General features: G+C 57.4%; 8 protein-coding genes across 17 annotated transcripts; 2 read left to right on the plus strand and 6 right to left on the minus strand.

The window, feature by feature from the left end:
- The first annotated feature begins 7,679 nt into the window (after window positions 1-7,679).
- ORAI2 (ORAI calcium release-activated calcium modulator 2) lies at window positions 7,680-12,444 on the plus strand. 2 transcript variants are annotated; one of them, XM_082669627.1, is made up of 2 exons: window positions 7,680-7,919; window positions 11,660-12,444. In XM_082669627.1, exons 1-2 carry the CDS (start codon window positions 7,695-7,697, stop codon window positions 12,197-12,199), a joined length of 765 nt encoding a protein of 254 aa, XP_082525753.1. In that variant the 5' UTR covers window positions 7,680-7,694; the 3' UTR covers window positions 12,200-12,444. The 2 variants fall into 2 exon arrangements, with proteins under 2 accessions (XP_082525753.1, XP_082525754.1); XM_082669628.1 differs by having other exon boundaries at window positions 7,689-7,923; window positions 11,601-12,444.
- A 38-nt stretch (window positions 12,445-12,482) lies between these two features.
- On the minus strand, window positions 12,483-22,522 carry ALKBH4 (alkB homolog 4, lysine demethylase). The gene is made up of 3 exons (XM_082669626.1): window positions 22,391-22,522; window positions 19,272-19,469; window positions 12,483-16,324 (listed from the first exon to the last, which is right to left on the minus strand). Exons 1-3 carry the CDS (start codon window positions 22,505-22,507, stop codon window positions 15,737-15,739), a joined length of 903 nt encoding a protein of 300 aa, XP_082525752.1. The 5' UTR covers window positions 22,508-22,522; the 3' UTR covers window positions 12,483-15,736.
- Window positions 22,523-22,622: 100 nt separating this feature from the next.
- Window positions 22,623-29,415, plus strand: LRWD1 (leucine rich repeats and WD repeat domain containing 1). The gene is made up of 15 exons (XM_082671026.1): window positions 22,623-22,804; window positions 23,315-23,549; window positions 23,649-23,765; window positions 24,215-24,355; window positions 24,601-24,705; window positions 24,967-25,089; window positions 25,168-25,282; window positions 25,482-25,591; window positions 25,792-25,999; window positions 26,503-26,575; window positions 26,670-26,810; window positions 28,255-28,346; window positions 28,531-28,686; window positions 28,766-28,878; window positions 28,973-29,415. Exons 1-15 carry the CDS (start codon window positions 22,725-22,727, stop codon window positions 29,117-29,119), a joined length of 1,956 nt encoding a protein of 651 aa, XP_082527152.1. The 5' UTR covers window positions 22,623-22,724; the 3' UTR covers window positions 29,120-29,415.
- Window positions 29,416-29,558: 143 nt separating this feature from the next.
- On the minus strand, window positions 29,559-33,552 carry POLR2J (RNA polymerase II subunit J). Its single transcript, XM_082671261.1, has 4 exons — window positions 33,417-33,552; window positions 32,123-32,212; window positions 30,520-30,694; window positions 29,559-29,740 (listed from the first exon to the last, which is right to left on the minus strand). Exons 1-4 carry the CDS (start codon window positions 33,467-33,469, stop codon window positions 29,705-29,707), a joined length of 354 nt encoding a protein of 117 aa, XP_082527387.1. The 5' UTR covers window positions 33,470-33,552; the 3' UTR covers window positions 29,559-29,704.
- A 6,958-nt stretch (window positions 33,553-40,510) lies between these two features.
- RASA4B (RAS p21 protein activator 4B) lies at window positions 40,511-63,729 on the minus strand. Of its 6 annotated transcripts, none has more exons than XM_082671338.1 (21): window positions 63,547-63,729; window positions 59,257-59,313; window positions 57,748-57,861; window positions 57,190-57,251; window positions 55,920-56,049; window positions 53,700-53,781; window positions 52,983-53,114; window positions 52,669-52,760; window positions 51,244-51,361; window positions 50,842-50,992; window positions 50,461-50,525; window positions 50,029-50,141; window positions 49,581-49,773; window positions 49,215-49,352; window positions 48,485-48,629; window positions 48,106-48,275; window positions 46,311-46,448; window positions 45,041-45,176; window positions 43,109-43,229; window positions 41,702-41,766; window positions 40,511-41,576 (listed from the first exon to the last, which is right to left on the minus strand). In XM_082671338.1, exons 1-21 carry the CDS (start codon window positions 63,609-63,611, stop codon window positions 41,455-41,457), a joined length of 2,409 nt encoding a protein of 802 aa, XP_082527464.1. In that variant the 5' UTR covers window positions 63,612-63,729; the 3' UTR covers window positions 40,511-41,454. The 6 variants fall into 6 exon arrangements, 5 of the variants coding, with proteins under 5 accessions (XP_082527464.1, XP_082527463.1, XP_082527466.1 ...); XM_082671337.1 differs by having other exon boundaries at window positions 49,188-49,352; XM_082671340.1 differs by having other exon boundaries at window positions 40,511-41,766.
- Window positions 63,730-80,794: 17,065 nt separating this feature from the next.
- Window positions 80,795-84,966, minus strand: LOC309832895 (uroplakin-3b-like protein 1; the record flags this gene model as incomplete). Its single annotated transcript, XM_082670928.1, is given in 7 exon segments — window positions 80,795-80,903; window positions 81,767-81,887; window positions 82,164-82,240; window positions 82,812-82,933; window positions 82,937-83,031; window positions 83,201-83,353; window positions 84,885-84,966. Coding segments are annotated over 7 exon segments (759 nt in total).
- Window positions 84,967-94,597: 9,631 nt separating this feature from the next.
- On the minus strand, window positions 94,598-98,723 carry UPK3B (uroplakin 3B). 2 transcript variants are annotated; one of them, XM_082671519.1, is made up of 6 exons: window positions 98,296-98,723; window positions 97,996-98,145; window positions 97,521-97,758; window positions 96,220-96,299; window positions 95,360-95,489; window positions 94,598-94,892 (listed from the first exon to the last, which is right to left on the minus strand). In XM_082671519.1, the coding sequence occupies exons 1-6, from the start codon at window positions 98,375-98,377 to the stop codon at window positions 94,733-94,735; spliced, it is 840 nt and encodes a 279-aa protein (XP_082527645.1). In that variant the 5' UTR covers window positions 98,378-98,723; the 3' UTR covers window positions 94,598-94,732. The 2 variants fall into 2 exon arrangements, with proteins under 2 accessions (XP_082527645.1, XP_082527644.1); XM_082671518.1 differs by having other exon boundaries at window positions 97,996-98,723.
- Window positions 98,724-101,507: 2,784 nt separating this feature from the next.
- On the minus strand, window positions 101,508-134,994 carry DTX2 (deltex E3 ubiquitin ligase 2). Of its 3 annotated transcripts, none has more exons than XM_082670598.1 (10): window positions 134,866-134,994; window positions 122,441-122,797; window positions 119,901-120,537; window positions 113,587-113,687; window positions 108,565-108,705; window positions 106,136-106,209; window positions 104,850-105,008; window positions 104,001-104,162; window positions 102,684-102,773; window positions 101,508-102,036 (listed from the first exon to the last, which is right to left on the minus strand). In XM_082670598.1, exons 2-10 carry the CDS (start codon window positions 122,706-122,708, stop codon window positions 101,809-101,811), a joined length of 1,860 nt encoding a protein of 619 aa, XP_082526724.1. In that variant the 5' UTR covers window positions 122,709-122,797; window positions 134,866-134,994; the 3' UTR covers window positions 101,508-101,808. The 3 variants fall into 3 exon arrangements, with proteins under 3 accessions (XP_082526724.1, XP_082526726.1, XP_082526725.1); XM_082670600.1 differs by lacking the exon at window positions 134,866-134,994 and adding an exon at window positions 133,511-133,584; XM_082670599.1 differs by lacking the exon at window positions 108,565-108,705.
- Between the last annotated feature and the right edge of the window lie 1,228 nt (window positions 134,995-136,222).

Below are 136,222 nucleotides of genomic sequence, written 5' to 3' on the forward strand. Positions count from 1 at the left end.
AGCAGGTACCTCAGGGGATTCCACTATGGCTCCCCTCCCCCTCCATACCTTGTGAAACACTGGTTTGGAGCATACAAAGTACCACCACTATTTTTAATTCTCTGTTTTCAACATTTATCTTTTGGGGAAAAAAATAAATTGTGTTAGAGGAGTGACGTTCTATTGACTTTAGGAAATAGGAATGTAGCTAAACCTGGTTTCCAGGCTGCGTGGAAGCAGAGCTGTGTGGGAACCATTTCTTTTGGCATCACTGGAAATAGGTATGTTTTCTTCTCCTCCCCTTTTGGAAGTTTATGTTTACTGTTTGGCATACTTGACTAAAGTGAGCTACAATAACTATAAACCTAGTTCAGTAAGGAGAACACTCTTAGAAATTAACCTGGGGCGAGTCCTCAGGCAGTTTTCTTATTCCCTAGAATGTAGTAAACGTTTATTGAGCAGAACGAAGGGCTAAATGCAAAGGGTTCCTAAGTGCACTTTGCTAGGCAACACAGTCCTCACCTTCAAGGCGCTCCAGACCCGGTCAGGGACACAGACGAGAGAAGATCAGTGGCATGTTGCACAGGGTGCTGCGTGGGCATGGGACCCAGGACTTCTGGACAAGGGGAGGGTAGCTCAGTAACGCAGACCTGGGATGACAACGGCCTGAGTTAGAATACAGACCAGGTGGCGCAGTGGTTAAGAATCCGCCTGCCAATGTAGGGGACGTGAGTTCGAGCCCTGGTCCGGGATGATCCCACATGCTGCGGAGCAACTAAGCCCGTGCGCCACACCTACTGAGCCTGCGCTCTAGAGCCTGTGAGCCACAACTACTGAGCCCACGTGCCACAACTACTGAAGCCCGTGCGCATAGAACCCGTGCTCCGCAGCAAGAGAAGCCACTGCAATGAGAAGCCCGCACACCGCAATGAAGAATAGCCCCCGCTGGCTGCAACTAGAGGAAGCCCGCGCTCAGCAACGGAGACCCAACACTGCCAAAAATAAGTAAATAAATTTATTTTTTTAAAAAAAAAGAATAGGGCTTCCCTGGTGGCGCAGTGGTTGAGCGTCCGCCTGCCGATGCAGGGGACACGGGTTCGTGCCCCGGTCCGGGAAGATCCCACATGCCGCCGAGCAGCTGGGCCCGTGAGCCATGGCCGCTGAGCCTGCGCGTCCGGAGCCTGTGCTCCGCAATGGGAGAGGCCACAACAGTGAGAGGCCCGCGTACTGCAAAAAAAAAAAAAAATAAAAAATAAGAATAGAGACGGGGGTGGGGGGAACGGGGGGAGGAAGAAGTGTGTGGAGGAGGGGGATGCAGGGGCAGGAGGGGGACACAGGGGTGGGAGGGGGTATTTCAGAGACATGTAGGTGGGAGAATTCACAGGACTTGATGGGGAGGAGGGGAGTCAGGAATGACACCAGATCTACAGAGTCACCAGTTGGGCGGGTGGTGGAACTGCCCTGGGACAGGTGACCAGGAGGTGGGCCAGGTGTGTGAGGGAAAGATGAGGAATTCAGCTGAGGGCCTGGTGAAGCTGGCGGGCCTTGGGACATGCCCTGCCAGGCTGGGAAGAGACTGGGGTTGCAGGTGATGATCTGGGAGCCCTCAGGCAAAACGGGAGTGGGTGAGACCACTCAGATAGAAATGTGGAGAGAGGGACCCAGGCAGGACCCTGAGAAACAGCCGTATCTAGTGGACAGATGGCAGAGGAGAGGCCTGCACCGGGGAATGTCCGGTGGCCTCACCAGAGAAGGAAGGAGTGTCTCCAGATGGAAGGAGGGGGACCTGGTGACAGACAGGGCAGTGGCCCAGACATCTGGACTTAGCAGCACAAAGGGCAGCAGACTGCAGATGGCTGAGGAGGAAACAAAGGAAGTGATGACAGCTCTCTGAGAAGTGGGGAGAGATGTCAGTAGGAGAAGCCGAAAGGAGGCTGAGAGGGAGAAAAATAGGTGTCAGAGTCAGGGGAGTGATGGGGGACTGAGTGAGGAAGAAGCGTCAGAAAGTGGGATATTTGAATTTAAGCGTTCATGCTGGGAATTCCCCGGTGGTCCAGTGATTAGGACTCAGAGTTTTCACTGCCAGGGACTGGGTTCGATCCCTGGTTGGGGGAGTTCACAGAAGGTGATGATAATAAGGGCTAGGCCATAGGAGCGGATGGTCAAGGGGACAGAACTGCCGTGTCAGGGGACTGGATACATTGTCCATACCAGGTGTGAGGCCATCCTAGGGGAGAGAGGAAAACAGCAAGGACCATGGCATTCACTGAACGAGGGGGCACACGTGGATGAGGCAACTAGAAGGTGGCTGACCCCTGGGATATGCCTCCCAGAGTTGGTCTTTTTCAAATGTGGGGCAGCCGAGGCCTCGGGAGAGGAAGCGACTTGCCGAGAATGACAGCACAAACTGGAGCCCAGACATCCCGGCTGAGTGGCTGGTACCGTGGACCTGTACCTGAACCTCCTCGCCTCTGTGTAGCCCCAACTCAACTGCCTGGGCGCCTGAGGGGGGTCTGCAACTACTGTATTGTGATCATTAAATCTCTCTCCTTTCAACACAGTCACCACCCTTAATCTTCCAAGGTGGGGAAAGCCATTTTCTGGGTTTGGTTAGGAAACGAGCTCTGAAAAGCCCTGGTAACTGTGACTTACCTTCTGCTTCTGCCCAGACATGCTGTGCTGGGGGGGGGGGGGGGGGGGCGTGGCTAACTGGCTTAAAAGGTTTCTAAAGGATGTGCAGTCAGGGTTCAAGGGTGAGAACGAAAGCGAATGACTCTGCTGCTGAAAGAATGTTCATCTGTGAGGCAACTACTGATGTTTACGAAGTGTTTTCTTCCTGTTTTCCAGTCCACTTTTCCAGCTGCTTGAGGTGTGGAAGCCACACTATATGCTTTTTGAGGACTTTGCTCCCTGAAATCCCGTGATCTCTTTCCTGCAGCCATGGGAGCGGGCGGTAATCAGACCCTGGGCTTTTCCTCCGCCCTTTATTAGGGCAGTAACCAGGGGGAAACTGGCTTAGTCTGCTCTTAAGTGTCCTCCTGGATTAAAAGGTATCATCCTGGCTCTCAGCACTGGCCCCTAAAATGCGTCTTGCAGTATAAATGGGTTTGCCCTGGCATCTGCTAACGTTTACTCTTCCAATTGTCAGAGAAGTTGGACTGGTTGACACGAGCGGAATTTTTCTCTTTTTTCTTCCGTTTGGATAAATGTGTCACGGTCCAATGTTGTGACAGATGGAAAAATCCTATGTAGGGCATGCAGGAAGTACTCTGAGGGCCCGTGTGGCACGGTGGGTTGATAGGAACCCATCTCTTCTCTTAGTGAATTATTCACGTGTACTTCCCTAAAAGACCGTTCCTGTTTGAAGGTCTCGGTTGTAAAACCGGAGAGTTCACCATTCCCGGGGAGAGGTTCCCTGCAGTCTCGGACGGAAGGAGCCAGAGGCACCGCAGAAACACTTTCTCCTCCAGTGCTCTGCCCACTGGGAACAGCTCTCGGCGCGCCAAGCATGCTGCACCCGGGTTAGGACCCGGCAGGTCTCGCTGGGACTTTGGGTGAGGGTGCAGTCTGGGCGACCAGCTCCGGGGCGCGCTCTGCCTGGTGCCACCGTCCGCCCGGCAAACTCGGGCGTGGCCACCCACATCTCCCCGAACAGAGCCTCCCTTACACCCTTTCTCCCCACGCCCCCCGCCGCTCCCCCCCCCCCCCCGCACACCCTGCAGTCTGATAACGGGATCCCACCCCACCACCGGGTCAGTGACCGGTCCCGGACGTTCTCCGGGGCTCACCCTGGAACCCCGTGCTCCCACTCGGCGCTCAGACCCCCACACCTCGGGCCAAGCAGGGCTCACCCTGACCTGGACTTGCTGGCCAGACCCAGGGGGCAGAGAACGCGCAGCCTCCCCGTTCTGTCGCCAGGGCCCAGGGCGCTCGTGCGGCCGGCGGGGCGGGAGAGCGAGGGATGCCCAGGCTTCCGGCTCTTCTCGCCGCCGCGCGCGGATCCCTGCTCACTGCTACCCGCGGCGCGCCCAGGGAGCAGGAGACGTGAGCAACCTTTCGCGGGTTTTTGGTGCCCCGGCGGGAGCAGCATCCACGCAGCTGGGACCCCCGGGGCCCCCCCGGAGGGGCCTCGAGCCCCGCCCCCGCCGGCCCGCAGTGTCACGTGGCCCACAGCGCCCCCGCGGGCCGGTCACGTGACGGCGGCGCACCGTTGCCCGGGCAGCGGCTGCGGCGGGCTGGCGGGGGGCGGGGCAGCTGGCGGGGGCGGGGCCGGGGGACCCCGAGGGACGGGCGGAAGGAGGGTGGGGGCCGCGCTCGGCGCCCCGGCCGGGCCACAGGGCCACTGGGCCACACGGCCACACGGCCACGCCAGCGCCGCCTGCCGCGAGCCCGAGCCGGAGCCGGGCCGGGCGGGCAGAGCAGCTTGGTGAGTGCTCGCCGCGGGGGGTCTGGCGGGGGACTGGAATTGCACCAGGAGACTCGACGGGGGAGGGGACCGGCTTCCTCCTGGGCAGGCCTGGGACGCGCGACGTCTGCGGGGTTGGGAGGCGGCCAGGTGACCCCAACTCCGCGGGCTCCCCGGGCAGGGTGCGGCGCCGAGAGGACTCAGGTTGCGGGTGCGGGCAGAATGCGGGTCCTGCGGCTGCTGGGGCTTCCTGAGGGGAAGGGACAGGGATGCAGGCGGACTCCTCTAGGAGACCCAGGGGAGCAGGAGGGGCTGGGCCCCCGCCCTGCACGGGTGTGACAAAAAGAGAGTCAGAAACAGGCGTTTCTGCGTGGCACTCGCCATTGCTTGTGCCCCAGATGTTTAAAGGAAGTTCAGACAGGCAAACCCCAAAACCTACCGCCCGGAAATGTTTCCAACAGCCCTGCCAAGGAGAATAGCTAATCTTTAGAGAGAGCATCACTGTTATGCTACAAGACCTCTTTTCTCTGCCTGCCCCTTATATGAAAACAAAACCAAAAAACCCACAAGGTTCAGCCAGGAGAGCATCCTTTGGAGCCTCTGCCACCTGACAGAAACGCAGGGCTCCATCTTGACCCACCCCACCCCCTGCCTGAGCCCAGCCCCGGAGTGTGAGGACCAGACTCTGCCCCTGGAGTTGGGGAGGCAGGGGGAGGAGGCCTGGCCCAGGGTAGGACGCTGGGGCTGGAAGGGTGCGGATGGATCTGAATCCAGTCTGGGCTGCTCCCTCTGCAGGAAGTGGCTTCTCTGTCTTCAGGACCCACAGGCCTGCCTCAGGACCCAGGCTCCAAGCAGACAGGCAGCCCTTCCTTCCCAAACCCTGCCACTCGAAGGACATCTGCAGGGCTGAGGCCGGCCTGCCTATTGCGCAGAGGCCACCATGGCCCAGAGGCCACCGTCAGACCTCACTGCCCATGAAGCTCTCCACTTTCCAATTTGAGCTCAGCTCTCATTCATTGAAGGTCCCTGTGCTTCCCTCTTCTTCACCCCATACATCCCTTTGGAGGCCACCAGGCCCTCCTGCCCCTCCCAGTCGGCCAAGCGTTTGAGCACACAGGCCAGACTGAGCCTGCATTGTTCCCTCACCAGCTCCCTCCAAGCCCCTGCATCCGGGCACCTCCAGAGCAAGTCCAGCACAGTCATACTTTCCAGGCTCCACGTACTCTCTGCATCCTGCCTTCCACCCCCGTTTCCCTGACCCCCTCTGCAGCTAGCTTTTCTGCCCTGCCTCTCAGAAGCTCCCATGTGGGCAGCGTCTTGTCTTTGAGGGAGGGTCCCACTTTGCCAATGCTACCTTCACTACCTATGTCCTTGTCCCTGTCCTGGCTCCCTAGCAGGGCCCCTCTCCTGGGTCAAGAGTAGAGGCAGCCAGCCCCCACTGCACTCCCTCAGCCCTCACACCCCCTCCACTAAAGCAGCAATTAACTCACTGGATGAGAATCCCCCTGCCCTTATCTCACTCCCCCACGGGACATCCTCACCTTTCATCTTTGATCCTTAAGTACCAAATGCAGTCTTACCTTCGGGCTCAGGAAGCATTTATTGGATGCAGGATGGAGAGACGGATCCTCTGAGGGGGCAAAGCTTGTGCCTTTCACCCCACCACACACTGGACAGTGTCTTCGTCATACCTGTGGGCTCACTTCTGATACGTAGGGGGAGAAAAAAAGAAAAAAGTGTATTTCCAAATGACGCCATTCTCAGTTATTTGAAGCCAGCCAATGGATTGGTTAGTGAACAACATTTCTCTGAATCCTCCCCAAGGGACGGGACATTCCTGTGATTGAAGTGCTTGCAAGCAGTGCTGCTGGCTGCAGATGTGGACGGGGTGACCAAGGTTCCCAAGTCGGCCCTCCTGTAAATGACCTAGTAATTGGCATCCCAGGCAGAAATAGAAGAGCACAGAACTGTTTCCCGGGGCCCTATTGGCTGGTAAAAGCCGAGCCTCCGCAGCCTGGTGGAAGACAAAGAGGAAGGCACCCCAAAAGAGAGAGGCCTTCCCCGCCCCTAGGACCTTCCCAGAGAATCCTTTTAGGGATTGGCGTGGACAGATCAAGTGTGGGGCATTTCCTCAGCCGCTGACCCTGGTGAACACCCCCTACTCCGCCCACCCACCCCCAGCCAGGCTCCCTGGAACCTGGGAACACTGCTCTGTTTTGTGGTAGCCTTAAGAAGGCTTTTCACGGGGCCTATGCGGGCTTGAAGGTACAAGTTAATGTCTGATGCCAAGTGAGCTGTGAGGTGCCTGTGCCCTGGAAGCCTGCCCTGCAGATTAATTCGAGCTGATCCCGCGGGCTGCTGCACGGGCTGGCCCCTTGGGCCACGCAAGACCGCCAATCCCCTATTTGAATTAGTGGAGGTTTGGGTTTAAATTCACAAATCTCGACAGATCAGCCCTTCTGATCTTCATCGTGTGTTATTGTCAAACCAGATGTCTACTGGGATACTCGAGGGGTCTCCAGCCTCCATTTCTCGGAACAAAAACAAAAAAACCCCACAAAAAACCATGCTCACGTCAATTGGCCAATTCAGTTTTTCATTTTGCTGAAGGTTTCCATTGCAGCCTGGATGTGGCCTTAGTTATACAAACCAGGTATTTTCAGGGCGAACTGTGCTGATTAAAATCTAAGTTGGATTTGAGAACCTAGCGGCTGCTTGGAAATGTTGATTTCATGGTTGGCACCTGGCCATTGGAAAGCAGTTTTGGTTCCACTCTCTTGTCTAAGAGCCCGGTAGGGTGGGGATGTCCCTAGGTGAAGATAAGCAGGTTGGAAAGGTCAGGTGTCACGCTCACATGGCAGGGTCAAATCCAGAAGTTTAGGTCCTAAAAGCTTCCTAACTACTACAGCTCCCTACTCCCTGAAGATAGGTGCCCCTCTGAGGAGTCTTTAGGTGCTTTTGGTCAACCTTGGAATTCCATTCACCCAAGAGCCACACTCAGTTGGAGCCTTTCTGAGCTCGGGGTGGGAGGCCAGATTCCTGCTTTGTGGAGGAACACTGGATGCTGCGATGGTTCCCGGGCACTCCTGCCCCTCCTTTCCTGCAGGTGGTCCCCACGTTCCTGTGTGAGGACTGCCTCAGAGGCCAGGGCCCCATACCCGTGCACCTCTGGATCCCATGGCCCTGGCACAGGGTGTATACAGTGGGCCCCCAGGGAAAGTTAAAGGGACTTGGATTCTGGCTTTTCCAGGCCCGGGAACCCTCTGGGATGCCTGAGTGTGTCTCTGCCGCCCACAGGCTGGCTCCCACCATGAGCGCCGAGCTCAACGTACCTGTGGACCCCTCCACTCCCGCCTGCTCGGAGCCCGGCCACAAGGGCATGGATTACCGGGACTGGGTCCGCCGCAGCTACCTGGAACTGGTCACCTCCAACCACCACTCTGTGCAGGCCCTCTCCTGGAGGAAGCTCTACCTGAGCAGGGCCAAGCTGAAGGCCTCCAGCCGGACGTCCGCCCTCCTCTCGGGCTTTGCCATGGTGAGTGGAAACACGTGGTGGGAAACACAGCCTGTGAAGTGGGCTTTTGCTAATTGAAATCCTGTGGTGCTTCAGGGAGCAAAGCACTCCCTCCGGGCCCTGCTGACAGCCAGGATGGACCGTTAGTAAGTCTCTGCCCAGGTCCCACCTCCTCCAAGGGGACTGCTCTGGCAACTGGAGGGGTGGCCTGGGGCATCCAGGGGAGTCCCCAAGCCCCAGAGCCCTCAGAAAGCCCACTCTCACGTTCACATACAGTATTTACTTGGCAAGGAAGTTAGTGGGGTAATTAAAATAGCTTCAGGGTACAAGGTTTCCCAGGGAAAAGTCCCGACATCTGCACATCTCAGGCACCACCCAAGAGTTTGGGAATTTGAGCAGAAACTGTGGCATGGGTTGCGTTTGCTCAGTTTAGCCCAGCTGGGGACACAGATGCTCCCTGAATGTGGTCTCTGGGGTGACAAAGCAGAGCCTCTGGCCTGACACCTGGCTGCCCGGCTGTGCTTTCCTTCTGAGTCATCCCCCAGGACAAGAGTCTGGGGAAAAACCGTGGGCCCTGAAAAAGGGCCACATCCCCTGTTGACTTCAAAGCCTGCAGACCTTCATCCCTTCAGGGGATTGTCCCAGAGAGGGGGGAATGTCAGGATTCCGGATTCCCAGCGAGAACTGCGGCCGCCCCTCCTTTTTCTTTCTCTGTTGTCTGCTCAGAGGTCCTATTGGGCTGGAAGCCATTTTTTTTTAATGTAAAAACAATTGTTTTTCCATATCCCAGAGCCTCAGCTGTCAAATGGATACGCAGAAAATAAAAAAGCTGTCCGAGCGAGCCAGTGCGGCCACTCCCATGACAAGGGCCTGCCCGTCATCGGCACTGGTCACCCGTGGAAAAATGAGACCTCCTGTAGTCAGGGCGTGACCTCAGGCAGGGCAGGGCAGAGGTCACCACGTCTAGAGGGCAGTCAGTTTGGGTTGAGGTCTGTAGTTCAAAGCAAAGGCTTATTTACGTCCTGCATTTTATTGCTTAAAACGTAATTACAAAAGTGTACAATCATATGGGACATAACTTTGGCTCAAAATGATTTCCTTCCATCACATTAAAAGAGGAACATTTTCTCAAGCTTAACTTTAAGAAATAGCAAGAGAAGTTTAGACGTCACCATTAAAATTAGATCTTGTTTTCTACCCTCCCAGTAGGGTATAATGCGTAGTAATACTCTGCATGTACTGCATTGAATTTTTCTGGCCTACATGTATTATTATATATTTTTTAACTTTGGAAAACTGAGAAGTACTGCATGATGTAATGAAGCGGGACGGTTTCCTTTCCGTGCGGGGCCTGGGGCTCGGAAGTCACTTCCCGTCTGCAGCTGTCCCTTGAGACCCCGGTCTTCCAAACATTTGGACTTCCAAATTTAGGGAAGAGCCTGCTCACCCGAGTTTGAAGGCTACAACACCCCTCATTAAAATTTGCAAACAAGCCCTGTGAATAAAGCTGTAAAGCAAAGAGTGAATTCTGGAGGAGTAGTTTGAGACTTAATGGCAGCCTTCAGGGGTGTGAAGTGGCCTTAGAATGAGGACAGTGCCCGTTGAATAATAATAATAATTCATTATTATTCATTCAATAATAATGAATTATTATAATAATTCATTTCTTCAGCATTTATCGAGTATCTCCTCTGTAGCAAGTGCTTCCTTAAGCCGTTGGGGATACATTTCAGAAGCCACAGACCCCAGTAAATCAGATAATTATTCAGACTGCAGAGCAGCCCAGGAGAAAGAAGTGATGAATACAGATCGTCAGCTAGTATCAGCATGTCCACTGTGGAAACCATAGCTGAATAAGGGCAGGGACATGGGAAAGTGACCAGGCCGTTCTGTAGGTAGGGTTCCCTCTCCGTATTATGTATTCCCTAATTAGAATTGCAGAGCTGCTCCTTCTTCCAGCAAGTGCTTATGCCTGACCTTAAGCTTATTTCTTCATGTTTATCCTGCCCCTAACACAGAGAACCAGTGATCCAGGACCCCTTCATAAAAACCTTTGCATAAGTACACTGAAAAATGGGCTTTGGCCTTTTCTCCTCTTGAGGTGGAACAAAACTGCTTTCCTCATAGGCCTTTTAATCATCTTTGTTTCTCATCTCTGCACCCTCTGAAGTTTACAACATCCTTTTTTCTTGGGCCATATCCTTTGTAGTCACAAGAGCCTACCCAGGCTAAAAGGGCACTGAGAAAGGACCACCCCTCCTCTCAGTAGTGTGGCTGCTGTCTCTTTGGAGCAATAATCACTGCTGAGTTTCTGTTCAGCTGTGGTCCACTAGGACTGGCATATCTTCTTTTTACCTACCAAATGTTCCATCTTCACTGAAGATGGAGTGAGAGGATGAGGTCCTCACTCTAAGAGGCAGTAGTTGCTAGAAGTTATGAAATCTTTCTTGTAAATTTTTTAAAACAAGGATGGCTCTGGGAGTTCCCTGGCGGTCCAATGGTCAGTGGTTGGGACTTGGCGCTTTCGCTGCTGTGGGATTGCCCACGGGATTGCCCCGTGACTCCTGAGCTGGGCTGGTGGCAGGTTGGGGAACTAAGATCCCCAAGACGTGCAGCACGGCCCAAAACAAAACAACAACAACAAAAAAGGGATGGCTCAGCTCTAGGAGACAAACAGTGTGAGTGGAAAAGCCTTCTGGCTTCTCTCTGCCTCCCTGTCCCCCCTTCCTTGACGGGTGTGGTTTCTTATCTTTGGGTGCCTGGAAGAAGGCCCTTGGTGAGCCTGGACTAAACCCTCTACTGGGGTTGGTCCACGGAGCTGGGGTGGGATGTGGGCTGCAGCGGAGTGGACTGGGTGTGACCTGGGGAAGCGTGGCAGGAGCCTGGCGCCCAGTCTGGACTTTGAAAGCCCCTTAGGGCTCGTGGTGAGCATATCCCAGCCTAAATAGACACTCACTGCTACAGAGATAAGCAGGGGCTTCTGGTCCTTCTGTGAGCCTTTTATTCCCTTTCATTTAAAAGTCGTTTTTATTTTTTCAAAGTTAGCACATGCGCAGTTTAAGTACTGCAAAGGGCTTGTGACAAACCCTGGCAGCCCCTCCGCCTCCACATCTCTAATGATGTTTGGGAATTGCTGTCTCTTGACTTACCCTTTTTACATATTTCCTGTTGGCCACCTGCTCCCGTCGATTCAGCTCAGTTGTCCCAGCCCAGCGCCTTCCCAGCTTCCCCTCCTCACCGTTGTCATTTCTATGACCGTTCCCGGCCTTTGGAGAGGTGGCTGCTCGCTCCCGCTTTTGGCCTCAGCTGAGAGGCACCCTGTGGCTTGTGTGAGGCCGTCCAGTGTGCGGCTCTGAGCCTAGGGACCGTCAGGAGCCTCCATCATTACTTCTTTTTACCTCTTGAAAGGTCAGGTTTGTTTTTTTGAGAAACATCAGTTGTTTTGCAGCTAAGCTCCACTGCAGCCCGGCTCTGGTATCAACAGCAAAGTCGCATGTTCCCAGGGAAGCGTGGCCTCTGCCCTGGGCCAGAGCCGGGCACCCCAATATACCTACGTTCTTGGCATCCAGGGTGCGATCACCGCCCTGCCCAGTGCTTCTCTGGCCTCTTCTGTACTTTTTAGATGTTCCCTGAATGAGATCTTCTTTAGCTAATCAGCAAAAAAAAAAAAAAAAAAAAGTAAAGTTCAAAATATTTGATCAGCGAGGAGGGCGCCCTCTTCTCTGTGGGCGCCCCGACCCAGTGCCCCCTCTGCCTTGCAGGTGGCCATGGTGGAGGTGCAGCTGGAGACTCAGTACCAGTACCCGCGGCCGCTGCTCATCGCCTTCAGCGCGTGCACCACGGTGCTGGTGGCCGTGCACCTGTTCGCGCTGCTGATCAGCACGTGCATCCTGCCCAACGTGGAGGCCGTGAGCAACATCCACAACCTCAACTCCATCAGCGAGTCTCCGCACGAGCGCATGCACCCCTACATCGAGCTGGCCTGGGGCTTCTCCACCGTGCTGGGCATCCTGCTCTTCCTGGCCGAGGTGGTACTGCTCTGCTGGATCAAGTTCCTGCCCGTGGACGCGCGCCACCAGCCCGGCCCTCCACCTGGCCCCGGGGGCCACACGGGCTGGCAGGCCGCCCTGGTGTCCACCATCATCATGGTGCCCGTGGGCCTCATCTTCGTGGTCTTCACCATCCACTTCTACCGCTCGCTGGTGCGCCACAAAACCGAGCGGCACAATCGCGAGATCGAGGAGCTGCACAAGCTCAAAGTGCAGCTGGATGGGCACGAGCGCAGCCTGCAGGTGGTGTGAGCGTGTGCGCTCCTGGGCGGGGCCGATGCTGTGTGTCCGCGGCCGCGTCAGCTCAGCGTCCACGCCTCGCTGGGAGGGAACAGAACTCGCTTGCAGTATGGGGAATTTCAGAAATACAAATTGCCAACGGGGCTGCCGAGACACTGCCAGGTGGTTCAAGACCAAAGTTTTACTCCTGTCTTCATGCTGTAAGACCTGGATCGTTTTCCTTCAGAAGATGGAAATCTTCAGTTAAATGGGAGACTGATGCTAAGAGCTCAGGGGAAAGAAAGGACGAGTCCTTGGCCCTGGGCACTTCCTGAGGCTGGAGGCCGGGCTCCGAGTAGCACCGGGTGGTCACGGGTCACCTTGGAGACCTGGAGCGAGCGGCCGGCGGGGGCCGGGAGCCTGGCAGGGACCTGGAGAGTCGGGGTAGCACCATGGGTTCAGGGAAGGGATTGCCCCGTGACTCCTGAGCTGGGCTGGTGGCAGCCGGGTGGCACGTCTGATGGTACCACCCTGCTACAGTTAGACGGGGCACAGGCTTACAGCTTGGCCTGGTGCTTCCCTCCCTGCCCTGGAGGGAGCTGGGCGGCCTGGCTCGTGGGGCTGGGGAAGGAAGGCAGGAGCCCAGGGCACGTGGCCCAGCAGGCGTCAGACTTGCCAGGCCCTGGGGGAGCCGTCCAAGGGCGGAGGCCAGTCTGTGGGCGCCCACTGGAGGTGGCTGTTAACTGAGGGGTGCTCTGAGGCACACTGGGCTCAGATTCTTTCTTCCCTGCCAGCTGGATCCGTGGCCACATTGACCCAGCGAGGCCCCCAGGCTGGGGAAAGGGCCCAAAGCCCAGAGGCCTCCGTCTCTCGGCCACAGACTGTCCCCTGAGCCGCCAGCCGACCCTCCGGGCTGTGGCTACAGAAGGCAGGGGCACTCTCGCCCAGGCACCCGGGCCCGCCCACCTCCCTGCTGCCTGTGGCCCCCGGCAGCGGGAGGGGGCAGCCAGGGGACTTCCTGTCTAGACAAGGCCGTGGCCGGGCCTGGTCTGTGGGTGGTAGCATCAGCGGCCAGCCCTGGCCAAACGTGGGTCCTGCTTATAATGACGGCAGGGAAGGTGAGACCCTGTGGAGCGCTCCCCTCCTGGGCCTCCTGGCCGCAAGCACAGGCCCAGCTCACACTTCTTTGCAGCCATGCACAGCACAGGTTCTGGTGTTTTTCAGAAGGGCGTCTGGTAGACCTGAGCCCATGTTCTTGGACCGAACACACACATGCTACAGCTCAGCTTACGTGTGAGCCTGCTGCGCCCTGGGCCGCTTTTAAGAACCACATTTACCACACTGGCCAGCAGCCACCAGAGAGTGGTGCCTTTTCTTTTGTTTCACAGTCACTGGACTTCATGCTCCGACGGCATTTCTGTCCACAGCCTGACATCTCTGTGGGGTCTGGGTTGCCTGTACCAAGAAGTGCGGGCAAGCCTGGCTGAGGTTTCTGGGACTGTGACATCCTGTTGAGAACCTGAACCTTAACACGTAACTCAATGCTGAGAATCACCAGTGCGAGTCATGGCATTTACGGGGAGCCTGGACATCGTGTCTTGCTGGGCCGGAGGAGAGCCCTAGCGCCTTCCAAAGGGCGTGTCCCTCGCATCCTCTGCAGACATCTGTCGTGACCTGCTTGCTCCCTAGCGCATGTCTCCTCTCCCAGAGCCTTGCTGAAAAGGCTCGTCTGGTGTAATGCGTTCGCTTTGCAGAAGAATGTCAGCGGCACCGCAGGACGGCCACTTTGTGTCCTGGCAGGGACTGGAAAGGCTGGCTCCTCCCCACTGCTGGGAGGGGACGGCAGCCCCTTCCTCTGGCCTCAGGCTTTTGAGAGGGGCCTTGTTGGGCTCACTTCGGTCACCTTCCCGGGCCATCTGGTGCCCCTGCCCTGTGTGCCAGGCCCACAGAGTGCCGAGCTCCCCAGCCTGCGGCGAGCACACTCTGGGCGTCAGCCAGTGGCCAGCTGTTACACCTGGCCCATGGGCAGTTTTTCTAGCCTGGCCACATCAGGGTCAGACACTAGGTGCCAGTGACAGTGCCACGTGGGTAGGAAAGATGCCACATAATCATGTTTTCGACACTGATGAGGAGAATAATGTGCTTGTAATTTCTTGTTCTTTCTTCCAGCGAGCTCTCCCAGCTCCAGCCTTTCTAGTTCCCAGAGGCATGAGGCAAACTGAATTTGTGAGAACAGAGATGACTGTGGGCCTGGGGACTGATGATCGGGGGGCGCCCTCAGGACTGGAGAATAAGCTGCTATTTGGAGCTGCAGCAGGGCAGTCTGCGGAGGGGAGGGAAGCAAATTGCAGCCTAGAAATTTGGTTTCTGGAGGCCTAACCTGACTGTGAAGGGGGTTCCAAGTGCAGTGGCCTTTCTGTGTTGAGAGGCGCCACAGGCCGCCCCGGAGCCAGCGTGGGCTCGCCCTGTTTTCCTCTGAGCAGAGCCTTCCTGGTGCTCATTAAAACAAGTGCCCGCAGATACGCTGAGGCCCCTTCCAAAGTGGAACACGGTCTCCGTTTAGTACCTGATCAGGAGTTTCAAAACTCCAGCGTTTCTATTTTAGACAGACTGCCAGGGCAGAATGTATTTCAGTGTCTCTTCCAGGAAGGTCTGTTGAGGATAAAACTGCCTAAGCCTGGGCAGATCGAGGCTCATCTGCACTGCTCACCTGTCTTGTGCTGATTGATTCATTATGCATGACGCTGTGGAGACCACATGCGGTGTGCACACCCCCTGTCCTGTGTATGGATTTTTAAAACAGTTGCCCTGGACTGAACTGAATAAATAAGTACTTAAGTTATGAACTGCTCTCTGCTCTTGGTGGAGCACTGTGGAGAGAGGTGATGCTTGGGAGCCCCTCCCTGCCAACCGCTGGTCACCAGGGTTCCGTATCCTGCACCCCATGGGGTCAAGCATGACCCGGGCAGAGTGCAACTCTGAAGCTGTCAGCAGCTCTGAAGTCAGTAGTAACAGTAATAACCTCACATCTTCTACCCATCCTGTTCTCCAATCCAACACGGTCCCTAAATGAAGGGCCTGGGAGTTCCCTGGCAGTCCAGTGGTTAGGACTCTGCGCTTTCACTGCCGTGGGCCTGGGTTCAGTCCCTGGTCAGGGAACTAAGATCCTGCAAGCTGCGTGGCATGGCCAAAAGTAAATAAAATAAAAAATAATAAGTAAATAAATGAAGGGCCTGCAGGCTGGGACATCGGGCAACCTTGTTAAGAGAGACAGATAAAGGAGAAAATGACCTGAAGTGGTACCAACGAGTTTTAAGCTCAAAGTATGCCACTGCCCTCAAGCTGTGACAAACTAAACAACCCAAGCAAGTGGCCGCGGCGCAGGTCAAAGGGGACCGACTTGAGGCCCGTCCCCGTCGAGCCAGCTCGCGGACAGGGCTCGCGCTGCCGGGCACCAGGGTGTCAAGCAGTCTCCTCTTAAGACCTGAGAAAGACCCTCGGGCTGGGCGCCCCCTTCAATGCCGGCTAATGGTCCACTCTGGCGCCAGCTCCCGTCCCCGGGGAGGCGGCTCACGTGGGTCTCCCCTGAAAGGAGAGCGAGGTTTGCAGGAGCTCCTGCCCCAGTTCCCGCTGCCTCCCGCTGGGGCCAAACTCGGCTGACAGCTCCCTGAAGGTGGCGCTCACGCGGCGGGCCCCGATGTGCCTGCGGTGGATGGCATGCTTCCACTGGTGCCGCGCGGCTCGCGTGAGCACCAGCAGAGCGCGGCGGGGCAAGGGGACAGCCACCTCCACCTCCCGGCACGGGACAGACCTGCCGGGGGCCGTCGCGCCTTCCACCGGGGCCTGCGGGAAGCCGGACGGGGCCAGGCAGAGCAGCAGGCTGCCGGGCGCCTCCCGGGACATGGACAGCACAGTGGGGGACAGCAGGTTGAGGCTCACCAGCCGCTCCCCCCACAGCCAGGTGTCGTCCAGATGGGGGTCGATGGCCGAGCCCCGCTCCGGGCAGTAGTCCAGGTTACACTGCTCCACGGGCCGGAAGTCCTCCAGGACGGGGTAGAGGCCCATTCTCCGCACCACCTCCCGGCTGAAGCTGGGGAGGCCCCGGAAGCCGGCGGTCTTTAGCTTCTGTTTCCGAAAGTTGACTTTGGGGCCGTAGTCCTGAAGGATGAGGACAAAAAGGAAGTGGGAAATTGTCTGAGTTTACAGAAATGGCATCACACGCCAGGGCTGAAGCATCCAAGCACAGTGACCAAGACCAGCAAAGATATCGGACTTCACGGAGCTGACATTCTGGCAGGAGGAGGCCAACACCAAGGAGATAAATATAAACAGCAGACATCAGATGGCGGTAAATGCTGAGGAGGAAAACAAAGCGGGGGGGGGATGTGAAGCATCGGGGGAACGTCGGCCCAGGTACCCTAGGAAGCAGAGCTGGAGACAAGAGGCCCATGCACAGGTGGCGTCCCCAGGACGTGGTGCTGGGGAGTCGGGAAGGAGCCGAGCGAGGCAGGGCAGGCCAGCCCACGGCAGCGTTACCCATCTGGTCAACACTGGGTGCAACTGGGCTTCAGGACCACAAGGGGGAAGAGTCTCCACAGGACCCAGCAGCAGTTCCACCCCTAGCCTCACACCCAAGAGAACTGAAAACACACGTCCACGCAGAAGTCTGTACTAGACTAGTCACAGCAGCACTATTCATGACAGCCAAAAAGTAGAAACAACCCGTGTCCACCAACAGATGAATGATGAACAAAGAGTGGTCCATCCATCCAATGGAATAATATTCAGCCACGAAAAGCAATGCAGCATTGCTACAGGCTGCAAAGGGATGAACCCTGAGAACATTATGCTCAGTGAAAGATGCCCGATACAAAGGGTCACATGTTACATAATCCTAGGTATACGAACGTCCAGAAGAGGAAGATCCAGAGACAGACAATAGGTTAGTGCTTGCTGGGAAAGGAGGGGGTGCACAGGGACTGGTAGTGGGCACTACCCACTGGGGTGATGAGAACGTTCCAGAACTAGACAGTGGCGACAGCTGCACAACACTGTGGATACACTGAAAACCAAACCAGTGAATTATACACTTGAAATGGGTGGATTTTATGGTGGGTGGCTTCTATTTAAAAAACAAAGACACCCTAGGGAGGAGCCTTGTAGATACACCTCAGGTCTGTGGCCTGAGGGATGGGGGGCATCTAGCCGCACCCCTGCTCCCTCGGGTCCCTGCCTCGTGGAGGGTGGCTCCATCTGCTGCTGGAGTCTTTCTCCTTCCCTGTTCCACATGGCTCAGTGCCGGGGCCCGCCGGCTCCTGCGGGCCACCCCAACTCCTTGGCAGCAGCAGGCAGAAAGGCTGGGACAGGCGGCCTGCGGCCAGGAGACTCCGAGGAACCCAGGAGGTGGGGGTGACTGCCGTGGGGACAGCAGACCGCAGCAGAGAAGACAAAGATCGGGCTGGCGGCCAGGGCAGGGCCCCCTGGGGCATGGTAAGGCCTCTGTGTTTACGTTGAGATGGGAGGCCTGGAGGGCCTGTAACAGAGCAGTGACTCGATCCAACCGGATGTCGGTGGGATCACTTCCTCCCTACTGAAACCAACTGAGGAGGACCGAGGGCTGCCCAGGAAGTGCTAGAGGCAGGTGGTGGCAGCAGCAGGGGGTGTGTGTTCTCAGATTCAGGATATGTTTTGAAGGAATACAGAGCTGACAGGAATTACCAATGAAAGAGAGGAACATGGAAAGATCCAGCGTTTCTGGCCTGAGCAGGTGAAAGATGGAATTTGCCAAGGTGGAGCCACGGCTCAGCTTAGGGATGCCAGGGCTGGAGATACGAGTGCAGGAGCCCCAAACTCACCGACGTGTGGGGCCGGGCCTCACTGAGATCAGTAAGGAGTGTCTAGAGAAGGAAAAGGAGAGGCCTGAGGACTGAGCCCGAGAACCAGCCGCAGGCTTTAGGCAGGAGGTGGGCGATGGAGGCAGTTTTTGAGAGGGTTAAGCGGCAGCAAGAAGAGAGGACCTGAAGAGAATGAAGAGCTCTCCTGAGAAGCTCTGCTGCAGAGACGAGAGAGACAGAGCTTACTGGGAGGCCGGTGGGAAAAAGCCAGCCTTGAGGACAGAAGGGGGCGATGCGGGACAAGGAGTTCCGAGGAGAGGGGCAGCATCCGGTGCGCAGCTGGAGTGGGGCTCGGGAAGAAGCTGGGCACAGGCGAGAAGGGAACGTCTGTAGATGCACCTGTTCCCTCAGAGAAGCCTGGTCGTCACGGGGGAGTGAGGAGGGGAAGGAGAGGTTTGGAAAGAGGGCAGCAAAGCGAACGGCCTGCCGAGCGGGAAGGGCCCAGCTCAGGATGGAGAGCCAGAGCCAGGGCGGCCACCAGCAGGGGGCGCGGGTGCTGGACCCGACCAGGGCTGTGTGTGAGCAGAAAGAGCCTGCGCAAGTAAGAGGAGAAAGGGCGAGGGGCACCTGAGCAAGTGCCTGTACTAACTGGTCACAGGACTGAAGATGGGTGAGGACACATGACAGGAGGGGGAGGGAATGTGGAAAGGTGGCCGATGGCTGGTTCGCAGGTCCTGGAGGGGGCGAGGATTGCTGGGGGTGAGGAACAGAAAAGGAGAAGAGCGGGCCCAGGGAGGAGGGGACTGTGATGCCCGGCAAGGGAAGGTTCAGGATCTGGAGGCCCAAGTATCAGTGGGAAGAGGGCTGGGGAGACTAGAAACTGACGGGGAGAACTTTGGACAGGGGGGTAGGGGGATGGGGGGCAACTGGCAGCCTTCGAGAAACCCTACAGAGGGTCACCAGCACTAGGCCAGCTGGGGAGAGGGCAGAGAGAGCTGAGTGGCCATCTGCCTTTGAGCCCTGCCTCGTGGGAAGGTGAGCAGGCCATGCCCAGGCCCCTGGCCCTGCCCCTTCCCAACACACCCCATTCAGCAGCCCTGCCCCCACCCCCCACCCCAGCCGACTGTCACCTAATGGCCCTGGGGAGTGGTGGGAGGTGGCTGCAAAGGAAGGCCCTGAGAGGGAGGTGAGCAAAGGGGCTCTGGGGGCAGGAGCCTGGCACGGCCCCGTGGTGTGACTGCCCTCTCTGGCCCAGCTCTGGCCCAGCCTACCTGCTTCCTCCGCCCGGACTGTGAGAGCTTCCAGGGGTCGCGGTCCATCAGCCGTACCATCTCAGCTTCTTCCGCCGGGGTCACAAAGTCCTCGATCAGTGTCACGCCTGGGAAGGGGAAGGCCCAGCCTTCAAAGTCGGACTCCTCGGCCCCCACAGCCCAGCCGGTGTCGGCGTAGTAAATGAACCGGTGTGTTTTCTGCAAAAGAAAGACAGGGATGGGAATTCCCTGGCTGTCCAGTGGTTAGGATTCGGCGCTTTCACTGCGAGGGACCCAGGTTCGATCCCTGGTCAGGGAACTAATATCCCGGATGCCACTTGGTGCGGCAAAAAAAAAAAAAAAGACAGGGGACAGGGGTCCTGGAGCCACTGGAGCCCTTCCGCACACTGCACACACACGCCCCGAGAGGCAGCCCCACCCAGCATTGCACCATCCCCTGCAGCGCTTTGGGAGGCAGCTGGAGTCTAGAGGGAGGCGGGACCCCTGCCCAGGGCCGCCTCCTGGGCAAGGCCCTCAGCCCCTGCCTTTCTCACTTTCCCGTCTGTAAAAGGGAAGAGAGTACGCAGAACCATTCTTTCGTCCTCCATTTTACAGATGAGGTGACTGAGGCTCAGCAAAGTTAAGGAACTAGCCTGAGGCTGCACAGCTGGGGCGCAGCCTCCGAGGCCACACTGTTCCTGTGTCGCTGTGGGGCACTGTCTGCCCTCCCCAGGCTGGTGAGGGCTAAAGAGGAGGACTGTGTGAAGGCAGCCAGCCCTGACCAGGAGCTGGAGAAATCTGCTCCCCTAAAGCTGAGGCCACGGGCCTGCCCAGGAGGTGAGCAGCACATGCTGGGAGGCCAGAGGGAGAAGCCCTTTCCGGCCACGGTGTGGGTATCTCTGGGGCCTGCCCTACACTGTGACAGCCACTGGCGCTGCCTGAATTTCCCATCGAAAAAGAGCAGGGCTTCCCTGGTGGAGCAGTGGTTGAGAGTCCGCCTGCCGATGCAGGGGACACGGGTTTGTGCCCCGGTCCGGGAGGATCCCACATGCTGCGGAGCGGCTGGGCCCGTGAGCCATGGCCGCTAAGCCTGCGCGTCCAGAGCCTGTGCTCCGCAACGGGAGAGGCCACAACAGTGAGAGGCCCGCGTACCGCAGAAAAAAAAAAAACAAAAAAAAGAGCAAAACTGGGAGTTCCCTGGTGGTCTAGTGGTTAGGATTAGGTGCTTTCACCATCATGGCCTCAGTTCAATCCTTGGTCGGGGAACTGAGATCCCGCAAGCTGAGTGGCACGGCCCCATACATACATACGTACATAAAATTTTGGGGAAAAAACCCACAAAAAACAGAGCAGAACTTGCCAGTCACCCAGAGGAGTGCCAGGCTGACAACCTCCTGTGGCAGAGCCTTCAGGACCTGCCTCTGGTTCTGAGCAGAGGCCACCCTTCTCCTGGGCCTCCAGCCAGTGACCCAGCACAGGCCTGGCCATTTCTGCCCAACGTGGGACTGCCTACCAGGCCGTCTTTGCTCCGGAGCTTCCGGTTGTGTTGGCCAGGACTCTGTCAGATCTACAGGGCAGTCTGAGGTGTTCCCTGCCCAGTGAATTCTGCGTCCTCCCGCTTTATGTTCTACAGGCATCGCCAGCACCCACACCCCAACCCTGAACCACCATGTCTGTCTCCTGGCACCTCACATGGGACACACGGAAAGTTAAGGAGTCATCCCGTACATTTCACTCGTCCCTCAGCCATCAGGTTGGGAACATGCTACCCCCACGGTGCCCTGAGCCTCCACGCCCACGGCCATGGGCACAGTTCAGACCTTTGGCAAGGTCTGAAAAACTCTTTTTTAAGAAAGTTTTAAACTGTGGTCAAATATATACAACCACATATACGTTATACATTTAAAATTGATCCTCAGCCACATTTTAAGTGCACATTTCAGTGTGTTAAGTATATCACATTGTTGTACAACCGATCTCCAGAACTTTCTCACCTTGCAAAACTAAATCTCCCCATTAACACCTCTCCCCCTCCCTTCCCCCCGCTGCTGGCACCCACCATTCTTTTCTGTCTCTGTGAATCTGACGACTTCGGATGCTTTACATAAGTGGAATCATACAGTATGTCTTCCGACTGGCTTATTTCACTCAGCATAACGTCCTCAGGGTTCATCTGTGTGGTGGCACGTGCCAGACTTTCCTTTCTTCCTTTTTTAGGACTGAATGATATTCCACTGTACGGATGGACCACATTTTGTTCTTCCTTTCGTCTGTCCGTGGACACTCGGGCTGCTTCCACCTTTTAGCTATTGTGAGTAACTCTGCTATGAACATGGATGTACAGATATCTCTTCATGACCCTGCTTTCAATTCTTTTGGGACCATACCCAGAAGTGGGATTGCTGGGTCATATGGTAGCTCTACATTTAATTTTCTGAGGAACCGCCACTGTTTTTCACAGGACCTTCTGAGCTTTTATCACGGACACTGTGACCCTTTCTTCACTGGCTTCCCAGCCTCCTTTCCTTCCTATCCACCCTTCCCCTTCCCAGGATCTTTCTAAAATTCACAGGTAACTTCCTTTAAAACCCTCAAGAGCTCGCCATGGCCCTCAGAACAGGTCCCGCCTGCCTTCCGTGGTCAGGCCCCCCCGACCTCATCTCCCTCACCTGAAGCATCATCCGCCTTCCCCAGGCCTTGGCCCGGCTGGAAGGCCCCTGCCCCGCTCAAAGCCTCCGAGTCCTCTTTTGTTAATTCGTTGGAATGAGTTTCCTCCTTGCCCGTTTCCGTCCAAGGCCTTCTGGGGCCCTCTGCCCTGGTTTTCAGCACCCCCTACTCTCTCCGTGTCGTCTAACCACGAGCCCGTGAAGCTTCCAGCCCCAGACACGGGGGGGCTACGTTTGCTGTCAGACTCCCCCCGGGTTCCAGAGGTGAGCTGTGGTCGGACTGCATCCACGTCCCAGCCCCTTTCCCACTCCAGGCCCACTGCTCAAAGCCCTCATCTCCTCACCCCGCAACGCCCCCATCGCCAGGGCCGCTGACACGGTTTGATCCGGAGCCCGTCTTCACGGTCAACCCGGGCCTCAGTTTCCCCGGATGAAGAACGGAGTTGTGGGCGCGGCCCCTCTCCCAGCCCTCACCTGGTGCTGCCAGGGCTGGTCACCTCCGCGCTGCCGCTCGCAGATTAGACAGGTCCGGATACCCTTGCAACCACATTCCCGAAGGACCTCTGGGGCCGCCACCGCCGCAGCCGCCATCGCCGCGTCCTGGCAGCCAGGGCGCAGGCGCGGGACCGCGGGCGCCGCTGGGAGTTGTAGTGCGCGCGCAGGGTACGAGGTCCGCGCGGCCGCTTCCTTCCGGTCGCCGCCGCCGACGGATTCGCGCGGCGCCACCTCCTGGAATCGGACAACCGCCGGCACCAGCACCGGATTCGCGTGCCGTCGATCAGGTCCCCGCGGGCCGCGCCTCCTCGCCATGGGCCCCCTGTCGGCGCGGCTGCTGATCCAGCGGGGGCGACCCAAGTGCGACCGGCTGGGGAAGATCCGGAGCCTGGAGTAAGGGCCGGGGCCACACCGCCCTCCACCAGGGCCTGGGTCGGCGGACGGTCGGGAAGAAAGCCTGGGACCGTTCCTCTCTCCCTGCCCGGCCCCGTTATCAGCCTGTCGGTTCGACAGAGTCTTTAATCATTCGGGACAAACGCCGTTCTGTCGTTATGAGATGGGTCAGGTAGGCCCGGAGCGGCATTACCTCAGAAGAGGGTCCAGGCTGCTAGGGAGACAGTCTTGCAGAAAGAATATGGAGCAACCTGTTGAGAGAATTACAGAGGACTGGGGAGCACAGAAAGCCCCCCTAGAGGATCAGGAAAAGCATCCTGGAGGGGGCCAGCTGCCCCAAGTTATAAAGTAGGGACAGGGTTAAAGTAAGTGGGGGAATGTTGCGGATCGGCCATGCACGCAGGAGAAATGTCAGGTGCCAAAGCCGTCAAAGGCAACCTGGGCTGCCGTGCGTGCGGGGTGGGAGGCCTGCCTGCCCCCTGAGCCCGCCCTGTCTGCCCCTCTCCCCAGCCTGTCAGGGATGAATCTGCTCTCAGAGCACTTGGACCCCAAGCTGCTGAGCCGCCTGAAGCAGCTGCAAGAGCTGGACCTCTCCAACAACCAACTGGAGACGCTGCCCGCCAACCTGGGCCTGTCCCACCTGCGCATCCTCCGCTGCGCCAACAACCAGTTGGGCGATGTCACTGTCCTGTGCCAGTTCCCACAGCTCGAGGAGCTCAGCCTGGAGGGCAACCCCTTTCTGACAGTAAGTGGGCGGCCCCGCATCCCGGGCCAGCACCCTGGGGGCTCGGGCTCAGCCACAGGCTGGGGTGACCCCGAGCCGCTCTCCTCCCTCATCCCCCAGGTCAGTGACAACCTGAAAGTTTCCTTCCTCCTGCCCAAGCTCCGTAAGGTCAACGGCAAGGACGCTTCCTCCACTTGCTCTCAGGTGGAGAACCTGAACCGGGAGCTGACCAGCAGGGTAAGGGGCGGGGCGGTGTCTCTGGTGCTTGGGAGCAGTCGGGGGCCTTGAGGAGTGACAGAACTGGACATTTGGAGGACACCAAGGGGGGTTACAGGGGCTCTCTGTCCCAACCCCAAGTGGCCCTGAGCCCCTAGCCCGACCTGTTGCTTTGAGCTTGGCTGTGGCGCTTGGCCTCTTGTCCTTGGAGGTCGTGCCCTGGCAGGGGAGGCTGGGATGCTTTCATGGTGACTTTACCCTGGGCCAGCTCCTCCCTTCAGGGGCCTGTCTCTCCCTCTGTGTTGCTTGGGTTTGTGCAACCTGCAGCTGAGAAAGCTGTGATTCGGGGAGGCATCCCAGAGGCGGTGAGGTTGAGACAGCTCTGGCCCTGAGATTAGAGGCAAAGGTGCCACAGAAGGTCCAGGAGAGCCGGGGTGGGCTGAGCCTGAATCTGGTCCCTCTCGTGCCAGGTCACAGCTCACTGGGAGAAGTTCATGGCCGCACTGAGCCCAGAGGAGGAGGCTGAGAAGGCCCAGGCAGACTTTGTGAGGTCGGCCGTCAGAGACGTCCGCTATGGGCCCGAGTCCCTCAGCGACTTCACCCAGTGGAGGGTATGTCCTCACCCCGCTGTGCTGGGAGTCGCTTCTCCCAGCTCCTCCCTGGCTGCCATAGCCTGAGCCACCCTGGAGGTCTCTGGCCATGAGGGGATGTGGGGAGTGGGCAGGTCAGGGAAGGAAGCCCTATGGGCTGGAAGGACTCTTCCCCAGCTCGGGAAGCACCCTCTGACTGGGCGTCTGGGGAGGGGCTGGAGGCCCCCGGGATGTGCTCAGCTTCCTGATGGCCTGGCTCCACCCAGGTGCGGATGATCTCTGAGGAGCTGGTGGCCTCTGGTGGGACTCAGGTGCATGAGGCAAACATCTCAGAGAGGCCCCCAAAAGCCACCACTATCCAGGAGCCTAGGGTGAGTGGTTCCATGGGGCTCCCGGGCTCCCAGGGCCTGCCCTGGCCCTTCCTGCCTAGGGAGGCATTAGGAAGGCGTCCTGGCAGTGTGCCCAGGAGATGGCCTTCTATGCTCGAGCTGGTTCCCTCTGACCCTGGTACCCCTGGCCTCCCGTACCCATGGGAGAGTGCAGTCCAGCCTCTGATGGGGAGGAAGGAAGCCCTGGGCAGATGGACACATGGTCACCAGGCCCTCGGGTTGCCCCCGCCCCCTCCTCCACAGGCCGGGCCAGTGGCCTCGAAGCGGCCAGGTGATGGCCCAGTCAACCTCTCTCCCAACAAGCGGGTGTGCACCTCCCCGTTGGCCCAGGTGGAGGGCAGCCCTGTGGGCTCTGCTGGCAGCCAGGTGAGCTACCAAGGTGGCAGGGGGCGTGTGGTGGGAGCAAGGCCCGGGGGCAGCCATGACCCCCCTCTGCTCCCACAGACTGCCCTGCAGCTGGAGCCCCTGCACTTCCTGCAGTGCCACAGCAAGAACAACAGCCCTCGTGACCTGGAGACCCAGCTCTGGGCCTGCGCCTTCGAGCCAGCCTGGGACGAGGGCACGTCCTCGGCGGGGGGCAGGCGGGGCGAGGGCCACAGGGAACAAGCAGGGCAAGCTTTCTGGGCACGGGGCCTGGGAATACCACGTGCAGGGGCCGCCTGGGTGGACAGGGGAATCGGGAGGGACAGAGAGCTCAGAGTGTCCTCAGGGTCAGGAGGAGGGGCTGCAGTGGGTTACCAGGCTGATCTCTCAAACAGGGCAGGCAGGGGCCACATCCCAGACCGTGGCCACGTGTGGTGGGGAGGCCGTGTGTGTGATCGACTGCCAGACGGGCATCGTACTGCACAAGTACAAGGCGCCTAGTGAGGTGAGTGCCGGGGCCCTGCTCCTGCAGGGTGGCAGGCAGAGCCTTGGCTCCTGGGGGTAGGAGCGCTGGGGTCGGGGGGCCAGACTCGGCCACCTACTCACCAGGTGACCTTTTTCTTTGATGCTGGGCTCCTGTTCCCGGGCCTGATCCTGCACGCGTGTAGCTCTGCCCCTCGGTGAGCCCTCCCCTTCCCTCCCCAGGAGTTCTTCTCAGTGGCCTGGACGGCCCTGACGGTGGTCACACAGGCAGGCCACAAGAAGCGCTGGAGCGTGCTGGCAGCTGCAGGCCTGCGGGGCCTGGTCCGGCTGCTGCACGTGCGGGCCGGCTTCTGCTGCGGGCTCATCCGGGCCCACAAGAAGGCCATTGCGACTCTCTGTTTCAGCCCCACACACGAGACCCACCTCTTCAGTAAGACCCCCTCCCCGAACCTCCGGGGCTCCCTTAGCACCCGTCCTGCAGCCTGACGCCTCGGGACTCCTTCCTGGGATGGCAGGGAGCTCCTGTGGCTGGCGGGCCTCATGCTGGCTGCCGAGGTCAGCGCAGACCGGTAGGAATATCAGGGTTTCATGGACAACTGACCAGGCTTCAGATTCTGTCTCTTCCCCCAACCTGCTCTGTGGCTTTGGAGGTTTCTGACAACCTGGGCCACGTCTGTGACCTGGGGACCTGGGTGGATCCCCTGGCCCTCTGGGTGTGATGAGGGTGATATCTGAGCAGAGACTTCGGGACATGGCTGCGTGGCGTGGGGCACATAGGTTAGAGTAAGGTAAGGATGGTAGGCCCTGGAGTCTTTCTCCCAGCCGTGGCCCTCCCTCCCTGCCTTGGGGCCGTGGTCTCAGCCTGGGATACAGCCTGCAGGAGGGAGCAGGGCCTCCTCAGGGCCACCTCTCTCCTTCCCATCCCCTCCTCAGCGGCCTCCTATGACAAGCGGATCATCCTCTGGGACATCGGGGTGCCCAACCACGATTACGAATTCCAAGCCAGGTGATGCTTTGCGGCAGGACTTCGGGGGATGGGCGTGGGGGTGGGCACACACCTGAGTTTGTGGCCTCACGCCCTCCCTCTCACCTGCCGGCAGCCAGCTGCTCACACTCGACACCACCTCCATCGCCCTGCGTCTCTGCCCCGTCGCCTCCTGCCCGGATGCCTACCTGCTGGCTGGCTGTGAGGGCGGCTGCCGTTGCTGGGACGTGCGGCTGGACCAGCCTCAGAAGAGGAGGTGAGAACGGGCAGGGGTGCCCTGAAAGCCAGTCCTCGGAGCCGGGCAGCCCCCAGTCCAGGTGTCTGACCCCAGGCACACCTGCTGCAGTGATGCCCGCAACACGCCCCCTGCCCTGGGCAGCCAGAGGCTGTTTTCACGGGCCTCCTCAGAGCTGCCCTGTCCCCACCTCCTGCCCATCTCTTGAGGAAAGGTCCATTCCCTCTCTAGGCTTGATCACCTCATCACTGCCCAGGTCCTGCCACTCACCAGCAGTGTGACCTTCCTCTGCCCAACATGATTTTGTCATCCACAAAGTGGGGACACTAACTCACATCCCAGGGCTAGTGGAGGACAACGGGACGGTGTCTGGGCCAGGAGAAGGGCCAGAAGGGCCTGGTGGAGGCGTGTGGCTCTTCTGTATCACCTGGAAGGCCTCAGACAGTGCTCGGCAGGGGTCCCCTGGCCTTGTGGGGCCCAGAGCCTGGTGGGGGAGACAGGCATTAAAACCCCCCCGAGTGTGATTGATGTCAGCTACAGAGGAAGGAGAATAAGGTGCTCCGAGAGGAGCAGGGAGGCCGAGGGGACTCCGAGGTGACCAGTGGCGGATGGACAGGTCCTCAGGCTCATGCTCTCCATGAGTCCCGAGGGAGTCAGGTGGGCAGAGGCAGGAAGGGTGCTCACACGGGGGAAGCGCAAAGGGCCAGTGGCAGGGACAGCTGGCTGACCAGGGAGAGCTGGCCACAGCTTGGAGAACTGGAGGGATTGGCACAAGGTGATGTGGCAAGGTTGCCTGGGCCAGAGGATATACTGGCCCTGTGGGCCCTGGTGAGATCTTGAATTTTATCCTGAGCATGGGGAATAGCGTGGGAAGAATTTTAGGGCAGGTGGCAGGAGGGAACTGTAATGACACCTCAGCACACACCGTGGCAGTTGTCCAGCCAGGTGTTGGTGGTGTCCCCCTGCCACACCTGGGAGTCAAGTCCTGGGCCTGCCTTCTCCCTCCCTGCCTGGTCCCCAAGTCCTGTGGCGTCTCCCCCACGTCTCAGATGTGTCTGCTGCTCGTGGTTGGTACTCGGCTGCCTTTCTGGCTCCAGGACTCCGGGCAGCTGCTGGGTGGCCTCTCCAAGCAGTGTGCCCGCAGCCACTCCCCACTGTCCTCAGCGTCAGAGCAACCCCCCGCACCACCAAGTCTCTGGGCCTAGAAGCACCCACTCGGCCAGTGAACTGCTCACCTCACTCAGCCTCGGAAGCGCTGCCTCACTCCAGAGCCCTTCCTGGCCATGTCCCTGCGCCCCCTAAGTTGCCACCGCCTGTGACTCGGCACACTCAGGTGCTGGCTCCCCCCTTCCAGGGCCTGGAAGCCAGGGAGGGCCCAGAGTAAGTGCCCAGCAGGCGTCTGAATGAGCGAGCGGCCCTTTGTGTGCAGCCTTCCTGGCTAACCAGCACTTCCGCTGCCCCACAGGGTGTGTGAGGTGGAGTTCGTCTTCTCCGAGGGCTCTGAGGCAACTGGACGGAGAGTGGACGGGCTGGCGTTCGTGAACGAGGACGTCGTGGGTGAGCGAGCTTAGCTCGGGACAGTCTGGCTTCCTGGGACCCAGATGGGCCCTGGTCAGGCCTTCTGGGGTCACTTCTCCCTGGGCTGGGGTTTAGGTCCGAGGGCATCGGAGGGGTCCCCACTGTGGGACACGAGTTGCCCGGAGAGGGGCCCCTGGGCACAGTTCTTCACTCTCCCCGACAGCCTCCAAAGGGAGTAGCCTGGGCACCATCTGCCTGTGGAGCTGGAGCCAGACGTGGCAGGGCCGGGGCAGCCAGTCCACAGTGGCCGTCGTGGTCCTGGCCCGGCTGCAGTGGTCGCCCACCGAGCTCGCCTACTTCTCACTCAGCACCTGTCCTGGTGAGTCGCCTGCCGGCCACCCCTAACCCTGCACCTCTGGGAGCTCCGCCCCACCTGATTCCCGTCTCTGTGCTGGCAGGTGAGGGGATGGTGCTCTGCGGGGACGAGGAGGGCAACGTGTGGATCTACGATGTCAGGCCCCTCGTGGCACAGAGGCCCCCGCCGCCAGCCACCCCGCAGGCCCCCACGCAGGTAGGCATGCGCACTGCGGTCCCCGCCAGGGCTGGGGCTGCCCGGGGGCCCGTGTCAGGAAGCAGGAGCCCAGCACCCTCTCTCTCCCCTCCAGATCCTTAAGTGGCCCCAGCCCCGGGCCCTGGGCCAGACAGTGAGCAGGACCATGGTGAACACGGTGGTGGCCGACCCCACCTTTACCTACCTCACGGCACTGACGGACTCCAACATTGTCGCCATCTGGAGGAGAAACCAGCCTTGACTGTGGGACGCAACTTACTCAGCTTTTAGGGTCGTGAGGGGGACCTTCTTATCGGTGACTTTTTTTTTTTTTTTTGGTGACTATTTTATATTAAAGTCTACTGTGTAAGAGAAGCCTGAGGGGAGCTGTTTGTGGGCCCCATCAGGTGTCCGCCGCTGAGTGAGGCAGGCAGGCCCGGCAGCTGAGGCTCCCAGGGCAGGGACGCCTGGAAGCACACGAGCTTTCAGTTCCTTCTGCTTGAGACGCCGCCGGGCAGCCCCAGGTTCCCGGGTTTTGTCCAGAAGGAGTTTGTTCCTGCCACCCTCTCAGACAGAAATCTGGCTCCCTGGGCTAGTCCTGAAATGAGGCCCCCGAGTGGCTCCGGAACAGGTCCCCCACCTCCACTGGACTGACCCAAGGCTGTGAAGTCACCTCTGCTTCAGCCCGCAGCTGGGTCTTTTCCTGCCACACTTTATTAGGAAGGTAAGACAGACTGTGTACAGGACACATCGGTGTCAGGGGTGAGGGACTTTCTACAAGGAGGCCCACGGCTGGAGGAAGTGCTTTTGTCCACCTGGTGCCTGGAGAAGAGCCGGGTGCAGCCCACTACTCGATTCCTTCTTGCTTGTCTTTGATGGCCACCTGAGGGGGAGGAAGGAGGCGGCGCCCTGAGCTGGAATGGCCGGGTGAGGATGTTGGGAACGCAGCCTCAGCCTCCCTGACCAAGGGCTGCCAGGACCTTGGCCAGGGGCCCCAAACGGTTCCAGGCACCGGGTAGCCAGCACCCCAGGGACCCTCTAGCCAGCCCTACTTACGCCACCATGACTTCCCTGCAGCACAGGTCCTGCTGCCTGGCGTGGCAGGGAGGCGGGGGAGTAGGGGTGCTTCCTGGTGAGCCTGTGACTGACAGACTGAAAATCTGACAAGCCGTGGATCCTTCCCACTCTAAATCGTGTCTGGACTTTGAAGCCCCCTGCGTGAGATGTGACCACACCCATCTGGCCTTCTTGATGGTGGTACCCTACGATAAGATGAGCTGCCCCCAGACAGATAAACCACAGGGCAGCGGCACCACAGGGAAGAGGCTTGGAGGGACAGCCCCAGGCAGCAGGCCCCTTGCTTCCATGGGGACCATGAGAGCACAAAGGGAGACCCTGGCACTGGGTGAGGTCCCACCCTGGGTGCAGACAGCAGGCCCCAGGCCTCACCTCCATGACCCCTCAGTCCACACTTCCCGGATGCTGTGGTATACACCCCTGTTCTGTCATCACCTCCGCCCAGCCCCCATCTCCCCCACTGAATAAATCAGAGGAAACAACCCGGGGATCGTCCTAGGTGTGGGCATGAGCACGCTGCAGCTGTGACCATACAGGCTGGCGTCCAGACTGACCCCAGCCCCTCCGGCTCACCCAGCTCCTCACCCGGAATCGCTCTTCCAGCAGGGAGAGCTCGCTGATGAGGTCTGTGATGGCGTTGGTGAAGGCCTCCTGGGGGCTGTAGTCCGGTGTGGTCTGCACGCGGATGATGATCTTGTGTTCCAAGGGGTGGGGGACTTTGTAGCCAGCAAACAGCACCTGTGGGTCCTTCAGCAGCTGCCTGAGACACAGGGATGGGTGGGGTGCAGGTGGGTGGTGAGCCTAGGGCCCTTGGGGCTCTGGCCCCTTGTGACCTTCCAGGCCTTCTAACCAAGGGTCTTCCCGTTGGGTTGGGGCCTATAAGCAAATGCAGCTGCTCTCGATCTTTAGTTGTTTGTGTTGTGTGATGTCGTTGTCACCACCCCACAGCCCCTGCAAAAATGTCCAAGTAAGACAGACATGTGAAGAAGGTACAGCATGTGGGGACTCCTCCCATACACACAGCTACATCCATGAGGATCAACGACCCTACCTAGTAAACACAGTTTCCAGCAACCTCTTCCCTCACGAGACGTCAGGGACCCTCAAGGGCCCCAAAGAAACCTCCCTAGGCAGTAAAAATCCAGCTAGTGTTCAGGAAAAAAAAGCCCCATTCCCAGCCCCCAAAGAGCATCTGGCACAGCAAATAAAGGCAGCAGGGGGAGAAGGCCCCAGGCTCTGAGCACTTAATAAAGTGGAAACGGAAATTCTCTGGGCGATGCAGGCTGGCAGCTGCCGTCCACACGCATGGGGTCCTGGTCCGCGAGGCTATGGGGAAGCGAAGCCTGAATCGTGAGCTGTGCCCTGGGCGTGTGGGGGTTTTCTCCAGATCAGCTCCCTGAAATGTGAGCACTGGGCGGGGGGGGCGGCTGGCACAGGTGGGAACACTGGGCTCACACAGTGGGGGCGGTGGGGGGCAGCAGGGCCCCAGGAAAGCCTGGGTGCACCACTGGCTTGGCGCTGGGCAGGAGGCATCCACAAAGAAGATGGGCAACTCCGTCCCCTACTTATACCAGAAGACCGGACAAGCTCCTGCCCACGGTCTCAAACATGCAAACCTGGGAAAGGCATGGCTTCACTGATGGCACTTTTCAGCAGCGAAATGACAAGTCTCTGGCCAATCCTACTGCTGGCCACCTACCAGGCCAGGACTTCACCGGTGCAAACACCCACCATCCAATTACCAGGAACCCACCAGGGCACCGGATGACCACACAGGCACTCTCCCACTTCCTTCCCTTATTCTACTAAGTTACAATCTCTGGCACACACATCTTAGAATGCCAGGTGTCACTGAGGTCACTGTCACAAATGGGGGCGGGGTGGGTGGCCAAAGCTGAATGCGTCTCCGTGCTTGTGAGCAGAGCCCCAAGCGGGCCTTCTTTCCTGTGGCTCGCTGCACATTCTCCTCCTTTAGTCAGATAACTGAGCCAACACAGGAAAGTGTCTACGTGAACAGAAACCGGTCACTGTCATTTTGAAGAAAAGGTACTGGGATGTGTGAATTCCTAGAGCCAGCATCCAGAAGGACTTCCTGGAGCTCAGAGAGACTTGAGAACATCTCCTGGAACTTAAGCTTGGCCTCTCAAAGAGCAACATAACCCCCAAAAGCCTCTGACTTGGAACTTACGATTTAATGATGTTTCCTAGCGTATGGTCTTCCTTGTTGATGGTGAACAAACAGGCATTGGGTACCTTGGTGTCCTTGTTAATGGTGATCCTAAGGGAGAGGCAGAGGCAACAGGTTGGTGGGGAGGGCCGCGGCTTCCCTCCTCCCCAGAGTCTAAACCCTGCCCTTCAAGGCAGGCTCAGGTCCCACCTCCTCCTGGAAGACTTTCCCATCTCTTCATCCCATAACGTCCTCTGTGACTCAGAGTAGCACCGTGGCTATACCCCAAACCCAGCCACGCCTGGCTCTGTGGGACCCTCATCTCACCTCTGGACTACTCCTTCTTCCTAAAGCAGAGCTTCTCAACCTTGGCACCACTGACATTTTAGGCCAGAAAATTCTTTTCTGTATGGGGGCTGTCTGGTACACTGTGGGGTATTAGCAGTACCTCTACCACTAGATGCCAGGAGCATCCCCTTTATGACAACCAAAAATGTTTGCAGACACTGCCGAAGTCTTCTGGGGGGGCAAAATGGCCCCCGGTTAAGAACCACCGCTCTCAAGGGAGAGTGAAGTGCCGGGCAGGGGCTAGACCGCAGAGCAGAGCCCTGGATACCAGACAGCTAAGAGAAGGAAAAGCCAGCGTTTAAGACGGTCTTCTTTGTGCTGAGCCCTGGACTAAGCGCTTTACATAAATTACCTAATTTAATCTCCCCTTAGAGAAAATTCTGTGATTTAATACAGTAATAAGCCCATTTTCCAGATGAGAAAAGTGGGCCTCAGGCAGACTGTCACTTGCCCAAAGGCACAGAGTTCTCAAGCGGGGGATCCAGGAGCCAAGTCCAGGCTATCTGAGCACTGGATTACATTTCCCTTCACCTGCAGGCAATGAGGCGTCACTGGAGGGTTTACACCAGCGAATGAAGATCCGGTGTGAGTCTCAGAGCCATCATTCTGGCTGCAGCAAGGATAAAGGTGGTGGGCGGGAAGACGAGTGAGGGGGCCTACCAGATCCCAGAGGAAAAGGACTTTGGAGCCAGACACACTGGGTTCGAATACAGACCGGCCACTTTCTGTGCGCCTGGGAAAGTTACTTAACCTCTCTGAAGCTCGGTTTCCTCATCTGCAAAATGGGGAGACTCACCAACACCTAGGACTGTCTTAAGTTTGGCAGACTCAAGTGCGAAGCGCTCTGTGGAGCTAGAGCAAAACCTTCTGTCCCCCCGGCAGCGGACGGGCAGAGAAGCCCCAGAACCTGCGGGCGCTGACGGTCGAGGGTCCGCGACCCTCTCCCACCGAGGCCGGTTCCACTTACTTCTTCTCGCCCTCGAAGAGCAAGAACGACTCGAAGGCGGGAGGCGCGTTCATCCTAGCGTCGCAGCAGCCTCCCAAGCCTCACACACAGCCGCCACCACCTCCGGAACTCGACCTATATAACTCGACCACTTCCGGGTTAGCGGCTGCTTCCGGATTATGCCGGTAGTGCCAAACCCGTGTGAGGATCGGCTCGTTGCCCTCTATCGGTCTGGAGGATCTTGCGCAGGCGCGAGAAAAGCCTGCCGGAGGGAGAGGGAGCTGGTGGCTCCGCGCATGCGTGAGTCGGGAAGGTCCTCTCCTGGGCTTACCTGCGGGCATGTTTTGACGCATGCTCCTAACGCTGGGGGCAGCTCTTTTGAGACATCTCTGTCTAGGCTAAGCCGGAACCCTGAACTCTTCTCTCTGCTCCCTTTGCCCCTTGATCCCTCTTTGGAAATGTGCCCTTGGAATACATGGCAAGAGGCTCTTGAATGGAGAATGGAGCCTTGGGTTAGTGGGCAGGTGTGACCAGCCGGGGCAGAAGAAGCCTCCCCTGGGCTAGACTGTTGTGTATGGATAATCCACCTGCCAAGGCAAGCTGCTACAAGACTCCTGGCTGGGTTGTTACTGGTTTACCAGGTGGGCTTGTAGCCTAGCGAGGTTCTTGTTAGGGGAGCAGTTGGGTGAGGGCCGGGGAGGTGGCAAGTGTATGCTGGTGGGGACAAAAAAATGTTGCCTGCCATTTCAACAAACAAAGAATGTTGCCGCCATCAAGCCATCAGCCCCTGACGGTGTGCCCTGAGGGGAATTCAGGATGGAGAAAAACAGGATACTGGCCCTAGATAGTTAAGATGCATATCTAGGAATCATTTCAATGCCCAGATTCTTTCATCTTCCGAAGAAAACTGCTGAAATCATTAACTTGAGATGTCTGTCTTTTGTGATTAGCGGTAATCTTTTGATGTTTGACTACAAGTGTTTTGTTTGTTTTTCAGCAAAAAACTCCTATATATCCTGGCTCCTCCCTTACCTCTTTGGAACAGTTCTGCAGAGCAATCTGAGAGGCTGTCTCCCAGGCTACTGTCCTCAGTAAGGTCCTCGATAAAACATAACTCGCAGGAACTTCCCTGGTGGTCCAGTTGTTAAGACTCTGAGCTTCCACAGGGGGCACAGGTTTGATCCCTGGTCAGGGAAGTTCCTCTTGCCGCTCAGTGCGGCAAAAAAACCACCCAGAAAACAAACAAAAAACCACCCCCACAACTCGCAGGAATTCCCTGGAGGTCCAGTGGTTAGGACTCGGCGCTTTCATTGCTGGGGCCCAGGTTCGATCCCTGGTCAGGGAACTAGAATGCCACAAGCCACGTGGAACGGCCAAAACCCCAAAAAATCACGCATAAGGCGCTTCCCTTGTGGCGTAGTGGATAAGAATCCACCTGCCAGTGCAGGGGACACGGGTTCGAGCCCTGGTCCGGGAAGTTCCCACATGCCGCGGAGCAGCTAAGCCCGTGTGCCACAACTACTGAGCCTGAGCTCTAGAGCCCGCGAGCCACAACTACTGAAGCCCGTGAGCCACAACTACTGAAGCCCGCGCGTCTAGAGCCCGTGCTCCGCTACACGAGAAGCCACCGCAATGAAAAGCCCGCGCACCGCAGCAAAGAGGAGCCCGCTTGCAGCAACGAAGACCCAACACAGCCAAAAAATGAATAAATAAATTAAAATTTAAAAAATATTTTTTTAAAAATCCCACATAACTCGCAACTTTTAGGTTGTGCATTTTTGTTTTTGTTTTGTTTTCAGTCAACACAGGTATGAGAGGAACTTGAAGGGATAAGGGATAAGTGAGTCGGTTTTGGTTGGTTGATATTTTGCAGACTACAGCTTAGCATAAAAGTCCCACCTGCGCGGTTTGAAGCAACAGGGGCTGGGGTCTCAGATTAGCTACTGAAGCCCTAACAGCTTTCCAGCTGTTTCTTCAAGGCTGGGGAACAGCTGAGGAGCCCCCAAGGAAATCTGGAGCTTCCCCCACCACTTCCCGGGAAGGACTCTTTCCTACTTAAGCTTTGAGACCTGGGGTGAGAAAATGTCATTCGCTGGAGGCCCACACCAACCTTGACTCTCCAGGCCAAGTGCGTGGGGGCCTCTTTAACTGCGGAGGAATAGAAGGCAATGACAGTAATGATGCCCCTTCACCCGTCTGAGTCATCCTGGGAAAGTTTGGGCCAAGGACGCTACTGAGAAATAAAATGTTGCCTGCCATGTCAGTAAACAAAAGATGCCGCAGCTGTCAGCCATTGCAGCCCTGCCCCCAACCGTGAGCCCTGAGGGAACTCAGGAAGGAAACAAAGAATATCGGCCGGCCAGCCATCATCAGACTGCAGCCAACCCCAAGGTGCAGCTTGATGAAACGCAGGATGTGAAAACACGGGATACTGGCCCCAGATAGCTGAGGTACATATCAAAGGAATGATTTTGGTGAGCCCAGACTCTTACATCTTCCCATACAAAGAAAAGCGCTAAATTCCTTAAATTGAGATATCTGGTTTTCTTTAATTAACAGTAATCTCTTGATGTTCAGACTACCTGCCCTTTGTTGCAAAACTCCTATATATCCTGGCTCCCCCTCACGTCCTCAGAGCAGTTTTCTCGGGGTTACTGGTTTTTTTTGTTCGACTCGGGGTTACTTAAGATGCTGCCTCCCCGGCTTGAAGTCCTCAGTATGTCCACCGAATAAAACATAACTCTCAACCTTTAGGTTGCGTATTTCTTTTTTCAGTTGACACTACTGAGAAAGGAAGGGGGCAGGGCACAAACTTTAAAAGAATGACACAGCCTCTGAGGACATAAAGTAGTTAGAACTGATTAGGCCCAAGATGGCGGAAGAGTCTGCTTCCAGTAGAACGTGAGCCTCGTTATACGCTCATTGCGATACGTCAGCATATGCTAAATGACATACCCACAGGCACCATGCCAGCTCTAAGGCTGAATAAAAGGCCAAAAAGTGGGTCACAACTCCTGGAAATCTCCGCTCCTTCCCCAAATAGTTGGAATAATCCTCCTACTCACTAGCCTATGAAATTCCCCTCCCCCTAAAAACTGACAACCCCATGCCCTGGGGCCTCTTGCCTTCTGAGTTGGCCCACACTCAGTCTATGGAATGTGTAGCTCCCTGAATACACCTGCTTTCACTTTACTGTGGCTCGCTCTTGAATTCTTTCCTGCAAGAAGCCGAGAACCCATACTTGGCGACCCGTCCCAGGAACTCACCTGAGACCTGGGACCTGACCATCCTCTTGTGCCCCACCTTTCCTTGCAACACTACCATTGCCAGGATTGCAGGGACCTGGCGGTGATGAGGCTGGCCTGGCCTTAACTGGGCTACGGGACAGAATGGGGAGAGGATTTTAACTCTGAAGGGGCTTCCCTCCCTGCCACTGTGGAAGTCTGTCCTCTCTAGGGAGTTCTGGTCACACTTGCCCTTTGATTCTCTGACCAACATGAGATCCTGAGCTCCAGAAGTTGTCAGCCCCCCAAAGAGTTTTCAGCAGCTCAATTTTGGTGTGCCCCGAGAGGAGTCCCAATGGCCATTCCCGTCTTCTCCTTAGTCTAAGGGAGACAGGTCTGCCTGGCACCACTGTGGAAGGGGCGGCTAGAACATGGGGTGCTAAGAAACATTTTCCAACCTTGGAAATATGGGGAAGGGGGAGTGTGTGGCATATCCCAACAACGCCATACTGGAGCACTGTTGAACAGGTCTGACCAGGGGTTATTTAAATATCTAGGGCAGGGCTTCCCTGGTGGCGCAGTGGTTAAGAATCCGCCTGCCAATGCAGGGGACGTGGGTTCGAGCCCCGGTCCGGGAAGATCCCACATGCCATGGGGCAACTAAGCCCACATGCCGCAACTACTGAAACCCACGTGCTTAGAGCCCCTGCTCCACAACAAGAGAAGCCAGAGCACCACAACGAAGAGTAGCCCCCCCACCCGGCTCACAGCAACTAGAGAAAAGTCTGCACACAGCAACGAAGACCCAACGCAGCCAAAAATAAATAAAATGAATAAATAAAAATTTTAAAAAAGCAGGAGTTTTAGAAAAAAACAAATAAATAAATAAATATCTAGGGCAGAGATCGTCAAAATGTGAGGGCTCCGGGACCAAATCAAGCCTGCCACCTGTTTTTGTATTTAAAGTTGCATTGGAATATGCCATGCCCGTTGGTTTCCTCATTGCCTGTGGCTGCTTTTGTGCTACAAGAGTAATGGTAACCAACACCTGCATGCCTGGGCCTTTGCCGAAAAAGTTTGCCAATCCCTAAGCTTGGGGAATGGACCTGTGTTTGACGTTTTTTTTTCTTTAAGAATTTATTTCTTTTAATTTTTTATTTTTTATTTACTTATTTTTGGCTGCGTTGGGTCTTCGTTGCTGCGCGGGCTTTTTTTGGCTGTGGCGAGCAGAGGCTACTCTTCATTGCAATGTGCGGGCCTCTCACTGCAGTGGCCTCTCGTTGTGCAGCACAGGCTCTAGGCGCGCGGGCTTCAGTAGTTGTGGCTCATGGGCTCTAGAGTACAGGCTCAGTAGTTGTGGCGCACGGGCTTAGTTGCTCCACAGCATGTGGGATCTTCCCGGACCAGGGATCGAACCCATGTCCCCTGCATTGGCAGGCGGATTCTTAACCACTGTGCCACCAGGAAGCCACCTGTGTTTGACTTTGAAATTTATTATTCAATTAGAGCCCAGACGTTGAAGTCACTTATTAACTTGTAGGTTTCCATCCCATAGAGAAGATAATTCCATCAACCAGTTTTGTATCTAATATCACAATATTATTCCAACGTTACCCAGACTCTCAAAATAGTCTATGAACTAGCTTTGCCAAACATTCATTTCCTCCTTGGAGTGTAATAAATCTCTGATACATGTTCATACCCTATACATTTTTTAAAATAAATTTATTATTTATTTATTACTTTTGGCTGTGTTTGGTCTTCGTTGCTGCGCGTAGGCTTTCTCTAGTTGCAGCAAGCGGGGGCTACTACTCATTGCGGTGCGCGGGCTTCTCATTGCGGTGGCTTCTCTTGTTGTGGAACATGGGCTCCAGAGTGCAGGCTGAGTAGTTGTGGTGCACGGGCTTAGTTGCTCCGCGGCATGTGGAATCTTTCCAGACCAGGGCTCGAACCCGTGTCCCCTGCATTGGCAGGCGGATTCTTAACCACTGCGCCACTAGGGAAGGCCCATTCTATATTTTTGAAACAGGAGGGAAGGAGGCAGGGCACAACCTTTGAAAGAATGACATAGCCCAAGGGCATGATATAAACTGATTAGAACCCAATGGGTCCAAGATGGCGGACAAGTCGACTTTTTCCACTAGACCTTCAACCTCAGTATACGCTCACGTCAGCAAGCTAAATGACACACCCACAGGCGCCATGACAGTTCCAAGACCAACCATGAAGATCAAAAAGTGGGCAGTGGCCCAACTCCTGGAAATCCCCGCCCCTTCCTGAAATAGCTGGAATACTCCCCCCACGCATTAGCCTATGAAATCACCCACCCCTATAAGAAATGACAACCCCGTACCCTGGTGCCTCTCTCACCTTCTGAGATGGCCCACACTCTGTCTGTGGAGTGTGTTTCTCTCTAAATAAATCCACTTCTTACCTATCACTTTGTCTCTCACTGAATTCTTTCTGAGATGAGACATCAAGAACCTGAGCGTCATTAGTCCTGAAACCAGGTGTGTGATCTCAGTTGGAAGACTGTGGGTCTTGGCAGGGTCAAAGTCCCAGCCGTGTGGGTTCAAGTCCAATCTGAGGTGCACAGTTTCATTTTTATGAGTCATTTTTAAAAACATATTTGAAAATTCTACTTTGACAAGAATTTCCCAAGAGAAGGTTGGCGGGAACTTGCCCAGATTTCCTACGAGTTGGGCCCAAAGGCGCATATGCTATGTGAGCTGGGCCCACTCAGGGCTTCCCGGGGTGCCTGCCCTGTACTGAATGCCAGCCCCCTGGGCTGTAGGCCTCTGAGGGCCCAATCAGACCCTCAAGACATCTGGGGCGTCTGCCCCAGCCCCGGATGAATAACAGGCCTGGCGATCCTGGGGGAGTGGTGGTGTGGAATCCCTGGGCAGGTGGAGGGGGTGACCTCCAGTACCTGCCTGTACTGAGGGCAGGCAGGAGTCTCTTCTGTCCCTCTCCTTTTTCCAGGTGGCTTCCAAAAAGAATGCGGCATCCTGGGTTGTAGGTAGCTCTGCCTGGAACCTGCGAGGAGAACCTAGGGGTGTTGGTACCCACGGGAGAGGTGGGGGGCGGAGCCAGGCACTTACTCATTTAAATGCCCCTCTGGCTGCAGTGGCCGTGCCCACGAGATCCACTGGAGGAAAGGGTGGCGGGTGCTGCCGGTGGGCGGCTGCACGTGTGCAGTTAAATCCACAGTTCTACTCGCTGCAGGCTCTGTAAGTGCACACCCAAGTGAACACCTCTCTTTCCCCTTCCCTCCCTGCCTTGGGGGTCAGGAGACCCAGGGTCCATACTTCCTGACCATGAGGTCCTTGAAACACAAGAAGATCCAACAGGCAGGAGGACTGGTGTGAGGCCCTAAGGAAGTAGCCAGAGAAGCAGCGGCCGGTGATGGGGGCGGGGGGGAGCAGGCTCAGTCACCCTGGACCTGAGCCCTGGGCCAGGAAGGGTGAGGGGATGCCTAGCCCTGCGAAGAGACTCATGAGGCCCACAGGATGGTAGCATCACGACGAAGAAGTGATGAACATCCAAGGGATTGGGTTGGTGGGCTGTGACCAGGAGAAAAGGTCGATAGGGCCCCCAAAGCCATGGGGTACAGGGGAGCTGGGCAGCCCCCTGCATCTGCAGCCCCCTTTGCTTTTCTATGCTATCCCTCAAAGAATCCAGCATGCAGCCTGCCCAGATGGTCCTGCCCCAGACTCCGGCTAGTCAGCTGGGTCAAGGGTCCTGCCTGTGACCTGGGCCCTTGGGGACTGTCCCAGGTCTGGGATTCACAGGTGAGGCTCTGAGCTTGGTTGAATGAGAGTTTTAAGAACGTGCTGGAAGACCCTGTCCCTTCCCTGTTTTGTTAATTATGTTGAAAGTTACTGTGTACCTAGGGATGGGTTCGGAGGAGAGTGGGGAGGTGATGACCAGAGGAAGCCTTGCTTGGGACGAGGGGGCTGGCATAAGGGCCACTGCCAGGGCCAGGCCATGTGGTTTGAGGTTCTGAACCTGCCCCCACTTGCAGTCTTCAGGACACTTGGAGGAAGGGCCTGTTTGGGGGCTGCCAGGAGGGGCCAGCTGGTGAGACACATCAGGCTCTGTAGCCTGTGGGAGACGGATGAGTGGGACCCAGGGGTGTGGCAGGGACAGCAGGTGGGAGGAGAAAGCAAGTCCCCAGGACGGGGGGAAACAGAGCAGGGGCAGTGGGGATGCACAGAGACTGTGCTGGCGGCCCGGCGCTTGGCCACCCCCACCAGCAGCTGACCCCCATCTCGAGATCCCAGAGCCTCCACAGTCATGGCAGGTTTATTGTCGGCAACAGAGCGTCGCGATGCTCTCCCGGGGAGCACAGCTGTGGCCGTGAGGGGAGCAGGGGTGGTGGTGGCCAGGAGCAAAGCGGGTGCTGAGGTCCAGGCCTGGCCTCCTGGGCCCCGTGTTCCCTCCTGCCTCTCTGGGTCCAAGAAGCATCAGTCCATCTGGGTGTGGACCACCCTAGAGGGGGCTTTCTAGCTGGGTCCACCCTGGGCAGGAGAGGAGGGACCCTGGGGAGTCTGGGCTAGTGGCAGTGATGGCTGTGGGGCTGGCGGGGAGCAGCCAGGCCTCACAGAGGAGCAGGAACCCCCGAAGTCCCCTGGAGATGTCAGGTGGGTGATGACGGGCCAAAACCGTATCAGCTCTGGATTTCCGGACCCCCTGGGCCCCTGGCTCCCCCAGCTCACTCAGCCCAGGAGAGACCCAGGCCGTGCACCCCAACGAGAGGGACCGAGGTGAAAAGCTGAGAGTGCACGGGGGTCTCCCAGCACCTGGCGGGGCTCAGCATGTTGTGCGGGGCGGCCTCATGTCTGCAGCTCCAGGACGCGGCTGGGCTCCAAGGGGGGGGAGCCAGCTGGGCTGGACCTATGGGCCTCCTGGAGGTCCTGCAGTACCTGGAACAGCTGGGCCACTGGGTCCTCGGGGGCTGGAGGCAGATGCAGGATGAGGGCAGAGCAGGTAGGGTCGCGCCTGTCTGGAAGGCCGGAGGGCCCCTGGGAGGGAGGCCCCACCCACCATCCCCGAAAGGGGGCTCAGGTGGGAAGCACCTACCTCCTCCGGGGCCCGTGAGCACAGGGCCTGCCTCTGGGCCCGCACTCAGCTGTCGGTGCTTCTCCCTGTGGGTGAGGACAGGATGTGAGGGCTTCTGGTGCCCTCGCCCAGCAGGCTGGGTGACCCAGGGTGGGCCTCCTGAGCTGGAGGGGGCTCTTGGGGGCAGGGGGCTGCCTCAATGTACAGGAAAAAGTGTGGAGCCAGGTCTCGGCCCCCGGTCGCCTCCCGCTTCCGCCGTCCAGCCTCCTCCTCTGGTCCCCCCTCATCCTCCACCTCAGCAAAGGTGCATCAGCGGAAGGCACTTTGGAAACCAAGCTTGAACCGTGTCACTTCCTTTTCAGAGGGCCCTTGGGGAGAGATGCAAGCGGGGCCTGAAAATCCCCTCGTGTTACCTGGCCACGGAATGAGTTTCATTCTTACGGGAACAGGAGACAGGGACATTTTAAGCACGGCTCCTACCCAGGGTTCACCAAAGGTCCCCGGGTCGCTCAGGTACAATCCTGTGCGCTTACACGGAGGGATGGTGGGCAGCCTCGCGGACCCTGTGCTTGAAGCTCCTTATTTAGGAACTCTGCTGGCTCAGCGCTCTGACCATCTCCCTGATCTATTTTGGATAAAACAGATCAAACTCCTCCTCGTCAGCTGCCTCCTAGGCCCTAGAGGGTCGCCTGACCCCTGACCCCTCTGCTCACGTGCTTCTTCCGCTCTTACTGTACGAGGATAAGCCTGTGTTGTTTAGGCCACGAAGCGTATGGTGACGCGCTACAGTAGCCACAGGAGACAAACCCTAGGAGAGCTGCTGAGGAGGCAAGGAGGATGCGCGGCGCCCCTCCAGGCCCCGGGGGCAGGGGTGTGGGAGAGAAAACTGCCCCCTTTCGAACAGACTCCGGGAAGCAGTGCTCTCAGGAAGCGATGGCTTGCTTTAAAATATCCCCGCGCTGAACCCGCCCCTGACCAGAGATTCTGAGTCAGTGGGGTAGGGCCCAGGCATCCTGTTTTTAAAAAGCGTTCTGTGTTCGCTAAGCTGGAGCCAGGGCTGAGAACCACTGAATTAAGCGAGTTGGCTGAGGGCAATCCTGGCGCTCTGAGGGCACCAAGGGAGGGCTGGGCAGATGAGGGGGCCGGGTCAGCCGGGGGCGCGGAACAGCTACAGCCTGACCCTGGGCTTCCACAGCCCCTGGGACCTTCAACCTAAGATGAGCCAGCCTCATGCTGCAGAGATCCAGATGCCCTCCGGTGTGGCTGCCACAGGCAGGAAGGTGCAGAGTCTGATTACGAGGGAAGAGACCAGCCACTGCGGAGGGGCCCTGAGCCCAAATCCCGGCTCCAGCGCCCCCCCGGCACATCCCCCGGGGCTTCCCAGGCTCTGCTGCGTGGGACTCGCTGCCCCTGCACGGGCCTCCTCACCGCAGCGTGGCCTCTACGCCCAGCAGGTGCCGGTAGATGAGCTGAGCCTCCAGGTCATGGTCGAGAGGGTCATTCCACTCCTGCAGGGTCACCCGGGACCGCGTCTTGTCGCAACCCAGATCTGGGGGCAGAGAGAGGACAGAGTTACAGGCAGGCACTGTGAGCGCTTATGTCCAACTTCCTGGAATGCAGATGGGGAAACGGAGGCCTAGAGAGGGGGCAAGGGACGCACTCAGGGGCCCCCAGGGCGGAGCTGGGCTGGGGGCACAGCCGAGAAGTCTGGCCCAGGGCCTGCCTGTGGCTCCCCACACTTCCAGAGGGCAGCCCCTCATCTCTCTCGGGTTCAGCTCCTGAGCCGTGACTGCAGGATGTGGGAGTTGTGCAGAATACAACTTAGGGAGCTGGACCACTTTCTGGAAGATTCCTGCCTGGAAGGAAGCAGGGAGCAGCCTGGAACTGTAAGATCATGGTGAGGGGAGCCGGGGTTCTGTGCCTTGGAATGAGCCGGCCCTGCCACGTGCTCCTTTACAACCTTGGCAGGGACGCCTGCATTTGCTAAGCCTCGGTTTCCTGCTCCACAAAATACGGCTGCCCAGCCCTGCCTCGTAGCGCCCTGGGGAGCCCCACTGCACCGATGACAAGGGTTACTGTCACAAGGCTACAACCAGAGGCTGCAGGTCAGGTCAGCCAGCCAGGGACGCCCTCGTGACAAGCTGCCACTGCTCAACCTCAAAGCCAGGGCTGGGCTACAGCAGGTGGGCCAGCTTCTGAGGGCCTGGACCCCACCGGGCTCGAGGGTCAGCCTGGCCTGCAGGCCAGGGGCTCCAAGTGCTGAGTCTCCTCTGTGACTGGGGTGCAAGAATTTTGTAAAGCAAAGGGGACTTCCCTGGTGACACGGTGGTTAAGAATCCTCCTGCCAATGCAGGGGACACGGGTTCGAGCCCTGGTCCGGGAAGATCCCACATGCTGTGGGGCAACGAAGCCCGTGCGCCACAACTACTGAGCCCGTGTGCCACAACTACTGAAGCCCGCGCACCTAGAGCCCGTGCTCCACAACAAGAGGAGCCACCGCAGTGAGAAGCCCGAGCAACGCAACGAAGAGCTCGCCGCAGCTAGAGGAAGCCTGCGTGCAGCAACGAAGACCCGACGCAGCCAAAAGTAAATAAATTTATTTAAAAAAAAATTTTGTAAAGCAGGTAGGGATAAGGAAGGAAGATCTTGAGCACTCTAGAACTTTACTGTCCAAGAGGGTAGCCACGAGCCACATGAGGCCATTCATATTTAAATTAATTGAAATTAAAATAAATTCAAAACTCCGTTCCTCGGCTGCACTAGCTACATCACCAGTGCTCAATAACCACACGTTCAGGCCTGGCACATGCACAGTATTGGACAGTACAGATACACACCATTTCCATCATCACTGAAAGTTCTAGGAGAAGCTTCTCTCTGCCATCCCTCCAGTGCCCAAGGCCCAGGGTGCCCCCAACTCACAGCTCCAGTACTGGGCTGCCAGTATGGAAATATGCAAATTAGGGGGCTGTCTTCAGCCCTCATTAGCAAGGAATTCCTAAAGTGTGTTCCTTGGAACACTGGTTCTGCAAGAAGCTCATTCACTGGGCCAGAAAAGTGGTCCCTGGCAAAGGAATTTGGGAAGTGCTGGGCTACACGGTGTCAGATATGGGATTCTAACTCGTTTTCAGGCCTCCTCCAGGGCCTCTGAGGTACCCACATGCATCACACACATCAAGTGGCATTTCCCAAACCACCTGGTCACAGGACCCTTTCTGCCCAGAGCACCTGCGGGGCCTGGTTGGCCTCAGGTGAGTGCCCACAGGTGCCCAGGTAGCTCCCCGCCAGGCCAGCGAGGCGGGGCTCCAGGGGCCTTTCGGGGACAGACGCAGTGCCATGGGGCCCTGGCCTCCATCCCACCTGTCTTGTCCCTCTGGTGGCAGCAGCTCCACTTGTCCCCGCGGAAGACTCCAGGGTGGTAGGAGCCTAGCAGGCCGGTGTTGTTGATGCTGACCTTCCGCAGTGCAGACAGCCACTGGTTCAGCTCGTTCACACACTACAGGGGGCATGGGGGGAGGGCACTGATGAGAGGTCACCTCCTCCAGGAAGCTCTCCATCCTTGAAGCTGCCCTATCTCTCAGGACTACACAGTCCCTGTGAGCCTGCTCGGCAGCTTTGGGTGAATTAGGAAAGGCTGCCCTTTCTCCAGACGGATGCAGCCCGCACCTGGCACATGGCTTGGTGAGCAGAGTGTGGGCTGGATTTCAGCCACCACTGGCCCCCTCGGCCATGCCTTTGGGCAATCCACAACCTGCCAACTATATGTGGTGGCTCTAGACTCTGACCCAACAGGGAGTCCTTAGAGGTGGGGCCCGTGGGATGGGTCTGTGACCTCCCACCCGTGCGCCCAGGACAGTCACTCGGGGGAACAAAGCACGCCCCCTCCCACTTCACCTTCCTCCTCGCTCAATGTCCCTGCTCAGGTGCTGCCTATCAGAGGCCCTCCCTGAGCACTGCTTCTGCTACACCCTCACTCTGTCCTCTCCCCGTCTCTCTCAGTCTCCACTGGTTCCCGTTTGACATGTTAAATATTTATTTATGGGTCCATCTTCTCCCCTGGGATGGAAGCTCCACGAGGGCAAGGACGCTGTTTTGTCTGCCGCCGTAACCCCACCACTTAGAATAGTGCCTGGAACCCAGAAGGTGCTCAATAAATATTTTTTAGATGAATGAATGAGTGAGTGAGTGAATGAATGAGTGAATGAATGGATTAATACGTGAACAGAGGAGAAAGGGACTTGAGAGTGTGCACTCAGAGCCACACACTCGCATAAGTGTGTGACTGTTATGTGTAGATACACACACACACACACACACAGAAACTCACAAGCAGCAACTCAGATACTTGGAAATACAGTTGCCAAAAACATGCACAACGTGAAGCTTCAAGACGTGGGGACGCGCCAGTCCACGCACCGGACCACACCCAGACCTACGTGCGGGTGCCAAAGCAGGGCCACGCAGAGACCCCAGGAGACACACACGCCGCACTCACGTCAGATTTCACACCCCTGCTGTGCCTGATGCGGCCGACAAGGGGTGGGAGGCTCACTCGATCCTCATTCCAGCCCACCCAGGCATTCTCCCACAGCACCCCTATTTGCAGGTGCCCCCTCGGCCTGGCCCACACCTTGCACTGCAGGTAGGCGGTCTGGGACCTGCCCGCGTCGTCCGTGTAGATGACCTGCATGACGTGGGAGCTGCCGAAGCTCTTCTCCTCCACCTTTTCTGCTGCCCGGATGTGGGCAAGCTTGATGAGGGTGCTTTTCTGGGCGAGCGGGGGAACAGGGGAAAGGAGGCTCAGGGTCCTAGCCGGGGTCACTCCACTTCCTATCTCTGGGCCTCAGTCTCCCCTTCTGCAGCATCAGGGGTTGGTGTTGGGGATCCAGAGTGCCTGCCCTCCCAGGAGCCTACTCTGAGAGTGACCTCAGCCAGGACAGAGCGCAGACACATGTGCCTGGCCTCTGTGGGCTCCCAGCAGTCCTGGGACGTCTGAGCTTTAGCAAAGGGCCAGGAAACGCAGCTTTCCAGGGCTGGAGAGCACTGCCTGCTGTGGACCAGGCCCTGTGCCTTTGCACTTATTTTCCCAGCTCACCTTTGTTCTCGCAGGCCCTAAAGGTCACATCCCACCTGCCGGACCCTGCCCCACTCCTGCTGTCATCGAATTTGATGAGATACACATGGGACAGACAGAAGCTCTGGACCTAAAACATCCAGGACCCTGAGGGACTCCCGACCTGCTGAAGCTGAACTACGCTGCCAGCACCCAGACGCTGTTCTCCTTGCTTCGGGAACTCACCAGCGCCCTTCAGCATCCGAAGGACCAGTCCCCACGGCCCTCGGGCATCCAAGCTCACCACCCCTGCTGGCCTCAGGGACAAGCAGAGAGGGGCAGTGCCATCTCTTGGGAGGAGTGGGGAAACCTGGAGGGGAGCCCTGAGGACCCATGTCTGAGCTGTCTCTGGGTGGGGCTTCCCAAAGGATAGAAGGGACAGTCCAGAGGAGGATGTGCTGCGTGTACTGGGGTGTCTGCTGGAGATGAGGCAGAAACGAGGCAGTAGTGCGGGCGGTGCTGCACAGGGGGATACACGGGGATGCCCAGAGGATGGCACAGCTCCATGCCTAGGAGCGGAAAGGGGCCCAGAGCAGGGTGGGTAGCCAGGCTTTGCCCAGGGAACCCGAGGGCTGGGCAGCTGCCCAGAGTGAAAGAAGCTGGAAAGTGGGAGGCCTGGGCTGAGGGGTCACCTGAGCTCCTTCACTCCCTCTGCCCCCACCCCAAACTGCACAGGGCTGGTTGGGCATCCCTGGAGACCTTCCCCCAGATCCTGGCTGACTGGGGGTTAGGTTGGCCCTGCTAGGGGGTCAACAGGTCCATTCAGGAAGTATGTGCTCAGCCCTTTTTGGGAGCAAAGCGCTCAGGAGAGGCCAGCCCAGGGGACGTAGTGTCTTCAGTAATACCACTGGTCTAGATCCTGCTCTGTGCCAGGCTCTGGACCCTTAGAGAGCTCATCTCATCTAATTCTCAACAACCTGGTAAGTAGGAACCATTCTCTCCAATTTACAGGCCAAGACACCAAGGCTCAGAGAGGTTGACACACTTCCCCTAGGTGCACAGGGCAGGAAGCCAGGACGCCTCTCAGCCCCTCTCTGCTTCCCTGAGCTCCCAGTGCCCCATCTTCCTCATGCACCTGACCTAGAAGCCAGGGCTAGACACTGCAGCCGCTGCCCACACCAGGACCCCCTGAACAGAGGACCTTCTTTCTCACGGGTCTTAAGTGACCTTGTGGCTGACACCAGGAGCCTGCATCTGTCTGGCTTTCTTCTGATCCCGGTGGACCCTGGGATGGGCTCCGAGGAAGCGAAAGGTGCCTCCAGGGTGTTATAACCCCTCAGAGCGCTACTTGCCCTCATCCTTCCTTACCCACCTTGGAGCTGGGTGTCTTGGCAAAGCTGAGGGCCTCCGTGGTGAGGGAGAAGTGGAGCTTCTTAAAGGAGGAAGACATGAGGGGGCCCTTGCCCTTGGTCCTGTGTATGAAGAGCGGCCCCTCCTTCACCAGCGGCGCCTGCAAGCTCAGGGCCCGCTGCAGGTCCAGCTCTGTAGGCCAGGGAGGGAAGGTGACAGGTGAGCCCAATGGAGGGGAAGGAGGGGCGGACCGAGGGCGGGGACTGGGGCGGAGCAAACTTCAACAGCAGGTTGTGGGTGGAGCTGCGAGAGGCACGGGGGGGGGGCGGCGAGGCCATGGGACGGGGGCGGGGCAAACGTGATCGGCGGGTGAGGGCGGGGCCGCACGCGGAAGCGCTCACCCTCTTTCTCCTGGATGTCTACCAACTTGGTGATGAAGTCCTTCAGCTGGGCCACGCCCTGGCGCACCGTGGGCTGCAGCGGTTCCATCCAAGCCTCCTTAGCCCTGGAAGCTGGTGTGTCCATGTTGCCCACATTCTGGACCGCCTGGGGGTTGACAGCAAGAAAGGCCAGGCTCTGCTGGGTCAGAGGCCGGGCCACTGCCGCTCCCCCCACCCCCACCCAGCCTGTACTCCCACTGTAGACGTGGAGGTTGAGATGGCACAGGCTCTGCTCACGGGCCTACTCTATCCCCACTGGGGGTCAGGGGTGAACGATCACAGCTTGAGACCTTTCGGGGACTTACAGTTGAGACCACTTGGGCCCAACCTGGTGACCTTCCTCTGCAGATTTAACAACAGATTCTGCTCCACTGGGTACCCTGGCCCCAACCTGGTGCCAAACACGTAAGTGCAGTCTGGGAGTGAGTAGATCTGGGGGTTAGAAGACTCCAGTTCACCCCGACAGGCTGTGAGGCCTTAGGCGACCTCCCGCTGTGGACCTGTTCCCTTATCCATGAGACTGGGTGACCATGAGACAGCTCTGTAGACTGTGAAGCGCAGTGTCACATGAGGGTACCGTGGCCTGCCACAAGGCTTTCCTCGAGCCAATGGGGAACACACGGCAGTCCAGGCAAGGACCCCTGTTCAGCAGCCAGCTAAGCACCTCCCGCCAGCGTCCACAGCCCCGGACCTTGGCCAGCAGGAGCAGGGTGCGGCTGGTGCGGGCGTCCGCGTGCCGCTCCCGCAGGTGGAAGAGCTTGGGCGCCATGATGGCAGGAGAGATGAAGCGCAGGCACAGGAAGCTGGTGACGGCGATGAAGGGCACGTTCTGGAGGGGTGAGCGAGCGTTGGGGGCTGGACTCCCCTAAGCCTGGGCTCTGACAGCCCCTTTCCCTTTGGCGCTGTCCCCACAACTCCGCATCAACTTCCCACCCCGGGCCCCAGCCCCGCCCTCGGCTTCTAACCATCAGGCCCTTCCTACCACATCTTGGGGCTCCACCACTTCTTTTCCCCCCACTTTCTCCCCTCCGCCCAGCCCCACCGGCAGCGAGCGCACCTCGTCCTGGGCGCTGGGGAAGCGCTCGCGCACGCGCCGGAAGAGCTGGCGGAAGGTGGCGCGGACCACGGCAGGGCATGCGCGAACCGAGCGACTGAGCGAGCTCAACAGCGCCCCCAAGTGGGCGCGCAGCGTCTGCGCGCTCTGCTCCAGCACTTCAGCTTCGGTCTGCGGGCGGTGCAACCCGGAGCACCTGAGTGAGCCCGGGGCAGACCCGCAGAAAGGTCGACGTCAGCGCTTGCACTCATGACTCGGACAGGGGCACCCGGAGACACAGGCGTAGAAAGACATCAGCCAAGACAGGGACACAGAGACCACGCCCAGGTGGGCAGTGCAGACGAAAGGTAGACCAGGCAGAAAGAGCACTTAAACACACACTTGAAGAAAGGGCCTGACTCCCCGCCCCCCCCCCCCCCACCGCGCCTTCAGGGATCACCCCTGGCCTCACCCTACATCCTTGACCTCCACCTTGCTGGGGTCCAGCTCCACGTACTTCTTCTCCTCAAACACCCTGTCAATGATGGGGCCCAGGACGCCGTGCAGATACCGCATTCCAGCCACCTGGGGGCCACCGCGAGCCGCATTGGTCCCATCTCCCACCTCCTGCTGCCCGCCATCTTCCTCGCAGCTGGCCTCCCAGCCACCTCGGGCATCTATCCACCCAGGATAGAGCCAGGCACACAGGGGAAGGTGGCTCAACAAACTGCAGCTACATGAATGAATGAATGAATGAGTGAATGAGTGAATGAAATTCTTATCCTTAAAGGGCCCTGGACGGGAGACAGAAGAGTCAAGTTTAAGTTTCAACTCTGTCTCTTAGCCTCTCTGAACCTCAGTCTCCTCATCTATAAAACAGAGACAATATACTATGCAAACTCACCTTCAGAAAAGACTCCATGGACTTGGAGGCCAGAGAATTGCTTCGAAACAGGGTGTTGGCCTCACCTACGAGCAGAGGTCCCCATGGGTAGGGGGTTGGCAGAGGGACAAGGCTTTGGGGAGGAGGATGGAGGACCTTGGGGCTGGGGGCTCGGGGCTGGATGCTTAGTAAAGAGCCTCCTGGCCACCTCCCAACCCAGCACCCCACCTCTGCCTTTTGCTCTTTCTTTTGCCTCCTAATCTGACCCTTCTCCCTCCTTAATCGGACCCATCAGCCTCCTACAGGAGGACTTTGAGGTTTCTCTCCTCCCAGCATCCCTGGAGTCCTGGGCTCTGGTCCCCCACCATGCCCTCAGACCGGCCACTCCCTCCCAGGCCTCACTGGTGCGACCCAGCTCTAGCTGAAAGAGCAGGTCCAGGAAGTCTTTGGCCAGTCCCTGCCCCAGGAAAAGCTTGAGCAGGGTGGTGGCCACGTCCTGGCGGCATTCCGTGCTTGTCGTCTCCTCGATGAGTAGGATCAGCTGCCCTGGGCTCTGCGGGAGGCAGCAAGGAGAGGTGCAGCTGCAGGACGCACAGGGGAAGCCAAACCCTTCACTCTGAGGACCGCAGAGGACCATGGGGAAGGGGGGGCACTTTCCCAAGGAACGGAGGGGCCCTGGGCACTGGCTGGTGCCTTACCATCCTGACAACTCAGGTCTCTGCTCTTCAGAGTGGGTTTAGAAGGACAGGGAGGACACACGTACTGTCCCTGGACCCTCCCACCTTCCCCCAGGGGCCCCCTCACCTGGGTGCCCAGCTTCACCTCATGGCAGAGCAGCTGCACCAGGGGCTGGTAGCAGCCGGAGGGCAGCACCATCTCGTCCCGCAGCCGCACCTCCAGCTGCAAGGAGCCCAGGTTGCCCCTGGAACGGGCAGCCTGTGACCTCTCCACCAGGGACCCAGGCTGCCCGGGGCCGTGCCCCCTTCCCCACTGCCTCCGTTTTCCCTGCGGTCTCTCCGTGCATGCCCTCCACCGTGGTTCCCTACACTGCCTCCCCTCCCGTTTTCTGCCCGGGCTGTTCTCTCTGTTTGGAAAGCTTTTCCTGCCTCCATCCTCCATCCGTCTTCAAGGCCTGGCTCCCCGCCACCTCTATACTCCTGTGGATTCTAGGCTTCACCCATGTGGACTCTCCAGCCTTGAGCCTGTCAACTCCCAGAAAATAGCTCCCGCATGTATATATTTTACACTGGAAGCAAATCAGATCCCCAAGCTTCAAAACAACCTGCCAGGGGAAACTGAAGCTCAAACAGGGTAAGCACCTGGCCACATCAGACCTAACTTCCAAGCTCCCTTGCTCTGACCCTTCTAGGGGAGGCTGATGACCAAGGCTTGACAGTCTCTACGGCCCTCTGCTACCCACAGCACAGCACGGCTAAGTGACACGTGGCTTCTAGAAGCCATCAAGTCTGCCGTGGCTGGTTCTGTGGAAACGCCTTGGAGCTGGACACAGGCGTGTGCCCAGCCCCTGCCCTGCTGAGGGTGGGGATGGGGGGGCCTGGGGCCTCCTGTGGAGAGACAGAGCTGAAGCATCCGAGGGGGGGACACTGCTGGTCCTCCACTTCCGGACTAAGTAGTGGGCAAAGAGGCCAGAGGGCTCCCTTGATAAGGCTGCCAGATTTACCAAAATAAAAATACAAGACACTCCGATAAACTGAGTATTTGTAATATACGTTTGTCTCAGATATTGGATGGACATACGCTAAAAAATTATTCAAGGTTTATCTGAAATTCAGTTTTACTGAATATCCTGTATTTTATCTGGTAATCCTATTCCTGGAAAATTGGGAGGAGCTATGGCTCAGGGACACTGCCTCAGAGCTCTGGGGACTTGAACACCGGGCTAAGTAAGGTCTGCAGAGAAACCCTTAAAGGGAAGGTATCTGAAGGCTTGTTCTAGAATCTGACAGAAGACAGAAGGCAGGAGACGTGTATTGCCTTGGAGCCCTGAGGGCAGGGCTGAGTCCAGGACTGTGAGAAAGAGGGAAGAGGCGGGATCCGGCCAGATGGAGAAGGATGCTGGCCTGGTGGGCGAGGGCCACAAGAAACCTGGGGCGGCATCACCCACCCGTTACCAGCACACCTGTCTCCCTGCTGGCGCCAATGCTCTGCCTCCTGGGGCCCAGAGCCCGCCAGCCCTGCCAACCCTGCCACCGAGCCACAGGCACTCACTCTTCTCGCCGACTCTTGGACTGGTCGGGCTGCAGCCGGAACCAGCCCTCCTCCTGCTGGGCCGCCCGGAGTCTCTGGACATTGAACACCACCTGGGGGTGGGGCAGAGGCGTTATGGGTCAGGGGACATCCTGGGGCTGGGATCCTCAGGTCTCTTCCTTGCCAACTACTGTTCTTTTAAGAGGGGGTACCTTCCGAGGGTCCCTGAGCGCCAGTGGCTGGCTCTGGGGAGTCCCGGGCCTCCTGGGGATGGCCGGACAGGATGGCCGGGAGGGAGGCCGGGCGGGTGTGGCCTGAAGGGGCAGGGTGCTCACCTTGCCCAGGAAGTCATTGCGGCTGACAAGGTCCCAGTCCCAGGCCTCCACACACAGCGCCTCCGCCGCCCCCTCTTCCAGCTCGAATTCAAACGTCTCATTCCAGCGTGGGTAGCGTGACTTCTTCACGATCTGCCCAGAAAGGGGTCAGCGGGGGCAGGGCTGATGCCATGCGGCTCCCCAGGCCCAGCCAAGGACAGACCCCCCCACACCGCACCTTCCCCGCAGGGGTCCTGATGCAGCTTCCTCTCCTCGGTCCGGGCAGAGGCCCCGAAATAGCAGAGGTAAAAACTTCCTGTCCAAGCCCCTACTCGGTTCTCAAGTGGGGAAATTGAGGCCCAGAGTGGGTAAGGCACTTGCCCAAGGCCACACAGCAAAATGGTAGCAGGTTGCACTGAGAACCCTGGTCTCGACGTCCTCCCCGCTCAGGACTGAGCTCACCACCCTGGCTGTTCCCCAGAGGTGAGAAAAGTCGCGTGGGCAGCTGTTGGACTTTGCAGATTAACCGCAGGTGGGCTGTCTCGGCCCATCTGGGCCAGGAGTGAAAGGCGGCTGAGGCCACAGGAGCTGGCACCAGAAGGGCTTGGACCCACTGTGCACTCTTGGAGAGGTGGCCCCGCTTTTCTGAACCTCCTCTGTAAGACTGCAGGCCCAACCTGACCTCCCAGGTGATGGTGAAAACCCCCCTGCCCCCTCCCGGTCCCCCAGCCTCCTCACCGAGGTCTCCTGCGTCCGGCCGTTGTAGCGCACTCGGACAAAGGGGTCAGATGCACCATTCCGGTCCTTGGGGGCTAGGTCCCTGCGAGGGAGGAGAGCATCCACTTGTCACCAAGCGTCCCCTGGGCTAACACCCCACCACTGTGGGGTAACCCCACGCCGGGTGGAAAGGCCTGGGCTCATCCTGGGCCTGGCCAGCTGGGTGGCTGTCAGCCTTCCAGCCGTTCCCACCACGGTCACCCCATGGACCCCTGGGGTGGGGGCGTCCTCCAAGGCTCCTTCTGACTCGGCCGCTGCAGGTCGGCCGCTGCATCTCTTCTGGCGGGCGGGGCAGGCAAGGCAGGCTCAGCTGTGGGTCAGCCCGGGCCAGGGGCGCCCCCCCTCCCCCTCCCCCTTTCCAGGGCAAGGGCCACCTCCCTGAGGCTCAGTTTCCGCATCAGTAAAATGGAGAAGATGATCCCTTGGATTGAGATGATGGGCTTCTAGAAGGCCTGTCCCCACAATATCCCCCTTACTTGAGGGAGGCCTTGGTGGGCGGCCCCGACCACCATCCTGCCCTCTCTCCACAGACGGTCCTTTAGGAAGCCCAAGGCTGGCCGCAGTGCCCCCAGCTTAGAACCCTCTGGAAGAACCTCAAAGCCCAGCCCCATTCCCTTCCCTGGAAATATTATTTTCTGCTCTTCTCCGTCTTTTCCATTTTATGCCTCTCGTGACTGCTTTTCTTTCCTCCTCAGAACTGTCTAATAAAATTCCAGAGTTTCGCCTTGAGAATCTGCCCAGAAAGATGAGGAGGAAATGTTCTGTTTCTGCCACGAAGGCAGCTCCTTACGGGGGTTGGAGCCAAGGAGCCTGGGGGACGAGTGCCCTCACACGCCAGACAGAGGGCTGACTGACCACTGCCCCCCTCTCCCACCCAGGCACTTGCTAAAAGGAGGCCGGGCTGGCCCAGCCGTCGTGTCCCCGACAGTCTGGGCAGCGTGTTTGCGTGTGTGCGAGTGTGCATGAGCGTGTGAGCATGCGGGTTACAGAGAGCCTGGCCCGGGCGAGGCTGAGGAAGGAGGAAGTGGGTGAGCAGAGGCGGGGATGGCCCGTGAGGATGACAGAGCGTGAGGGATGTGACTATGATTCTGCCCAAGGCCAAGTCTTTTCCAGCTGGCCCTGCCTCTTCCACATACCCGCCCCAGGACAGAAAATAAAGCCGGTGGAGCCGCAGGCCTCATGTTCAGGAGGGAGGTCTTCCTCCCAGCGTGGCCAGCCACCCCGCGGCTCCTCCACAGGTGCCGGCCCGCCGGCGTGTGCCTCCAAGGGACGCAGGCGGAGGCTGGGGGCCACCGCCTGCTCCCACCCCAGAGCCAGGCAAGCAGCCGGCGGAGGTGAGTTGGAGCCAGACAGGAAGGTGCTTCTCATGGAGTGTGTGTGACTCACACTCAGGCCCAGGTGGGAGTGGGGCCTGCAGCTAAAAACACCCTGCTAGGGGTGGGGGGTTCCCTGTCACAGGTGACAGGCCCATCTTCCCATCCAAGTCGCTGTCGCTCCTGGAGAGAACCCCGCCCCTCCCATCTGGAGGTTTTCAGCAACTCCTTCCAACCCCCCCCACCCCACCGAGGACCCCCACCCCACCGAGGACCCCCACCCACCTCACAAGTCGGGCCAAGTTCATATTGAAGTTAAAGCCAGGGAAGCCCAGTCTTGGCACTGGGGCTGTATGATCAGGGTTCAGGGTCCCCTGTCACCCATCACCCCCACTGCTCTAGGATGCCTGAATTTCCAGCATTAGAACATCATCCCTTCCCCTAAGAGACACAGCCTCCTGAGTGGGGTCACCTGGGAAACGTCTTCAGGTCAGAGAAGCCGCCCCCATGTGCCCAAGAGCCCGCTGTCCAGGGAGGAGGCGTGGGGTCAGGAGGCGGACTCGGGGGAGAGGAGGCCCAGCGTCCACAGTGGGTTTCTCTAGTTGTTTTGTTTGTTTGTTTGTTTTTGCGGTACGCGGGCCTCTCACTGTTGTGGTCTCTCACGTTGCGGAGCACAGGCTCCGGACGCGCAGGCTCAGCGGCCATGGCTCACGGGCCCAGCCGCTCCGTGGCATGTGGGATCTTCCCGGACCAGGGCACAAACCCGCGTCCCCTGCATTGGCAGGCGGACTCTCAACCACTGCGCCACCAGGGAAGCCCGGGTTTCTCTAGTTTTGTGGGGCCCACTGCCTGGTCTCCCAGGGCTCACCTGGCCTCCAGCACAGAGCAGCGCAGCCGGCAGGCCCGGGTCCCCAGCACCACTTCCAGCCGCAGGTGGATCTCGCCCTGCACCTCCTCATCAGGGTCGACCTCCGTCAGATGGGCCCATCCACTGAAACCTGAGGGGCCGCGACTCAGCCAGGGCGCTGGCCCTTCTCTCTCAGCCCCTCCAGGCACCACGGGCCCCTGCACAGGCCCCTCGGAAGCCTCTCAAGCTCCCACGAGGCAGGGGCTGCTGTCCCCAGCGACAGATGGGGAAACTGAGGTTCAGACGCTGAACAACAGTGGTTAAAAGAGCCTGGGTCAGAGTCCAAGTCCTCACCTTTGGGCCACGCTGCATTTGGTGGCCCTGATCCTGACCCATCCTGGGACCGGCCTCTCTGCCTCAGTTTCCTCATCTCAAAACAGGGGGAGAGTGGCTCTCGCCCAGGGGTGCTGGGAGGAAGGCCTAAGCCCAGATGGGGGTGCGACGAGGCAATGGCATCATTAGGGCCACTGGCCCCCAAGGGACTGGCTGGGGCCACAGGCAGGACAGGCCTCAGGCCTGGCAGGGGCCAAGAGGCTCTATGAGTCAGCAGACGCCCCTGCCCCCAGGCCTGCCCCAGCCTCACGGACAGGAGCAGGTGTGTGCCGGGAAGGCCCCTTGAGAGTCACAGGGGCTCCGGTCAGCAGTCTGAAGCATCTCAGAGCTCCTGGTCTGAACCTTCACTGGCAGATGGGGACTCAGTCCAGAGGAGGCAGCACCACGTCACACGGCGAGGCTAGGGCAGGGCTGACCCCTCCAAACAATGTCCGCATCCCCAGAATCCTCCAAGGCGCTCTCCAGCCTAGCCCCGCTCCAGGCCGGCCCCTCAGACTTAGGACACTAGGACCCAGGCTGAGGGGACCCCGTGGGGTACAGAGCCAGCCAGACTGGGAGGAGGGGTTCCCACACTGGGCCATGCAGCATAAAGAGGCCCCTTCCTCTGCCTGCAGACGCCTCAGATCCCACCACTAGCAGCCCCTCTTTGCCCTGGGGGGATGTGGTCCCAACTGAGGGCGGGGAGAATGGGGCACGGAGGCCGGGGTGCAGGAGTTGGAGAGGGCCACAGGCCCTTCTGGGGAGGGTAGAAATGGCTTTTCCTGAGCATGGGGGCCTGAAGGAGCCCAGAAGAAGGGTCTCAGAGTGGAGGATGGGCCGGGGACTGGGCAGACAAGTGGGGGGCCAGGGGAGGGAGGCCAGGGGAGGAGAAAGAGTGGGCTCCCTCCCGGGATCTTACCCTTAGGGTGAGTAGCCAGGGTGTCCCTGGTAAGGCAGACCTTCCCGATGACGTCGTCCCGGCTGGAGGGTGGAGAGGGAGCCAGAGCTGGGCGGGGCTCGGTGCGGAGCCCAGGACCCCCTCCCACACAGGTTGGGGCCCCTGGCGGGAGCAGGGAGACTGACACTCCAGTCACTTACCGTAGCCCACGGAGCCGGACCCATGACCCTTCTGTAGGCCCTCTCATGGGCATGGGATATGTTTCCGCACGTGGACTGACACACATGCCCACAAACATGCCAAGCTCTTCTCTCCGGGGGCCTGTTTCCTAGCTTGCATCCCCGCGCACACACAGCCCAGTGCACGTGCACACGTGTGATGTGGTGGGAGCACAAGGAATCCACACACACATACACAGACACCGCACATCCAAACCCTGCACTTTCCAGATCCCCCGGGCTCCCCCTCCCTCCAGGCTGTACAGAGGATGCCGTGACCAGCAGTCCCAGCAGTGAAATGGGCCAGAGAGGGACAAGTGGTGGGGTCTGGGCCCCAGCTGAGGACTGGGGTTCCACCCACCTGAGGGCATCCTCGTCCATGACGTAGAAAGCCACCGAGTGGAAGGTGGGCAGCAGGTGCACCTGATACTCCTCGCCCCAGAAGGGGCACAGGGTCTTCCACACAGTGGCTGTCCTGCAAGAGAGGACCCTCAGCACTTGCCTGGGCCGCCCGCAGGCCCCGGGCTGGGACAAGGCGGGGCTGTGTGTCTTGAGCCCACCTTTCCCCACAGCTGCCTCCATTCCCGGGAAAAACTGCTCTGCTAGGTGATGATTCTCCCTGTCCCGGACCCACCGTCCATCACCAATCATTCCCTCCTGACCTTCCTCTCTGCCCTGGGTGGGGCACAGGCTGCATCTATCAGGCCATTTTCCATTGGGGGAAACTGAGACCAGAGTTGGCAGTAGCTGGCCTCAGGTCACACAGCAGGACAGTGGCAGAGCCAGGACCAAAGCCTCCCCCTGGCCCCTGATGCTGGACAGACTCACTGTAGAGGCAGGGGGATGGCCAAGTTGACTCTGGAGACAGAGAGTCCTCCTGGGGGCCCTGAGAGCCAAGGTCTGGGTCCTGACCCACAGAGGTCCTGTATGGGCAAAGCCTCACCCAGTTCTGGCCGAACCCCCCAGGACAGAACCTTCATCACATAGGGCTCAGCAGGGTATGTGGATGGGGGAAGCTGCAACTCCCCAAGGACCCAGATGAAGGCTCAGGGGATCACCTTCATCCCAACCAGTTCTTGGACAGGTCACTTGAACTCTGGGGCCTTGGTTTCTCTGTCTGTCGTTGAGACAATCAGAGCATGCATGTCTCCCCCTCATGGTGCCCATGCTCAGGAGAGAATCTGGAAAAAGGCGTCTGCAGTGAGAAGAACTCTGTACGGCAGCCTTGGCTCTCAATCAGCAGTGGACACCCAGATGGGCAGAAGAGCTGAGCTGAGCTTTGGCCATGAACTTTGAGGCAAAGGCCTGAGTGAGAGAGGGGACCAAACAGCAAAGACCCTGCCAGAATCATGGAGCCCATGGAGAAAGGGATGCCCAGGGGAAGCGGCCCTTCTGGACAAGTTAGTTCTTCTGTAAACAGGATGTGACCCTATTGTACGGAGCTCGCTGGAAGCATTAAACGGGCTGGAAAAGGTTTCTCACAGGGCCTGGCAGAGACCACATTCCCTAAGTGACGGCTGTGGTAACTAGTCATCATCATCTGTCCCTTCTGCGGGTTGTAAAGAGCGACAGAGTCGGGGAGAGGCCCTTGCCTGAGCACCCAGCCCACGGTAGATGATCCCTCCGTGGGTGTTAAGGTCAGCAATTAGCAAGCCTAGTGGGTCTTTCTTACCTCCTAGCAGGCTGTTAGGGCCTGATGGGCTCCAGGGAATCAGACGCTCCAAGCCCTTGCCACGCACATTTCACACACACACACACACACACACACACACACACACACACACACACACACGCCAGATGCGTGAGTTCAAACGGGCCCGGGGCAGCCCATCTCACTCACCCTCGGGTGGGGGTGGGGCGAGGGCGGTACCTTATGATGGGCTCGTGGTCCACCTTCACGATGCAGTAGGGATCGCTGCTGCCCGTGCTGCAAGAGACAGGCGGGGAGGGGCTGACTGATGGGGCGGCCGGCCGTGGGCACCCCTCCTTCCTCCTCCAGAGGCTCCCAGCGACCCCAGGAAAAAGACAGTCAAGGCTGAGGCACCAGGTCCTGGGCTGGGACCCAAAGATTCCTCAGGCAGGAAAGTACCTCCACCCTCGGTCTGGGAGGGGGCTGGTGAGGCAAAGGCAGGATCGCGCGCCAAGGCTCCCCTGCCCGCTGCTGGCCTTCAGCGGGGGGGAAGGTGCTTCTCCTTCCTGCTGGCTCCCACAGCCCCCCCACCCCGCCCCGCCCCAGCCAGGGAGGACAGAAACAAGTCACAACAGCCTACCCCCAGCCAAGTCAGCCCCTCACTCTCTCCGCTCAGACTTGCTTCCTCCAGTGCCTCCCGCCTGGACTGTCTTCCCACTCCTCCCAAGACCCCTCCTCAGTCCCCTTCACTAAGAGCCCTCTCCTGTCCCAGAGGCCCGGAGTAAGGGCTCCCCTGCCATCCCCCCGCCAGCCCCCTCCCTGGCACGTTTCCCTCCATCCCAGCACTGCTATGAGGTACTGTCGTCAGCTGCCTCCCCTACCCTTCTATGAGCTACCTGAGCGTGGGGACCACTTCTGTGTTGACAGGGTCCCTTGAGTGTTTGTTGGATGAATGAATGAATGAACGAATAAAACCATTGGCCTCAAGCTCCCAGCCATCTGGAAAAGAACGAATGGGCCAGGCAACCCAGACCGCTTGGTTCCTCCTGTCTCTGTTGGTGGGGAATTGATTCCTGGGGTTGAGGGCAGCACCGGCCTGGCCCAGGGCCACTGTTGGGCAAGAAGCGGGGGCGGCCTGTCTTCAGAAGTGCCCTTCAGGCCTGGTATCCATAAAAAGGAAGTGTATTTGCATGTTGGAGGTTGGGGAATTCCAAGCCCAGCTTCCCTTCTCAAAAGGGGATCTTCCGGCAGAGGAAGCTACTGGTGACAAACATCTCCAAAGGTTCTCCTTACACTGATGGGAAATGTCTCCTAAGACTGGGCACTGCCCACTGCGCAGCTCAACGAATGAATCCCTACTGAACAGTGAGGTTTGGGGCTCCTGTTGCAGGCGGGGTCACTGGGGTGGGCAAAGGCCTGCGGGCAGGAACAGACCTAGTGTGCAGGGCTGCCATGAGCTGGGGGGCTGGATCAGAGGGGCGGAAGGGGGCAGTGTCAAGAGTGGGCTGAGGCCAGATTTAAGGACCTGCGCCCAACTGTGGCTGGCCCAGCCTGGCTCCTTGTGGGGCCTCTATATTTAGGGCCTTGGCAGTCTCCAGGCTGTGGAATGGGGAGGATCAGGGTAAACCCCAAAATAGCCCCGGGCCCGTCCCCAGGGCCACTGGGCGTGGGAGCCAGTGGGTCACTGGTCACCATGAGACTCAGCTCCTGTATGGCTGACCCAGGCACCCAAGGATGGGAGGAAGCATGACAGAAACAGGTGGGCTCTGGAAGCTGTTGGTGATAGGGTGCACAGCTGTGCTCTGTGCCCTTAAGGGGACTAAAAACCCATGAGTGGAAGTGGCCGGGAGGCAAGTGGTCACTGTGTGATGACGCCCTTCCTCAGAACTGCCTCAGTCAAGATGGGTCACCATGGATGAAAGTGAACTCCCCGTCCTCAGAAGCATGCAAGTCCCAGCTGGAAGGGATACTGCTCGGGAGACAAGCTGGGGCTGATGAGGTCCAGTGGGGCAGGCTCACCACCCCCCGTGCCTCCAGCACTTGGGGAGGGTCTCCTGTGATCTCCAAACCCCCGCCATGCCTAAGCCAACGCTCTGCATGGCATTTGTGAGGCTTGGTCCCCACTGAGCCCCCCCGGCAAGCTTGCAACCTGGGTCCAGCTCGGTTGGCCTGTCAGCAGCAGACTGGGTTTGAATCCTGACTTCTCCCCCTACTGGCTGTGTGGCCTTGGAAAAGGACTTTCCATCCTGAGCCGCGGTTTCCCCATCTACAAATGGAGCATATCTACGTTATAGGGTTAATAAGAGGATTAAATGGGAAGGTCCTGGACACATCTGAATCTCTCCTACTGTGGACCAGGCGTCCCAAGGGACCTGGCATGCCAAGACGAATGAGTCATGGTTCCTGCCCTTAGAGTCACGTGGTGCAGGCAGCCCACGAAGAAGCAATTGATATCAAGGGCTTTGTCCTAATTCCAGCTCACCCGAAGTGCCGGAAGGCATGGAGCAGGGGCAAGGAACCCTGCCCAAGGGCACCAGGGAAAGTCCTGAAGAGGAGTAGAGGTTTGGAAGAGGTTTTAAAGGGTGAATAGGAGTTTTCCAGTGAACCCTGAAGGGGAGTCCTTGAAGGCAGAAGACTCACACATGTGCAGAAGCAGGGCTGTGAAGGCCAGTAGCCCAAATGTGAGGGACTGGGGTGGCGGAGGTTCACAGCTGGATTTAAGAGATGGTTGGTGGTCAGAGCTGTGCACACCAGCCTCTATGCGGAAGGCAGAGGAAAGGAGGTAGGGGGAGGTGAGGAGGCAGGAGGGCAGGGCAAGGAAAGAGATTCTGGAGGCAGAACGCTCAGAACTTGGGGGCCCCTCCCCTGGGGATGGAAGCACCTGGTGGTGTCCCTCAGCTGTGCAGAGGCAGGGCTGGGCAGGGAACCCGGCACCATGGCTCCCAGGTAGGCAGAGTCCACAGTTTCACCGCCCTAGGCTGCTGAAAGCCTAGAGTCAGGCACTAGGGCCAGTGCTGCAGGGATGGGGAGGGAGGCAACAGATGGAGGGGCTGCTCCTCCCAGGCGCCACCAGCCAGAGGAGGCCAAGCTGACCTAGATACCAGTGCCCGCATGGGGGGCGCTTAGATGCTGGGCCTGGAGGCCGAGACCCCTCTCAGAGCTCATCTGCCTTCCCACCTGAGAGACCACATTCCCAGCTCCCGCCCCAACTCCCCCCCACGCAGCGAAACCCACCTTGAGACAGCCCGCCCAGCACCCTCCCTCACCCATTGCCATGGCAACTGCTGAGCCAGGCCTCCTCAGGCCCAGGGGGCCTTGAACTGGAACTGCTCATGGCGCTGAAAGTGCTGGGAAACTCACAGGGGCCACTGTGCGCGTGAGGGAGATGCCCTTGGCCCGTCCTCCTGCACCCCACTCCCCAGTCCACCACCTCTCTGCATCCGGGAGCTCTCTGAGGAGCCCGGGGGTGGGGAGGCTGCCAGACTTTGGACCATATGCTGCCTCCGGGCTCCCCCGTCCCCGCCCCCTCCTCTAGGCAGCCAGGCCCCTCAAGCTTCGTACTTTCCACCGCTCTTATCCGAGAGGGATTCCCACCTCCAGTTTACAGCAGGGAAACTGAGGCTTTGGGGACAGTGAGCTGCCTAAGGCCCGTGCAAGGGAGCCAGTGATGGGATTGGACTGCTCAGCTCTGGTACCTATTGAGGAGGGTGGGGGCTTCAGAAACCTCCTCGAACCTGGCCAGGGGCCAGGGAAGGTCCTAGGAGTCAGTGCTTGTTAGGAGCCCTAGACTCAAGGCCTTGCTCCGCCACTTGGAGCCAGCATTTCACGTCTCTGAGCCTCGGTTTCCACATCTGTAAAATGGAACGGTGAGAACGACCTTGATGGGTGGTTGTGAGGATTAAAGGCAATGGCTCAGGTAAAGCCGAGGCTACAAGAGCAGCTACTACCCAGCCACCCCATCCTGCACCGGTCCCAGCCTCCTGACCTAAGGTCCACTCTTCAGGCCAGCCCCTCCCTTCCCAAATGCACAGCAGGAAGCCCCAGGACAGCCCCTGCGCCCCATGGTGTTTCCCCTGCACTCCCAGGTACTAAGGGTTCCAGAACTACTGAGGAAGACCCCTCGTTTCTAGGGGGGCACCCCACACCCTCCAGCCACACCCCGCCCCCCCCCACACCGGCAGTGCATGGAGACAACTCCTTTTCGATGTCTCCCCCACGCCCAGCTCCTGTCCTATCAAAGCCCCTTCCCCTCTTGAGGGGCCGTTCTCTCCCTCCCTATTCACTAAGGACCCTTACAGATCCCCGCCCCCTCCCCAGACCCCGGCCCTTCCCTGTCACCCCCTGTCCGGTGCTCGCACAAATCTCACTGTCCCCATTTCCCTGCCAGTCTCCCACTGCAGCCACACTCGCCACACCCTCACCACTGCTCTACTTGTGGGCGGGCCGTGTGGACCCCAGAAAGGTCAGGCAGGCATAAGGGGCAGCGCCCCTCCCCGGAAAGTTGGGGTTCCCTCCTCCGGCCGCGCTCACATGTCCTTGGCGGGCAGGTTCTTCCCCTCCACGATGCGGATGAACAGCGAGCTGCGCTTGGCCATCGTGGGTCCGCGACGCGGGGTCCTGGCACGGGGGAGCCGGACGCCAGGGTCCAGGGCAGCGGCAGGCGGCGGTCTGGCGGGCGCTGGACTGGGCGCAGGAGGGGCGGGCCCCGCTGGGCCTGGTAGGTAAGCGCGGGGGCGGACGAATCGCTCCCACTTCATTCACCCCGCCACCGCCCCATGTGAGGAGGGGGGACACAGCGCCCGGGAGGACCAATCGGAAGCCGGGGCTCCCCGGGGTGGGCGGGGCCGGCCCGAGCCGCGGCGCTCATTGGGCACCTGGGGCGGTTTAGGGGAGGGGCCTGCGCTGAGGGGTTGGGGAGCGCTGGCTGGAGCTGAGGGGCGTTGGGCGCCCGTCTAGTCTAGTGGAGCCGTAGGGCCCCCGGTGACTTGCGCCACGGGTCCTTGTGGGCGGCGGGCGTGGTCCGAGTGCCTGTACCCAGGCGCTCAAGGGCTGTGGGCCCGAGTGTGCTCTGGGAGGCGTGAGCAAGTGCGGGGATGCGCGGTGGGGGGGGGGGGGTCGTGAGAGGAGGATAGCCCTGGCCACCCGAGGCTGACGCTTGGAGGCCCTGCAAAGGAGTAAATTGAATGGATGAATAATCGGATGAACTTAGTAAACAATAGGAGTGTTTGTGTTAGAGCTGCGTGGACCCAGAAGGAGGGGAAGCCGGACAGCTCAGAGATTTGGGGGATCCAGAGGTGCGGGGGCCAGTCTGAAAGACCTGGATTATTTGGGTGAAGCTGCTTGTGAGGAGGGACCTTTCTCAGTCTCACCTCATTTACGGCTTTTACATCCCCTCAGTGGGAACCTGGATGAGGCGCTCAGGTTCATAGAGGGGAAATTACTTGCTGGAGGTCACACAGCTGTCCCCTGGCAGGGCTAGGCCTGGCTTCCCCAGAGCTCCGTGACTGAGGGCCTTTCCACAGGGGGCACGACCTTTCTCCCAGACTTGGTGTCTAGAGCTGAGTTGCTAGAATTGTCCCCCTTCCCAGATCTAGAGGTCACAGTCCGGGGCTGGCACAGCAACAACTGGCCCTGGGCAGCTGGCTCCCGGTGAAGGTATTGCCCTAAGCATGACTGCAGACTTGGGGCCTAGCCCCAGCCCCAGTACTCCCTTGCTGGGTGACGCTGGGTGGCTCCCTGAACCTCTCCGAGCTGGTTCCATTTCATCACCTGCAATGAGGGAGCAGTGACACCTGCTCAAAACACCCAGGACACACTTCGTGTCGGGGTGCCTAGCAGGTTCTATTTCCTGTCACATTTTGTTTTCTTTTCCTATTTTGTTATTTATACCTACATTCATGCTTTTCCAAATTCAGAAGGCATTGAAGGTTTACAATGCCTTCAGTGAAAAGTCAGTCTCTCTTCTCTCCCAGCCACTTCCACTCCCCTGAGGCAGCCACTATTCCTGATCCCTTGTGCATCCTTTTGGACAGTCTCTGCCTACAGTGCATCAGCAAACATGTGGTTTTCTTTTCTTTCGGTCATACACAAATAGTAGCTTAGTGGTTACACTGAGAGTTTCACTTCTTTTTATCTTGGAGAGCCGTGCATATCTGTACACAAAAAACACCCTTGTTCTCTTTGCCGCTTACCCAGTTTTCTGTTGTGTGGAGGTACCATCCATCATCTCTTTGATGTCCCCTGCTAGTGGATGAGCAGGTTGCCGCCATCATTTGCTTTCACCGAACAATAGCATGGCTCACATGTCATTTTGCACGTGAGCAAATGTAACCAAAGATAAATTCCTAGAAATGGAATCCCTAGGTCAGAAGACATGTGTGGGCGGGACTTCCGTAGGATGTGCCAAATTTCCTGCTGCAGTGGTGGTTTCAGTGTACACAGCCATCAACATACAGGAGAGTGCCAGCTCCCCTGTGTCCTCGCTAGCACGCTAATTATCAATCTGTGACCTTTGGCTAAGTGATCAGTAGGAAAATAATGGTTTCTCAGCGTACTTAGGGCTATTTTTTCAGGTGGTTTATCAAGGCCCTTATCAGTCATCCTCAGCTACTGAGATTTGCCCCCTCTGCCTGTTCATCCTTCAGGCATGCGCCCACATCCCTGGGTTTGGGCGAGGCCCCCTGGGGAGTAAGAAGAAGTTTGTTGGCTTCTTGGTAAATTTGGGGCTCACTCCCCACCACCGTGGGCTGTTCTCCCCAGAGCCTTCAGCCTACTCAGCTCCAAGCCAGGCTCCCCTCCCCCACTATGAATTCTAGACCCACGCTGACCTGGTCATTGTCCCCCAGTAACCTCCAGTTCGTCACGAGCCCTTCTGGAGTATAGCTTCCAGAGTGGGGCTGGGCCTTCCTTCTGTGCTCTCGCTTCACAGAGCAGACATGAACAGATCAAACCCGCCCTTCTTCTGGGCACTAGATCTTTTTTTTTTTTTTTTTTGCGGTACACGGGCCTCTCACTGCTGTGGCCTCTCCCGTTGCAGAGCACAGGCTCTGGACGCGCAGGCTCAGCAGCCATGGCTCACGGGCCCAGCTGCTCCGCGGCATGTGGGATCTTCCCGGACCGGGGCACGAACCCGCGTCCCCTTCATCGGCAGGCGGACTCTCAACCACTGCGCCAACAGGGAAGCCCTGGGCACTAGATCTTTAATGATGCTACTCACGATCCCCTTAGCTTTGGGGGGCCACACTTCCCAGATTTCTGGTTTGAAACAACAGAAACCAATTCGGACTAATTTAAATAGAAAAGGGTTCATTAGAGGCTATTGAGTGTGTCATGGATTCTCCGGGAGAGCCAGAGAACCAGGCCCAAAGGCCACACCCAGCCAGGGACAACGCCCCAAATCACACGCCAGAAGCGGCTTGGTGCGGACACCCCCACTGATGCCCTGGCCAGACCCCTCATCTGGACGCCAGGTGCTGCCAACACAACTGTTACCCAGCCGCCCCCCCTGCAACCCCATGGAGCTGGGAAAGCTGGGGCGGCATCTGTGCTGGGAGGGACCTGCCTCCGAAGATGGGGTGGGGGGAGGGAGGAAGGCCCTGGACAGAGGAAGGGGGTTCAGGTGCTGGGCATCCCAAAGGGTGACAGCAGTCCCTGCAGGGTCTTGAACTTCTCCATGCTGCACCCCAGATGACATCCCGTTAGCACCCACTAGATGCCACCTGGACTCTGGGCACCCACGGTTTTCTCATTTGGTTCTCATGACAACCTGTGAGTAGCTGCTGTCATCCCTTTTTTCCCGGTGGTTCCCGTGGTGCCCGGCATCCTGCATCACTCCACTTCAGAAGAAAGTGAGGAGGCTCCGTGGGGGATGCCGGGAGGGCCTCAGGCTACTGCCCACCCTGACCCCATCCCCACTGACACGCAAGATCCTTTCCTCTGCACTGCCCGGTCCCTGGCCCAGTGTCCTCAGAGCACAGCCTCTGAGCACAGGGACTCCTGGGGCAGAATGGGGTCTACACAGAGGATTCAGCCAGGGAGGCAAGCCGAGCTTCCAGCACTTTCCCAGAAACCAGTCTCTGGGGAGGGGGTGAGTCAGAGGGTGGGACGGGGAGGGGAGCTCAGCCTGGCTCCACCATCAGTCCAGACCCTCCATCTACGGGGGGGGGGCTACAGAGGGGATCCCTTTCCTAAGCGAACCACTGCTCTCATTTCCTATTTCCCTCATTCATTCATTCAGTCAGTCAGTCATCTGCTTCTGTCGTCAGCATTCAAGGACTGGTGCCGGGGATCCATGGGAAAACCAACTGCCCTCAGGGGGTTCACAGTCAAAGGGAAGAGATGGACATCTAAGGGCAAGTAAGTGCTACAGCAGAGAATGAATGAGGAATACAGAGGAGGGAGGGGCCCAGGATCTTCAAAGAGGAAGTGACATTTGAGCTGGCTTTCCAAGGATGCACAGGTGTGCATGATGGGGTCCAGGTGGGAGGGGGGGATGCTCCCAGTGGAGGGCGCAGCCTGAGCAAAGGTGTGGGGAGCGGTGAAGCCTGGGGTGTTCTGGAAACATCCAAGAGGGAGGTGTCAGAAGCCTATGGAACCTGAGCCTGCGAGGGCAGATGAGAGCCAGCCAACGGAGGGTCTTGACCGCTGGAAGGGAGCTCGGATGTCCTCCTGGGCAGGGTTCGGAGCAGCAGAGTGACGTGGATGGACTCGGGTGCTGGAAATTCAGTGGGTTGACATTTTGAAATGTTAGCATGTGGGTCTCCTTCCCACCCTGAACGTCCTGTGCCCCTAACCCACGTCATTTGAATCGAGGACCCCTGCCCACATATTTTTAGGGACCTACAAAATGTTTCAATTTCTTTTAGAATCAGAAGGAAGAATGAATAGGAATGAATATGTACCAACGAATCCAGCCTGGATTGCATCCATCTCTATACCAGAGTGGTCGTAAAATATGTTTTAAGACCTTGACCCACACGAGCAAAAGTGCCTAAGCCTCGTGAAAGTCTTAGTGCTCCTGGCACAGGCCAGGAGGCAGCTCTTGAGTTTCGAAGCATGTCTATGAAATTCACGGCAAATCAGTAGCGTAGAAAGAAAAAAGTGTTTGAATTGCAGAGTCTGGGGTTTTGAGCATCAGAGGAGACTTGGAAGGGCCGGGAGGACCAGCTGCCCCTCCGGCCTCTTCCAGGGATGAGGAAAGAGGCTTAGACAAAGGTGAGCCCCCTGGGTGCTACCCCAGGGAGGGGGTCGTATCTGAATCAGCTGAGATGAGAAGTGAGGGTCTGATCAAGATTACATTGAGTGATACGAAATTAGAATTTTATTTCTGGATCTCCTGAGCTTGTGTACTGCATGCCTTGCCCATCACACGGACTATTTTTGGAGCTGCATCAGCCAGGGCTCCACTCCACACCCCAATAAACATTTTAAAATGCACCCAGTGGGGTGTGTGTGTGGGGAAATGAGGGGTGGTCCAAAGGTACAAAGTTCCAGTTATAAGATAAATAAGTCCTGGGGAGGTCATGTACAGTGACTATGCTGTATTGTATGTTTGAAAGTTGCAAAGAGAGTAGATCTTAAAAGTTCTCCTCACAAGAAAAAACTTGCAACTATATGTGGTGACGGATGTAAGCTATTGTGCTGGTCATTTCCCAGTCCATACCTATATCAAATCATTAACCTACAACAAATGTTGAGTGTCAATGATATCTCAGTAAAACTGGAAAATAAATTTTAAAAAAGTCACCCATACCATGTTCCTCAAAAGATTAAAAATAGGATTATCATATAATCCAGCAATCCTACTTCTGGGTATATTTCCAAAAGAAATGAAAACAGGGGTTTTCACACCCTTGTTCATTGTAGCTTTTTTTTCACAGTAGCCAAGAGGTAGAAGCCATCTAAGTGTCCAGTGATGGATAAATGGATAAAGATAATGTGGGGCTTCCCTGGTGGTGCAGTGGTTGAGAGTCCACCTGCCGATGCAGGGGACGCGGGTTCGTGCCCCGGTCCGGGAAGATCCCACATGCCGTGGAGCGGCTGGGCCCGTGAGCCACAGCCGCTGAGCCTGCGCGTCCAGAGCCTGTGCTCCACAACGGGAGAGGCCACAACAGTGAGAGGCCCGCGTACAGCAAAAAAAAAAAAAAAAAAAAAAAAAAAAGATAATGTGGTCTATACACATACAGTGGAATATGATTCAGCCTTTAAAAAGGAAGAAATATGGACACCTGCTACAACAGGTATGAACCTTGGGGACATTATGCTAAGTGAAATAAACCAGTCACAAAAGACAAATGCTATAAATTTTACTGATACGTGATGTCTAGTGCAGTCAGACTCAGAAAGAGAAAGTAGAACGGTGGTTGCCAGGGTTCGAGCCTCAGGGAGGGAGAATGGAGGGGTTGTCGTTTAATGGGTATAGAGTTTCTGTTTTGCAAGATGATAAACTTCGGAAGACTGCTTGCACAGCAATATGAACGTACCTAGCAGTAAGTACTGAGCTGTGCCCCTCGAAATGGTTAAGGTGATACATTTTATGTTACATGTTTTTTGTTTTCTTTTTCACCACAATCAAAAAAAAGCACATATGCCCCAACTTTATATGCATTTCTGTGGCTGTAAAAATATTTGAAAATAATTTTATAGTTTAGCTTTGGAAGCTCTTTGGATTCCAGGAACTCATTTGATTTGCTGCTGGCCTTGATTTCTCCACAAACATCGTACATTCTTAGGAATCTTGGGGATTCTTCCAAAGTGAGAGAATGTAATGTGACCTCCAAATTGTTTTCAAGCACAGTGACATGTCTTAAAATGCTAAATTTAACAACGGATGAAACTGACATTTAGCAGAAATTTAAGTACACATTTACTATTTTAAAATTTGGTGTTTTTTTTTTGTATTTTGGAGCCAAGTGCCCTTCCCCTTCCCCAGACTTCAAGGACTGTAATGAACTGGAGGCCCCTTGCCCGCAGGGTCTCCCAGGGAAGCTGTCCCTGCACAGATGAAAGGCATGCCGCCCTTCTGTCCTCCCCGCTCCCAATGCCAAGTCTCGGCCGGGACCCAAGAGAGGACTTCTGGGAGGAGACAGAACCCAAGAGAATAGGGCAGCGCAGGCATTGCTGTAAGTTAGAGAGGAGGCCAGAGAAAGTGGATCACAGAGAGGAGGGGGGCGGGGGGAGGGAGCTGGGTGCAGGTGCTGAGGGGGGGCAAGGGCACACCCCCACACAGGGGTCAGAGGGGCCCAGCTATGGACCCACAGAGGCTGAGTGCAGAGCTCTAGACTGAGCCCGGGGCCACGGGGAGCCCTACCTGGCAGGCTCTAGGCCGAGTGAGTGACAGCGGTGTGCCAAGAGGTCTGGACTGGCCAGTTGTGAGAGGCCTGGAGGGGGCCGGCTGAGAGTCATTCACAGGCAGCAGGTTCTGTTCCCAGCTTCCCCCTGCCAGGCCAATCTCGACGCCCCCGCCTTCCCCATTTAGTCAGAGAGCATTAAATACAAGTTTAAAACCGAGGCCCGCAGTAAAGCACGTGGGCCCTGGAGCCAGACCACCGAGTTCCAATCCTGGCTACACTACTACAGTGAGACCTGCTGTGTGACTGTGGGCAAGTAACTCAGCCTCTCTGAGCCTCATTTGCCTAATCTGTAAAGTGGGGCAATGGTAGTGGGGCACATCATAGCATGGCTATGAGTAGAGCTCACTGATGTCAGCAGAGGCACTTTTCTGTGCTGAGAACTTCGGGAACATCCTCTCACTAGTCCTCACAGGAGCCAGGGGCCATTCCCATCATCCTCCTTTTATGGACGAGGAAGCCACAGACCGAGGCCCTACTATGTGCGGGCCATGCCTCATCGTCCTTGGTCCTCACCACGACTCCGGGACAAAGGGCTGGGGTTATGTCTGCTTTGTAGACAAGTTGCTGCAAAGGCATTTTGACAAAGTCACCCACTCCTAGCATGGCCCCCAATCTCCCTGGGAGGACAGAGAAAAAGAGAAACAAGTGGAGAAAAACAGAAGCAGAGAGACAGACAGGAAGTCAGAAAGAGAAAATACAGAGACAGAGGGAACGTTCTAGACCCTGACTGAGCTGGGGGCAGAGCGAAGTGGAATGTTGCTCCCTGCCAGTTCTCCCCAGGGACCCCTTGTGCGGGGCCGGGGAGAGACTGCAGGTCCCTTGAGGCAACCCAAGGTGGCCCAGAGTGGTCTTGGGCCAAAGCCTAGGTGGGCAGGGCAGGCACACAGCTGCTGACTGGTGTCCCTAAGGTGCCCTGTGGGCATGGGGTTCCCGACAGTGGCCGAGCAGGCCTGCCAGGAGGAGCTCAGGGGTCCCCTTTCTCTGAGGCCTCCCCAGAGCTGCAGTCACTTATGCCCCTCAGCCCCAGCACCTGTGGGTGAAAACTGCCCCTTCCCAAAGCGGAAAAATGAGGCAAGGCAAGTGGAAAACCAAGAGACCTGGGTTTTGAAAGATGAGGGTTGGGAATCCAGAGTCTTGGGCCCAGATCTCTGCCCCAGCCTCTCGGAGCAACCAAGGGCACCCCCTTTCCATGGAGGGTAGACATGTTCCGAGTGGACTTCCTGGAAGAGGTGGCACCAGGCTGGACTTGAAGGAGCAGGGCTGGGGCTGGGAGGTGCGGGCAAAGGGGCCAGGCACAGCTCTCAGGGCACCCCCTGAGCAGATGTGGTCCAGAACTGGGGGGGCACGGCGTGATTCTGAGGAGACCCTGAACTCCAGAACCCTGGCTGAGCCTCTGCCAGCTCCCAGGCGAGAGGCATGACTATGGGCAGGACAGGGGACTCGGCCTGGGGCCAGCACAGCGGGAGCCACAACATAAACTTGTCGTGGCTTCTGGCGCCACCGCCTCCCTGCTGCAGCTCTGGACAGGCCCTGGCTGGGCTGACAGACACCAGGAGCCTTGGAGCCACGGTGAGGTGCGGGGGTGGACGGCTGGCGGAGGGGGGTGGGACAGGTTGGGGAGGCGGCTCCTGGAGGGCTCCAGCACACCCTTCACCCCTGCTCAAAGGGCTCTCCACGCCGCCACGTCAGCTTCTCCACTTTCACAGCTTCGGTGCTCGGTGGTGGGTGTTACCGAGTCCGAGCTCGTACTGCTCACTGCAGGGCAGGCCGCTAAATCAAGAGATGAGTTGCTGGGGCAAGGAACAGCGACTTTATTCCCAAAGCAGCAGACTGAGAGGATGGGAGACTCGAGTCCCAAAGAACCATCTTCCCCAAGTTAGAAATCAGGCTTCTTTTTCTTTTTTTTTTTTTGCGGTATGCGGATCTCTCACTGCTGTGGCCTCTCCCGTTGCGGAGCACAGGCTCCGGACACGCAGGCTCAGCGGCCATGGCTCACAGGCCCAGCCGCTCCACGGCACGTGGGATCTTCCCGGACCGGGGCACGAACCCGTGTCCCCTGCATCGGCAGGCGGACTCTCAACCACTGCGCCACCAGGGAAGCCCCAGACTTCTCTTATACTAAAAGGGAAGGAGGTGAAGTCCTGGTTCCGGCCAGACTGCAAAGGGGGTGTGTTAATTTCTTCCTTCCTGCAGTCATCCACAGGTGGGCCTGGTCAGGATGTTCCCTGTGAGCTAATCAAAGGTATTTTAGCTTAACGCTCATTACCTGGGAGGCAGGGTTCCCAGAGATGGGCCATTATGTATAATATAAGCGTATAGGGAACATCTCTTTAGTGATTAACTTGTAATAGAATACAAAGGCCCTTTCCTATTACCTGGGCACTTGGGACCCTGGCCTCTGGGCACCCTTTAGCCCTCAGCTCACCGGGGTCTCCCTGCCCTACTTGCCCTCAGCAGGACCTCCACTGTCCCTCCTAGCATCCCTGGGACCTTCTGTGTGACTGTCCCCTCCCTCCCCTGCTGGTCTCCACCCATGTCTCTCTGGCCTGTGCCTGAGTGAGGGGCAGCCAGGCTGATGGCGTGCTCAGTACAGAAGGACCAGGCCTCCCAGGGCAGCAGACAGCTCACCACCCCCCAAGCTCCCCAGGGGCAGAGGCCTCTGTCTGTTCCCTGCTGTGGCCACAGTGGCACACAGTGACAGATATTGCTGAATAAACATGGACTCCTTTTCTTACAGTAAAATGCACATTTTTTAAAAAAATTTATTTTTGGCTGCGTTGGGTCTTTGTTGCTGCGCGTGAGGGCTTTCTCCAGTTGTGGCAAGCGGGGGCTACTCTTTGTTGCGGTGCACGGGCTTCTCATTGTGGTGGCTTCTCTTGTTGCGGAGCACGGGCTCTAGGCGCACGGGCTTCAGTAGTTGTGGTGCACAGGCTTAGCTGCTCTGCGGGATCTTCCTGGACCAGGACTCGAACCCGTGTCCCCTGCATTGGCAGGCGGATTCTTAACCACTGCGCCACCAGGGAAGCCCAAATGCACACATCTTAAGTGAACAGCTTGATGGATTTTTACACAGGTATACCCCCGGGTAACCATCCCCCAGATGGAGATCTAGAACATTTGCAGCCTCCAGCAGACTTTCTCGTGCCCCAGTCCGGGGACAACCTCTACCCCAGCTTGATCACCCTGGTTAGTCTTGCCTGGTTCTGATCTCCCTATGGATGGGATCACACAGTGCAGATTCCTCCACGTCAGGCTTCTCTCAGTGTAATAAAGTCCAGGACAGTCACCCACGGGGTTGCCTGGGTCAACTCTCCACACTTCATCATTGCTGAATAGCATTCCACAGTGCGGATGGAGCTCCCACAATGCCCTTCGCCCATGGACGGACCTCTGTACTGTGTCCAGTTTGGGCCTGTTATGAATACGGCTGCCATGAGCATTCTCGGATATGACTTCTGCTGGACGAGAGCGCAAGTTTCTCTCTATAAATACCATGAGCAGAACTGCTGGGTCCCAGGGGGACATGAGGACACTGAGTCCTAAGCAGGTAAGTTCTTGCTGTCCCTCTGTGGGCACGTCGCACCTGTCCCCACCCTCTCCGCAGTGGACCCACCGTGTTGCACCGCCCAATAGCAGAAACTCTAGATCCTTTGGTCTTATTTGGGAGAGCTGGACAGCTGTCCTGACCTCACTCCTGCCATCCCTGTGGGCCCAGGGGCCCCTTTCACAGCAGAAGGGGCCACTGGCTTGGGCAGCAAGGAGAGAGCCCTCTCCCCTAAGAGGGCACAGAACTTTCTTCCTGCAGGCTGGGAATGCTTCCCATGGCACTTTGGGATCGCCTACTTGGGGTCTGTCCCTCTGTTTTGGCCACCTTGTTCCCATAGGACAGCGGGCTGTGGTCAAGCCGTTCCTGTCCCTGGTGCCCAGCACGCAGCCCAGGCAGCCGGGGATGCACAGAAAGGTGGGTTGGGAGAGAACAGCCTGAGATCAATGTCCCCACCTTGGGGACTGAGCCTGGAGGTACAGGCTTGAGGTCCAGTCTGCCTGCAGCTTTTAACTCCTTGGGCCTTTGCTGTGGGCTTGGCATCCCTCCGGGGTCCAGGTGGCATTGAGAACCTGCTCTTCCCTTCACCCCGCCAACTGCGCCTTAGACGTAAATCAGCCCAGCTGGGGACAACCACAGCCATATTGGCCACGCTCCCCAGGCCCCAGGAGTCCACCTCCCAAATGGCCCAAGCTGGAGCAGGTCCACGGTGGGAAGAGAAGGGGTCTCCTGCCCTGTCGAGGCAGAGGAGGCCTCCAGTCAATGTCTCTGACGTTCTCAGAGACTCCTCAGGGGCCTGGTGGCTGGGCAGAAGGGCCAAGCTGTGGCCCTGGGACGGCGGGCGGTCAGGCTCCGTGAGCAGAGGTGCTGTCTCCCACCCTGCCCTTGGCCCTCTGCCCAGATCCAGGTTCCTCTCTTCCCAGAACTTCATCCCCCTGAGTGGTGTTACGTGCTTTGCCCTCATTAACCTCCGGAACCTTCCAGAGGGAAGTGGAAATGCCCAGCCTCATCCTCCCACTGAAGGAAGCTGGGGGGGGGGGAGCGGGGAGGAGGACGGGGGACCACCCTGGCTGCTGCCCAGATCAGAGGCAGGGTAGGGGAGCTGACCACCCCGCCTTCCCCCCAGGGGTCCTGCAGACCCCTCTGCTCCCCTCCAGCGGAGTTCTGAGACCCCTCCCGGGCCACCCCTGCTGGATTCCCATCCTGTGTTTTCTACCCTGGTGGCACCTACCACAACCCCCATTTCTTCATCTGTAAGATGAGGCTAACCATGGGATTGCCCCAAGGATATGGGGGTTCACGCACGTGAATTGTTCAGGCCCGTTCCTGGTGCCCAGTGGGTGCTGGACGAGGACCAGCCCCTCCCGAGGCACGGTGCCCTCTGCGCGTGGCCTTCGCTCTCTTGGGCTGGCGTGACTGGGTGGGGTGCAGAGATTGAGGCAGGGGGGTCTCTGCTCCCCACCTGTCTCTCTCAGTCCTTTCAGCCCACGAGGGATGGTTGCAGAGGCAGCCTCGTGGGCAGCCAGGAGGGCAAAAGGAAGAGCGTTTGCGAACCCTGAGTCATCAGAATGACACCGGAACCTCGGGCATGACTCTGGGCAGCTCAAACCCGCCTAGCAAGCGACACGGCTCCCACCACACCACGTTCCCAGCAACCCTGAAAGTCCCCAGGGCCACCAGCGAGCAGCCTGCACCTGGGCCTGGGCTTAACCAACGGGGCCTGGGAGGGTGGAGGAGGCCACCCCCGCTGCCTGGACTGTCCTCCTAGGAGGGGCCTCCCAACAGAGTGGCCAGGACCCTGGAGAGACCCCTCTCTCAGGTCACACTCTTGCATCTTTGTGTCCCAGGTGGAAACGTCCCCCGGGGAGCTTAGGCTGATGGAGTCGGACCCAGAAGCAGCCCACCCCCCCAGACTCCAGATGAGCTGATTCCTTCCTCTCCCGGGCCTCAGAGCCCCTCCTGCCTGCCTGGCTTCCAGCACCGCCGAGATCTTCAGACTCTACTGTGTGAGCCAGCATTCCCAGGAGAGCCCCAGATCCATGCCAAAGAGGGGGTGCAAACACACACTTGTGGGGAAAGGGGGGCGGAACAGTCCCCTGGGGCCACCTGGGCTCCCGCCGCAGGGGACAACCGGGTGTCTGGAGAGGAGCCAGGGCATGGAGATGGGGAGCCTGGAGGCTGCAAAGGGCATTGGGGGAGGGGCCCGGGGTGACCCCTCTGTACCTGCCGGTGGGGTGATGGGCTGTGAACGGTCCCCATCCCTGACACACATAGTCTTTCTCCCTCGTCCTTCTGCTTCCCTTTTGCCCTTTTCCTCTACTGAGCCCAAACCTGGAACAGGAGCCAGTTTTCTGATCTTATCTTGTGTCCACCTCTCAGCTCAGACGGCTTCCCCCCAGGGAGTGAGAGAGTTCCCATGGCTTGTCAGAGTTAAAAACAGAGACAAAAGACTGTAGTCAGAGGCAGAGAAACATAAGAGGGGAGGTTACAGAGAGAGAGCGAGAGAGCGAGAGCGCGAGAGCGCGAGAGAGCGAGAGAGCGAGAGAGCGAGAGAGCGAGAGAGCGCCAGAAAAACGGGCAGAAAGGCAGAGGGATACAGCAGGTCCTCTGCCCTGATCTGTTGGTCCATTTATCAGGTTGACATCAGGTGACATGTGGCGCCACTTCATGGCTCGAGGCCATCGTCCCTGAGTCTGTTTTCCTCAGGCTTGTGTGCCTGAGAGCTGGAGGGCTGAGTGGGTTGATGTGCCGCACCCTGTGGTCAGTGTCGCCCCACCAGGCCCTGCTCCCGGCAGCAGTGTCAGCGCTCTCCGTCCCATGATGGCCCCCTTGTTATCTCTGTGCAAGTCTACCTCTCACTGATGCAGTCCTTGAGGCCCAGCACTGAAGTCAGTGACTGTCCCGAGTGTGGGAATGAATGAATGAGTGAATGAATGAACACGGAGGGACTGAGTGACCTGAGGACCCTACCGTTCATCTCTTCCATCCTTTTCACGGATGAGAAAATTGAGGAGGGTCAGACAGGATGCCAGGGCTGGGGCCCGGATATGGACCCTCCTAGGGCCCTGGCAGCTCCGGGGCACTGCCCTGCACAGCTCTCCCTGAGAGCAGGTCCCACGACACAGCTCCGGAGCCGAGGCTCCCTCTCTGCTCCATAAGGGTCACCATCAGCAGCTCTATGGGGCCAGCCACCCTGGCTCGGGCCTTCCCTTCCAGCCAGTCCTGGACTCCCAGGCCCCAGAAGAGCCCAGGGAAGCAAGGCCGGGCGCAGCTGAGGTTCCACGGGGAGCCTGGGTTGGTTGGGGGTGGGGCATCCCACCAGCCCCGGGCTGGGCTCTGAGCTTAGCACCGGGCATGTCCCAGGGAGCTGGCTTAAACTTTGTGGCCAGGCTGTGCCTGTCACAGAAAGTGGTGCATGTCCCCCGTGGGGGCCTGTGGTCCAGGACAGAGGTTGATCGGGGTCGTCTTCAGAACTCAACTCGGGGGCTGGAGGACCAGGGAACCAGGAGGGGGTTTGGGGCTGGGGGCAGCTCTAGGTTTGGCTGTGGGGTAACGTGGTGGCCTGAAGGCCCTCTGGGATATCCGGTCAGAGGCAGTCAGGATCGCTGTCCTCCACAACTCAGGGGTCAGCTTCTGCAGAGCTCCCTCTGCACGCCCAACCCTGGCCTCAGGCAGCCCTCCGTCTGGGACAGGACTCTGTGGCCCCTTTCTCTAGTCTGGAGCCCACAAAGGCGGGGAAAGATCTGATTCCACAGGATCAGCACAAAGGCGGCCTGTGCCCCCTCTGTGATGCTGTGATATAAGAAGTAACACACATTCGGTCTTTGTCCGGTTTTGGGGCACAGAGCTCTTAAAACCCCTGCAATTTTCTGAGTGCTGGTGTGAGAGGAGCATCTTCTGTTATCCGTAAGGGGAGCCCCTTTCAACCATGCCTGAGTTTATGCTAATAAGGTGACTCTGGGTGGGCCCCTAGATAGCTTTTTTTTTTTTTTTTAATTTTTTTGGCTGCCCCACGCAGGATCTTCGTTCCCTGACTAGGGATCGAACCCCAGCCCTTGGCAGTGAAAGCGTGGCGTCCTAACCACTGGACCACCAGGGAATTCCCCCTAGATAGCTTTAGGATGGAACCAACCATGTGACTAAAGGGCTGGAACTTTCAGCCCCATCCCCCCACTCTTCCTAAGCAGCCTCCAGGGAGGGCACTGGGGTTGGTTCAATCATCAATGGCCAATGATTTAATCAATTGTGCCTATGTCATGGAAACTCCATAAAGACCCTAGACAATGGGGTTTGGAGAACTTCCGGGTGGATGAACACACAGAGGTGCTGGTGCACCCAGAGAGGGCATGGGAGCTCAGCACCCCTCCCCCCATACCTCGCCCTGTGCATCTCTTCTAGCTGGCTGTTCCTGAGTTGTATCCTTTATAATAATCTAGTAATAGTAAGTGAACTGTTTTCCTGAGTTTTGTGAGCCGTTCTAGTAAATTATGGAACCTGAGGAGGGGGTCATGGGAATAAGCTCTTTGTAACCAAGTTGAATAGACGTGCGGGTGCCCCATACTTATTCCTGGCATCTAGGTGGGGGCGATCTTGTGGGACTGAGCCCTTTACCTGTGGGGTCTGCACTAACTCCAGGGAATTAGTGTCAGAATTGAATTCAATTGCAGGACACCCAGTTGGTGTCCAGAGAGCTGGAGAATTGGTTGGTGTGAGAAAAAGCCACCCATTTGAGGAGCTCCTTGGTGGCCTAGTGGTTAGGATTCGGCGCTGTCACTGCTGTGGCCCGGGTTCAATCCCTGGTCAGGGAACTGAGACCCTGAAAGCCACTTGGCATGGCCAAAATAAAAATAAAAAACAAACAGAAAACCCCCACACATTTGGTGTCAGAAGTGCTGTGAGTAAAAAACAGATCACAGTACCCTCTAAGGCCATTCTTGGCCCCTCTCTGTCCTGCTCTGGACGCAGGTCTAGCTGGCACATGGACCACACCGTCCAGACCCCCCGCCCTCTTGCTTCTGGTTAGGTGTGGTCAGCACGCGATCAGAAGGCCAGAGGAGAAAGGCCGGGGTATTTAGTCCCCCGGCTCCCTCTACCTACAGCCCCCCGCTCCTGCCAGGCAGACCCTTGCCCGTGGCTCCTGCCCACTGGCTCTGCAAACAGCACCAGCCCCTCAGGGACAGGAGTGCTTATGGCCCCATCGGTGCCCTGGGTCCCCTTAATATGCTGCCCAAACCCTTGTAAATGCTGTCAATTGCCCCATTAGACAGCGTGCCATCTGTTTCCTGCCAGTGTCCGACCCATACTGGGTGCTGGTGGAGTGCAGGGCCTTAGAGTTACCCAGTTCAACCTTCGCTTTTACATTAAGGGGAAAACAGGCCCAGAGAGGGTAAGTGATATGTCCAAGGTCACCCAGCCCCAGGGTCGGGGCTCATGGCTGCTCTGGAAAGGCTGTGGAGAGATCAAGGCTTAGCTGGGCAGAGGCTGGAATTCTGTGTGCCCCCCTCCCCTCCCTGCCCCTCCCAGGCTGGTCATGTGACCATTTCCTCCACAGCAAGAGCCAGATGTGTGTGCACCGGCTTAATAAACCCATTAGGGCCATTTGCACCACCCGGACACAGGCACCTGGGCATGCAGCCAGAGCCCTCCTTCCATGCCCCATGCCCCAGGGGGTGAGGCCCTTCACGTAGCAAGGGGCATCCCCTGGCCTCCTCGCGGTCCCTCACCCCACCCTCCAGTTGTCCCCAACCTGCCCACCCAGCAGTCACCGTGGTTTCCAGGCCCTTGTACACGCTGCTGATCCTGCCTGGGTCCCCTTCCCGGGTCCACCTGTCACAGTGCGGCCCCTCCTCCAAGGCCACGCCTGCTCAGGAAGCCTCCTCCGGCCCTCAAACCTCTGCACTCCCTCCATCCCTTGTGCTGGCTGGTTTCCCCTCCTCTCCCACACAGCGGTGGGTGACCTGAGGACAGAACCTTGCTGGGTCATCTTGGCCCCAGGGGGCCTGGCCTGGAGTGGATGACGACAGGTGCTTGGTGCCCCGCATTAGGTTCGGGGCCCGAGCCTGAGCCCAGGCATCTCCAGGGGCTGCAGCTTCTCACGCATTTCCACACCCCCACCCCGGCGTGAGCACAGAGGTGGGGGTGAAGCCTAGAAGCTCTAAGTCCTCCAGCCAGGAGGCGGGGCCAGATGGAGGGAGACCACAAAGGGGAGGGGGGGACTTGCCTGGTGGTCCGGTGGTTAAGATTCCACGCTCCCAACGCAGGGAGCCCCGGTTCGACCCTGGGTCAGGGAACTAGATCCCGCATGCAGCAACTAAGCCCGCACGCGGCAACGAAGATCCCGTGTGCCGCAGCTGAGACCTGGGGCAGCCAAATAAATAAATATTAAAAAAAAAGAAGAAGAAGAGGAGGTGGGGGCGGGGGTGGCGCCAGCAAGCGCCAGACGCGCAGGGCAGGTGGGCACGACCACCCCCTTGGTTCGGCTCCATCGGGCCCAGGGGGACCACTGGAATCACCCCCACTTTACAGACAGGGCCATTGAGGCCAGAAGAGAGGCTTGCCCTGCCCCAATGGCTCAGCTGGCCTAGGACCCTGGGCTTCACCCCCGGTTGCTGTATCTTCCCAAGAGGAGCTGGGGACAGGGATGCAGGGAGACTGCCCAGGTGTACAATGACACAGCCATTCAGGGGGCTGTCCCCAATAATGGGGACATTTATTTCTGACAGGGACAGGCCCAAGCTTTGGACTAAGGACACCCTCCCCCCCTTCCTTATTTGGAAACACTCTCTCCCAGGGCTCTGAAGCAGCAGGGTGAGCCCCCAGCCCATGCTCTGCAGCCTGGACCAGGGGCGAGGCAGAGGGGCAGATGGGGGCCCCCTGGAGCCTCTCAGGAGCCCCCCTCGGCTGAAGGGCTGAACATGTGGTGGGTGTTATATCTTCTCATGCACGCCAGCTCCCCTGGGCCAGAGATGGACGTGCTCCCACAGGTGTCATAGCTGGGGGGGAGGGGGGAGGGGAGGAGAGATGGAAAGAATGAAGAATGCAGGGCCTCATGGAAATCCGATGGCTATTGCCTAGAGGTTGGAGCGCTACTCCTCTAAACCTCACAAATCCAGCTCTGTCTCCCTGCCCTTTGTCATCACCCCACCGCAATGCTCCCCTCCCCCACTCCCCACACCCAGGATGCCTCTAAAACACCATCTGCCTGTTTCCCCTGATCACAGCTGGCCACTGGCGCTCTCTGGCTTTCAGCATACAGCCCGTTTCCTCAGCTGGGATCAAGGCCCAGGCCTTCCTGGCAACTCTTCTGCCCCCAGACCCTCCCCCTCCTCTCCAAATCCTCGTCGGGGACCAGACGTCCCTTTCCTCCAGGAAGCCTGGTGGACACCCCCTCCCCACCAGGCCCCAGATGAAGCCTTGAGCGCTCAAGTCAAAGCTCAGCGCTTAGATTAAAAGCAATTCACCTCCACCTGGATGTCTTCCACCTGGAACATCTGCTCTGCGCTCCCACTCGCAATTCCAGCTCTTGCCACCAGGGGGCAGATGGTGAGCACTCAGAAAATGTGGCCCCCCACCCCCCCAACCCCTCAGCAGGCGTCAGGCAGAGGGACAAGAGAGGGAGGGGTTAATGCACACACCACCCCCACCTAGAGGTTCTAGAACCTTGGGGATCCCTTGATCAATAATTGTTAGCCCTATTCGGCCTTCAGGGAAAACCCTTCCAGCAGAACAAGCTGGGCTGGGGGCCTGGGCTGGGGGCCTGGGCTGGGGGCTTGGGCCGGGCCGTGGGGAAAGGATAGAGGTGGCCCAGGAGAGGGACTCCACCCCTCCCAGGGCAGTCCCGACCCTCTCCACTTACCAGGTGTAGATGAGCAGGGTGAGGAGGGTGGTGAGGACGACGGCCAGCAGGACCGACAGGATGGCAACGATGACCACGGCGCCCGCGCTCTGGGGCCCTGGGGCAGCCTGGAGTGCCTCGGCTGAGGGTGTGAGGGGGCCCACAGGCAGGTGGGGCGAGAAGGGAGGAAAGAGATCTGACCTGAGAAGGGGGGCCTGGAACAGCCTCCAGACCAACCACCTCTCACCGCAGCCCCAGGGGGGCGGGGCTTGCAGGCGGCCTGGGGAGGGGCACCTGCAGACAGCAGGATGGTAACGGTGGCTCTGACTGACTGGGGGCTGGCCCATTCCTCCCCACCCACCCCCAGTCCTCAGGAGCCCCCAGCCCTAGAGTCTGAGCTGCACACCTGGCCCCATACCTTGCTGCAGGTGGGTCTCACTGGACCACTCTGTCTCAGCCATGGGTCCCCTGTCTCTCACCACCAGAAATTTCACTCTGAACAGGAGACCCAGCATTGGGGGTGGGGGGGTCCCCAGGACCTGAAACCCTCCAACCCTGGTGCCTGTCAGTCTCTCCCCCTGACTCCCAGGGCCTGGGGGGAACAGCCTAGAGCTAAAAGCACAGTCTTAGAGTCCACCGGAAGGGGCTCCATCCCAGCTGTGACTGGGATGTCTCAGCTGTGTGGCCTTGGGTGCATCCCTTGCCTTCTCTGCGACCCTTAGGGTCCTCTCTTGGGAAATGTGTGTGGAGCGGACTAGATGCCTCAGCACAGAACATCAGTGAATCAAGCCCTGAATGAGGAGAGATGGGGCCAGGGCCCACCACTCTGCCTGGATGGGGAGATTCCACCCACATGGTCCACATGGCCCATGGGGGCGGGGGCTCAAGTTGGGGGCCCTCTGCTCAAGAAGACGGAAGAATTCACCGCGGACTCCCGGGCCCCAGCCCCCTTCTCCTAATGGCAGAACTGGAGCCAGGAACCCAGGCACTCAGCTGGGAGCCATCCAGGCTCAGGTCTGGACACAGGCAGGAGCCCTCCCACCCCAGCGCGGGGCTGGCCGCTCACCGGTAGGGGCCCGGGCCCGGCAGGGGGTGTTGGCAGCCTCTTGTCATCGGGGAGCAGCGGGTATCGTTGGCGACACGGAGGACCCGGAGCTCGTTGCTGGGCTGGCCGCCCGGGTAGAGTGCTCAGCTGGTCCTCAGCGTGACGTAGTAGCCCCTCTGGGGCAAGTTGGCAGGGACCGGGGTGTCCTCCACCTTCTGTGGGGCAGTGAAGCTCTGGGTGGCTGAGGGTGGCACCGAGGGTCAGAAGGTGGGGGATGCATGGGCTCTACCCCATCCCGCCAGGCCAGACAGCCTCTGGCCACATCCCCGGCAGCACCTACCCCTGCTCCCTTCAGGCCCGCCTGCCCATTTCACAGAGGGGAAAGCGAGGCCTGCCCCGGCAGCACCCACCATTGCTGTGGGCCAACACCAGCCAGATGGTGTCAAAGTCGGCGACGTTAAGGTGACTGAACTGGCACCGCGGCTGCTCCAGTGTGAAGGTGGGCTGGGTAAGTCTCCCTGCCAGGGTGGCGCCTGAGAGCTGGGGCGCGTAGCTGATGTGCTCTGGGGCCGGTGCGGGCAGAGAGAAGAGGCTCGACAGCATGACCAGGTCCCCGGCGCCTCGTCTTGGGGGGACGGGCTCATGGCCCTGGAAGCCCCCGTCAGTGGGAGGAGTTAGGGCTTTTCCTGGGAGCTCTGGTCAGGCGTTAACCAGGAGTGCTCCTTGGCACTTCCGTGTCCGGCCCCTGGCCCCTGCCTTGGGAGCCTATTAGGGGTGGGCACCGTGGGAGGTCGGGGGGAGGCCTTGCCCCCCTGCGTCACCGGGGTCTCAGTGATGGGCAGGGCCTGGGGAAGGAGGACAGGTGGAGGCACAGGAGACCCTTCCCCAGCTGCATGCACAGTTCTTCTGGGGAAGGCGTCTTAGGTCCTGCTGGGGTGACACTCAGATTTGGGGCAGCCTGAGCCCAAGCCCAAACCCTAGGCCAGGCTCTTGACAGAACCCAGTGACCTTGAGCTCTGACGCTCTGCAGGCCTCAGTTTACCCACCTCTCAAGTACCCCCCCCAGCTCCATCCACATGGTCCAGGTTGGTTTGCTTGATGAGAGGAATGAATGGCTTGGTTGGGGGGGTCGGAGGTGACACAGGAAGACCCTAGGCCCAGAGGTGGGCCTCGAGGAAGTGTCCTGGCTCAGATCCTAGGGCCGCCTCTCCTGCCCACCCAGTGCTCTGCACCTCCCACCCCGTCCCAAGGCTCCCTCCCCTTAGAGAACTTGTCCCCCTCTCAGCCCCTCACAGCCCTGTCTAGCCTTGCTGCTCTGCTTGGAGGGCTCAGAACCCCTAACTCCTCTCCAGGCCCCCTGAGGTGTCCCTCAGCCCCAGATACTGGAGAACAGAAGAAAGATGAGGTGGGCTTTATGGACGTCTCCAGAACCCTCTCCCTCTTTCAGTTCAGTTCAATGCAATTCATTTCCATTTAATTCAGCTCAACCCCGAGGGTTCAGGGCTAGAACCCTCCTCTCTCAGAGCTCCTGGCTCTAACGCTGAGGCCCAGGGCACACGGCATACAGCAGGTACTTAATGTTTGCTTAAAAGAGAGGAAAGACATGGAACAGCAGAGATGGGGGCATGGGGGCTGCATCTCTAAGTCGCTCCAGTTTCAGAGCCTGACAGTGAACAATGCCTGTAGACGCCCTTGGAGAGCTTCTTTTGGGGTAAGTGTTACCCTTGAAGACTTCTTTAAACCTCTCCTTGGGCCGGGGAGGAGGGGAAGGAGGGGAAGGAGGGGAAGGAGGGGAAGGAGGGGAAGGAGGGGAAGGAGGGGAAGGAGGGAGCCATTTGGTGAGAATCAGGCTCAGGAGGCACAGAGATGAGAAGCCCAAAGAGAGGGAGGAAGCATTCCTTGCTCCCAATCTTGGGGCGGGGGGTAGGGGGACAGGTGTCTGTCTTGTGACCTCTTCTGGTGTGCTGTCTCCCCTGACCCACCTGGCACCCAGTCCCCAGACTCGGGGCTCAGGAGGCGGCGGGGGAGGTGGGGTCTGTCTTCCTTAAGCCTGAAGCACAGTGGGCACCCCTGCCCTGCCCGACCCTCACTCACCCAGATTCATCCCCAGATGGAGGCAGGTCAGCAGCGGCAACAGTGCCGTCAGAAGAGAAGACTGTCCCCCGCTGAGCCTCATGGTCAGGCCAAGCGTCCAACTGTCTGTCTGTCCGAGGGTCTGTCTGCAGCATCCGGAGCCCCAGAGGCTCCGCTGTGCGTGCTGGGCTGGGGGAGGCTGCTTCTGGCACCTCCTGCTGCCCCTCCCACGTGCCCCCTTTCTCCCAGACAACTGGTTGGACCGCTTAGGGGCTGAATGTGCTGGGCCCAAGGCTTTGGCATTGCAAGGGAGGGGTCTGAAGAGGAAAACTGCACCCCACCCCCCTCCAGGAGGGCCTGGCTGGGGAGGGGCCACGGAAAGAGGAGCCAGTCCTGGGGTCCAGGCAGCCCCAGGGACAGCCCTGCCGCGCCTTGTGGAATCTCCTCGTCCAAACGGTCCCCCAACCTGGCAACCACGGCTCCCCACGGCCCCCCTCTGCAGAAGGGAGTTATCCTCATTTCTCAGACGAGGCATAGAGCAGGGAAGGGGGCTTGTCCAAGACCACCCAGCCAGCCGGGCCAGACCCAGAACTGGAGCATCACCCCCCAAGGCAAGCCTAGGGGCACCCCCTCCCTGCTGTCCCCCTACCGCCTGGCCCCGGAAGGGGGCTCCCCAACATCACCCTCCCTCCTCTCCTTATCCAGGTGACCTGCCCTCTCTCCTTCTTCCATCTCTGGCCACCGCCAGAGCAGGGCAATCCCTCCTCGAGATGGAAGGTGCCCGGATGGGGCCCAGGGCCGGCGGGCAGAGCGTGTACCGACCACCTCTCACCTGGACTGGAGCAGCAGACCCTCAGGGTGGTCCCCTGCCCCGAGCACCGGCCCCCACCCCCGCCGGCCCAGCTCCATAGCTGACTGGAGCCACCCTCCTAAAACTCAAACTCCTTTGCGGAGCACTTAAAATTTTTTAAAACAATTAATTATAAATATTCTTTAGTTATTAAAACACATTTAATTTATATCTCTATATAATCAAATATATAATCTATTTGATTACCAGCCCACCTGCATTATCTTCCTTTCCCAATATACTTAAATTGCGCAAATTGTTTATTGCAGTGAACTTCGAAAAAGGAAAATATTCCTACCCACACTATGTTATTACCTAGTAGGGTTTTTGTGACCAACTCTTTACTCAGACGAGCTAGTTCCAGACTTTTCAAGATTGAACTTTACTGTATTCACCAGTGACTGACTCAGCCCCCAAGGAACTGGGGGCCAAAAGCAGAGCGGAAAAACTCAGGAAGGCAGACGAGGTCGGGGGAGTTCGGGTGTGCGCCTGGAGAGCCTCAACCAAAAGGCCGCTGAGGGACTTCCCTGGGGGTCCAGTGGTTAAGAATCCGCCTTGCAATGCAGGGGAACTAAGACCCCACGTGCGCCGCATCGAAGAGCCCGCACACCGCAACAAAAAAGATCCCGTGTGCCCAATGCAACCACAAAATAAATAAATATTTTAAAACAAACAAACAAAAAAACACAATAAAACCAAAGGTCACTGGGACCCCTCTTCTAAGGCTTCTCCCCTCTCAGGTGGCTCAGGCCAGGCTCCTCCCGCAGGGCCCTCGCTGCCTTGCAGTAAGTACCCAGCGAACCCTTGTCCTTCAGTCCTACCTACCCCAGGGTCTGGCACCACTAGAAACTGTCCCCTGGTTGGCTTTGGTGCCTCCCCTAATGTCCTCCCAGCACCTGGCATGTACCTCCATCTTAGAATCACTGCAATAAAATGTATTGTTATATCAAGTGCATCCCTGTGCACACCTGGCCCTCCTCCCGCTGGAAGCTCCTCAAGGCAGGAACCGGCCCTCCTTCCTCACGGGGTGGCAGGGAGGAGGGGGTGGGCTCGCAGGGGCTGGCACAGGGCCGTCCGCGAAGCAGCCACTTCAGCGTCTGGCGGTTACCTGGATGGGCTTGAGATGCAGGTCATCCTGAGGTCAACGTTTAGTCATGGGACACGGAGGTCGCACAGGTAGAACGTTAAGCAGGTGTGTGGGCCTCTGAGAGAGCGGGACCAGCGCTCCTGGACCCAGATGTGGAAGAGAGGGGGACACGAGCCGGTCCAGCTGGGGCCCAGCCGGCGAATCCCGGTCAGACCCAGCCCCGGAAAGACTTCTTTATCTCGCCAGCCTGTTATTACAGAAATGGTCACACCTAGGAAAGTTGAAAATATATAGTACGAAGAATGCCCATACATATAGCCTCCACCCAGATTCAACAATTGTAAACATTTTGCTGTATTTGCTCTCAAGCCTCTCCCTCCCATATATATATATATTTACTATATATACACACACACTATGTTACTCTATACCAATATATACTTATATGTATATATAATACATATACGTATATGTAAATATATGTATACTTACAAAACGTATGTATATATAATATATACTTATAATACACATATATTTTGTAATATAATGTATATTGATAAGTATATAGATTTACTTTTTTCCCCTCTTTTTGTCTTTTGAAAGGCAGTTGAAAGCAGACATCATAACATGGGAAGAGCTGCTTCCTTCTGAAAGTACATTCTTGCCCATCGACTCATCTCAGATCCCCAGAAGCGGGCAGGGCAGGCACGATTGTTAATCTCATAATACAGATGAGAAAACCAGGCCTCCACGGGGAGAGGAACTTTCTCAGCCCCGTGGACGGTCAGTGGCAGGGCTGGAAACCAACCCTCGGTCTTCTAATACCCAGGCAGGACTCTCTCTCTTTCCCCTTTTCATCTGTGTTTAATTGGGAGGCCTTGCAGGAGCAAAGGATTACGTTTCCTTCTCAGTTTTTCTGGCACCCTTCATTACTGCTCTGCACAAGGTCCTGTTTTTATTTTTTAATTTTTTTCTCTTCGCGCCCATCTCTATCCCACTCCTGCCCTCCCCGCCCAGGCATCCAGTCTCCTTAGTTTGGTACGCGTCCTTGTATCAGTTACCTATGGCTACTCTGATGTATATTATAGTCTTTGTCTGTGGTAGGGCAGCCCACAGCTCCTAAAGGAGCATCCTTTGTTCCCTGAAATAGCTCCAGGGTGATAAAGGTGAAATGCCTGTTTTTTGTTTTTTATAACAAGCCCCTTTCAACCACACCTGAGTTTCTGTTGATGTGGTGATTTTGGAAATCCCCTAGATAACCACAGGAAGGGGGTGGCTGGTTGCCAGGGGAACCAGCCACCTGATTAGAGGGTTAGAACTTTCAGCTGCATCCCCCCCACCTCTGGGAAGGGGAGAGGGGCTGGAGGTTAGATTAATCATCTACGGCCAATGGGTTAATCAATCATGCTTACGTAACGAAGCCTCCAAAAAAAACCCCAATACTGAAAAAAACCTAAAATACTGAAAAATCAGTCCTTTCCCTACTGATGTGAAATGCTATTTTTAATCACACACCACAGACGGAGGCAATCTTCAGTGTCCCCTCTCAGCTTGATCTGAGACAAGTTCCCTTGGGTACCAGGGGTGTCCATACCCACAGCCCACTTGGGGCCCCAGCTGGCTCCGTTTGTCCCCCCAGGCCCAGGTATGAGGGCTCCTTCCCAGACCCACAGGGCTTGAGGAGTCCCTCCTGGTCCTGCATTCAACCAGGGCTGCTGCATGTGGCCTAGAGAGAGACCAGGGGATGAGAAGAGAGTGGGACCAGGATGCCCAGAGGGGCCAGGAAGGGCTGGGGGTGGTGGTGAGTGGGACATACCAAGCCCTGGGGAATAGTCTATTCCCAAGGACCTACCTGGCTGTGTACCTTTGGGGTGACTCATGGGACAGGGTGGGGTTCCAAACAACCCCCCCCACCCGACACACACACAGGGCAGCCAGGTAATGCTCCCAAAGGCCCACCCAGCCCTGTGTTACCACACAAGGCCCCAGCTCCATGGCAAGCATCACACCTTGCCCCGAGGAGGCGCACAGGGAGAAGCTCTGGGCTCACCCTCCCCAGCAGAGTGAGACACCAGATCTGCAGCCTGGGGTTTCAGGCAGAGAGGGAGAGGGCAGGTGACCTAGTCCCTTCCCCTGCCACCAGCTTGACCTCGGGGCCACTCACCAGACCCTAACAGACACCCGTCTGTGCTAATTTCAAGGGGAAAAGACCTTACAGTTCACTGACCCCACCCTGCCCCAAATCTTTCTACTGCACAGTGGCCCAGCCCCTTCCAGGTCTGCTTGTATACCCCTCATGACAGGCAGCTCACCACCTCTCCTGTTTAGTTAAAGCATCGTAAACCCAGAATCATAAACCAGAAAGCTCTTTTGGTAGAATGCCCCCTTGGAGTGAAATCTCACAATTTAGGGCCAAGAGGCAGCCACCGTGGCTCTTCCTTGATGCATGCAAGCCTGGGACCAGTGGTGGAGGCCGAAAAGGGAGGGCCTGGACGCGGCTGCAGTGGCCTCTGGCTTCTCCACAGGGAGGGGAGGAGAAGGCCCGGAAAGCTGGGTCAAGGGGCCAGCGTGATGGCCCTTCCTGCCTCCAAGCCTCTGCACACGCTGCTGCCCGTCAGCTCTCATCACTGACCCCTGCCCTGTGCACTCCGCCTCCGTCACCGCTCATGTCCACAGCACCGTGATGGTGGGGGGGTGGATTAGCCTGCGCCAGCTAAAGGGCCCCAGACCAGGCTGCTTAAACAGCACTTCCTCACAGTTCTGGAGGCTGGAAGGCCAGGATCACATCAGCAGTGTTGGTTTCTTCTGGGGCCTCTCTCCTTGGCTGGCACACGGCCGCCCTCTTGCTGCCTCTTCACATGGTCTGTCCTCTGCAGCATCCCTGGTGTCTCTGTGTCCCAATCTCTTCTTATAAGGACACCAGTCAGACTGGATTACGTCCCACCCTCAAGAACTTACTTAATGACCTCTCAACTTCGTTACCTCTTTAAAGACCCTCTCTCCAAATACAGTCACATTCTGAGGCACTGGGGGTTAGGGCTTCAACACAGGAATTGTGAGGAACACGGTTCTGTCTATAACAATGTGTGTGCCTGGAGACTGGCCACCTTCCTGGGCATGAGAGATGATTGCCATTCTGACTGCCCAGCTCCTGCAACACCCATATTATGTCGGGGACATGGCTTTCTTGCTGCCATGTCCCCCGGCCAGCGCTAGCCATATGATGTCTTTGTAAGAATCACAAAAAGGTGTCTCTTCTCTGCATGGACTCGGCCCCCTCACCCCACCCAGGAACCCCACCTGTGGCGGAGCCTGAGTCTGCACCTCCCACTGTAGCAGCCAGAGGGCGGGACGTGCCAGGCTCCTGGGCAGCCAGGGTACCCACCGGTCACACACCCGCACCGGGCAAAGCAGCATGTGCCCTGGCCAGCCGATTGCAGTCGGTGTGAAGACGCCTTTTATAAAGCATTCAGGCAACAAATATTTATTAAGCAGCTACTGGGAGCCGGGCACTGTGCTCGCTGTAGGAGTACCCTGGTGAGCAAAGCAGACGCGATCCCTGCCCTCCTGGAGTTTACAGTTTAGTGGAGGAGACGCAAAAGCTCACCGTTTTAAATGTCTAATTACAAAATGGAAAGAAAATGTGCCGAGAAAGAAAAGAACACAGCTCTAGGAGAGCTGAGAGAGTCAGGAAGGGCTTCCTTGAAGAAGCGACAGTGAAGCTGAGGAATGATCTAGAGGAAGGGGAGCGAAGTGGAGGAATGGTCTACATTGAGGGAAAAGCAAGTGCAAAGGCCCTGTGGCATGGGGGCTAACGGAGGGTGTGTGTGGCATGAATTCAGGCAGCAAGGGGTGGATCATGGGGCCTCAGGACTGAGGTGATGAATCTGGATTCTGTTCTTGCAGCAGGAAGTCCCTCTGAGAGTTGTGAGCAAGGGTGTGACACCATTAGGTGTATAATCTGGTCCCTCGGGATGCTGGGAGGAGAATGCAGGTGGGGATCAGGGACGCTGGTACCGGGAGACCAGCAAAGGGGCAGCTGCTGACACCCCGGCAAGAGACCAGGGTGGCCGGCCTGGGGACTGCCGGGATGATGGAGTGACACGGGTGGTTCAGAGATACAGAGGAGTAAAGTGAACACAGAGGGTGAGAGGGAGGGAGGGATGCTGCCCGGTTGCCTGGTTTCCATCCTGATTCCTTCGATTTCTGGCCTGATGAGTCATTTTCGAGTCATCGCCCCCACAACCGTTGCTGTTTTTTCCTTTTTAACAATGAGCTTGTTTTCAGCCACTGAGCCATTATGTTATGGGCCAGTGGATTTGGAGGCACTTCCCCAAATACAGCCCTGGAGAAAATTTAAAACATTATTTAATGAAAAATTCTCCACAATGTGGTTCTCACTAAGCACCCTGCTCAAGGCTGTCACGAGCTGACCCTCTGGCTCCCAGAGGGCTGGCGTCTGGCTCATGGCACGGCTCCCCGGGGGCCAGCGTGACGGTGCCTGTGTTGGCGATGACTGGTCCCGCCAGCCACCCCTTCTCCCTGTGGACTCTGTGGCGCCTGGGCACACCTGTCAGCACAGCCCTGGGGCAGCACGCCCACAGCTGGGCAGGCTCACAGGGTGGCCTCCCGCTGACCAGGGTTGGCTTCCATCTTTGTAAAATATTAACAATTTGTGGACTTCCCTGGTGGCGCAGTGGTTAAGAATCCACCTGCCAATGCAGGGACACTGGTTCGAGCCCTGGTCTGGGATGATCCCACATGCCGCGGAGCAACAAACAAATAAACAAATAAAATAAATTAATTAAAAAACAAACAATTTGTTAGTGTATTTGTGGATTCACCGACCTAAGATGATGTTCCCAGAACCCCCTTTTCTGGGGATCTGCTCTAAAGCTGGGGTGATAGAACCACTTTCAGAACGTAAAGGGCCCCATTTTGCATTCATACCCGTCCCCACATCAGAAACTCAAGCACAGGGACTTCCTTGGTGGCACAGTGGTTAAGAATTCGCCTGCCAACACCAGGGACACGGGTTCGTAGCCCTGGTCCAGGAAGATCCCATATGCCGCGGAGCGACTAAGCCTGCACGCCACAACTACTGAGCCCGAGTGCCACAACTACTGAAGCCCATGCACCTAAAGCCTGTGCTCTGCAGCAAGAGAAGACACCACAATGAGAAGCCTGCGCACCGCAACGAAGAGTAGCCCCCGCTCGTCGCAACTAGAGAAAGCCCACGCTCAGCAACGAAGACCTGACGCAGCCAAAAATAAATAAATAATAAATTTATTTTAAAAAACAAGCCTCTTTTTTTAAAAGGAGAGCACAACCTCTCCTCTTGGCTTATCCCCCAAGTCTCAGAAGTGCCTGATTCCTCCAGCCACCTCCTGAATATTTCTAGAATCCAACTCTTCCCCTCCAACCTGCTTCATCTGCTCCAGCTGGGTCAGGGCTGATTCCATCGGCCTGGAGGTCACCCTCCCTCTTACTGGCCTCCTGGCCCCCAGTCCCTGCTGCCACGGTCCCGGGCACCATCCGTGCCACCGTAGGGCAAGACCATTTACACCTGATCTCCCTGAGTCACACCCTCTCCTTCTTTCCTCTGACTTGACTGACTTGCATTTGCCTCCTGAGACTCATCTCAGCCCTAGGAAGTCCCCTTGACCATCAGGTGGGGTCAGTTGCCTCCCCTGGGCTCCCCTGCCCAGTCTTCACTCACCATGTTGCAATGTGTGTCAGAGCCTGTCTCCACGGTTAAGCCCCAGTGGCCCCAATGGGGCGACAGCAGCTCCTCAGAGGGTTCGAAGATGCTGTTCAGAAGTGAGGGGCAGCCCCAGGCCTGCACAGGATGTCGCAGCTCCTGGGACCTGCACAGATTCTGGCACTAAGAACAAGCCACAAAAGGACCCTGGGACAGAAAGAGCCTGGGGCAGTTCCTGCTCCTGGCTGATCCTCCAGCTTTGGGCAGGTTTGTTCATTTTTTCACTCAGCAAACACCAGCGGACCCCTCTTCCTCCCCACCATATCCCTCCTGGCAGGCCCCAAGCTGGGCATCCTGGGCCTCAAGGGCCTCCCTGTCTGGTGTTGGAGCCAGGCCTGGGCAGGACAGTGTGAGACTGGCTCCTCTGGGGGTAGCTGTTGCAGGGGAGGGCACTTTTAACCGTCCTCCAATTCCAAGAATCCAAGAGGGTCCTGGGTTCTACAGTAGCAGAATTTCAAAAGTGGCTGACTGAAGGGGCTGGTTCCCATGGCCAGGTGTCACCCAGGACACCAGGGCCTGAGCTCCTGACTGCATCTCAACCTGCTTCTGTCTGCACCTAGAGCGGGTCTTGTGGCTGGTGGGGATGCAGGCAGGGTGGGGGAGAGACCACAAGGGACCAGGGGTGCATGGGTTTTCAAAGTAGACCCCCCTAAAGTGTTTGCCTGGGAGGGAGCCCTGCTAAACCCACCTGCGTTGGTGGGAGGCTTCCTGGCCCTGCCCCCCACTGTGGGTGGGTTTCCCTGGGCCCGTCAGGAGATGGGGCACCCTCAATGTATAGTTAGGGCTGGCGATCAAGGGCATAGGCTCAGGGCAGCCCCGGGTCTGGTGTCGGGGCCAGGCTGGGCCCTGCGCGTAAATTCTCCTCTTCCAGAACCAGCACAGGCACTGCTAGGATGGAGGAGCCAGACTGCATTTATTCATCTCCAAAAAGCAGGAGCCCCCGCTGGCCACCCTCCTCGGGGGGCCTGCCTGCTGGGAGCCGCGGTCAGACTAGAGGGGCCGGGATTGGGTCCAGGGACACGAGGTGCGGTGACAGTGGACAATGCGCGGCGGGGAGGGTACTGAGCCTGTTTTTCCGTCCAGAAAACGGTGGCGGCTGTGCGGATCAGACGACACATCGTAGATCCTCAAGCGAGAGCGTGACTGCTCATCCCTCTGGCTTGGCCGAGGTGGGACCTGGAGCCCTGACCTCCAGAGACCCCCCCTGAGTGGCGGTATCTCTACGACATCGGGTCAAGCGGCGGGACTCGCAGCAGTTCATAGGAGTGCGCAAGCGCGGGAACCTGCGGCTGCGTTGGACTGGCGCCCCCTTGTGGCCACAGTGGGAACCACCGGCCTGGCGGGCGGGCGGACGGACACTGCTGAGTTAAGTGTATCCTCCTGGGTGATGGGGGCTCGCGGACCCCAGAGAGTCCATTGGGGTGATCGTCTGAGGAGTGTGAGCCCAAGGGTATGTGACAATGTGAGGGAGTGATAGCCTCCCAATAGTAACAGGTCACATCAGGACACGTGGTCATCTGAGGCTCAGAGCAGTGAGTGAGCTCCCAAGAGCAGCTCCGGGCTCTGCGTGAGGGCCCACGTCTGACACTGCAGGGCATGCAGCAGGAGCTCAGTAAATGTCTGTGGCGTGAGAGTGAGTGGATAAGTGTGTGAGCCGTCAGCGTGTGCAAGGGGGTTAGGAGTGGTGGCCAGAAAGTCATAACGTGTGTCTACACTTACAGCTGGTGAGTGCCCCCCTCAGGGAAAATGGAAGAACCTCTAAAGGCTCCACTGCAGCCCCAGCCGCTGGTGGATGGGACAGAGGGGCAGAGGGAGGCCTCATATACCCCAGGATGGGCCCAGCCCAGCCCCCTGCACAGGGCAGACAATGCCCCCTGCAGGCCTCCTCCTGGGGCCTGGAAGCTTCCTGTCAGGGCGGTCTCTCCATGTCACCTTTCAGCCTCACTCGAGGCAGGCAGAACTGAGGCAGATGGAGGCGGAGGCTGGATGCCCAGCCTGACCACAGCCCTCCCCTGAGTGCAACTTCACTGCCTGGAGCGGGGGAACTGGGAAAGCCCAAGGCAGGGCTGCTAGTGGTGGGATGGATTTCAGGCAGGGTGGGGAGGTGCGATGGGGGAGGGGCACGTAGGTGCAGGTCCCCCACTGCCCCAGCCCCAGCTGTACGGGCCAGGCTAGGGGCTGAGGCTGGGGAGGGGTTCCAGGCCAGGCTCGCAGCCCACGGGCGGCGTGGCAGCCTCGCTGGGTGGGATGTGGTGGGTCATGTAACGCGTCCCCATGAAGGAGCCGGTTCGCAGCTGCTCTGGGGCCTCCTCCGGCCACCACAGGCTGGAGCTGGATGGGGAGAGGAAGAGGCGCAGCTGTCATCCTGCTGGGTGGAGTAGGCTGCCGAGCTCCCCACTCCCAGAGCCCTCCCCCTGCAGCCTCTGCTCTCCCTTTCCTCCCTTGTAGAACCAACTGGAGGTGTGCCTCCTCCAGGTGGCCACCCTGACTACCTGGGTGTCAGTTCGCTGAAATGATAGAGGGCTCATTGGAGAGAAAACAAGGTCAGGGAGGAGAAGGGCCCAGTCAGAACGAGGTGGCCCCTTCTCTGAACCTGTCGTCAGAGGAGCTGCTGGACCACCTCCCTGACCTCCCAGGTGAGAGATATTGGGGGGGGCGGGGAATTCCCTGCACATCCCTGGAAGAGGCACCGCCCACCTCAGAACCACAGGGCTCATGGAGGGCTTCCAGGTGCTGGGACCAGTGAGAGGGAAGGGGTTCTGGGTGAGAGAGGGGCCCTCGGGGGTGTCAGCACTCACAAGCGCACGCTGGAGGCTGCCAGGAAGGCCAGGAGCAGGAGACCGGCCAGAGAAGAGAGAATGGAGGTAATGACAATCATGTCGCCACTTCGCCGGCCTGGCCACGTGTCAATGGAGCCTGGGGACTTCCCTGCACACACAGTGGCTCTCAGAGGCTGCCCCTGGACCCCAGGGCGGTCACCTCCCCACCATGCTCCCACCCAAGGCTGACTGCCTTACATCCCCAGCCAGCCTCCTGAACCCTGTCCCTCTCAGCTAGGCATCTGTGTTCTGCCAGCCTGGACCACCAGCCATCGCTCCAGCCTCTGCCTTGGTCTCACCTTCTGGGCTGTTCCCACCGATGTGCCTGCCCACTGCCCCGCCTGTGGCAGGAAGCGTGGCAACAGAGCTCAGGACTGCCCTGCTCCTGGAGCCTGGCATTCAAGGCCCTCACATGACAAGACCCACCAACACCACCAGCCCGGCCTCTCAGCCCATCTCCCGGGCGCCCACATGTGGGACACTCCAGCGTTTCACGTGCCGTTTCCTTATCCCGGGACCCACGGCTCTGACCGACTCCAGCCTCCTTCTTGCCCTGGCCCTTCTCCTCCACCTGGCAGTGCTGGGCACAGGGTTGGCTCCTTGAAGGAGGGGAGACTGCTTCTGTCTATGACGGGGCTGGGGCCCGGGGCACCCGAGGGTTGGCAAACATTTTGGGGTGGACAGAGCCGGTGTCTCTGCTGATGGGGTTGACCCAGTGCCCCAGCCTCCAGCACGAGGTTCTGTATGGGGCGGGGGTCGGCTGAGCACGACCATGGTGGAGAGGGCAGCCAGTCCACACGGGGCAGACTAGAGCCGGAGCACCCCTCCCCCAGCGCTACCTTGGCGGAGAGTGATGGGGTCGGACCACCTCGTCTGGGCCTGGGGTGAGCCCTTGGAGTCCATCAGGAGGAACTTCACCCTGGGGAGAGGAGGAAGGGTGAGGCTCCGAGCCTCGACTGCCCTGGGCGAGGCACCCACCTTGGCCAGGCCCCAGGCAGCTGTTGCTGGCTGGCCAGGCTGTGGGCCTTTCCATGTATAGGGCAGGGTGGGGCCCATCAGCACCGCTGAAGCCTGGCCCTGCTCTAAGGACCCCCGGAGACCTCTCTGGCCACAGTGACCTGTGCCAGCAGCCCCAAACCATCTGAACCGTCGCTCTCCAGACACTCTATCTGGTTTAGGTGGCCCCGATTACTAAGTGTCACATGCAGGGTGGCTCAGGGTGGCTCAGCGGGGCGCATGGGGCTGGGGGGCCCTGGCTTCCCAGAGAACTGCTGGCTGTGAGGAGTCTGTGAGGCCTTGGAAGGCGCCCCTATAAGGGCGGGTACCCCAGGCAAAGGCCAGGGAGGGAGGGCTGTGATCAGGGCGCACTCGGAGCCCGGGATCACGGGAAGGGGCAGGCTGAGCTCGGGGGGCACCGGGAGCCGTGCGAAGCCTCGGTTTTATCTTTGTCCGCGGGTGGGGGGCGGAGCTCCGGAAGGTTTCCGAGCCGCAAGGAACGCAGGCAGGCTGGCACTGACGGGACGGCTCCGGGGTACGCTAGGGATGCGGCGGCAGGTATAACTGGAGGCCGCGCCAGGGAGTGGCCACGGGGAGGGGGAGGGGGACCTGGCCGGGCTGGGTGAGAGGGCGAGGGAGGCGTGGGTGGAGCCTACGCCCCGGCCCGCCTTGCCTGCGCCCCCTGCCGGTTCCCCCAGCCGCACTTGGTCTCCCCGAAGACCTCTGGCCTTGTCCCCTCGTCTGACACCTGCTCTCCCACCCCGGCTCCACCCTCAGCCCCAGGCTTAGTTTCCCGCCAGATTTACCTGTGGGAGGGACGGTGGGCCCTGCAGCATTCCCCTCCCCCCTTGTGGGGCCTGCAGACTCCTCCCCAACCCCCACCCCACCGGCTCTGCGATGCCCATCTCCTCCTCGTGGGCCTCCTGGAAGGGCCACATTCTGTCTGCCCCCCCAGCTGGTCGGACCCCACAGAGGAAGAAACCCAGGCTTGTGAAGGGGAGGGGCTTGCTCCGCCTGCAGCCGGGAAGGGGACGGGCCAGGACAGAGGCCTGGGGAGAGGCTGGGGTGGGGGGGCAGCCCTGGTCCCCAAAACCCCTCCTCTCCCAGCACAGCCCTCTCCCAAGGTCCAGGTTGGGTGACCCACCTGTAAGGTCCAGGGCCGGGGAGGGGGGCGTTGCAGTAGGGTGGCTGCTGGAGGTCAGCAAGGCAGCCGGCGTCATTGCCCACCCTAAGCACCGGGGCGGCCCCCCTGCCACCCACTGGGTCCTCACAGGGCAGCTGATCCAGGGTCAGGGGCAGCGTCATGTAGTGGCCATCCGTCGGCAGCCTCGGGGAGGCTGGGATCTCAGCCAGTGTCTGGGGACTCTGGAAGTCCCTGGAGGCTGCAGGAGTGAGGGACAAACAGATTGGGGCCGGAGGGGAGGAGCGGACAGGACCTCGCCACAGCCCCTGGCTGGGTCCAAGGCCTCCAGCCCTGGCCCTCCAAGCCTCACATGAGACTTTGTCACCTCTCAGAGAGCGCTCTGGATAAAGCCCAAACTCTCAATCCACACCCAGTTGTGAGGGGTTCCCAGGGCCCCTGCAGCTGTCCTCAGCCCCAGGCCTGCACCAGGACATACCGTTGCTGAAGGCCACCACCAGCCAGACGGTGCTGGCAGCACTGGCGTGCCCTTCCAGGACACAGCGCGGCTGCTCCAGGGAAAACGTGGTGGCCGTGACCTTCCCTTCCAGGTCCCAGGCTGTTATCCGCGGCGTGTAGGGGATGAGCTCTGCGGCCGTGGAGATAGGGGTGAGGGCCCAGGGCCCACTGCCCCTGGGGCTGCCTCTCCCAATCGGAGGGGGCGGGCTCCCAGGGTCCCGGCAGGTGCCCCAGCCCCTTGGATCTGGCCAGGGGCACCCATCCCGGGACCCCCACTCACCCAGGCTCGTGCAGGGCTGGGGCCACACCAGCACCACGAGGAGCAGCAGACAAGGGCGCAGCTGCCTCCAGGGGAGCCCCATGATGGCCTGCAGAGCACCCACGCATCCACAGCCTGGGGCTCGGCCTCACCCCCTCCCCCAACACCGCGGGCCTGGAGGAGCTGGTTAGTCAGGCTGCCCCCTGGCCGAGGGCTTGAAAGACCTGAAAATGTAAGTTCACCCTCACTCCTCCTCCCAGCCCAGCCCACCACGGGGAGGGAGCTGGGCAGGGCTCCGGTGTGGGGCAGGCCAGGGCCAGTTAGGAGGGCAGGAGCAGGGCCGCTGGAGCTGAGCGAGAGAGGTCATTGGACCCCCAAGATGCAGGCCAGGTCACCCCAGAGGCCCATGTCTGAATTTGGGTCCCACCCAGCCTCCCAGCCCTGGGGAGGAGGGCTGATCTCTGGAAACAAGGGCTCAGGGCCACATGCCAGAGATTCCTGCACCCCAGGTGCCAGGAGCCTCCCTCTGACCTTCCATCCCCACCCAGGGAAGGAAGTGGGCAGCCCCAACCTGTCTGACGCCAGCCCCATCACCGCCCCTGGCCCTGCTGCCATCTCTGCACCCTGCCCTTCCTCCACAAGGCCACATCCTCCCTCACTCCCCAGTTCCTTCGTCCAAAGGAATCACATGGACTCAGAGAAAGGATTGTAGAGCCCTTGACAGCTAGCAAGTCCCCTACTTCAGTGGTCCCCAACCTTTTTGGCACCAGGGACTGGTTTCGTGGAAGACAATTTTTCCACAGATGGGTACCAGTCTTCGGCCTGGGGGTTGGGGACACCTGCCCTACTTACATTACTCCCACGGGTTCTCACTATATATGTATTTTTAAATTTTTAAGTATTTATTTTTTAAGTATTTAAATTTTAATTTTTTTTGGCTGTGCCACACGGCCTGTGGGATCTTAGTTCCCTGACTGACCAGGGACTGAATCCAGGCCCTCGGCAGGGAAAGCGTGGAGTCCTAACCACTGGACTGCTAGGGAATTCCCTATATGTGTTTTAAAAATTGAGATATAATTCACATACCATGTCATTTTAAAATGTACAGTTCAGTGGTTTTTGTTTTCTGGGGGCTTTGGTTTTTTTGGGGGGGTTTGTTTTTGTTTTGCTTAAACAAGGAGGGATTTATTTTTATTTACAAGAATCCTGGAGGAGGACAGCTGCTGGCATGGGCTTGGTCAAATGACGATAGGGTCAATGTCTCTGAGATTCTCTTGGCCTTTTTCTCATTGTAGCAAGATGGCTGCTGTGGCTCCAGCCATCATATCCTCAATCAAAGTAGGAAGAAGGGAGGAGCAGGGAGGTGTTATCCAATCTCTCTCTTTTATCAGAAAAACATAAGCTTTCCTAGAAGCCCCTGTAGACTTCCTCTTAAATTTCACTGGCCATAAATCACCAGATTCCAGAACCTTTTCACCACTCCATTAAAACAGTCACTCCCAATCCCCCCTCCCCCTGACAACCACTAAGTTACTTTCTGTCTCTCTGGATGTGCCTCTTCTGGATATTTCATATGAATCGAATCACACAGTGCATCCTTCTCTGTCTGGCTTCTTTCACTTGGCATAATGTTTTCAAGGCTCGTCCACGTTGTATGTGTTAATAGTTCATTCTGTTTTCTGGCTGAACAGCATTCCGTTGCATGGATACATCACATTTTGTTTATCGTGCATCAGCTGATGGACATTTGGGTTGCTCCCGCTTTCTGGCTATTGTGAGTGTTACCGTGGGCATGTTTTCAGTTCTTGGATACTCACCTGGTAGTTTTAATTGCGGAGTCATACGGTAACTGCTTTCTGAGGCCCTGCCCAGCTGTTTTCCAAAGTGGCTACACTTTACATTCCCACCGGCCGTGGATCAGGGTTCCAATTTCTCCACATCCTCACCAATATTTATTCCCTGTTTTTTTTTTATAATAACCACCCTAATGGGTATGAAGTGGTATCACTTTGTGGTTTTGATTTGCGTTTCCCTAATGACGTTGAGCATTTTCCATGTGCTTGTCAGCCATCTGTGTATCTTTTTCAGAGAAATATCTATTCAAGTCCTTTGCCCATTTAAAAAAAATTGGGGATCTGTCTTTTTATTGTTGAGTTGTAAGAGTTCTTGACATTTTTTGGATACGAGACCCCTATCAGGCATAAGATTTGCGAACATTTTCTCCGATTCTGACTCTCACTGTGCTGTAATGGTGGGAGCCGAGCATAAGGGTGGCACTCGGGTGCCCACCCAACTCCTGTGCCCTGTGAGCAGTGGAGCGAGTCTCACCGTGGAACCAAACAGGATTGGGGTCCAGCTTCTCTATGGAGGCCTCCCTGCCCTCCCCAGCCAACTTCTCCACGAGGCAGTGGGCACAAGTGCCCAGGGCCCACGATACTGCTAGGGGTCCACAAAAATGCTTAAATTTCTTTTAAAATCAGAAAGAAAAAAAAAAAAAGGAACTTCTAGATGAAAGAAAATGCTCTAACATATATTCATCTTTGTACCAGCGCGTTCTAACATAGAATTTCAGTCCTTTTCTTATACGAGAAGTCCTTTGCTTGTGAAAGCAAACCCCCTCCCGCAAACCCCCTCCCCCACATCCCTTACGTCACTCGGGTGTGTGTTTCTTCAGCCCCAGGCCACACTCACCCCCGCCAGGCAGACAGCAAGCCTGCGAGTATTGGATCCTCCTTCTAAGAAGGTTGGGAAGGATGAGAACTTTGAGGATGGGGTCAGATCAATCCTGTCCGGGATTCCAGTCCCGGCTCTACCGCTGTCACTGTACCCTTGAACCTGTTTCCTCACCTGTAGAATGAAGACAGCAGCACCTGCCCCATGTGAGCAGTACTTAGAAAGCCAGAACCCTGGGGAAAGAGATGGGAGGGGCCCTGGCAGAGCTGCTGGACTGCGCACTGCCAGGAGAACTGGGGCGGGGCCCGGGAGCAGCTCAGGTCAGCGCCCGGCTCCTGGCCTCACTGTAGCCTTGGTTTCTTCATTTAGGGGGTTGGATGGGCAGCCTGTAAGGCCCCTTCCTGTTCTGACGCAGCAGGACATGTGTGTGCTGGCCTTCACACATCAGATTTTACACACACACACACACACACACACACACACACACACACACGCGCGCGCGCGCGCAGCCTCTCCGCTGACAAACCCACCAGGGCCCGCTGACTTTGGCTATAGGGCATTTATTGCAAATAGAACATCTGAGGTATGAGAAGCTGACCCAGACCCAGGCCTGCCCCTGGCTGGGGGCACAGCAGGCAGTCTCTCCTCACCCCCTGCAGGGCCCCCAGCACCGATGGCCCAACGCGGCCCACCGAGGACGGAGGGGCCCACGCACTGAGGTAGCTGCATCCAAAGCCCTCACGAGTATGACCCCCAGGCTCGCCCAGTTCCCACACAGACCCGGGCCTGGGGGGGCCGGGGGATGGGGACAGGCAGGCAGGAGCAGCCTGGGCTCCGGGGGGGCACGCCTGCGCCCCCAGCTCACTGCTGCTGCAGGCAGTCCTCAGTCACCCCCTGGGCGGCCAGCTCGGCCAGCACGTTCTGCAGGTAGTTGGGGTCGGGGTAGCCGTGGCCTGTCACGTTGCGGTCCATCTCTGTCTTGTGGTGAATCTCGTTCCACACCACTGTGTCGGTCTCCCCCGTGGTGCTGGACGTCCCTACTGTGAAGATAAGTCGCCTCTTCCAGGCCACCTTCAGCAGCTCCAGGACCTGCCCAAGGGGGAGGGGATGGTGGGGAGGCAGGAAGAGGGGGAAGGGGAGGGAATGGCGGGGAGGGGGGGAAGAAGGTGGCCGTGAACAAGCGCTTAGAACAAACCCCAGCTCCCGGGGCTGGCCTGGAGAGCAGACACCCACCCCGACACCCCCTCACCTCCCTAAGCCTCTTCACACCCTCGGAGCTGTCCCCACCCCAAAGCCACCACACCGGCTCTTCTGTCTGCCTGGCATGCTCTTCCCTGGCCTTCGGAGAGCTGGGAAGTCCCAACTCAGGTCTCAGTGCAGAGGTGGCTCTGCAGGCCACCGCCCCCACCACCCAGGTAGAACGGCCCCAGCGCCTCCCCATCCCGTCCTCCCACTGGAGCACCTGTGAGGTCAGCTCGTCTCTCCCTGGACCCCGGGCACCTGGGATGCCTAACGCACAGCAGGTCCCCGGGAAGGGGTGGCCCACACCCCAGCCGGCCCCCAGGCCTCATCCCCCTCTGCCTGTCGCAGTAAGGTGAGCAGAGGCAGATCTGGTGTGGCCGCTGAGCTGGGCCCTCCCCACCCCACCGCCTCCCACCGCACACAGACAGCTGGGCCCAGAGCTGCCAGCCGGGGGGAAGGGGGGCCACTCCCAGGGGCGTCGGCCGGGCCTTCACCTTGCGGCCCTGGGTGTTGTCCGGAAGGTAGCACTGGCGGGGAAACCCTCTGGCAGTGAACGGCTTTCCAGGGTTGGGGTGTTCCGGGCCCTGCAGGAGGCACACAGATGCGGGGAGTGGGAGCTGAGGGGCCCTCCGGCTGCAGAGGTGCTCGGACACGGGTGCCCAGCCTCACCCCTTCGCCTTCCAGGTGGGGCTACTGCTGCGCTCAAGTGACCAACCAAATCGACTGCCGTCTCACATCTCGCTCTGAAGACCCACCGTGAACACGGCGCCCACCCACGACTGCCCTCCCTGAACCCGGGCCGCTCAGCCTGGCGTCAGACACTCCGGCTAACTCCCTCCACTTCCCCAAAGAGCCCAGACCCTTTAGAGGCTGGGACGGAAGCGCTTGCTTCGCTGGCGGCCCTCCGGGCACGGGGCTCTCTGGACCGGATGGCAGGGCCCGCTGCCTGACACCCTCACTCGGGCACACAGCCCCTCCACTCTCGCTCCAGAAGTGGCCGGAGTGGGGCCCGAGACAGTGGCGGCAGGCTGGACAGAGGCTGGCGGTTGGAACCGCGCACAGCCCTTGCTGTGCCCTCGGCCACACGGTGACACGCCATGTACAACTCCAAAGTCCCCTCCCGCTCTGTGGCTCTACTGCTGTCTGGAGTGTTTCTAAATTTCACTTTGAGCCACAGAGAACTGGAGGGAAACCAGGGGAAGCACATAATTAGACAAAACCGAGTGACATCCCGTCAGACTCCTGGCCCCCACTACCCAGTATCTTCCCAACCTGCCCAGGCTCTGAGATCCCCCCACCTGGTCCAAGGCAGAGACCTCAGGGGCCAGGGCTCCCGTCTGGGTCCCCAATGAGCTTGGGTTCCTGTCCCCGCACGCCCCACGCAGGCCTGGATCAGGCCACTGAGCGGGTCCCTCAAGAGCAGTCAGGCCAGCCAGCCCTCCCCACCCTGTGCTCTGCCCCTGTGGGCTCGCCAGCCGGCCGGCCCAATAAAAGCGCTCCTCCTGCTTGGACGCTTGCTGGCCTTCCACCCAGTACAAGTCCAGCGAAGATGCCTCTGCCTCCAGGAAGCCCTCCCTGGCTCAGGAAAGGGCTAGGGCCACCTCTTTGCTTCCACAACCCTAGGAGCTGGCTCTAGCCCCCAGCACCAGTGCCTCCTGGTTGCTGGTGGCCTGACTTGGCAGCCTAGGCACCTTCACAGTGACCCGGGGTGTGCAGACTGCTAGGAGGGGGCAGGAGAGAAAGGACAGCACCCGAGAAGGGCTGATTCCAGAAAGATCCGAGGAGGCGTCTCTTGTGCCGGGGCCCCTTACCTGAATGCCATGGGGAATGTTGTAGACTATAAGGATTGTCCCACAGTCCTCGTGGCCGGGGAGGGACACCTGGAACGTGAACACCTCCATCTTCCCCCGGGGCTGGGTTCCAGTTTTCTCCCCATAGATGGTTTTGCAGGAAGGACACTGCAAGCTTCCATCCTGGGACAAGGCAGAATGCCGTGGACTGAGTCGGGGCCCCTGAGCGGGCACCCAGGCCAGCCACCCCGCTGGCTAGATGGGAAAGAGGCCCACAGGGACACGGGTTTGGCCCCGAGTCACACAGTGGGTCCCAGGCGCATTGCCCAACTCCCAGGCAGCCTCCTCACAAAGAAACTTGATTCTAGAAGCTTCCTTGGAAAGATAAGTTTTAACCCAGAAACTCATGCAATTTTCATTAAAGGGACAAGGTACCCAGAGACTGGCATCAGGTAAGAAAATGAGGTTTATGAGCAAAAGCTTGCACAGCCGAGTCATGTTTAAGATGAAAAAGAAAACCCTGTGAACGAGGGACTGATAAGCTGGCATCTTGGCTGGTACACGATGGCACGGGGACACTGCGCAAAGGCCAGGCCCCGAGGCCCACCACGGGCCTTCGTTCTCTCCGTCCCCCTAACCTGTCCACTCCGGCTAAACTACACCAAAGGCAGGGCAGCCAGGCATCGCCTGCCACCCCCAGGCCCATCCTGCTGCAGGGCCAGGGCTGCAGACATCTCAAGGCTGCCTCCGAGCAGGTCCTGGGCCTCTCACACGGCAGCCCCAGTCACCTGCTTAAGTGCAACATGACAGGTACAGGCTGCGGGAAGGAGACCCCGACCCCCACCCCTGGCCCTGGTGGGCCATGGGTACCTTGTTTCCGTTGCAGTACATGGCCAGCAGGCAGAGCAGGTGGAAGGCGTGGCTGCACTTGGCCAAGCGGCCCACAGCCACCGGCCCAAAGGTCTTGCTGTCGGTCGCGTCGCTGTAGCCGGACGCCATGGACAGCTTCTCCATACAGATGATGCAGTCCTGGAGGGAGACCCAACCCGGGGAACGCTCACCCATGGCCCTTGTGCCACAGCAGGTGAGTCCTGTAGGATCGACCTTCGTCTGCTGAAGTGCCTCACCCCAGTCTAACTCAATCTGACAGCTGTTTGTTCCGGAGGCTGGGAGCACAGAGGGCTCACCGTCACCACAGCAGAGGAGACGGCAGGCGGCACCAAGCGTGGGGGCCGGTGTAACAACTGAAGCACAGGCGGAGAGGGCGGCCAGAACAGCCAGGCAGAGAGGTAAGTACGGGAGGGGCCCTCAGCGCTGGGCTTTACAAGGGAAAGGGAACTTGTCAGACGCACAAGCATGGGAACGGGCCCGGGCCCTCGGGTAGAGAGAAGAAAGCGTTCTGAAGCAGGAGCCAGCGTTTCCGCTGGGAGGGGCGGCGCACCTGCAGGGCAAGGGGCGACCAGGATGCAGGAGACAAAGCGAGGTGGGGGGAGGACCAGATCCCAGGAGGCCCTGACGGCCACGTTCGGGGCTGGGGCTTCTTCGTCTTACACGTCGGGGGCCCAGCTGAGACGCTGTGAGCAGCGGGTACTAAGTCATCGTGGCCACCTGTCAGCTGTGTAGCCGGCAGCTTGGAGGGGGGGTGGCGGGGGGCAAAGCAGCCCAGCTGTGCTGGGTGAGCACAAAGGCAGAGACAGACAGACAGACAGCTGTGAAGGGGGAGGGCAGAGCAGGCTGGAGGGAGGGGCCGACGTGAGGATGACCTTCAGGTTTCTGTCCAAACCTTTACCAACCAGATGCTTCCTATGCACTCAGTTTGCAGGAGAAAGAGGCGAGAGAGTCCTCGGCTCTGGACTGGCACGAATGACCTTGACCCCCGCCCCTCCAGATTCTCCAGGACCCTCCACGCAAATCGGAGAAAAGTGGTGCCACAGCCCCGAAGCGAGGCTCAGCAGAGAGAGGCCCAGGTGCAGCCGTGACGGGGGTCTGGCAGGCTGGGTTAGCCACAGGAACCCCGACCGGCCCTCCCAACAGCGGGGGGCAGGATGGCTCTCTGGACGAGGCACCTTCCAGCGGGGGACAGGCTGGCATCCTCGTCTAAGCCACCCCTCATTTCCAAACAAAACCAAAAGCACCGTGGTTCCCGTGACACGCACCTCATCCAGGGCCGTCTTCAGCTCTTCTGTGTAGTTTTTTATCACCTGCTCTGGCTCTGGCTTTGGAGGCCCTCCTAAAAGAGAGAAGAACATAAGCGGTGTCCCGAGGAGAGCGAACTGGAGATGCTGGAACGAGAGAGAAAGGACGACAGGGAGCGGTCCAAGTTGCTGGGAGGGATGTTAGGGCGGCTCAGAGGGGAAGGTTAGCGTGCAGGAGAGGAGAGACCTGGGCCAGGCGCAGAACGCCCCGGAGCTCTGCCAGCTGAGCCCTTCCCGGCCCACGCCGGGGGCCCGGCCCCAGGAGCCCTGGAGGAGACGGAAGAGGGGCAGAGACAGCAGCTGGCCACAGCCCTCAGGAGGCACGACGGGGCCCTGCACACCTTCACTCAGGAAACCCGTCCCAGGCTTCAGAGGACATGCGGAAGGGTCAAACAGCAGCTTCTAAAACAGATACTCTGGAGCACATCCTGGCCGTGTTATTTTACTCAGCTTTCAACATTCTTGTAAGAAAGTCTCGGTAAGAGAAGTAAGTTTTCTGAGTCAAGTGTGTAGTGCGTGCCTACCCCATGGGGACATCTGTGTGCATACCAACTGCAGGTGACGGCCACACGGCCACAACAAACCACAGTCTTCTTGGGCTTGTCCCTGGACTGTGGGGTGTCAGTGACATGCCTCCTCCATTCCTAAGCTGCCCACAGTTCTGTCCCCGACCCCTCCTCCCGAAACCTCCCACTTCTCTGTGTGCACCTGTGCAGGAAGCCCGGAGCGGCCCTGCACCAAACAGGCCCCACCCCAAGGAGAAGAAACGCCCCCAGCTAGAGAATCAGCATGGCAGGGGTTCTCCAGGCAGAGGCAGCTGCAGAATCACAGAGGGACAGCAAAGTGGAGCACAGGGGAGGGACCAGGGAGACCAGCGCAGCCTGGGAAGAGTGATCCCGGCAGGGCTTGTCATCCTGTCTCAAGGTCAGGGGGAGCTCCTGGTCCTAGACCCTGAGACCAGAGGGGCTCTGGTGTGAACCCAAGCTCACGGCCATCAGCCTGTGGCTGCAAAGACTTACAAGCCTGAGCTCCTTCTAGACCAGAGAAGGCCAGGTGACAGTTATGAGGGGAGCAGAGGGGCAGGGACCTGGTGATGTCAGGTTGGATTCTGGCTCTTGGGCTGGGACCAAATCAGGTCACCTCTGAGTCTCAGTCCTCTCATCTAAAAAGTGGACCCAATACCAACCAAAGCCGTGATCACTGTAAGGGCATTAGCTGCTATGACCTGAAAAACAGCTAGAGGCAAAGGAAGACCACGCACCCCATACACACGCACACGCACCCCCACAGACTTCTAGGACTCTGACTCTGGTCGCTGGGGAGAAAGCCAGGCAAAAGCACAGTCCCCACCGGCACCGGGTGGCCATCCTGCTGGCTGGGACTCTATTCTGATTGAGGGGAGGAGGCCTTCTAGAAAAGACTGGTCTAGAAGGCCACGTCGACTAGGGACAGGCCAGTCTCCAGCTGGACCCTGGGATCCCTCCAGTGAGGCCTGGCTCAGCACCCCTACCTCTCTGCCTGCCTGTGCCCAGGCAGCCTTTCAGAACTGGAGGTAACTCACCAGGAGCCACTTTTCTCAAAGGGGGCCAGCCAGGTGACCGCCTACCCCACGAAAGGGACATCCGAGCCCAGGAAGGCCAGAGCGTCTGCTGAGAGCCTTGTTTTCCCGGGGCAAACCCGAGTGCCTCAGGAAGCTGCCGGCCTCTGAGGCAGAGTAAGAAGGGGGAGCAGGGCAGGAGCGACTGCTAGGGGTGGGGCGGGGCTGGGCAGGATTAGCCCCGCCCCTCCCTGGCCTCCCTCCTCCCCCGTTGGGCGGGGGTTAGACAAGCAGTGAACAGGATCAGAGCAACCACCGTACTACTGCTACTTGCCAGGCGCTTCCCAAGCGATTTACTTCCTATTCCTCCCACAAGCAACCTGCCCTGTAGGAGGCGCTCCGCTCATGAACGGGAGGCTTGTGTGAGTTCACAAAGCCCGTGAGCTCTGGAAACCCAGGACTGGCGGAGCCAGAGCCATGCCCCCTCTCACACCATCTGAAGGTCACCAGAGCGGTCGCACTTCTCTGGCCCAACGATGGAAGCAGAGCCATCATCGGCTTTAGAAACGGCAGGTTTAGAACTTACTACCCACAGGCCCCTCCACCTGAGTTCTGTTAAAACTCACAGCGCCTTCCAACGGTTCTGAAACCCCTTCCTCCCTGGCCGTGTGACGGCCAGGGCAGTGGTCATCGGGGGACCCCTCTGAAGTAGCCCCACATGGGCTGGCCCTTCGAAGGAAGCGGCAGAGGGCCGTGGTGGTCAGAGAAGAGCGTTCGGTGCAGAAGAGTCAGAGGCAGCAAGACTCGGAGGAGGCTTAGCAGAGGCCAGAGAGTATTTGTGAGCAGGAACTACCTTTCATGGACATTTTCCTCAATCTCTTAACTGAGCTGTGACTTTTAGAGGCCAGACAGGAGGCGGGAGGGCTGGCGGGCTGGGGTGCGCGGCTAAGACACACAGGGAGTCCAATGGCTGACATCAGAATACTCGTCATGCCTACACGGGGTGCGAGATCAGACATGCAGAGAGGGGAGAAACGTTAGAAGGAGTCGTTCAGCATGTGACCTCCACAAACCCCGGCTGTGTCCAGCTGGCACTGTCAACGGCCATCAGGACCTGCCGATCTCCCCGGGGAATCCGGCTGCTCGAGGCTGCCAGGGCCTATCCGGGCCGGCAGGGCTAAGCTCTGGGTCGGGAACCAGCGAAATGCCTGGCTGGTGGGAGCCTTGGCCCCAAGCTCCAAAGGGGTCTGTGCAAGCAACCCATCAGCCCGTGCCTGGAGCATGCAGTGGGCGAGTCTGCTGCTTCGGGAGGGCAGAGGGCAGAACGCCACCCCCGGAAGCCTCCTCAGCAGTTCTGGTGGGCGCCTCTCTGTGCCAGGCATGAGGAAGGAGAGCAGACGGGCGACACAGAAGGGCGCAGCCAAGCTATGGAGACGCAGATGGGCTGGAGCTCACGGTCCTCGCTCTGTGCCCCCTCGGCCGCGCCTCTCAGCTCCTGCTCACCTTGCCCCCGTGCGGCGCTGCCTGTTTTGCACGCCGCACCTGGCCCGCCTAGGTGCCTTCAGCGCCATCGCTGGGGCGGGGCGGGCCAGCGGGAATGCTGCCCCGGGCCTGCTCCCCCACCGAGGCGTCCCCTTGGCCCCTGTGGCCGCTCCTCTGGAGCAGTTAAGGTCCCAGGCCGTGGCTTCTTTCTCTGGTCCCCTTTGCCCTGGGTGGGAGCACAGGGGCAGCCCACAGCGTGAGGGAGCGCAGCAGGCAGCCGCGCCAAGTGGCCTGTCCAACCTTGTCCCTCCTTCCTGATGCCTGCAGGAGGGATGCCTCACTCCTCAGCCTGGCGCTCCACACGCATCCTAGCTGGACCCTCACCCGCGCTCCCCAAGGACCTGGAACACAGCACGTCCTCCCGCTGGAGTCCCCGTTCCTGCCACACTCTCAGGCACCCTGCTGTCCACAGCACCCTCTACCCAATCCTCCCTGTCCCTAGTCAGGCTCAAAAGCACCTCCTCCCCCAGGGAAGGGAGCTCTGGGCTTCCCCTCGGGCACCTCCCTTAGGGGGGCTTTCTAGGTGCTCAGAATGTGGCAAGGGGTCTGGGCACAGCGGACAAGCCAGGTGGACCTGCTGCCCACTCCAGAGGCGATCCAGAGCGGTGAGGAGAGATCTGGCCTCGGGATCCACTGGGGCCCACTGTGGCCTCCACCAGAGAACAAAGGCTCTCAATGGGGCAAATGCGCCCAGTTAGGGACAGAAGCAGAGGCCGGCAGCCTGGGCAGCACAGGGTGCGTTGTGGTGGTCACTCCCAGGAGACACCAAAGTGCACATCAGAAGATCGAGGCTGGACACTGGGTGCCCGCTCATCAGGTGATTCGATGCCACCAGCATCCCAAGGTTGTTCCTGGGCTCAAATTATGGGTTCCCTTGGAACTAAACATCGGGTGGGCCAAATGACAAGCAGGCACAGGGGGCAGATAGATGGAAAAAAAGAGAACAATCCCTTAGGAGAACCCTGGCGCTTTGTACTTGCCCCAACATGCACCAGTTCCCGCCCATCAAGCAGACCCCTCTGCACTGGCTGCCCCTCCCTGAGCGGCAGCCCCTCCCTGACTGCCCATCTGAAACAGCCCCGTCCCCCTCCTGCTCCGTCTCCTTCACTCTGCCCCAAGAGGTGCCCGGTCCCTGCCTGCTGGGGAGCAGACATCCCTGAGGCGACCACATCAGCCCCGCAAGAGGCCAGCGTGAACAACGCCCCTGCCCTTCTCAATGCAGGAACTGCTCCTCCGAACTCGAGACACAGACAGCGAAGTCCTAACTTAGACGTCCACAGACAAGCAGGCCATGCCCTGCAGGTCTGCCTTCTTGTGAAGAAGTGTGAAAATCACCCCAGAGCTAACACTTCACAAAAGCGGCGTCCAGTGGACAGGATTGGGCAGGGGGGGGGGGACCAAGAGGGCCCATCACATCTTCCCCAATAGCAAGGGCTCAGGGACAGCCCCCCCAAATCGGCGTAACAGCTCGGATAGCCACGGCTTTTCCTGCTCTCGTCTTGATCTGCCGGAGCCCCTGGCAGGTCCTGCACATGGGCAGATGTGCAGACACCCCCTTTCTGATGTCCAGCGTTGGCCTTCCGTCTAGTGACCAGGGCTCAGGTCCAAGCCTACCCTCCGCTGGCCCTGGCCTTACCAAGCTGGGCTCAAGGCCAGTACCACTCCCCACTGGCTGACCGGTCTTGGGCAGGTCTTGGTAGCGTAAAATGCAGACACTCCTCCTCCCTCGCAGGGTGGGAGCCTGGCCCCGGTGTCGGAGGCCCACTCCTCCCCACCCCCCTTAAGAAGAGGCCCTGGCCGGGCTGCAGGCAGCAAAGCCAGCACCTGACGCGCCTGGCTGACACGGAGGTGGATCTTCCACCAGCGAGAGGGGCGCGCAGCCCTACCGCAGTACATCCCCGGGCTGGAGACCTACCTGCAGACCCCTGTGCCCAGGTGCTCACCCCAATGCGGTGAGCGTGTTCCCAAATCCATAATCGAATCCGTAACTGCAGCCCAGCTGAGAGGTCTCTCCAGACCCTGCTTCTTGGGGGTGGGCGCAGGATCCCTGGTTCCCTGGTGCCCCACACAGCGGCCCCAGCTTCAGGTACGAGCCAGAGCCACATATTCAGACTGGGCAGCGTCTGGCCGCTGGCTCGTCTACTACTCTTTCCTCACTGGGACCCAGTTCCTGAACCTTTGGGGTCTGTTTCCCTGACAAGCAAATGGAGATTAAAATACCTGCCTGCCTCCAGGATCGCTGTGAGAGCCCAGGCGGCAGGGGACACAGAGGATGTGGCCTGCAGACGGTCCAGCCTCAAGAGCTCCTCAGTACCCAGACTACTTCTGAGCTGTGTGCAGAGGTGATCACGGCATTGGTATTAAGGCCTCAGTGACCGCAGAGCTGAACGGGGCTGGGCGCGTGCAGGCTGGGCCCATTCCCCCACAACCTCTCTCCAACAAGACCAGCACCACACGCACGCACACGCACACACACACACAGGCCTGAAACACCTGTGGCGTCGGATGCCACGAGAAGACCTAAACTGGGCAGGGACTTCCTAGTCGCCACATTTTTGCTCACTGTTCTCTCTGCCCCAGCAAAGGGCTGATGGCTGAGCAGCTGACAGACTGAAAGCCTCCCCTCCTGGGGCTTTCCCGGCCCCACTCTACCGTCCTCACCGCCTCTGACTGGTCCTTCCATGTCCTTCAAGGGCTCTTCTTCCCGGCATCCAACTGGGTCTCCGTAAGCTCACTCCCGGGGGGCGGGCACGGGCCGCCCCACTCCACCCCACGCCGCTCTTCTGAACTGCTCATCCAAACCTCCCTGCCTCTGGGACAGCTCCGCCTGTCGACAGCCACAGCCATCACCCCACCCATCGCCCCATCGCCTCACAGCGAGAAGCCCAGACTCTGAGGCCAAGAATGCCTGGGGCTGAATCCCAGCTCTGCCAAGGGCTGGCTGGTTGGCCCTGGGAGGTTTGCGGAGTTCTCTGAGCCTCACTTTCCTTAAACATAAAATGGGAATCAAAGTTCCTCCCCCACAGAGTTGCTATTGGGATGAAATGAGTTACCACACATGCAAAACCCCTAGTCCTTCCTCCTTAATTATGATGATTTATTATCTCTGTCGGCAGCTGTACACCAGGCCTCATTCCATTCCTTCCCTCTCACAACCAATCCAACCACCAAGTCAGAAGCCCTTACCTCCATCTACGGCCACGACCCTAGTCAGTGGCTGGCCCACCTGAGGCATGAAGTCCAGGTCCACAGGGTCTCCCTGCCTCTAGGCCTGGTCCCCTCCAATCCCCTCTGTGCTACCACAGTGACTCACCCAACACCCAGTCTGGTTAGCTCACTCCTCTGCCTCCATCTTTAAATGTTGGAGGCTCACCAGACTCCTCAGTGTATCTTCAAGTACGATTTTACATTTCCCATAAGTTAAAAAATAACTTTCAGTGGCTTCCTAATACCCGCAAGAGGAATTTTAAGAACAGTTTGGGGCTTCCCAGGTGGCACAGTGGTTAAGAATCTGCCTGCCAATGCAGGGGACATGGGTTCGAGCCCTGGTCCGGGAAGATCCCACATGCCGCGGAGCAACTAAGCCCGTGCGCCACAACTCCTGAGCCTGCGCTCCAGAGCCCACGAGCCACAACTACTGAGCCCACGTGCCACAGCTACTGAAGCCCGCGCACCTAGAGCCCGTGCTCCGCAGCAAGAGAAGCCACCGCACCGAGGAGCCCGCACACTGCAACGAAGAGTAGCCCCCGCTCGCCGCAACTAGAGAAAGACTGCGCGCAGCAATGAAGACCCAACGCAGCCAAAATAAATAAATTAATCAATTAAAAAAAACCAACCGTTCAAAGGTGTAAGGTTAACAAAAGATCTAGAGAGACACAAAAGCACTTACTCAAAATGTTAACTCCAGCCAAGAGTTCTATGAGTTCCCCAGGGGGCCCCTTTAGGGAAATGCCTAAAGCATTTGGGGACAGCAAAGTGACTCCTGAACCATAATTCAAGGCGATGTGAAAACGTAAAAGATGGGGAAAGGCCACACCAGGGCACCCACCGTCATTAGGCATGACCCGCCCCGCCCCCCCCCCCCCCCCCCCCGCCCCAACACCGAGACAAACGAACAGCCACCCAGGCTCATCCGCTGGGGGATACACCATCACTGAAAAAAGGCACCGCCCCCCAAGGAGCCTCTCTGGGTTTCCATGAGAACACACAGGGTAACAAGACCCCTGCCCCACAATATCCTCCCCCTACCCCACGCATTCTCCCCTGCCCCCAAGTCCTGGTCCTGCCAGACACAGTCTGTTCTGGAACCTGGACCAGGGAGCAGCCTGCCTACCTGCGAGAGCTTGCTGGACCCTGCTGGGCTTCGACATCTGCACGGGCACCGTGGCGGGGACGCTCCTGGGGCTGCTCACTGGACCGCTGGGCAGGGAGGCACTTGGGGAGAAGAGAGGGCAGAGCTTAATGTGCGGAGCCGACTTAGCAGAAACAGGAGCCGGAGAAACACCGAGTAAGGAAGACACGGGTGCTGCCGAGGCCCCTTTGTGGTTTCACTTCCCGCAGCTGCCTCTGTACAGTGAGGGCTTCTGTTTTTTTCTTTTTTTAAAGAAAAGATCCCGATGAAGAGTATCTGGAAGGAGGAGCAAAGAGATCTGATGTTCACTCCTCTCAGACCCAAACTAACCAAGAAAGAGAATCTGAATACTTGATGTTAAGCCAGAGGCCGGCCCGCCATCACTTCCCCTGTGAAAATCAAGCGACAAAAGTCAAACTCCAAGTTGGGCCTTGGGGAGGGGAAGGAACTGTAGGCAGGGACGGGGCAGCGACACGAAAGAACACTGCTGGGGATGAACCTCATCTTTTTACAAGATATTGAGAATGAAGCTTTGGCTGTCAAAAAACGTTCTCCTGGACAATCAGAGACTCTGAAGACAAACCTAAAAGAATTATGAACTCACCAGCTTCATCAAAAGGAGGGCTCTGTGGTTCCCTGCAGAGCGGAAGTCCAGCAGAAACCACTCTGAGTGGTCCAGACCAGTACCACCAGTAACAGGACCAACCAACATCAGAAACCCCAAGAGAAGATGCTCCGAGAAGGAAATAACACCCCTTTTGTGGTTCTTGCCAAAACAGCAATAACCTCAGTCCAGTCATGAGAAAACGTCTGACGAACCCAAATTAAGGGCCATTCGACAGGAGGCCACAGGAGGAGGAACAGGTGGAGGAGGAGAAATGACAACTGGACGCAAAGTGGGATCGTGGGACAGAAAGACAACTGCAGAGGAAACACCGATGAAAGTGGGAAAAGTCTTTAGCTAACAGTCCTGCACCAGTGGTGAGCCTCTCTCTGGTTCTGAGCCGCACCGTGTTTACGAAAGACGTTAACGCGAGAAGTCAAGTAAGGGCGGTTAGGGAAACTCTGTACTATTTCTGTGACTTTTCTGTAAATCCCAAATTAGTTCAAAATACAGGAAATTTTTTTTTCAATGAAGGTCTTGCTTCCCACAGTGACTAATTCCAGGTCTCTCACTTGGTTTTAAGCCGTTATATTTTTAAACGGTAATAAACCCGTGCCATTATGGTTTCAGGGAGCCCTGCCCTGGTGACAGCTGGCGTAGATGGCCCGCCATGCCTGCTACCTCCTCCCCCTCCCGGTGACTGCGTCCTCCAATCCAGCACTGCCCATGTTCAAGGTGACGCAGTGGGAAGGGTTTTGAAACCCTTCCACGCAGTCCCTCCACTGGAGCTCCCCAAGGACAGGCCCTGGGCATGTTCCTCTCTGTTCCACTGGGCCCAGCCTGGATCCAGGAGCTGGGAAGATGCTCAGGAAACGATGGACGCCTCCAGTCTGCTGTGCCACCCTTACAACGGTCGGCAAACCAGCAACCACCTGGTTACGGCAAATGCTTCTGGAAGCTGCCCAGATCCTTCCCTACTGCTGGCCTGGGGTCACGGGTCCCACTGGTGGACACAATAGGGAGCTGCTGGTTCTGACCCAAATCAGAAAATTTCATACTGGCTGGTACTGGTTTTCATTTCTGGACTATTCTCCCCAAACAGAATAACCTGTGCGGCCACGCTTCCTGCCACCCTTATCTACCCTCAGCCCCAAGAAGACAATGGAACTGGATCAGGGCGCTCTGATGATGTGGGGGTCGGGGGGGTGGGGGTGGGGTTAGGTGTGTAGGACATAGGGCTAAGGTTTTGGCCCCGCTATACTCCGTTTAATTTGAAGCCACGCCCCACTCCCTTCCTGAGCCTGTTTCTTCAATTCTCAGGTTCTAGAAGTGAAGAATTTGAGAAGACACAGCCCTTGGAGGCATCCTTCATCTCCCAAGCCAACCCGACAGGGAGCACTAAGCTTCAGCCCATAACCAGGAAGCTGGAAAGCCAAAGCCTGGCTCTGCCACTGCACTGGGCTACTCAGTGGGCTGGGCATCACTGGCCCAGCAGGGGTCGGAGAAGCGGGATCCTCCCTTGCTGGTGAGAGGCACGTATCTGAGGGAGAAGGCCTAGGTTCTAGAGCAGAAAGCAGACAGGCAGTAAGGCTTCCAATGAGCAGCTCACCCTGGAACTGGGACCAGGAACCATGGCTAAGTTCAATCTGCTTAGGGGGTCTCAAGATGTTGTCACTTGCCCTGCGACCTTCCCCAGCTCCTCCCCCATGCATTTCTCTGCTGTGATCAGAAGGAACAGAGCAGTAAAAGGATCCAGTGGGTCCCAAGATGGGGACTCTCAGGGGTGGACAGAACCTCAGAGGTCGCTGATCTCCCTGCACCGTCCTCTAAAGGGCTCAAACTGGCAGAGTGTTCCCCGATGTGGGGGCACCATATGCCCATGAAGTGCCCTTCCGAGAGTTCCCTCTCACCTGCCTCATGCACCCGTCCCACCTGCTGGGTTCCTGGCTCTACCTACTAGGCCCTCCCTGCCTTGCCTGTCTGGGACCGTCTCCAGGAGCTTCCAAGTGGAGCTGGGAACACGAGACAGGAAGATTTCTAGTCTTCTCCGCAGACAGGACTGGACAGTCCCAAACAGGGGGCAGAGCTAGAAGGCTGGACGGTGAGGCACACAAAGCCTGGTCCAGCTCCCCACAGGCTGCCACCCACCGGGGAACCTCTGAGCACGTGCAGTACAAGAAGCGTACGATGTGGAACCTGGCAACCCCCTTCCAGCCCCCGCAGCGCTTAAAAGCTGGGTGCCCTGGTGCATGTCGAGTCCCCTCTCTGAGTTTTACTTTCTCTCTCTGTAAGATGTGAGCAATTCCCCAAGGCCCCCAGGGTGTCTGCGGGGCTCAATCTGCAGCACCATCCAAGTGCCCACTGTTTCCTAGGTCTGAGCGGAGCCAGGCGGCTCCGGGAGGGCTGCAGGGCCCTCACCAAACCCTGAAATCCACAGCCCTATCAGAGCAGAAGGAAACTTCAGAAACTGACCCGCCCAATTCTGTAACCCTCAGAGAGGAAAAGAGAGACGCAGAAAGAGAACAGAGTGCAGCCGAGGGCCTACAGCGAGTCAGGGGCAAGGACCCACTGGAACCCAGGACCCCAATCCCACAAGTCTGAAGAGCCTGGCCGATACTAGGAGGGAGTGGGGTGCTTTCAGAGGCTGGGAGAACAGCAGCAGCAAGAACAGAGCTGACGGAAGCAAACTGAGAGCCGTTTTCCTAGGCCGGGTTAGTGCAGGGACTAAGCTCCCCGAGGCCTAGCCACACCAAAGCTGCAATAGAGGGCTGGCCCTAATCACCACCCCGAGCCATCAGAACGCTAAACCAGCCGGCACACCCTCTATTACAAAATCTGTGCGTGACACATTTTGGAAAGTCTTCCATCCAACATCACTGAAACACAAGTTTTGGTGCTTAAAGGGATAAACTTCAGCTACTAGGAAATTTATTTAAACCCAGCGGCTCAGTGACAAATCATGTGTCTTCTCCATGGATTACTGCCTACTCGGAAAGGCTCCTGGGGCAACAGGCAAATCAGTCAGCCAAGGTTTTACCCAGATTGAGCAAGAAGTGATTTGAAACTATGTGGGTTACAAAAAAAAAAAACCACATGGGTTCCACAAATTTTGATTTCACTGACTCACATGTCCTTCCCAACAGCTACCAGTAAACACTTTCTCCTCCACACATGCGGTAACCTTCACCTGATGCTGCTGCCATTCACTTGGCTTTGAGAACTATATCACAGCCGCTAGAAGACTAAGGTGCCAGGTGTTTTCAAATCCTTCCGGCCCTGCTGGGTTAAGAGGTCAGGGATTTATTAAACCCCTTCTGGCTCTACAACAGCCATTAGAGAAGGGTTAACTGCAGAGAACCACACTACAAATTAGACAGGAGAACACCGGCCCCTGCGAGTGAATGTCACCCCTCCCAGCTCCTGAAGAGCTGCAGGAGGTCAAGGTGAACACCCCCTTCAGGCGGCAGGTCCCTTTGAGGCTGTTTCACCTGCCAGAGCCTGCTGGCCCAGCTCCCTCCTGGTTTACAACGCAGGGCAGCAGGGTAAGAAGCAACACGCACGACTCAGCAGCAAAGGTAAGGCCGTCTGGCCCGGCAGCCTTCCATCCTGTAACTGGCCTGGATGGCACTGACGGGACCCACCTCAGTAGCCTCTTGGGCCCTCAGGCTGGGGAGGGGAGACCAGAGAAATATCAGGGGAGACTGATGGGCGCCCCATACCAAAAGAAAGCAACAAAGCCCATGAAGTCGCCTGGCTCAATCCCAGCATCCCAGCTCTAGAACCATCTAGAAACTTGCCAGTTAATTTGTAAGAACATAAGCCCCAGGAGGCTAGGCAAAGCCAACCTAGTCATAAAAGCAGCTCCAACCTTGCTGATAATCCTTCTGGGCTGGCAAACATGACATGTTTTTCTCTAAAACAGACTGACTCACATACTGGAAGGGGCCTCACAGAGCACTGGGAGGGGCCTCACAGAACACTGGGAGGGGCCTCACAGAGCAATGGGAGGGGCCTCACAGAACACTGGGAGGGGCCTCACAGAGCACTGGGAGGGACCGGGTTGGCATGGAGCCTAGCTTGCTTATGTCTCTGTGCAAGCCCACAGAGAAGGCCCAGGCCATACCTCCCTGTGCTCCCGATTCCCAGAGAGATCTCAGATCCACGTGCCCCAACTCCTGGAGGACACGTAGGAAGACACCCGGACCCAGGGGGCCCATCCCCTCCTCTGTGTATTGGCGGCTTCTGCGCGCACCCCTCAGGACGCCCTCTGCCTTCCTCTCACTCTGCCTTTTAGACAGCTTCAAGAACTCCATGTGGGGAGTTCCCTGATGGCCTAGCGGTCAGGATTTAGAACTTTCACTGTAGAGGCCCGGGTTTGATCCCTGGTCGGGGAACCATCCCACATGCCACGCGGCATGGCCAAAATACAAAAAAATAATTATTAAAAAAAATTTTTTTTCAAAAAAAAAAAACTCCACATGCCCCACAAGGGGCCTGGGTTTGATCCCAGCTCTGCCACTTCCTGGCTGTGCTGCCAACCTCGTCAGCCTCAATGTCCTCCCCTGTAAGCTGGGGACACCCCCTACCATATGGCCATTGGAGGATTCACGAAATCACCCACACAGCCTGCTGAACAGGGCCCGGCTATAACATGCGCTTGGTGAGTGCCAGCTGTCACTGTCCTATCGAAGCTGGAAGGTCCTCTGAAGCCTAACTAGAAGCTGCCAAGGAGGTCTCGGCCACACTGGGGCGCTTCAGCCCTCCCTGTGGTCAGGTGGGCTGGTGGGCGGGCTTGGTGAGTGACGTGGCACCGAGAGGCTGACTCCCTGGGCAACAGGGCGGCCACAGGCCTACACATCCAGTCACCACCCGCCCAGGTCACCCTCTCAGAAATCAGCCCCCATCCCGGCTAACACTCTGAGTTCTCAAAATGTTCTCCAGGCCCCAGACCCTCAGTAATAATCGATGATGAGGCCCTGATCACTGACAGGTCTCTGAGCATCCCAGATGCACCCACCACTGGCCACTCAGGGGTTTCCCCACTTTAAAGCACCACCTGGTCTGGACGGGGCCCATTTCATCATCTCAGGGTGCCCTATGAGACATGGACTGCACCAGCACAGCAGCTGCCCTATGTCACCTGCTGCCACCCCCAACATGCTCAGCACTTTGCTCTCTCCTCAACCAACTTTTAAGCACCAAAGCTGGGCTCACAGCCTTCCCTGGATGAGGCCGTGGGCTCAGGGAGAGGGCTGAACCTTCCATGTCTGTGACTCCAGGGCCAGGCACATAGACGGAGTCAGAGAAATGTCCTCAGGTACCCGGCCCCAGCTATGTGGCACACAGGCACAGCCAAAAAAATCTTTAACTGCTCAGAGAGCCCAATTCTCCTGGGTCAATGAAAGGATCACTGGTTTTAACCCATGGGGCAACTACCAGCACTCAAGTGCCAGAAGTCAGGTAGGCTCCCCGGGACACAAGGCTGTGCATGGCGTGGCACCTCAGCACCACGTGACACGTGCAGCGCTGGGGCACGTGCAGAGGGGATGACGCAGCAGGGACAGCCGAGGAGGCAGGTGCTGAGGCTGCGGGCATTTGGGGGGAGTCCTCCCAGCTAAAGAAGAGCAGAAACCCAAGCCCGCTAACAAGGCATGCGGGTGGACAAAACGACCGTCCGCGTAACACAAGATACCTGGCTGCGCCGGCAGCGGACAGTCCTGGGGGCTGGTGCTGAGGTCCCACGTGGGAGAGGCTGGAGCGGTAGAGGGGCTGGTTCCCCAGGGAGGGCAGCGCCCCAGCCCAGAGGTTGGCGGTACTCAGCTTGGGCGCAGACCTGGCCCCAGAGAGTGAGGGCTTGTTGTACGGAGAAAAGGCCTGGTGGGCCCCCAAAACAACGGCGGTCCTGTGGGGTGGCTGGGGGACTGCGTAGGCAGGAAGGTTGGTCATGGAGTGGCGGTAGCGGCCTGACATGGGGCCGGCTGCGCCGCCGCCGAGGCACTGATGGCAAGAGCAGGCCACTCCCGTGTGGCCCGGTGGGGCAATGACAGTGGTCGCTGGGTACGGGGGCCCTGCCTGGCGCCGCACGCTCCGGCAGAAGCTGGAAGTCTTGTTGGTCTGCGTGTGGGTGGCACAGTTGACGGTGTAGTTGTACCCCAGGGCAGCCAAGTCCACGAGCTGGGCGCCCCTGGCCACCTGCTGCTCCAGGTAGTCGCAGACGCTGGCTTCATACGCCGTCCAGGAGCCGTCGTCACTCAGCCACTCCCAGACGATGCCCCGGCCCGGGGCCGAGTGCTGGGGAAACAGGTGCCTCCGCACAGCCCGCATGGTGCCTGTTTTAAAAGGAGCGTTGCACATATAAAGTTCACCTGCTAGCCACTCACCACCTCCCAAGAAAAGGGAGTTTAAAAATTCTTTTTTTCCTACAACCAAAATAAAACAACATGATCACGGTGTATATATGGTCATCCTGCTGTCTGACCTAAAGGCTGGCATTGACTATTCTCTCCAAATTTGGGGTGAAGGGTAGAGAGCTCTCTCTATGCAAAGAAACCGTGGATCAAAGGGACCAAGTGGCAGAGAGGGACCAGCGCTTCTCAGCAGGAGTGAGGGATGCTGGACGCTTAGGTCAAAGACCAGCTGTGGCTCAAAATAGTCCTAAGGATGAAACCTATGTAGCCTGACTTAAAAAACTGAAAACAAAATGTCTGAAGAAAATTAAATAATCCATAATCCAACCACCAAGAGGAAAGCACAGGACATATATCGTATATTGTAACATATTCCTTCCCGTCTAGTCTCCTAGGCATGTATGTTTAGGTGTAGCTGACAATCATACTGAAAAATTTCCTGTTTTCATGTATTATGCCATAAGTATTTATTATGTCTCTAAAACTTTGTAAAACTCTTTATTAACTGTTACACAGTTCTCTTACATGGATGTACTTAGATTCCTTTGGACTTCCCAGGTAACAACTATTAGCAAACACCTGTGGTTAGCTTATATTAATAAACAAAACCAATTCAGGAGAGAAAGAAAAAAGTCAATTTGGGCCATGCTTCCAACAGTACTTGTCAAAAGGTGATCACTGCGATTACCTTCTACCTGGTCTCCTGACCTCAGCAGCCAGTGGGATACTCTTAACCCCCAAATCAGATTACGTCACTCCTCTGCCCTAATCTTCCCAGGGTTCCTCCTTTCAGAAGAAAAGTCGAAGTCCCTAAAGGGATGGAAAAGCCCTGAACGACCTGCCCCTCCCTCCTTATCTGTCCCCAGCCCTTCCTGGTGACCAGGCCACCCAAGCTCAAACTTCAAAATGACCTCTCCCTGCGCTTTACACATCCATTCCCTGATAATCACTCATTGCTACCTAACTTATACACAGTTCTCGAATCATTTATCTTGTGCGCTGCGTTTCTCAGTGACTGCAAACATCATGAAGGCAGGGACTTTTATCTGCATCCACTGCCTGGAAGCCCGAGTCCTCACGCCCTCGAGGAGGCTGCTACAGGGATTGGAGCAGGAGTCTTCAGGCTCGGCACTGGTGACATTCTGGGCTAATAACTCTTTGTTGTGGGGCTGTCCTGTACATTGTAGGATGTTTGGCAGCATCCCTGGCCTCTACCCACTAGATGCTGGTAGCACCCCACCCCACAGTCCTGACCATCAAAAATGTCTCCAAACATTGCCCCCAGCTGAAAACCACTGATTTACAGGGATAGTGCACAGCTCTGGGAAGAAGTTGGTGGCCCCATTCTCAGTAATACTGAGCAAAAGACACACACACACACACACACACACACACACACACGAAAGAAACATGAGTGCACAGGAGAGTGAAGTAACTTGCCCATGTGACACAGCTATCATACAGGAGCTGGAACCCATCACCAGGCCCTCTTAACTAGCATGGTGTGCCACCCCCATGCCAGCCGGCCTGCTTGCCTGCCTGCTGCCAGCGAGACCCTCAAATCCCTGCGGGCGGAAGCAGGCATTTCTGGTTTGGGAGACAAGGGGGAAAGGGGCTGGAACGGCCTCTGCACTGTGTTCCCAAGGCACCCCGTACCACTAAGGAACATCTCACACTGCTATCACTCCCACCACCTGCCTTCTGACCGTGTGCATTTCAGGGGCAGGATAACACTGAGAGTCAATTCTGTGACCCCCAACACCTAGCACGACGCCCAGCCCGAAACAGGCACTTGGACACATACTCGAGGCAGGAAGTGCCTTACCAGTGTCCTGGCGGAACTGCGTCCAGCTGGGGAGGTCGATGATATAAGGAGCCAGTGAGGGGTCAGCCTGGCCTAAGGGGATGCTGTGGGCCAGGCTCCCCAGCCCGAAGCGCTGGCCCTTCTGCTGGACAAACTGCTGCTCGATGTAGTTGCAAACAGTGGCACTGTAGGGGTGCCAGGTGCCCAGCCCGTCCTGCCATTCCCACACGGCCACTGCCACCGGGCTGGTGTACACCTGAGCCAGGGAAGGGCTTGGGGCCATGGCCATCTTCCCCAGGACGCCCTCTGTTCTCCCCACCGGCTTCAGACCACTCTGGGCTGCAGTCTCAGGTTCATTGCCCAGCGCTTCCAGGAGACCTGAAACAAGACAGACACGCAGTTACCGACGCACACGGTGGCCCTGCCAGAGTCAGTCTCAGTGCGGGGGTGGGGGTGGGGGGGGATCGTGCTTTTCCGCAGTCACTTTTTTCCCTAATACCTTAAGGGCATCGTGAACCAAGTACCTAATCCTGTCTCTTTGCTCAGGCAGCCAGGAAGAATTCGGAGTCAATCAAGCAGCCTCCTTACCTCTGCAAACGTCCAGGAAGACACAGTGGGTGCATTCTGGGTGCTAATCGTCAGCCCTGCTTCTGTCCTTTTACCAGTAGTTTCCCTCTGGCCCAACTACTAAGCGTATCCTCTTATACTGTGTGTATTTTCATGAGTCACCCCAATCCTCTGTGGACTGAGGCCAGCACGACCCCTTATACCTTTGTGAGGACGCCACACAGGTTTCCAAAGCAGGTTTGTTTGTGAGACACATATTAACACCTGCTATGCTACAGATGGAAAAAAAAACTATGTCTCAGAAAGGACCAGGGGCTCAAGGACAGCCAGAGCTGCGACTCTAAGCATGGGCGGGTCCTAGCCCTGTCCAGGTCTCCGGGCTGCCCTGGTTTCCCGCACCATTAACCACAGAGGGCAGACCCTAGATAGACATTAAAATCCGATGGGTGCTGAAGCCCTCCCTCTCTGGCCTCTCTGCACCCCACTCCCTGGGCCTGGGCCTTGCTGACCAGCGGTCAGCTCCAAAGACTTGACACCCGTCTCCCAAGACATTCTTCTCCCAGTCACTCCCGCCCAGTTGCATCACTCAGGGCTTTCCCAGGCCATCCATCACATGAACTTCTCCTCCATGGCCCTGACCAGAACTCTAACGCCCACATACACATATGGCGGTCCCTGTCTTTCTGCCCCCTCAGAAGGCAGAAACCCAGCGAGTCGGCCTTGTCCACAGCCACCTCGCCAGCCCCAGCACAGGCCGTGTCATGTAGCACGTGTTATACATGGATTAGCTCAAAGCACGACTGAATGGAGGCAGATGAAGATTCTATGTGCCTGCAGCTGTTTGAAGAAGAAAGGGGGTCTGTGGAAGCTCCTAGGGTGAGAGAGGAACGGGGCCAAACAGACTGACAAGGTGGTATTTCTCCCACTTTATGGACAGGAAAACAAAGAAGTCAAGGTCTTATTGAAGGTCACACATACACTGGTAAGTGGTAGCACAGAGTGCAAACCCAGATCAACTGGCTCTAATGCCCATTTGCTTAGCGAGGAAAGCTCAGCATGAGCTCTACCTTGGGCTCCGCCTAAATAAACGTTAAAATCCTAGGGATGCTTAAGCCCTCTCTAGCCTCTCAGCCTCTCTGCACCCCACTTACTTAGAGAGGGGGGAGGGAGAAAAGGGAAAGTGGTGGGGGGAGGGGAGGAAGGGGGAGAGGAGCCTGCATCTCAAGCTGTGAGCACCCTCAGCTGTAACGTCCACAAAGGGCCCTGGTGCCAACAGGGTTCCCAGTCACATCATCTGCTCCGATTCCCACACAATCCCCTTAAGTACAGACATTGAATTTTGTCCCTGTTTTGCAGATGAGAAAACCGAGGCCCCGGTGGTTTTGGTGACTCACTTTCATGGCCACTAATGAGGCTGGGACCCTGCCTGGGCTTTCGCTGCTGTCCCTGAGATTGTACTCCAGCAGGGTTTCAGTGAGAAGGCCGATACCACCTGCCCCACAAGGAAGGCAGAGCTGGAGCAGCACGGGACAGGGAAGAGGCACAGGCTGTGGTGTCCACACGCCGCATATTCACTGCACTCTACTCACTGTGTCACCTGGTGAAGGTACCTAAGCCCTCCAAGCCCGATTTCGCTTGGAAGTGGACATATCAACCTCTATTCTAAGTGCTTTTCTTGGGGATTCAGATGGATAGGTGTGTATAAAGCACCCAGAACAGCTCCAGGCACACAGCCGGTATCAGCCAATCTTGGCCTCCCTCCCTTTCCCTGCTCCCCTCCAACCCAGCACCTCCCACCCCTCAAGTCTAGGTGAGGAGTGGCGGCCCAGGGCGGCACTGAGCTACCCGGCCTGAGAACATGGGCGATGAGTCAGGCCTGCAATAACTCTGAGCACACATAGGGGGGCCAGGGCCACCCCTGAGCTGCCAACCGCTCCAACAGTAGCACACATCCCGCCATGGAGGATTAGACCCAGGATGCCCTCGAGATGGCTGGCAAGCTTATTAGCTCAGCGCCTGCAACTAGAGGTCTCTGGACCCACATCCAGGTACAAATCACAGGACTGGTTTCAGGGCCAATTACTCCTGAGCCCAGACTTTCCCCCCGGCACCTCCTGGCAGGCGTCACTCATCTCTCGGGCAGCAGGGGCCTCCCATGTACCAGCGCACGTGGTATGTTCTAGCATGTCCACACACCCCCAGATGAACCAACTCAGATAACTCTGCCAAACAGCCTGAGAACTACACTCGAGAACTTCAGCTAAGCTCTTCATGAACGTGTTTGGCCTACAGACCACAGGCACACGACGGTCCAGGCTCTGTCAGGGTACTAGAGACCCAGAGATGAGAAAAACACAGCACACGGCCCCTCCACGACCGGCCACTGTCCCCACTAATACCAAGGCCTCCACCTTCTGTCCACATGCATCAAATTCTAGCAAGTGCCAGAACATTCGGAGCCATTTCCCACCTCCCAGACATTGATCCTGCTGGTGCCCACGTCCAGACTTCCATCCTTTCTGCGCCTAAGCCCCCAGCAAACATGCCCATCCTTCCAGACTCAGCCACGGCACCCCACTCTGAGCCACACCTTTAACAGAAAGTGCTGACCCCATCCTCCTGTGCGTCCTCACTGCATTCTCCATTGATCCAAACATACTGCATTTATTGGTTTCAGTATCTGTCCCCCCTCTCAACACCCCCCAGAACAGGAACTCCCTGAGGGCAGAGCTGGGGCTGACCCAAAGCTGGGGCTGCAGCTCGTCAAATGCCTAATATCCCAGAGGGTCTAAAACACACACGCCGAAAGAGAGGAGCACCTTCTGCTCCAGGCGCCTGGGGCACACTTGGCGCGATGCCCAGAACACCCACTGAAGTTCCCCTGGAACGCAGCAACCATGCACACACAGTGGCCGTGTCAATGCACCCATTCTCTGTTACAGCCTCAGCCACCCCAAGCTGCAGTTCAAAAACCTAATTTGTTTCGGCTCCTAATGATGGGGCTATTTAGGGTGCTCTTAATTATGAAAATTGTTATTATTCTAATTGGCCATGGGAAAACAGCCTTAGTCTGGGGGCAACCTAAACACTTTATGATAATGGAATAAGGGAATTCTTAAATAAATTATGGTACACCCCAATGATGGAATACGAGCCTTGAAAAATGTTTTTAAAAGGCTTTCAGACCTAGGATAATGCTGTTGACAAGTTAAAAATACCGGATATGTAACCATATACACTATATGCTCTCAAGGGGGTGGATGTGCCATTTACTGAGCACCTACTATGTGGCATGCACTCTGTCCGGTGCTCTTGCCATCCAGCTCTCTCAACCCTCAACTGCCCTTGAAGGTAAAGATTATCCCCATTTTACAGACATGAGAACCAAAGCCAAAAGCAATTAAGAATTTATTCAAGGTCAGATGGCCAGTCTGTGACACCAGGTTCTAATATAAGCTAATTTGTAAAAGGTGGGAAGGAACAACTCTGACATTTTACTAGGAGTGATGGAGTTATGGGATATTTATTCTTTACCTCTTTCTGTACTGGCAAATGTTCTACAATGATCATATTACTTATTATGATCGAACAGAAGTTATTTTTAAAAAACTGTATCAAGGGGTTCCCTGGTGGTGCAGTGGTTAAGAATCCGCCTGCCAATGCAGGGGACACAGGTTCGAGCCCTGGCCCAGGAAGATCCCACATGCCACAGAGCAACTAAGCCTGTGCGCCATGACTACTGAGCCTGCGCTCTAGAGCCCGCGTGCCACAACTACTGAGCCCGCGTGCCACAACTACTGAAGCCCTCGCGCCTAGAGCCCGTGCTCCGCAATGAGAAGCTACCACAATGAGAAGCCCACGCACCACAACGTAGAGTAGCCCCCGCTCACCACAACTAGAGAAAGCCCGCGCGCAGCAATGAAGACCCGACACAGCCAAAATAAATAAATAAATAAAAATTAAAAAAAAAAATGTATCAACAACTTTGACCACGAGAAAAACCATCCTGCCTTCTCTTGCATTCTCTTGTCAGATTTAGCCACAAACGCCTGTGCACAGCCCCACGGCTCTGAGGCACAGAGGGACGCTACTGTCCTACCAGAGAGGGGTTTTACACAAAGGAAAAAAGTTGCATGTGTCCAAGAGTCTTTCTATTCCCAGGGGATTTACAAAAGCTTTAGAACAAGACCTGAGCTGACGCAGGAATCTGAGTGAAACTCATCCTGCCTGACTGTGGGCCTCCGGGTAGGGGAACCACACAAATGGATCCCTTACAGTTGCGGCCTCCGGGAAGAAGGCCCCGAGCGTGGCTTTTAAACTGGTGCCCAGACTGGGCGACTGTCAATTTGCCAACATGTGAGGACCCGTTTCCTCCCCGCAAAGCCCACCGAAATACAGAGTGGCCTGGCCCAGGCCTGAGTTGGGCAGTTCACCCTTGGCTCCATGCTCGGTGACCTTGGGACAGTCACCTCCCCTTTCCTGGGCTCCACTGCTCAGGCGGTTGGATGGGTTTTTCAGCCTCTCATAAGCAGCAGAACCCTTTTCCAAATGTGACCGTACGCTGCCCATCGATATGTAAAACGCAGAAGAGTGGGGTGCTCTTATGGACACAAGGGCTGCCCTCCATTCCTACTTCCTGAGAGGTCCAGGAAGCTGTTGTGCGGGACAGAGGCGTTCTGAGGGGCACGGATTGGAGACCAGTGAGACCGGGTGGACTTCAAACCCTAGTTCCATGCTGCGTCACTTTCAGGTGCTTTCCAAGAAGCATGGGCCTGCAACTCCACACCCCACCAGCTGACACGGTGCGCATGACCGGTAAGCAGAGCATGACCTTCAAAGACTTGTTACAGGGCAGCTGGCCACCCAGGCACTGTCAGAAAGCCTTCCCACGGAGATGGGAAAGTCGAATACTGCACACAAACACACCAAAGAAATGTTCTACTTTGCTAGACATGTTGTTTTTAATACAAATTTAAAACAATGGCCTATTATTTTTTTGCCTGTCAAAGCAGTAAAAATAATTTCAGTACTCAGTGCTGGCAAGAGTACCCTGAGATGTCACACTTCTGGGACGGATAAACCCTTTCCAGAAAACAGTTTGGTAACACATATCAAGAGGTTTAAAAATGTTCACTTGCTTTGACATGATCATTAAAAAATCTATCAAAGGAGATGAGAGAAAAACTTCAACATAAAGATACTCCCCACAGCACTATTTTAACTTGGTAAAAGAGAAGCAGAGAGAAAACGCAGTAGAAACGGTACCAAAATGCTAAGGACTGCCTTGGAGTGCAGAAACTATTAGAGACCTTTGGTTCAACTTCCTTACATATCTGAACTTTTCACATTTTCTAAAGTGGGAAACTATTACTTTTGTTTTCAGAAACAAACCGCTACAATGCCCACCACTTTCAAAAGATCGTAAATATGACACAAACCCCACCACTGTTACTTACCATCATTACTTCAGACGGCTGCTCCCGTCCCAGTGGAGTTTCACTAACAGGCCTGTCAAAGTACCACGGCACCTCCTTGCCAAGAGACACCATGTCCCACCCCTGAGTTCCAAGGAAGTGCAAAAAACACACCATCCAGGTGCCCAAACTATTACAACAGGGGAGCGCTGCAAGGTAAGGCTTTTGTCTAGAAAAGAGATGGCTTACGCTGGTGCCACCCAGGCCTGACTAGGCTCCTGAGAGATGGAAGGAACTACACATGATTTGTCCCTTGCACATGGGGCTGCTAGAAGGGAAATAACTCCTCTCCTGGCTGGTGCCTGACTAGGGCCCTCCAGGGGCAGGTCAGAGCAGAACGTTCCAAATGGGGCTCAGAAAGCCACACAGTGGCCAGGAGGCAGGCCCCAGTGACCAACAGTTCCCCAGTGGGCAACCTCCTCCACCAGCACCAAGAGCCTGCTGCTCCTTCTTTGCCAGGAGCAACCTGACCACCCACAGGTCGTCAGAGCCTATCCTGGGGCCAGAATGGGGGAGCAGCGGAAGCAGTGGCAGGCACAGTGGCCATAATCACACCAGTGGCCACCAACCAAGAGCTTACTAGGTACCAGGCACCGTGCTAAGTATCTTGTAAGTGTTCTCATTTAGTCCTCACATTCCTGAGCAAAGGGTATCATCTCCATTTCATAGATGAGAAAAGTGAGGCAAAAGATAAACAACTTGCCTGAGAAGCCACAGGTATAAGCAAACCCAAATCAGTTTGCAGAGGGATACACTGATGTGGACAAATCAGCCTGCCAGATGTGTCTGCTTGACCTACTACACGGTTTTTAGTTTTTACAAATTGAGCCAATGTTTAAAAACTGGAATATCCACCATTAAAAAAAAAAAAAATCCAGACTTCCAGCTTCTCTTGAAAACCAGAAAACCTGGCAACATTTGCAGGCCTGACCCAGATTCGTTATGCAGCCAGCAACGATGAGCTGCACCACTGTGGTGGCTCGTACTACTCTCAAGGTTACCACAGTTACCACAACTCTCCAGGGCAGAGCCGGCAAACTTTTCCTATAAAGGCCCGGAAGGTACATATTTTAGGCTTTGTAGGACACTGGGTGTCTGTTGCAACTACACAACTCCACCACTGTAGTGTGAAAACAGCCAAAGGCCACACATAAACTAACCGGCGTGGTTGTGTCCCAATAAAACTTTACTAACAAAAAAAGGCTGTGGGGCTTCCCTGGTGGCGCAGTGGTTGAGAGTCTGCCTGCCGATGCAGGGGATGCAGGTTCGTGCCCCGGTCCGGGAACATCTCACATGTGGGCCTGTGAGCCATGGCCGCTGGGCCTGTGCGTCCGGAGCCCGTGCTCCGTAACAGGAGAGGCCACAGCAGTGAGAGGCCTCGTGTACCACAAAAAAAAAAAAAAAAAAGAGGCTGTGGGCTGGATTTGGCCCATGAGCCACGGTTTGCTGACCTCACTGCGGTCCCACTGAACTATAGTTGAGAAATACTTCTTTGAACCCGTTTCTCTATTGAAAAGTGGGAGAGTGCTTATGCCTCTGGCCAGCCTCCCCTATGACATGCCTGCCCTCTGTAGACATGTCAGTCTTTGCCCAACACCTGAGGGTGAAATACAGCATCCAACAGCACAGCAGGCAACATGTGGTAAGGGCCACCCCCAGGGAAGCCCAACCTGCTTCCCTTTCCTTGCATCAGGCAACTGGGCCCTGGCCTACCTCTCTTCTCTCCTCCCTCCCCTGTGACCCTCTCATCTGCTCCCATGGCTTCAATAATCCCATGCACGCAGAGCATCCAGATCTTTCTTCAGATGTCCTGCCTGAGTCCCTTAAGCCCTCTGCTCCAGCCATCGGCAACTCCAGTGAGAGCCCAGAACCGGCCAGGCTGTTTCATGCCCCTCACCCCCCACCATGAGTACCCATCCCACCTGTCCACTTACTCAATTCTTAATTCCCAGCCTGAGACTCTCTGTCCAGTGAAATCTTTCCTACATCCACTCCTGCCCTGCACGGAGAAGTGGCCTCTTCTAACCACCAATGTCCATGTGACATCTGAGTGCAATTATCTACTTGTCCCCTCCACTAGGACACAGACTCCTAAAAGGCAAGGATTATGGTCAGGAAAAGATTTTTCAAACAAGGCACAGAACGCTGACTATACATGAAGAGATACATTTCACTGTGTTAAAATTAAGAATGGTTGTTCAACAAAACATGCCTCAAAGAAAGCAGAAAGTTAAAAGCTGGAAAAAGATATTCACAATAAGCACGAAGGATTAAAATCAAGGATATATAAAGAACTCTTACAGTCAATTTTCTTTTTAAAGCGCCAGGAACCCCACAGAAAAATTGCAAAAAAGTGAACATATAATTTATAGGAAACACACATGCCAATAAACTTATGAAGAGATGTTCGACATCAGGACTCAGGGACACAGAAATCAAGATCCCAAAGATCCCATTTTATACCCATTCCATTGGCAGAAATAAAAAAAAGTCAGCCTATACCAAGTGTTGGCAAGAGTGTGGAGCAAGTGGAAGGCCTACGTTCTGCTGCTGGTGGAGTGAAAACTCGTACAATCACTTCAGAAGAAGTCTAGTAACAACTACGAAAGTTGGACATTTATTCACCCTATGACCCAGCAAAATACCACCCCTCAGCTCATACCCAAGAAAACCTCTTGCATATGTGCAACAGGAAACGTGTACGGAAATGTTCAGAGCAGTCCACGCGTGACAGCAAAACTGGAAACGAGCAGGTACCCATCAACGGAAGATCAGACGCATAAACTGTGATTTGCCCACACCATGGAATATTATTCAATATTCAAGACAAATGAACCAGATGACATGCAATACTATGGACAAACTGTAGCGATATTTTTTTAAGTGCCTTAGGAATACACAGGTACCGTAAAACTACATAAAAATGAAAGTGAGGGATAATGGTTATCTCAGGATGGGAATGAGAGGAAAGATCAAATGATTGGATGTGTATTTTGTTTCAAGATCCTGGCTTTTGTTGTGGATGGCTGAAATGCAGGAACTTACAACACATTAAAAATAACTTCGGAAACAAGTGAAAGCAAGCTGGGCGTGAACGGTGATCAGTGTTTATTAATCTAGTTCTCCGTTTACCTGCGGTGAAAATTAAAACAAACACACAGAAGGGACTGTTTAATTCTCTGTACTCCAAGTGCCAAGCACAAGCCCGGGCACACAACTTCCTAAGCGTGTGTGCAATGAATGAGGGATGCTCCTCCCTCGCCCGTGGCCCCATTCCTGACGGCCTCTTCGGTACCTTCAACAGGTCTGAAGCCAAACCCACCTTCCTTGCTGACGCCCCTCTCCTCCTGGATTCCCTGGCTCTGCACTGGCCCTCCTCCGCTTTCTCCCCCAGCCCAGCGGCTGCCCTGGCTTGCCCTCTCCTCGCCTCCTCAGACCCCACTGCTAGCATCTGGTTGGGACCTTTCTGCCTCTCACCTTGACAAGCACTCTCTGCCAACTGGCTTCTCCAACTCCTGTCTCTCCTCATCCACCCTAGAGACAGGTGCGAGGTTGAGCTTCCCGATGCAGTTCTGACCCACTCTCTTCCGCACCTCCCCTAGAGCTCTAGAAATAATGTTCACGTTCCGGCTGATGCTGAACGCCCATCACAGTCTGGTCCCTTCCTATCAACAGTAGCTGCCAGAGCATCTCTCTTCAGTATCCTCTTCCATCTATACCTTCCCCTCCCCGACCCCTCCTAAAAAGTGTAAGTGATGAGCTGCTACCCCACATACCGCCAGTTTCCCCAACTCCGTGCCTCGACTTTACCCGGAATCCCACCCACTTGGCCACCCATCCTCAGCTGACCCACACTTTCAAGGCCCCATTTAAACACCTCCAGGATGCTGGGATGTGCCCACTTGAAAGAAAAATCCCCTCTTACCAACTTCCACGGCATTCTGTCTGTCCTCTACAGTTCTCTCTCTTTCACAAGACCCGGAGCAGCCAGAGGGCAAACTCCCCTGTCTACCTCCCCCTACCAGAAGCTGGCAGCGGTGTACGGAAACAGTCACGAAGAGAACAATCGAATCCATTCCACGCTTTCTAGCCAGGGAGCTCATCTGGCTCATTTCTAGCCACGGCTCATGAAATGCCCATCCTAGGACTTCCCTGGTGGTCCAGTGGTTAAGACTCTGAGCTTCCAACGCAGGGGGCTCAGGTTCGATCCCTGTTCGGGGAACTAAGATCCCACAAGCCACGCGGCACGGCAAAAAAAAAAAAAAAAAAAATGCCCTTCCTGGAATTCTACTAAAATCCTTCTGTTCCCCTGAGCCTTGGCATGACCCCTAAAAGCCCCCGCTCAGCCCCCTGCCTACCTTTCCAGGCTTCTCGGCCCCGCATCCACACGCTGTCGCTTCAGCCACACTGAGCTGCTTACAGTGACCCAGATATGCCAGGTTTCTTCACGACTTTGCGTATACTGACTCCTCTGCCAGGCTCCCCTACTTCCTGGGACCTACTCCTTCTTCACAACCTTAGCTATCATCTTCTGGAGGCTTCTGGACCTGCCCTCCTGGGCAAGGGTGGGCTGGGCTCCGCCCTGTGATTATCCACTCCTCAACATGTATCACACTGACAACACCTTGTCACTGTCTATGGTTTGTTTATCTTTTCCACCAAACAATAAGCTCCTGGAAGACAGAACTTTTGCTCCTGGTCACTGTAACCCCAGCACTGGGCATGGGGCTGGACAAAAAGGAGGCACCCAGTAAAGGTTCAAGTAACAAAAGAAACTAAAATTTCCAGTTCAAATGCAGAAACCGTGACTCGTGTCCTTCATCCCATAAAGCGCGTCTGAAGGCGGAAAGCATCTTCTAAGACTGGTTAAACAGGAGAAGCTGCTGGCAGGAAGCCACGTGAATTTATCTGAGACAGCTGGCAATCAACAATCAACTCCCAGGGCTCACTTTCATCCTGGGGACCTCAAGTTCCACCCTCCCCAGTGCCCACTTTCTCTACTGAAAACCAGATTGGGAAGGCAGCAATGTAAAGTCCCCAGGGCTCTCACCTTTTCTCTCTGGAGAGCTGGCACAAACCGTGCCTTCTTGGTGGAGATACCAGATCCTTAGGAGGAATGACTTGTTTGAGTTCCCATCTTGATATAAAATTCAAACAACAAAAACCGGGCAAATCTGAAAGGCTTGCTGACTCAGCAACACAAATTCCAAGGCACCTTTGCCAACAAGGAAGAAGATGATCAGGTTTTAAATTGAGAAACAGGAGTTAGTGAAAACGAATTCACAGATGTCCAGTCTGTGTGCTGTGGCTGGGGACTGGAAACCACCAGATTCATTTTCCAACAGCCTGGGCAGAGCAGAAGGTACAGTAGTCTCCCTCCGCCCACTCAATAACCAAGGGGATGGCTAAAAACAACAACAACAACAACCCCACAAAACAAACACACACACACTAAGCCCTTCCACAGAAAGGCCTGAAAGGACTTCGAAAGCCGATCTGCAGTGTAGGTATCCAGGGAATCAACACACCAGAGACGGAAAAAATTTGGCCAAGGTCACATGGCAAATGAACAAGAAGCCTAGTTAGAGTCATACTGATGGTTTAAGTAAAGCCTGATTTTGGTTACCCGAAAGACCACCTTCTACAACTCTACAGGAGCTAGGATAGCATGCAGAAATATTTTGAGTTTCTTAAGGGTCCAAGCGTCTCTGCACAAACTATTTCCACTGCTTTTGGCACTTAAAGAAGAGGAACCAGTGTGGGGGACAGCAGCTGGCTGAGAAAGGGTAGTTTCAGGGGGAAAAAAAAAGCGTCCTAAATCCTTTCCACAGCATATACCTTATGCCCTCCCCAAGAAAGTGACCCAGGGTCCCAGGAAATAGGCACTTCCTGGAAGTCAGACCCTCCATGAGGCGAGTTAGGAGTTAGACTAAGGAGGCAAACTCCCCTAAAGTACAGCCCCTGGCTCCAGTGAGCCGTCCACCGGGAGGCAGACCCCAGCAGAACCCAAACGCTAACTAGGGCAGCCGGTGGCATTATCACCACCGCCTCCTCCAAGTCCGGTGAGAAAGGGTACACTCCCACAGACGGACCAAACTCTGTGTCTGCGCCCCTCCCCCTGCTAGCCCTTCGGCTTCCACCCCGGCGTTCACCCTCCCACCAGGTCCCGTGCTAAGCTCCCAGCGTCTCCCAATTCCCCCAACTCCCTCCTCCGGGACATCTACCCGAAGGCCGGTCCCCACAATCCCCCCCCTCCCCCGTCACCCCGGGGCTCTTCTCCGGCCCGGCCCAACCTTCCCTCACGCCCACGCCCGCCCCCTTCCGGTCCCAGATCGGCTCGGTCTCCCCCGCGTCCCCGGGACCCCAGCCCTGGCGACGAGCAGGTGGCCTGTCCGCCCCTCTCACCGAGGCTGAGGAGGGCGCGGGGGCAGGCGTACGACACCGCCGAGCTCAGGCTGCAACCCCCGCTGGGCCTGGGCACGGCTCAGGCTCTGCCTCCCAGCCTAACGAAGAGGCAGCCAGAGTGAAACAGCGTCGCTTCCTTGCGTCCCAGTGCGCATGCCCAGGACGCTGGGCCTTCTGGGAAACGTAGTTCCAGTGGAACAGCGGGGGGGGGCGGGGCCGAACTCGACGTTCACCTGTTTAGGGGGTATGTATCCCAAGAGAGCTTCTTGTCTAGCTGGGGAGACAGACACTTAAACATACAACTACAGGACTCCCCTGATGGCGCAGTGGTTAAGAATCCGCCTGCCAATGTAGGGGACACGGGTACGAGTCCTGGTGCAGGAAGATCCCACATGCCACGGAGCAACTAAGCCGTTGCTACAACTACTAAGCCTGTGCTCCAGAGGCCGGGAGCCACAGCTACTGAGCCTGCGTGCCACAACTACTGAAGCCCGCACGCCTAGAGCCCATGCTCCACAACAAAAGAAGCCACCGCAATGAGAAGCCCGCGCACCACAATGAAGAGTAGCCCCCGCCCACCGCAACTAGAGAAAGCCCGCGTGCAGCAACGAAGACCCAACGCAGCCATAGATAGGTAGATAGATGATAGATAGATAGATAGATAATAAAAAATTAAATTAAAAAAACACACACACCTACAATCTAGTAGGATAAATGTGATAAAGGAGTGAGAGCATAGAAGGGGGTGCCTAATGCGGGGTGGGGGGGGAGGTCAGGAAGACATCGCAAAGGAGGTGACATTTGAATTGGATTTTGAAGCCTGTATAGGGGTTTGCCAGATGGAATACAGGGAATCCCTTGCAAAGGATGAGAGATGTGAAAGTGCCTGACGCATTCAGGAAGCAGGGAAATGTTCTGTGTGGCCAAGGCAGAGGGTACATGGATGGGGTGAGGACAGAGAAAATGGATTAGGGTGTGGCAGGATATGGGGAAATGTCTGGGTAAGATTATGATGGACTCTATATGTCATGCAAGAAATTTGGGCCACTGGAGTCAATTGAAGATTAAGCAGGGGAATGAGAGTAGGCATTGCATTTTAGAAGGATACCCTTGTGGTGGGTGGAGGATAGAGAAAGGAGTGGGGAGACCAGTCTGGAGGTTGTTGTTCAGGTCGAAGGTGATGAGGCCTAAACCAGACTGGTGACTAATCTTTTGGGATCATAGACCTCCTGTAGAAAGCTAAAGAAAGCTATTCCCAGAAAAATGCTCAGATGTGTTCACACCTGTGTATACACATACATTTTGCATACAGTTCCAGGGGATTCAGAGTCCTCTGAATCTTGAACTCTAGTTGAAT

The sequence above is a fragment of the Grampus griseus genome, assembly GCF_964374135.1.
Source record: "Grampus griseus genome assembly, chromosome: 14".
NCBI lineage: Eukaryota > Metazoa > Chordata > Mammalia > Artiodactyla > Delphinidae > Grampus > Grampus griseus.

Bases quoted from the DNA above. Each gene is read 5' to 3' on its own strand.
- ORAI2 (XM_082669628.1), top strand. From the start codon at position 7,695: ATGAGCGCCGAGCTCAACGTACCTGTGGACCCCTCCACTCCCGCCTGC. The intron at 7,924-11,600 runs GTGGAAACACGT...ATATTTGATCAG, and splicing joins CTCGGGCTTTGCCATGGTGA to CGAGGAGGGCGCCCTCTTCT.
- ALKBH4 (XM_082669626.1), bottom strand. From the start codon at position 22,507: ATGGCGGCTGCGGCGGTGGCGGCCCCAGAGGTCCTTCGGGAATGTGGT. The intron at 19,470-22,390 runs GTGAGGGCTGGG...TTTCTTTTGCAG, and splicing joins ACCAGCCCTGGCAGCACCAG to AAAACACACCGGTTCATTTA. The intron at 16,325-19,271 runs GTAGGCTGGGCC...CTCATCCTTCAG, and splicing joins AGTCCGGGCGGAGGAAGCAG to GACTACGGCCCCAAAGTCAA.
- LRWD1 (XM_082671026.1), top strand. From the start codon at position 22,725: ATGGGCCCCCTGTCGGCGCGGCTGCTGATCCAGCGGGGGCGACCCAAG. The intron at 26,000-26,502 runs GTAAGACCCCCT...TCCCCTCCTCAG, and splicing joins ACACGAGACCCACCTCTTCA to CGGCCTCCTATGACAAGCGG. The intron at 26,811-28,254 runs GTGAGAACGGGC...GCTGCCCCACAG, and splicing joins GACCAGCCTCAGAAGAGGAG to GGTGTGTGAGGTGGAGTTCG.
- POLR2J (XM_082671261.1), bottom strand. From the start codon at position 33,469: ATGAACGCGCCTCCCGCCTTCGAGTCGTTCTTGCTCTTCGAGGGCGAG. The intron at 32,213-33,416 runs GTAAGTGGAACC...CCTCTCCCTTAG, and splicing joins CTCTTCGAGGGCGAGAAGAA to GATCACCATTAACAAGGACA. The intron at 30,695-32,122 runs GTAAGTTCCAAG...CCTGTGTCTCAG, and splicing joins CTAGGAAACATCATTAAATC to GCAGCTGCTGAAGGACCCAC.
- RASA4B (XM_082671339.1), bottom strand. From the start codon at position 63,611: ATGGCCAAGCGCAGCTCGCTGTTCATCCGCATCGTGGAGGGGAAGAAC. The intron at 48,630-49,187 runs GTGCTTAGCTGG...GTCAACCCCCAG, and splicing joins GCTGTGGACGCTGGCGGGAG to GCGGTCCAGAATGTGGGCAA. The intron at 48,276-48,484 runs GTGAGCGCTTCC...CCTGGCCTACAG, and splicing joins AGACATCCAGGAGAAAGAGG to AGCTGGACCTGCAGCGGGCC.
- UPK3B (XM_082671518.1), bottom strand. From the start codon at position 98,377: ATGGGGCTCCCCTGGAGGCAGCTGCGCCCTTGTCTGCTGCTCCTCGTG. The intron at 97,759-97,995 runs GTATGTCCTGGT...TCACTCCTGCAG, and splicing joins GGTGGTGGCCTTCAGCAACG to CCTCCAGGGACTTCCAGAGT. The intron at 96,300-97,520 runs GTGGGTCACCCA...TCCTCTCCCCAG, and splicing joins CCCGGCCCTGGACCTTACAG to GGTGAAGTTCCTCCTGATGG.
- DTX2 (XM_082670598.1), bottom strand. From the start codon at position 122,708: ATGGCCATGGCCCCAAGCCCTTCCCTGGCTCAGGTGTACACCAGCCCG. The intron at 113,688-119,900 runs GTATCTTGTGTT...CTTCTCCCCAAG, and splicing joins TCCGCTGCCGGCGCAGCCAG to TGCCTCCCTGCCCAGCGGTC. The intron at 104,163-104,849 runs GTACCCATGGCC...GCCTTGTCCCAG, and splicing joins TGTACTGCAACGGAAACAAG to GATGGAAGCTTGCAGTGTCC.